This window comes from Acomys russatus, chromosome 22 (genome assembly GCF_903995435.1).
Source record: "Acomys russatus chromosome 22, mAcoRus1.1, whole genome shotgun sequence".
Lineage (NCBI taxonomy): Eukaryota > Metazoa > Chordata > Mammalia > Rodentia > Muridae > Acomys > Acomys russatus.
This window is the reverse complement of record NC_067158.1, coordinates 23,805,742-23,946,758: the sequence shown is the minus strand read 5'-3', so window position 1 is coordinate 23,946,758 and position 141,017 is coordinate 23,805,742. Positions and strand designations below refer to the sequence as shown.

Below are 141,017 nucleotides of genomic sequence, written 5' to 3'. Positions count from 1 at the left end.
AACCTCATTTATAGTACTTTGGCTTGGTAGGTTTTCTCCTTTTGGTCTGCCTGGGACTGTTTCCATACTACAGAAAAAAGCAAGCTTCGTGTCTCAGTACCATGATTGTTAGGGATCCTTCTTCCTGAAGTCAAGCTGTCAGCTGGGAGTACATTTCCTAGACTCCATTAGTGAAAAAACGACATTTTAAACAAAATGTTTTTGTCAAGTCAAAATACAGATAGAAAATTGCTTAAGGGCTGGTGTTTTCTCAGTGCTGTCATTTATTCTGGAAGCAATGAAAGCTGTACTTTAGGTTCCTGATCAGTGCTTCTTCACTAAAACAACTATATATAGAAATAGTTACTGCCAGCAGGTTATAATTTTTGTATGAACATTAGGACTTTTCCAGTTTTGTTGGCCTTTTCTTTTTTTCCATGAGACCTGGGACTAAAATTTTAGCACTAACAACCACAATAGAACAATTTACCAGGAGCCACCTATGTGTCTGTACTGAAGGCCAGTCATGACTCCTATGTTTCAGCCATCTTTTACTCTTTCAGGAAGACTGACTGTGGTTTTGGTGTGTTGCAGACCTGTCAGGGAATCCTATTTATGAATCCTGTTGGTGTTGTATGTTATCTCAAAAAATACCAGGTAGTACCCAGGTGTGAGGTCCTTCTAACGTTGAAAACTAAAATAATGAGAAGTTGTATCACAGAAAATACAAAATGATGATTCTGGGAGAAATACTTTCCTTCACTTCAAAATATTCTTTACTAATGATGAATTTGAAAGAATGGCTCCCCCCCCCCTTTCTTTCTTTTTGTATGCTTAAAATCAGAATTTTTAGTGGATTTTTTATAGATAACTTTAAATTAGTTTATATGAAATCAGCAGCAAAAGGAAGTTAGTCTTAATTATGCAGCTTCTGTGATATTAAGTATTTTTGCCTGTTTTACCTCAATTTGAACAAATAGGATAAGTCTGTGTGCATGCTGGACATGCTCAGTACACACAACAGCCCACCAGTGCCGGCTGGTCGGTGTTGGGTGCGTGACTCGGAGTCACTTTGGAATTCCTAAGCGTTCCTAAATCATGTTGTCAAATACCCCAGTCTTGGGAGTCCTAGCCCATTGCAGGACACCTACTGTACATAGGACTGGTACCAATGACGATTAAGTGCAGAAAATGATGGACCCTTGGCTTTGACCATGGTTTTAAATATAGGGGTAGAAAACAAGAAAGAATAGAATGGAATCTTAAATAAAACAGTGAAAAAGCATTATCATTTGTACCTTGAATGTAGAATTTGTTTTCATTTCATAATTCTGCTAGCAAACATGACTGTTAAAATGTATTTATATATGTAATAATTTAGAAATTCCATTTTATAGTTTTCCTCTTCAAAGGTGAAATAATGACATTAATAATTTGGGAGCTAGGACATAATGTATTCTATTGGAGGTGTCAGGTTTGAGTCCTTCAAAAATGGAAAAAAAAAATCTTTTTAAAAAGATCTGATTTTTAGCTCTTGAAACCCGTTGTCGCTTAGATTTCCAATGCTAATTAAAGTTATTTTACTTTTAAATTAAAATCACCAATGCCTTGGGGGACTTATTAGAAAATGTGGTATTGGGCATTAACTCTCACAGTTCTGAGCACTGTATCTATCTGGCAGGTATTGAGAGATCAATGGAAAGCTAAATATTCTAAATTTAACACAAGTATACTTCTTTTTGATTAAGAAAATAAAATCAGATTTTTCAAAGTAATTTGAATTTTGTCTTTGTTTTTCTTTTAGTTTTTCTCTTTAATTTCACTATTTTTATTTGTACTTTCAGTTTTGCTACTGCAAGTTGCGTTTAGAACTTTAAACCAGTTAGTCCAAGGTCATTCAGTGTTCTGTGCTGTTGTTTATCTTATCTTATGTGGGGTGTAGTGTTGAGACAGGGTGTCAAAGTCTAGGTTGACCTGGAACCAGCTTTGTAGCCAAGGAGGACTTGATCTTGATTCTCCTGCCTCTCCCTCCCTAGTGCTAGCATTATAGGTGTGCCCCACAATGCCCAGCTCTGGTTTGCTGTTTGTTATTGACCGAACTCATTGTTTCTACTGAGGTTTTTATTTACTTATTTTTATTATGATTTATTTATTTTTGGTGTGTATGTGAGAGAGAGAGTCAGTCAGACAGAGACAGAGAGACAGGCTCTCTCTCTGAGTTCCAGCTGTCGTAGAACTGGCTCAGTAGACCAGGCTGGCCTCACACTCCCAGAGGTTTGCCTGCCTCTCCTTCCTGCTGGGATTAAAGGCATGTGCATCCAGCCCTTCTAATAGGGTTAGAGCTACATTAGAATTTGTTTTGTTTTCTTCTGAGAGACTGTTTATTTCCCGGGAGATTACAGAGTACTTTTTCAGAATCAATTCTAGATAGACTAAGATGTAATGTGACTCTCTATAAACATTGTGGCTGATCTGCATGAACATGTTTAGACATTTTTTTACCTTTATTTTCATTTTATATGTATGGGTATTTTGCCCCCGTGTGTGTCTATACACTATGTATGTGCAGTACCCTCGCAGGCCAGAAGAGGGCATTTGGGGTTTTTTTTTGTTTGTTTTTTGTGGGGTTTTGTTTGTTTTGTTTTCGAGACAGGGTCTCTCTGTGTAGCCTTGGCTGTCTTAGACTCACTTTGTAGACCAGGCTGGCCTTGAACTCACAGCGAGCCGCCTGCCTCTGCCTCCCAAGTGCTAAAGACCAGAAGAGGGTATTAGAGCTCCCTGAGACTGGAGTTACCATGTGGGTGCTGAGACTTGAACCCTAGTCCTCTGAAAGAGCAGTCAGGGCCGGGTGTGGTGGTGCACGCCTTTAATCCCAGCACTTGGGAGGCAGAGGCAGGTGGATCGCTGTGAGTTTGAGGCCAGCCTGGTCTATAAAGTGAGTCTAGGACAGCCAAAGCTATCACAGAGAAACCTTGTCTCGAAAAACAAAAAAAAAAAAGAGCAGTCAGTGCTCTTAGCCACTAAATTGTCTCTCTTACATGAGTGCATTGTTTTTGACAAAGTAAAGCAGGAGGAAAACTAAGTTGCCTTTCTTGTGTTTACATTGGCCTTGAGAAAGAGCTAGAGAATGGGTATCGTTCTTTTGTCTTTTTTTTTATAAATTATATATTTAAGCCTCATTGTTCTTCCATGGCCATAGTTCCTTAGGATATCTTAGGGTTGCTTCTGGTGCCTTACTTGGTCTCCTGAGTTGCCAGAATAATGTGGTGGCCTCTGTGGTCCCTAGGAGAGAAAGAACATTCCTGCCATTCTGTACTGTTCCTGTTGATAAAGTGAATGCCTCTGTTCTCTTCATTTTTTTAAAAAATTATTATTATGTATACAGAGCTCTGCCTGCATGTACACCTGCAGGCCAGAAGAGGGCATCAGATCACATTACAGATGGTTGTGAGCCACCATGTGGTTGCTGGGAATTGAACTCAGGACCTCTGGAAGAGCAGCCAGTGCTCTTAACCACTGAGCCATCTCTCCAGCCCTCTCTTCATTTTTTTTTTTCTCCACCCATAAACTTTGCTGTACACTTCAGTGAGTTTATTAACTCTTGCTAGTTTTAATTAATTAATTAATTTATTTGTTTTGTTTTTTTTAGAGACAGGGTTTCTCTGTGTAGCCTTGGCTGTCCTGGACTCACTTTGTAAACCAGCCTGGCCTCGAACTCATGAAGATCTTCCTGCCTCTGCTTCCCAAGTGCTGGGATTTAAAGGTGTGAGCCACCATTGCCCAGCTAGCTAGCTAGCTAGCTAGTTATTTATTTATTTATTTATTTATTTATAAGAGAAAGTCTCTGTCTTAGTGTTCTATTGCTGTGACGAAATACCATGACCAAGGCAACTCTCTCTCTCTCTCTTTTTTTTTTTTAAAGATTTATTTATTGTATATGAGTGCTTTATCTACAGAAAAGGGCATCAGATAACATTATAGATGGTTGTGAGCCGCCATGTGGTTGCTGGGAATTGAACTCAGGACCTCTGGAAGAGCAGGCGGTGCCCTTAACCACTGAGCCATTTTTCCAGCCCCCCCCCCTTTTTTTAAAGACTTTCTTATTTATTATGTATATAGCATCCTGCCTACACGCCAGAAGAAGACACCAGATCTCATTATAGATGGTTGTGAGCCACCATGTGGTTGCTGGGAATTGAACTCCTGACCTTTGGAAGAGCAGTCTTAACCTCTGAGCCATCTCTCCAGCCCTGACCAAGCCAACTCTTATAAAAGAAGGCATTTAACAGGGGCTTGCTTACAGTTTCAGAGGGTTAGTCCATGAGCATCATGACAGGAAGTGTGGCAGCAGACAGGCATGGAGCTGAGATCTCACACTGGGATCCACAGGCAGGAAGAGAGAAACTCCTGGTTGGGCTTTTGAAACCTCAAAGCCCACCCCAGGTGACATACCTCCTCCAACAAGACCACACTTCCTAGTCCTTCCCAAACAGTTCCACTGACTGATGACCAAGCATTCAAATATCTGAGTGTATTGGGGGGGACCCATTCTCATTCAAATCCCCACATTCCACTTCCTGGCCTCCATGGCTTGTAGCCATATCATAATGCAAAATGCATACAGTCCAACCTCAGAAGTCCCCACAGTCTGTCACAGTCTCAACACTTTTAAAAGTCCAAAGTCTCTCCTGAGCCTTAAGGCAATCTGCCAGTTGTAACCCCTATAAAATAAAAATCAAAAAGCAGATCACATACTTCCAACATACCATGACCTTCCTACGTTCGGAATGGCAATGTCTATATCCAAAAGGGAGGAAAGGAGGCATAGTGAGGAAATGCTGGACCAACGCAAGAACGAATCCCAACCAAGCAAACGCAAACTCTTCAGCACCATGTCTGATGTTAATGAGCTTGTGAGATGGATCTTCCCTTCCAGCTTTGCTGAATACACGCTCCTCTCTCTTGGGCTGGTTCCACACCCTGTCTGCAGCTCTCGTTCGCAGGTGTCCCAAGGCTCTGGCATCTTGGGTCTCCAACACAATCCAGGCTTCATCTACACATTGTCACATAGTGGCCTCCGGGCTTCCATGCAGGGACTCCCCTGCCATAGGCCTGGCGTCAGTGGCCTTCAGCCACCGAATCCAGAACCATATGCCTACAGCTGCCAAGTTTTGCTGCCTGCTGCTGCTGGAACATACTGCTAAGACAGCCTGGGCTACACAGAGACCCTGTCTCAATTAAAAAAAAAAAAAAAAAAAAAAAAAAGAAGAAAGAAAGAAAAAACTAATAATACTGTTTCCCTCTGAAACCTCTTGAGCTGGGCCTACACAGTTCAAATTTTCCTTGGTAGTACTGACTTCTGCTTCCTGCTAGGATGGCCCTATATGCCCCACTTAAGTCCAGGGTCCCAATGCCTTCCTTATTTCTCCAACAGACAGCATGGCCAGGCCTGTCACAGCAGTAGTTTCTGGTCTAGACTTGTCTCAAACTCACTATGTAGCTGAGTATAACTTCTAACTTCTGATCATCTTGCCTTTGTGTCCCTAGTGCCATTGACAGATGTGCCACCAGGCCTTGTTATTTTATGCAGTGCTAAGGGACTCAGTCCAGGGCTTAGTGCATTTTAGGCAAGTGCTCTACCCAGTCCTCTGAAGCTCCAACTATTAAAGAAAACTCGTTTATAACACACGATGATTCCATAATGGCAGGTTCTTGTCATACTTACAGGATTGATATAAGTGCTCACAGATGTGCACAGATGAAGTCCTGGCTTTACCATGCATGTCCCTTCCTATAAGGTACCTAATTTAAATCATGAGTCCCCAGTTATGCAAAGGTATAAAATGGTAAGTGGGATTCCCCCTAAAAACTCACTTAGAGAGCCGAGCATGGTGGCACATGCATTTAATCCCAGCACTCGGGAGGCAGAGGCAGATGGATCGCTGTGAGTTCCAGGCCAGCCTGGTCTACAAAGCAAGTCCAGGACAGCCAAGGTCTACAAAGCAAGTCCAGGACAGCCAAGGCTACACAGAGAAACCTTGTCTCAAAAAACCGAAGAAGAAGAACAAGAAGAAGAAGAAGAAGAAGAAGGCGGCTGTACCCAAGCTTTACTAATACATGGCTTGGGCTTAGCTCAGACTGTTTCGATCTAACTACCCCTAGGCCCAGAAGCTGCCAGACTCCATACAGTCTAATCTCCTACAAGCAGGACCTTGAAAGCTTCAGCTTCCAGCCTCCATCTGCTAACCTAGGCCAAGAATGTTTCCAGCCCCTGAGACTTACCGCTGGATAAACTCACCCTTTCTAGTTCTTTCTGAACTCTCGCTGGCTGGTTCAGCTCAGCAGTTCTCGATCTACACTCCTCTCCAAGCTGACTGATTCAAACCGGCTTCTCTCTACATCTCACTGAATTGCTCTGCTTGGAAAAACTACCTCTGGGCTCCACAAACTGAACTGCGCAAACTCAACTGAACTGCACTCCACTGCACCGAACACACTCTTTCTCTCTCTCTCTCTTTCTCTCTCTCTCTCTCTCTCTCTCTCTGCACTGTTCTTAGGTATCTTCTCTTTCCTGTCTGCTCTCATGAGAGTTGGGCATATCATATCTCTGACTCATTCTCTCAAATCTTTCTTAAATCATCACTTTGTGTGTACCTCAATTATTTGTCATTGTTTGGGATTAAAGGTGTGTACTAAAGGCATGTGTGTGTTCCAGCCAGAGGGGTTAAAGGTGAGTATTCCAGGCAGAGGGGTTAAAGGTGTATGCTAAGGGCATGTGGTAGTATTTGTGGTTCTCTCTTCCTCCCACCTTCCCACCTCCCCACCTCCGTGTGTGTGTGTGTGTGTGTGTATGCCACATGTGTTGGTGACCTCAGAAGAGGGCACTGTATCTCCTGGAGCTGGAGTTACAGACAGTTGTGAGCCGCCTGTCATGAGTGCTGTAACTGAACTTGGCTCCTCTGAAAGAGAAGCACACACCTTAGTCATTGAGCCGTCTCTCCCGGCCCTTTCTTCTTTTTCTTTTCTCGTTTCTCCTTTTCTTTTGGGACGGCATCTCTCTATATGGCCTACGTAGGCCTCCAGCTAACTCATGGTGCTCCTCCTGTCACAGCTCCTGAGTCCTGGAATTACGTGTGGTCACGTCTGGCTGCTACTATTCAAAGGGTGTGACAATTTCATGTTTCTTTAATTTTAATTAATACTACTATCTCAGGAGAGTTGATTGAAAAAAAAATCCCTCTCTTAAAACAGGTGCAGTGGTGCATGCCTGTAATCCCAGCACTCAGGGAGGCAGGGGCAGGTGGATCTCTGAGTTTGAGGCCAGCCTGGTCTACAATTCAGTCCGGGACACCGAAGGCTTCACAGAGAAAGCCTGTCTCAAAAACAAACATACAAACAAACAAAAAATCCCTGTCTTCTGTTTCATATATGTAGCACTTTCTTAGGCCTACAGTCTTTTTATTTGTTCATTCCATTCCAATGAAGGTCAGGTTTGTGATGTGAGCCAACAGAACCCATCCAGGCTGCGTGTAAAATGGTATAAACCGCCCCAGGAACAGGAAGCCGTCTGGATGGAAGTTTTTTTCTTCTTTTTCATTGCATGATGGCTTTGTTGAATAACTGTGAAAGGAGCGGTTCACGTAATGAAATCCACACGTTCGAAGAGTCCAGAGAGGCTTGAACTTATGTGCTTTCCTGGCCTGATGGCAAAGTGTCAGTCACTCTCCAGTTCCTGAACAGGCCGTTGCATTAAAATGCAGCGCTAAGCAGCCCTTGAGACACTTCAAAGAAACAGTTTGTTACCCAGCAGGCTTTACATCCAGGAGGAGGACTTCCCTACCACCCTCGGTTACTGCTATGTTCCAGGATGTGGAGCTGTCTGCTAAAAGAATTAGCTGTGAAGCCAACAGGGGTGGGTTGCAGCGATGCAAGGCAAGAAAGCAAGCAGGATGGGAGAGGAGAGAGATAAACCCGCCCCTGGACTCACAGCTGCACCTCCTCAGGCCCTGCCAAGAAGTATCCACTGATTTATGGAAGACAAATGAGGAAACCTTTCCTCAGCTATCTTGGATTTCCGACAAAGTCGCCATGAAGGATTTCCAGTTAGACAAAGACCTCTTCCTGGCTTCATTCTCTCTTAGTACTTAGGATGAGGCCAGCGCACTCCATGTTGAAAGGTGCCTGAGACTCTCTGTGGGGGCTCATTACAACACAAACAGAGAGAGGCAGCACCTCAGAAGGGGTCCTTGTAGTTAGAATACCATGGATCAGAAATAAGGGACGTTTAATAAGAACTTAGCTGCTAACTCCACAATAACATTTTGGCTGGTTTATTGTAACCAGCCAAAGGCTTCGCTTAATTGGGGGTTTTCTTTTCTTTCTTTCTTTATATAATAATAATAATAATAATAATAATAATAATAATAATAATAATAATAATAATAAATAATAATAATAATAGAGAGGAGAGAGATAAACCCGCCCCTGGGGTCACAGCTGCACCTCCTCAGGTCCTACCAAGAAGTATCCACTGATTTATGGAATAATAATAAAAATTATTATTATTATTTTGGTTTTCCTAGACAGGGTTTCTCTGTGTAGCCTTGGCTGTCCTAGACTCTCTTTGTAGACCAGGCTGGCCTCAAACTCACAGCAATCCACCTGCCTCTATCTCCCAAGTGCTGGGATCAAAGGCATGCGCCACCACGCCTGGCTTTAATTGGGAGTTTTCTAAGAGAATGAGGGCAGAGGCTTCCCTCCTGATACCCACCCATCCGAGGCTCGGGACTCCCGCACTTGTTCTCCTCAGTGCCTACTGTTTGCCTGGGAACACGGCTTATGTCAGAATCATATAATTGCGTAGTTCTGCGCGCTTCTAGTCCCATCTGTTCAAAGCGCTTTTGTTTTAAATTCCTTTGGGGGAAGGATTCTCCTGTCTGGATTTATTGTCTTTTGGAAGCAAGAAACTGTCTTGAATTTTTAGGAGAGCCACCAGAGGTCATCATACTGGAAGCCACGAGAGCAATGGGGCCATAATAGACACTTGTGATGGTCACCGTTTACTTAGCACTAAGTGCCTGGCCCTTAATTGGTTTTGTTCTTGTTTTTGTTATTTATTTTTGCTTTCAGTATGTAACCTTCGCTGGCCTGGAACTCACTATGGAGACTAGGCTGGTTTTGAACTTACAGAGATCCTTCTACCCAGGACCAAAGGTATGTGCCCCCATGCCCGGCTCTTACTATATACATTGCTTGTGTGTTTGTTTGTTTTGAGACAGGGTTTCTCTGTGTAGCCTTCGCTGTCCTGGATTCCCTTTGTAGACCAAGTTGGCCTCGAACTCACAGCGACCCACCTTGCCTCTGCCTCCCGAGTGCTGGGATCAAAGGTGTGTGCCACCATGCCCAGCCTACATTTTAAAACAGTGTCTAAATATTGAAAAACCTAAGAGAGCTCTGTTTCCGGGACTTAAACCACGTCCTTCCCCCACCCCCAGGTGCTTTTTGCTTGATATTCTCATTGCATGTGAAAACGTTTAATCCAGGCGCTGTCCCGCCCCGCCCCCATTCCCCCCTCCCCTCCCCGGCTCTCCCAGGAGCATGCGGCCTTACAGAGCCTTGTACATCTTGCTGCTTAGTTTTGGTGTTGCTTTGTTCTGTTTATCCTACACATCCTGCCTGCCTGCCCTCTGCTCCTCAGGGCTTTTAGAGATAGGCCAGCCATTCATCATGACCTCATCAGGCCGAAGGAACAGCAGACCCAGAGCTGGCTTCCTGCAGGTAACACAGCCATTTTAAAGAGCAGTTCTGCCCACAGAGAGGGGACGGGGTAGAATGGCCTGGAGCTTGGAATCAGCTGTGCAGGAACCCGACCACTCCGCGTAGAAGCACGGTTACTGTTTCCCACAGCACCGTGCTCTCCTGCATATTTAGGCCTCTGCAGAGGCCTTCTAATGGGCTGTCCCCACCAAAGGCAGCCCTGGAAGCTTGCTCACCACTAGGCCAACTGTACTGGTTGGTTTTATGTAAACTTGACACAAGCAAGAGCTTGTGAAAGGAGGGAGCCTCAGTTGAGAAAATACCTCTGTAAGATCCAGCCAGCAGTAGGCCGGGCATGGCAGTGCATGCCTTTGATCCCAGCACTCGGGAGGCAGAGGCAGGTGGATCGCTGTGAGTTCGAGGCCAGTCTGGTCTAGAAAGCGAGTCTAGGCTAGCCAAGGATCTACAGAGAAACCCTGTCTCAAAAAACCAAAACAGAGATCCAGCCATAACACATGTTCTTAATTACTGATCAACGGAGGAGGGTCCCGCCCACTGTGGGCGGAGCCATCCCTTACCTGGTGGTTCTGGGTTCTATACTATACCAAAGCCGGCTGAGCAAGCCGGGAGCAGCAAGCCAGTAAGCAGCACCCACCCCCATGGCCTCTGTCAGCATCAGCTCCTGCCTTCACTGCTTTTGAAGTGGAACTGTGAGTAAAAATGAACCCTTTCCTCCCCGAGCTGCTTTTAGTCATAGTCTTGCGTCCCAGTAACAGTAACCCTAACTAAGACACCCACCTCAAGTGAGTTCCACAGGCACAGGCAAGTTTCGGGCAACTCAAATGTTTCTCCCCAGGTGTTCTCAAGGGCCGCCAGGATTCCCGTGGCCGCTGCTCACTTAGCCGCCATGCTTTCCCCAACTTGTCTTCAGGTTGTGAGTGGAGAGTTTGGAGAAATCAGTGACTCGTTTGTCGTGTTCTGATAGAAATCCAGGACCTCTGTCTGGAGTAAATAAACATCTGGCAAAAAGACAAGGGCCCTGAAAGTGTGGCCAGCCTCCTGGCTCTCGATGCCTGCAGCCAGGAGGTCACTTGGCTGTTCACATTGAGGGAGCTCCTGTGGGGGTGGGGGGTCCTTCCTGTCAAAGTGCAGCCGTGTGAACTAAGTCAAAGTAAGGTACAGAGAAGAAAAGAGCTGTTCCCGGGGTCCCTGATTAGAGGCCTCAAGATAGGCTCCTGCACTGATGAAGACTGAAAGAGGAAAAGGAAGGAGGAGCACCCCAAAGGTTGTTGGGGGCGGGGATGCGGAGGGAGAAGAGTGTTGGGGAGCCCCGGCACAGCTCTGGCTCTGAGGACTTTCCCATCTGTAAAATAACAGCTTTAACGAGTGTGCCCCTGCACCTAGTGAACACACTGGCCTTTAGAAAGTGCAAAGCGCGGTCTCTTGAGCAAGGCACTAGTTTAGAGTAACTGGACTAGTTAGCACACTGTGGCTTTTTCCTCATTTCAACACATCTTTTTTTTTTTTTTTGGTAACATTTGCTACATTTGTTTGTTCATTACAAACTCCTGTGCTCCGTGACGCAGGGGTAATTTTCAGTTGTTGCTTCTCTTCCACCAGGAACTGAGATGCTCTGCTGTTGTTGGAAGTTTTTGCTTTGGGCAACTGCCCTGGTGAGGGACCAGAGCACAGGGGCGTGGGGGGTGGGCACAGGGAGGCGAGGGGTGGGGGGAGCGGCGAGCACGTTGCTTTCTGTTTTGTTTCATAGAGTTTTTGTACATTTAAAAATTTGATATGTCAAATTGAATATGATAGTAAACAAAAGAGAAACATCAGTTCATGGCAATGTTCGCTTCATATTTTTAAATTTTATTTCTTTTATGTATATGATTGCTCTATCTGCATGTACACCTGCAGGCCAGAAGCAGGCATCAGATCACATTATATAGATGGTTGTGAGCCATCATGTGGTTGCTGGGAACCGAACCCAGGACCTCTGGAAAAGCAACCAGTTCTCTTAACCTCCAAGCCATCTCTCCAGGCCCCACAGACAGTGTTAACTGCTGAGCCATCTCTGCAGTCCTGTTCGTTTCACTTTGTACGAAGTAAACACATTTGAAATTCCCTATATGAGTTAAACTGACTTGGGAAGGAAAGGCCCGTTTCCCGTCTACTAGATATTTTATCTTGCCTGAAAGCGCAAGAGCCGGTTGTGTAAAGCCCTCGGACTGCACTTCCCTAGGCAGCCGCGGTGGAAAAGCAGCTGCGCGGAGGACATCGTTCTCAGCCTGCGAGGGCTGGAGTGCTGTCTTCTTCCCTCACTGGTCCTCTCAGCCCGCGACACTTAACATCTCTTGCTTTTACGTAGAAGTTACTAGGTGTAGAAAAGTGTCCTGCCAGAGCCGGAGGGGGTTAGGCACTCGGGAGGCAGAGGCAGATGGATCTCTGTCTGCATAGTGAGTATTAGGCGCCAGCTGGACATGGTGGCGCAAGCATCTAATCCCAGCGCTCAGGAGTCAGAGGCAGGTGTGTGAGGTCAGGGCTATTCACAGAGGAAACGCTGTCTCGAAAACAAACCAAAACCCGAACAACAACAAAACATTTATTAATCCCACATGTGCATCTCCCCATGCACAAGCAGATCATATAGTTCACCTCATGGCACGGAGCACACAAACCACACAATGGACTAGTGGCCCCAAAGATGTCCTTCAGGGCACTCTGGAAATGCCAGGGGTGGAGAAGCAGCAACATGGCTACCTCAAGATAAGGCCACAGGGACCAAAACTGAGATTACCTTAAGGGGGAGCCAGGGCAGCAATGCTGCCTCTTGCGTGGATATAGGAAGTGTGTTGCCAAGTGACTGTCCCAGGGAAAACATCCATCTGCTCTAAGCCTTCATTTCCTTATCTGTAAAACGACAAGGCTTTGACCAAATCCGTAGGTCACGATTTATATAGCAGGCTCTCTAGGGGAACTGGGGAGGGGTGCAACATCACAGTTTCTGGGCCTACCCCAGATCACTTGAACCAGAACCCTAGACCTTGGAATTTGGAATTTTCAGAAGTTCCCCCAGTGACTCTAATGCAAGCCAAATGTGAAAGCCACAGCCCGGATAATCTTAACTGTCCGTCTGGGCACTGGGTCTGAGCCTGTGAATGGAGGATTCTGAGGAACTGGCTTTTCTGGCGAACTAAGAATTCACCGCCAGAAATTCCTTTTTGTTTCTGTTCCCGGTTTTCTAAATTGAACACACGCAAGTCATTTCTAGGGCACTTCCCACCTCAGTATCTATGGCTGCATGAGAAGTGTATTCTGAGGAGGTGCGTCTTCTGGTAAATTTAGGACTCACAGACTGGCTGTGTTTTGGTTTGTTTTTGTGAATGAGCAGGTCTTACCTAGCCCAGGCTGGCCTCCACCTCACTGTGTAGCTGAGGATGACCTTGAACTCAAGATCTCCGTCTCCTCAGTACTAGGATCACAGGCATGCATTAGCTGTGTGTTAGCACCACTGAGGAGAATTTAATTCTTCCTGCTTTTATTTCCATTTTTGAAATCTCTTTTTAAGGGTACAACTTGAATTTCTAGCCTAGGGGCAATGAATTCATAGCATGGGACCATCAGATGTGCTGTCGCTGTCTGTCTGTCTGTCTGTCTGTCTGTCTGTCTCTCTCTCTCTCTCTCTCTCTCTCTCTCTGGAGACACTTATCAGTGAGACCCTGACTTTGGTGGATTTGCCTTAAAAGTCTTTACCTGAGAGCTGGGCATGGTGACACACACCTGAAATCCCAGCACTCTGCTGAGGCAGGTGGATCTCTGTGAGTTTGAGGCCAGCCTGGTCTCCAAAGCAAGTCTAGGACAGCTAAGATTCTGTTATACAGAGAAACCCTCCAAACCAAAAAAAAAAAAAAAAAAGAACAAAAAAACAAAAACAAAAACAACAAACCAACAACAAAACAAAACAAAAACAGAAAGAACAGGGAAGACAGCAGGCATGGTGGTGTGTACACTTAATCTCATCACTGAGAAGGCAAAGGCAGGTAGATCTCTGAGCTGAATGCCAGCCTGGTCTACCTAGTGAGACCACTAAATAAATAAACAAGCAAATAAATATTTTAAAATGGCTGGGTGTGGAGGCACACACTTTTCGTCCCAGCACTCGGGAGGCAGAGGCAGGCAGATTACTGTGAGTTCGAGGCCAGCCTGGTCTACAAAGTGAGTCCAGAACAGCCAAGGCTACACAGAGAGATGCTGTCTCAAAACACAAAACAAAACAAAACAAACAATAAATATTTAAAAATAAAAACAAGCCAGGTACAGTGGTGCATGCCTGTAATCGCAGCACTCAGGGAGGTCAGCCTGGTCTACAAAGCAGGTCTAGGACAGCCAAGGCTACACAGAGAAACCCTGTCTTGAAAAAAAATCAATAAAAACAAAACAGGGAAGGTGCTAGATATTTTGTTGTGTGTGGGCTAGCCTCACCAGGGTATGGCTAGATAGGGCAGGCTGGCCTTCCCAGTGCTATGCTTATAGGCACACCATACATCACTTTCAACTGTCCCCTAGACTAGCTCACCATTGCTGTAAGTCAGCAATACTAAACACACTTCTGAAAGTTGCAAGAAGATACACACACACACACACACACACACACACACACACACCACTTGTGATTTAGAAGAATGTTCCTTCCCGAGACTTTGATGAAGGAGATAATCAGCCCTAAAATAATGGAGAACTTACTTATGTGCAGCCAGTCGCTTATACTATGTCTTCAACATTTCTAATTGCAAGCGTTCTGGAAAAGGGTTTCAACACAGCAGGGCAAGCAATCACACAATGAAAATATAGCCAGAGACTTGAGGTTTCTTTGAACAGAACTTGAACTAAAAATAAGTGAGCAGACATAAAATATGTTCATTAATGCATTTATAAATTATATATGTGTATATATATGAAATGTAGATGGTACTATTCATAAAGCAAGTTCTAGGGCGTCTGATGCCCTCTTCTGGACTTCTCTGGTACTGCATGCACATGGAGCACAAAATAAACCCAGACAATCTCATTCACATTAGAAAAAAATCTAGGTTGTGAGAATTCACCTTGAACAAGGTCAATTTTCCAATTGCAGATTCCTTTTCAGCACCATTTAAGTTCCTTTTTTGAGAAGGTCTTGATACCATGTTGCTCCTGTCTCATCCTCATCCTCCGTCTCAAACAGAATGTGTGTCCTAAGGTTTTTTTTGTTTGTTTTCTGTTTGCCTGCTTCTAATTGAAAGAGTCTTATTATACAGCCCAGTCTCAAACTCATGATCTTTCCTGCCAAGTGCTGGGCTTGCTGGCCTGTGCCACTGCACTCACCCTCAAGTTCTAAGTACTAGAGATTTTTTTTTTTCCGAGACAGGGTTTCTCTGTGTAGCCTTGGCTGCCCTGGACTCACTTTGTAGACCAGGCTGTCCTTGAATGCACAGAAATCTGCCTGCCTCTGCCTCCCGAGTGCTGGGATTAAAGGCATGCGCCACCGTGCCAGTTTTTTTTTTTTAAGATTCATTTATTATGTATACAGCTATCTGCCTGCACATACACATGCATGCCAGAAGAGGGCACCAGATCTCATTATTGATGGCTGTGAGCCACCATGAGGTTTGCTGGGAGTTGAACTCAGGACCTTTGGAAATGCAGCTAGCGCTCTTAACCTCTGAGCCATCTCTCCAGCCCTAGAGATTTTCACTAGTGTGACAATTTAAAGTTTTATTTATTTGTATGTGTCTATGATATGTGACAGGGGGTCAGAAGAGGGCATCAGGTCCCCTAGAAGCACCCATGCTAGGAGCTGAACTCAGGTGGCCGGGCGTGGTGGCGCATGCCTTTAATTCCAGCACTTGGGAGGCAGAGACAGGCGGATCGATGTGGGTTCGAGGCCAGCCTGGACTACAAAGTGAGTCCAGGACAGTCAAGACTACACAGAGAGACCCTGTCTCAAAAAACCAAAAAAAAAAAAAAGGAGCTGAACTCAGGTCCTCTGGAAGAGCAACAAATACCCTTAACCACTGAATCATCCGGTCACTAGTGTAACACTCTTACCCTAGGTCACAAAACAGGGAAGCAAGTAGCCTGATGCTGGGACTTAGAAAGAAGCCCAGCTCACTCTGATTTTATCTATAGTTTGCCTTGGTATACTTTCTCTTTTTATTTATGTTTTTTTTTTTTTTTTTTTTTTCCGAGTCAATTTTTCTGTATAGTCTTGGGTATCCTGGAATTCACTTTATAGACCTGGCTGGTCTCAAATTCAGAGGTCCACCTGCCTCTGCCTCCCTGAGTGCTGGGATTAAAGGTGTGTGCCAATGCGCCCGGCTTATGTTTTCTGTTTTTAAAGTAGTTTTCTGTTTCTCTAATAATGGTAGTCCTTCCGTACCCGTGGCTTCAGTTTCCTGTGATCATCTGTGGTCTAAAATAATAAGTGGGAAAGTCATAGGGATAAAACATTTCACAGGTTTTAAATACCTTTTTTATGTAATATTTGACTTATTATTAGTTATTACTATTGCCATCTTATTGTGCCTACCTTATAAGTTATTTTTTATATTTTATTATTTCATGCATATGAGTGCTTCGCCTGCCTTCATGCAAGTGCCGACATCAGAAATGTGTGCCGGACGCCCTAGAATCTGACTTACAGATGGTTGCGAGCCACCATGTGGGTGTGCTGGGAATCGAACCCAGGTCCTCTGCAAGAGCAACAAGTGCTCTTGGCCACTGAGCCAACTCCCCAAAACCCAAATTATTCTTTATCGTGGATATGTGTACAGGAAGACACTGTGTACGGTGTTAGCTTCTTCCTGCAACTTCCGGCAGTCACCAGGGTCTTTAAGTGTATCTGCCACAGATAGAGGAGCTGTTGTTCAAATGCCATCTGCTGTTACTTAGCAGCAGCAGCAGCAGCAGCAGCAGGGCAGGAGGTAGCATGGTGGCCGCTTGTGCAGCTGTGTGTGGCTTTTATTTTCAAACACATGCTCCTTTTATTTTATTTATTTATTTATTTATTTTATTTATTTATTTATTTTTTGGTTTTTCGAGACAGGGTTTCTCTGTGTAGCCTTAACTAACCTGGACTTGCTTTGTAGACCAGGCTGGCCTCGAACTCACAGCGATCCGCCTGCCTCTGCCTCCCGAGTGCTGGGATTAAAGGCGTGCGCCACCACACCTGGTCACATGCTACTTTTTTATACTTACCTTCTCTTAGCCTTTGTGTCAGAAGACTGGTTCCCAAGTAGGGGTGTCTTGTCTCTCCTCCCCCTTGGACACTTGGCAGTCTCTGGAGATATTCTTGGTTGCCACGCCTAGAGGCAGATGTTGCTGGCATCCCGAGGGCCTAGGATGCTGATGAGACCAGTGGCTTATAGCACAGGCCCCCAACGCCCATACCACGCCTGCGAAGCTCTGGCTTAGGAATTGCATGGTTTTTTTTTTCCCCCCTTGTTTTGTTTTTTGAAACCTAGAGAGTTTCTCTATGTACCCCTGGCTGTCCTGGACTCACTCTGGGCGTGAACTCAGAGGCCTCTCCCTGCATGCCCCACCACACCCATTTTCCCCCCTCACCAAGAATTTTTTAAAATGTGTATCTATAGGTCATATAATCTATGAGTTTCATGTGAGATGTTAAAGAGCATTTACAAAGTGCTTGTTTTAAAAGCAGAATGAGGGGCTGGGAATAGCTCAGGGATGTTTGCCTGAGCCAGGTTCCATCCCCAGCGTGGTGGGCGAAGTAAAAATAAAGGGAAATGGTTGGGGTAGCTTTTGTATTTCCCACATAGGCCTTAGCCATTGAACAGAAGTGTAAGTGGAAACCGGCCTTGGAAATATGCTCCACCCCTTGACACCTGGGGAAGCCCCGTGCAAGTGTATCCAACTCGCTGTGGTCTTTACAGCTGTGTTTGGTGATATTTACTCAGTAGTTGGTTATTTCATGTTTTTCTCCTTACCATGTTCGTGGTAAGTTTTTGTGGCATGTGAGAGGGCCTACAGTTCCCCCATAGGGTCTGGTTGTAACACTGTCTCAGTGTGCCAGCCTGGATTTCACCACAGCATAGTTCCTAACGACGGGGCCACAGCTGCAGTCAGGGCTCCTCCCACCACAACTATCCAGAGAAGAATGTCTTGTAATCACAGGAAGGCGTGGCATTTGATGCGACCAAACTGTGGGAGAAGCCAGCTTGCATTTAGTGCCATTTAGCACATTCCTGCTGAAGATGCATCAGGCAGCGCCTTACAAGTGGCATTCAACAAATGGGATGGAAAATTCCAGAGTGCAAAATAAAACAAAACAAAAAAACCCGGAAGAAGCGGACAGGTGGAGGCGAGCTTTAAGCGCGGGCCTTCCATCGCTGATCCTGCTGTGTGGTTGTGGGCACAACCATATTGTCTCTGAGCTGCTCAATGTCCTCTTCGGGTAAAAACCACGAAATGTATGAAATGCCTTGCAGGTGTCCCCACAAAAGCTGTGAGCTCTGCTCCCACTTTCCCCTCTGTCAATAAGTCCACAGATGGCCCCGTTATGTCAGAATGGAAGGTTGGGGAGAAGTCCTCTGGGGGCCGGGGCAGGGCAGTGCTGCCTGGGGGCAACTGCCGTAGGTCTGGGATCCTCACAGCATTTTGAGAGCCTATGTGCTGAGTAAACTCATTTTATTCCCACCATAAGGCAAAGTGGAGGTGCTACTGCTAAATCATGCCCAGGGCAGTGCAGGGCAGCCACCTACCCAGACTCCCAAACCAACATTGCCCAGGGGCAGCCCCTCGCTCATTTTCTGCCTGGCCAGGGCCCTATCCTTTGCAACCTACTCCACACCTGCAGGGCACGGCTGGCTCTGAGCAGTCAGCCAGCCCCCTCTTCAGGACCCCAGCTCCCCTAGATCAATCTCCTTCCTGCTGTGGGCCCCCCAAGTTTTGCGTTCCAACAACCACATCTGTTTGGTGGCAAAATGAATGGCTCCCAGATAGCAGCTTAGTGCACCCCCAGAGCCGGGGGCTCCTTCTCAGCCTTGTAGAATTAGACTGGTGACAAGGATAAATCTGTAGGCTCAGTCACCTAGACTTTGGTTAGTACCTGCAGCATTAAAAACAGTCCTGTGGGGCTGGAGAGATGGCTCAAGGGTTAAGAGCACTGACTGCTCTTCCAAAGGTCCTGAGTTCAATTCCCAGCAACCACATGGTGGCTCACAACCATCTATAACCAGATCTGGTGCCCTCTTCTGGCCTGCAGAGGTACAAGCAGGCAGAATACTGTACAAATAATAATAATTATTTCTTTTAAAAAAAACAAAACAAAACAGTCCTGTGGGAGCTGGGCACCGTGGCACACTCCTTTAATCCCAGCACTTGGGAGGCAGAGGCAGGAGGATCTCTCTGAGTTCTGAGACCAGCCTGGTCTCTAAAAACAAAACAAAACCAGTCTCACAGCAGCATGCAAGGGGGCTGGCCCTTGCCTCCTCCCCGCCCCCCATGCTTGCAGTCTGGCCTCTTGTGAGGCAGACTGCCTCTTTCTGCCAGTACCTCAGAAAGGAGAGCCTGGGCTGGGTGTGGTGGCGCATTCCTTTAATCCCAGCACTCAGAAGGCAGAGGTAGGCGGATTGCTGTGAGTTCAAGGTCAGCCTGGTCTACAAAGTGAGTCTAGGACAGCCAAGGCTACGTAGAGAAACCCTGTCTCAAAAAACAAAAAACAAAAAAAAGAAAAGGAAAGAAAAAAGAAAAGAGAGCGTGGGGCTTCGATGAGGCTCCTTAGAATTGCCCCCAGTCTTTCTTGTTCTATTACATGCCCCCTCTTGCACTAAGACAAGGCCTCACCGGGCATGGTGGTGCACGCCTTTAATCCCAGCACTCGGGAGGCAGAGGCAGGCGGATCGCTGTGAGTTCGAGGCCGCCTGGTCTACAAAGCGAGTCCAGGACAGCCAAGGCTACACAGAGAGACCCTGTCTCGAACAAAACAAAAAGACAGGACCTCAGTAAGGGGCTGGGGCTGCTATCCAAATGATGACAATTCTCCTGCCTCAGCCTCCGGAGTGCTGGACTATATAGTCGGGCGCCCTTATGCCCAACTAAGCGGCTACGTTTTTTTTGTTTTTGTTTTTGTTTTTGTTTTTCTCTAAAGTGACACATCTGGAATTGCTGCTTCTGGGATGGACACGGTGGCCCCTCCTTCCCTTGTTCCTTTCTTCCCATTCTTTCTGAAGCAAATGTACAAAAGCAGAGTTCAGTCATAAGCTCAGTATTCTGGAGACTGAGGCAGGAGGAGTGCGGAGAGTCTGGAGGCTCTTGGGCTGCTTAGAGAGAGACCCCCATCTCAAAAAAGAAAAAGGCCAGAGAAAGGAGGGAGAAGAGAGAGTGGGAAGGAGGAGGGGGCCAGTGAGATGGTTCAGCAGGTGAGGGTGTTTGCTGCCAACCAAAGTTCATCCCGGAATCCTCACTGTGGAAGAAGAGAACCAACCTGGAAATTGTCCTTTGACTTCTATGAATGTATCATGGAACATATTCTCTGTCTCTGTCTCTGTCTCTGTCTCTCTGTCTCTCTCTCTCTCTCCCTCCCTCCCTCTCCCCTCTCTTTCTCTCTCTCTGTGTTGTGCATGATTTGATTTTATTTTAAAGATTTATTATTTATACAATGCACATTAGATCACATTATAGTTGGTGGGTGAGCCACCATGTGGTTGCTGAGAGTTGAACTCAGGACTTCTGGAACCACTGACCCATCTCTCCAGCTCCCGTGTGTGTAATTTTTAAAAACCAAGACTTAAAACTATAGCTGAGTTGGGGTACAGCTCATGGTAGGGCACTAGCCTAACATAGAAAGTCCTTAAGCCCTTGCACATGGAGATATTACACATACAGGAAAGCAGTGCAGGAGAACATAGCATCCCAGGTCCCCCCCACCTAGAGATGGGCTACTGTCACCCTCGCAGAGAACACCTCCTAAATCCCTGTCTCCGGGAATACAGAGGTCTGCGGTGCAGAGAGTGTGACTGCCAGGTCACATCATCCTCAACTGCTGTTCAGGAGCTTGGCATCTGCTTCCTCATATGATCCATGTCAGCCATTCAGATGATGTCTAGGGCCTGTGGGTAGGGGGGGGGGGGCAGGAGGGATGAGCTGCTGTACAGGAGGATGGCCATGCTACAGGGGGCTATTGTGGCACTCCCTCAGAGATGGAAAGTCTTACCTGGTCACCACAGCAGCAGGGGCTCTAGAGGCTTCTCTCAGGCCTGCTCAGCAGGTGACCTGGCCAGCAAGAAAGCACAAAACCACTTCATCCACAAGTCTCTGAAAAGCCGAACCTCACAGAAAGGAGGCCACCGAAGACCTTTAAAACAGCTTGAGAGGGAGCTGGGGAAATGGCTCAGCAGTTAAGAGCACCCACATCAGGCAGCTCACAACCACCAGTAACACCACCTTTCTTCTGGCCTAGTGGGCACCTGTACCCATATGTACAAACACACACACACACCTACACATAATTTTAAAAGTAAGGCTGGATAGAAGACTCAGTAGTTAAGAATGTGTCATGTTTTTTCAGAGGACCAGAGTTCGGTTCCCAACTTCCTAATCAGGCAACTCATATCCACTGTCATCTCCAGCTCTAGGGAGTTCTGGTGTCTTTGGCCTCCTTTGAAGTCACCTGCCATACACACACACACACACACACACACACACACACACACACACACACACACAAATAGTAAAACTTTAAAGAGATGTCCCTTTTTGGAAAATGAAAATAAAGCAGGGCTTGATGTGGCAAATGCCTGTGATCCTAGCACTGTGGGAGGCAGAGGCAGGTGCATCTCTGTGAGTTCAAGGCCAGCCTGTCTACAAAGTGAGTCCAGGACAGCCAAGGATACACAAGGAAACCCTGTCTTGAAAAAACAGAAAAAAGAAAAAGGAAAAGAAAAAAAAAAAAAAAAAAAAAAAGCAAAGGAAAGGAACAATAAAATTTTAAATAGTAAGAAAACAAAACAGCTTGAGAAAGGCTGTCTGCAGTTGCTCTGTCCAGGAGCACCGCCATGCACACAGCTCTGCTCTGAAAGGGGAAGACGTGTTTCACTCCAGAAGAGCACCTCGTCATCTGTGGAGTTCCCCTCTGGCTCCCAGGCCTAGTGGTGCTGGAGGAGGTTGGTGCCAAGGAGCCTCAGGGTCCAGCTGCCCCTCCTGAGGCAGCTTCCTTACATGAGTGCAGGGCTGGCAGGTGGAGAGGCTGTGGGCTCTGGGCTACACTGAAATGGCAGAAGGAACTGTCCCAAGGTCCCCTCCAGCCCCAGCATTCTATTTCTGTTTCTGAGATGTGTGGCCATCACATCTTGCTCTGAGAGGACACCCAGGGAACAAAGTGGCCTGAAACTTGGGTTTCTCAGATAAGTCCATTGGCTCATGGCTCCCTGGAGTTCTGCTATAAGCTAGGTGCTTTTCCAGGTCCTGGGGAATAGCTGAAACACGTAACTACTGACTTCAGGGAGTAAAGTACGGTTAACCCAGTAATGAGACAGGGTGCTACTTTACATAAAATGACGTGATGGGTCCAGGGCCTCACACCATGCTAGGCAAGCATTCAGCCCTGGAAAGGTTTTCTTTCTTTGAGATAGGGCTTCTCTGTGTAACAGGCCTGGCTGACCTAGAACTCACGCTGTAGACCAGGCTAGCCTCTGGCTCCGGGAGTGCTGGAATTAAAGGCTTGTGCCACCACCACCTGGCTTCCTTCTCATGGAGCAAGATCTCAATACGTATCTCTGGCCTCACAATGGAAACTTGCATGAATTCTTCTGTCACTGCCTCTCAGTGCCAGGATTGCAGGCGCATGTCACGATGCTTGGAGGGAAAGAGACAGTAATTGCTAGGTATGATGGCACTAGGCTGTAGTTCTAGGTCTCAGGCAGCAGGGGCAGGAAGACTTCTATGAGGTCCAGGCCTGCCAGGGCTATGTAGTGAGATTTCCTTTTCAAACACACACACACACACACACACACACACACACACACACACGTCTGAAGAACAAGGACAGCAGCGGGGCTTGAGGGAACACAGAAAAGGGCTGGAGAGATAGCGTAGCGGTTAAGAACATTTGCTGTAGCCGGGCGTGGTGGCACACGCCTTTAATCCCAGCACTTGGAAGGCAGAGGCAGATAGATGGATCTCTGTGTGTTTGAGGCCCGCCTGGTATACAAAGTGAGATCCAGGACAGCCAGGGATATTATACAGAGAAACCCTGTCTCGAAAAACAAAACAAAATAAAACACCCCCAAACATTTGCTGTTCTTGCATAGGTCCCGGGTTCAACTCCCATTACCCACATAGTGGCTCACGAGCATCTGTAGCTCGTTTCATGGGCTCTGCTGCCCCAAAGCACGGACACACATGTAATAAACCGACACCTATGAAAAATACTTTTTAAAAAAGATTTGCTTGCTTATTATGTATACAATGCTCTGTCTGCATATCAGAAGAGGGCATTCGATCACATTATAGGTGGTTGGGAGCCACCATGTGGTTGCTAGGAATTGAACCCGGGTTCTTTGGAAGAGCAGTTGGTGCTCTTAACCTCTGAGCCATCTTTCCATCCTGAAAAAAAAAAAAAAAAATATATATATATATATATATATATATTTTTTTTTCTTTAATAAAAAATAAGTAAACTCTAAACTCTGGGTAATAAGAACCGGGCCAGATACTCTTCCACTCAGCCTAGGTGACCTCCAGGAATGCCGCAGTGACCGCTGCGCTAAAGCTTTGTCCTCTCGGTGCAGACAGGGTGCAGGGTTGGCTGGCAGCTTTGCTGTATGGAAGGAAGTGCTTAGATCGGAAGAGCTGAAGTAATTGAATCCCCGCCAGAATTCATAATGGCTTTCAGAGTCTTCTCTTGCTGGTGGGTAGGCGGAGCCTCATCCTTAGCATCCTCTGTGGAAGATCCAGGAGCTAATGATGCTCACCCCATTCACCCCTACTCCCACCCCCACACTGAGCAGTTTTGGGAAATCACGTGGAGAAGCACTCACTTTAAGAAGGCTTTGGGGACTGTTAATAGCAGGCAGAACGGGGCACAGGAAGAGACTGCAAAGGAGTGCATTCCCTGAGACGTAGCCAGGTGATGAAATATTAAAGCTGCCCCTGGCTGTTCAGGGAATGGCCCTAATGATTCCATCAGGTATCTGGGCCCAGGGTCAAGTGTGCAGCGAGTTTTGGGCCCTGTCACAAACAGCTTAGTGGGTGCTATGAATGGATGGCAGGTGCAATCAATGGGCGACTCCGCCTCTGCCTCTGGAATGGGGAGGTGATAGGTGTATACTGTCACAGTGGGCTTAGCCTATCACATCTTAGGAACCTTTTGGACTTTTGGTTGTTATTAGTGACTATTGTATGGATCATCTTCAAGGAAATGTCCCTGCACAGATCCAGGCTGGTCTCGAAGTCCCTATAAAGTTGAGAATAACCTAGAATTTGCAAGTCTCCTGCTTCTACCTCCAAAGTGCTATGGCTACAAGCACACAGCAGCACACAAGGCCGTGGTGCATGCCTTTAATCCCAGCACTTGGGTGGCAGAGGCAGGAGGATCGCTGTGAGTTCGAGGCCAGCCTGGTGTATAAAGCGAGTCCAGGACAGTCAAGGCTACACAGAGAAACCCTGTCTGGAAAAACAAAACAAAACAAAAAAGGCAGTGATCATACAATGTTCCTGTGAGCATAGAAGTGAGGCTGTCCTCCATCCCCTAAAACAAATGAAGGAATTTGAGAGATTCTTACCTCTAGGTTGTGGGCCAGTCTCCTTATGGCTCTGGCACCAAGGGACTATGACTGTCTTGCTTGTTGTATGGTCTCATATGTGGGCCACGCTGCAGCCTAGAGGTCAGTCTGTTCCTGGAGACTCCCAGCTCTGGGCAGATGCCCTATGGCCCCTGCTAAAGTATGTGTCCTCCTCAGAGCAGTTCATGAGTTTGGTAGCTGGAAAGACTCCTGTTCTGGGCCTGGCAACCAGCCTTGTGGACGCAAACTCTGCCTGCCTCAGGCACTCTTGGTGAGCCTTGCCTACCCAGACCTCTAGGCTCAGGTCAGTCAGACTCTACAGGTTTTTTTTTTTTCCCTTTCCACAGTCTGGCCTTTGTACCCATGATGCAACTGACCCAGATTTTTATAGAAAAATGGAAAATATCCGTAGTCAGATGAGAGGGGATGAAGCAAACGCTGAGCTGAGGTATTTGAAAGTTCAGACAGCTCTCCTGAGGAGAGAAACATGGGCCTTGTCTCTTCTCAGCATTGGAAAAAAAAAAAAAAAAGAGAGAGAGAAACAAATAAACAAAACAACAAAACCCAAACCTTTCAGAATACCAGAGGCTGAATGCAAGGTGTCCTGTCTTCCAGAGAGGCATGAGTCATGCAGAACACATGAATTTTCTAGTCTCCTGAATACTGAAAATGCATTTACATTTAGGGTCATTTTACATGCTCTGTCTCTATCTCTGCCTTTCTCTCTCTCTCTCTGTTTTTCTCTGTCTCTCTTTCTCCTGCCTTCTTCCTCTCTTTGAAACCAAAAACATCAGCGGAAAAGCCCACCACTTCCTTCCTTCCCTGCCAAGTCTGCTGTGGCAGGAGGTGGTGGCAGCAGATAGCAGGTCCCATGCTCTGACTCAGGCCTCCTTCTTGGGGCCTGCTTTCTGCCAAACAAACTCAGAAGCTGATGAATGGGTCTTGGGGGGTGGGGCAGGCTTGCACACATGCGACGAGACCTGAAATAATTGTCAGAGGTGCACATTGGGTCTGGAGAACAGAAGGCCACTCTGTAAGTCCCTGGGCTTTGGCTGCAGGGTGCACTTTCAAAGCGTCACTAGGCTGGCAAGGAAGCAGAGACCATGCCCAGAAAGCCTCATGGAGGAGCTGCAACACACTTCCTGGGCCCAGATGGGGAAACCTGTGTGTCGACCTTTCTCTACCACTGCGCTCACTACACAGGATGTTTTTGTGACTATTGTAATTGTCAGCTTTTAAGGCTGGGCAGACAGGATCGATTTTCTTTCTTTTGGCAAGGAGAAGGGTTTCTTGGAAGCTGCCCAAAAGGCAACAACCATAGTTACTAAGGAGGATGGCAAGCGTGAGTCGGAGGTAGTTATTATCCAAGCCTGACAAAGAGGGAAAACTACGTGGGTTGGCTTTTGCATCGAGCCACAAATATCAATCCCAAGGACACCCAGATGAGTGTGGGAGCAGGGCAAGGCGCACCTGGTATGGCTTTAGGTGTTCCTGTCAGACTGCCAGGCAGCTCACAGGAATCAGAAACCTGGCAACAGCCCTCAGGCAAAGAGAGGTCAGGAGCCAAAGTCCTGGGAGAACATTCACTTGCGGGGCCTTACGCGGAACACTCTCGGGTTTCTTGCGGTTCATGTCAGCCCCTCTGAGCCGGCCGGCCCAGGGGTGAAAGGACCAGTTTCATGTCACTCAGTCCCTTTGTTGATGAGCATTTTCTACCTGGGTAGAAATGATCTCCTCAGTTAGACAGCCTAGTGGTTTCTGTTGGTGGGGGTGATGGTGCCGACATGCTGATGAGCAAACCCAGTGCTAAGCAAGCAAGCACTTTACCAACTGAGCCACAGCCCAGTCACCCTCCCCCTGCCACCACCCCTACCCCCAGAGTGCTAGCTGCAAGCCTGTGTCAATCCCTCAAGATGTTTAATTGCTAAAGGGAGTGACAGACGGTGGAAGAAAGGTTGGGGTGCTGAATGAAGCTGCTCAAACTCAGGGGGCAGGAGCTATACTGAATTCTCTCCCTTAAGGATCCCAAGAGGTGGGCAGCAGACCAGACTGTTGGCTGGCTCAGACATATCCCGGGTAACAGTCACCAGGCATGAACACCTACACTAGGCAGGCACAGAAGCTGCCAGCACCCATTTGGAGGGCTAAGGCCACTAACTTTATTTGCCTTGTTTGTCTGATGGCCAAGACTGAGCCAAAATGGCTCCTGTGCAATGGAAAACAAAAACAAAACCAAAAACAAAACCACCCACAAAGGGCCAACAGGAAGATAGCAGACCCATCCTCAAGCCCCGGAAGTCACACATCTCGCTGAATGTTCCGGTCCTGGTGAACTAGATGCTGGGTTCAGATAACTGCCTAATGACAGCTGCATGGAGCTGGACCAGAACTCAGTGGACTTAGAACAAAGAACTAAGAGTCTGAGATTACTGAAACAGAAGGGACTACAAAGAAACCACACCAGGAGAGCCAGAGCCACTCTTCATAGGAAGAGAGTGAAGTGCAGAACTGAGAAGCTGGCTGCCGTGGCACATGTCTGTCATCCCAGCACTTGGGAGACTGAGGCAAGAGCACTCTCAGCTATGTAATGAACTAAAGGCTAATCTAGGCTACATATGACCTACAAGAAACAAAAAAAGTGTGTGTGGGTGAAGATTGCTTTGTGGAGAGGTAAAGTGCCTGCTGTGCAAACAGGAAGTCCTGAATTCAGATTCCCAGAACCGGGCTGGGCGGTGGTGGCGCACACCATTAATCCCAGCACTTGGGAGGCAGAGGCAGAGGCAGGTGGATTGCTTTGAGTTCGAGGCTAGTCTGGTCTACAAAGTGAGTCCAGGACAGCCAGGGCTACACAGAGAAACCCTGTCTTGAAAAACCAAACCAAACCAAACCAAAACCAACAATAACAACCCAAAAAAAAAACCCAAACCCAACCAGATTCCCAGAACACACATAAAAAGCCTGAGGAGTAGGAGGCTAAGGATGAGGGGTAGGGAGATGGAAGGGGCAAAACAGGTGGACCTCAGAAGCTCACTGGCAAAGTGATGAGTTTCAGGTTCAGGGAAATAACTTGAAAAGAAAGAAAGAAAAGGTGGAGAGAAATTGATCCCTGATGTCAAACCCTGGAGACACACACACATGCATGCACGCACACACCCACCCAAGAAGGAAGAAAAAGGCTGGAGATGACCACTTCCTGTCCATCAGGAAGAGGACAAACACTTTCTGTCCTCAATATCTCTTTATAGTCCTAAAAGTTATTGGAGAGTCCAAAAACTCTTGTGTAGGTACACATAGACATTTTTAGATTTAAAATTTGTTATTTTATGTGTGCGTGGGTGTTTTGCTTGCATGTATGGATGGATACCACATGCATGCATTGCCCGAGGAGTCCAGGAGAGGGTATCAGATCTCCTGGAATTCCATTGGGAGTCACTATGAGTGCTAGGGTTTAAACCTGGATCCTATGGAAGAGCCTCCAGTACTCTTTTAACCATTGAGCCATCTCTCTGGCCCCAAAAGTCCTTACAGTCCTATTTGTGTTTTGTTTTTTTGAGACAAAGTCTCATTATGGAGCCCTGGTTGGCCTGGAACTCTGCAGAAGACCAGGAGAGATAAAAAATGATCCATCCATCTGCCTCATGCGGATCTCCCCCGTGAATGTGATGTGACCATGGGTGGGAAGGGCCTCACAGAAACAGACACACACGTCATGTTCTCCTTCACACGAGACCCCATCTCATCCGGTGTGGGGACCCCAGCCAGACAAACACCCCAAAGCCAACAGTTTGATAGGATTGTTTATATTTACATGGTACATTTTAAAGCAACGGCTACATTGGTCATACATATTAGAAACCATAAAAAAAGTTAAGAACTAAAATGTACATCATACACTTGTATATATATATATATTTTTACAGAGGTAAAAAGGCGTATTATAAAAAAATCAATACAACAGGGGTTTTAGTATACAGGTGAATGAATTATGCTTCAGGCACTTTAATTTGTTAATGTGAGCGAACAGCTTTGGGGTGAAAGAGTCAGGGAAGCTGCTGCGCAGGAAACCTTCTGGTTAGGTTTTTGTTACCGTGGATATAAAAATAAAATCTGAATAATTTCTCTCAAATGATTGACGTCAGTATGGCAAAGCTGACTGGGAAAATACTACACACCGTTCGGCTGCAGTGTGGCCATTAGACGTATTTACATAAATGTCCCCATGGCTGTCTTTGTGCCCTTAACCGCTGCCTTCACAAACCAAAAATGACATGCGGAGTGAGATTCACTAGCATAACTCTTAGGTGGGTGGGGCGGGGGGGGGGGGGGAGGAACAAACAACAGAGGCAACCTACACGAACTGACTGGGAAGTGTTCTTACTGAAATAAATAGGGGCACCTGAACTGAGGTCTGAGGAAACATTGGTTAGTGTTGTGCTTCGTAGAGAGGTGAAAGGGCCTGAGGAGAGAGGTCCCTCAGGCTGGGGTCAGACAGTCTCTCGACAGCACTGGAGGCTGGCTGGAGGCAGTTTAGAGAGTCTCCTGGCATGGAGACCCCCCCTCCGTCAACAATGATGGCAGATGGCAGCCCCAACCAGTCACCCCAACAAAGGGAAACATCTACCGACGGATGCATGAACACGCTGATTATCTACACCGGGGATATGTCTAAAGAAACGCGACAGGCTGGCAGGTGAGCAGCAAGCACTGCCATGAAGCGAAAGCACAGGGCTAGCATTTTCCCGGTATGATCGACAGACTGGAAAGAGTCCTTTTCCCTGCAGACTGATGGCCTGTGTGCAGGAAAGGAGACATGGAAGAACACTCGGTGGAGACAAGCCTGTCCCCTATGGTCCCCAGGAAGTTTTGATTGTACTTTGCCAGGTATAGGTAACCACTTTTTCGTCTTTAGTTAAGATTTGGTTATTCCTTGCAACATGTTTTTAAAAAGTCGTTTCTACTCCCGCCCACCCCACCCTCAACAAATCACAAGCCCTTTACATGGCTCGGTGACAGGAAGAATCAGTTGGTGACCTACCCTTATCTGTGCACTCCAAGTGGCAAGTGTGGGTGTGGAGTGGCAGGAGAAAAGACACTAAGGCTTCAGAAGGATTTTTTTTAATATGGCCTCCCCCCCCCCCCAAGTATAAATGTAGACTTGAGCCCCAAAGTAAAATAAAAACATAAGCTTAAAACAAAATGCAAGCCACTACTCTATTTAAAACGCCCCTGAATAATACAAAATAGTTGCAGCGGGCGAGGAACATCTACGGTTTTATTCACCACAACTTTAGTGTTTTTCAATGGGAACGTTTCCCCAGAACACTGCTTTGTGTTTGAGTAAATATTTGGTTTGCAAAATAATGAGTAAAATTTATCTCACTGACGTTATTCTGATACTGCTAGGATTTTAGAAGTGGCAACACAGTTCTAAAAGATCCTAATTTAGGGGTAAACTGGGAAGGCTCGTAGAAACCCAAATCCCCTTGCTAGCCCTGGTCCAGGAGGATGCAAAGCAATTGGAGGAATTTTTCCTGATTCTCACAAGTTGATCTGAAGTTAAGGCTCAATTCTCAAGTCATTTTAAAGGTGATTGTTTTGGGGGAGGGAGATAATGACGGGAGCACAGCTGATGTGGGAGATTCGGCTCTAGGACTTAAAGCACTATTGTTTTGTGGTATAATCCAGCTCGCCTCTTCGAGTAACAACACGCTGCTTAAAGTAGAGTTCCATCATTCGGTCACATCTCTGAGGAACCTGTGCTAGTTAGCAACAGGCAAACCCAGCAGGGCTCTCTGGCACTCGTAGGGGTAAAAAGAAAACAACTATAAACCCCTCGAATCCAGCAGTAGAACTGGAAAGGCGCGGGAGGGGCAGGAAATCAACATGTGGATAAAACAGCATGGTTACAGGCTGATAAAATACGCGGAAGGCTCCTTTCCTCAGAACACTGCTGGAATATGGGTATGTGACTGACGGGGGGGGGGGGGGCGCTGGGAGGAGAGGGAGGTGGTCAGGGATAAAAAAAAAGGGGGGGCGGCAGCTTCCCCAGATTTGGAATGATGTCGCAAGGGACCAGGGAGCCTGGCCTCACCCTTTGGAGTCGGAAGGGAGCTGGGGGGGGGGCGAGGGGGGGCGGAAGACGGGGAGTATACAAGAGACAAATTCTCTGTGGCTGTGGATGGAGAAGGGGAAAGGAGGGAAACCGAGTTACGCGGCGGCTTTGTGCTTCCCACCGCAGCATCTGCACATCACTCCGCAGTGGTGGCAGGCCCGGAGGGGCAGATAACAGCACATACAAGGAGCCAAGAAAGACAAGGCAATAAGCGCCATCCACCGGAGGCAAAACTTCTCGTCGCTAGTGTCGCACGAGCACGGATCCGTGTAGTCGCCCTCCGGGTCCGACATGCAGTGATATAGCATGCTATCCGCACACCACATACAGCTTACCCGACGGATGCAAGTTCTCACAGCATCGGGAGCATCCTGGCAGTGTCCTCTATGGTTTTCTTCGTGGTTGAATATGTCCCTGCAGTACACACACCGAGAGCGCTCCCCTTCCTCCTTGCGCCGCCGGGACTTGCCCCTGGGAGGCTGCGTCTTGATCACACTGACACCGCCACGGCTTTTGGGATCCTCGCCGAAGCCAAAATCTGAGGAATCCATATATGGGTAGTTGTAGTCATGTTTCGGGATCTCTCCCTTGGCGAAGCGCACGTAGGAGTCTGTATCCTCTGTGTCCAGATATTTGCCGCGCACTGGCGCGTGCCGGTAATCCTCGTAGCCCGTCATCCAGATCTTCTCTCGCGGATTGATGCGCACAATTTCTTCATCCTCCGGAAAAGTGACCTGGGGGTAGGATCTCGGCATCCGCTGTCCAGGGAAAAACCAGACATTGTTATAGCCCGCGGGTGGCACTGACCTGGCTGCCTAAGAAAAGATCAGCTGGCTTTTCCTTCAAGGCATTCTGACAAGAGACGGAAACCCTTTTACGGACAAGTTCCAGACGCTTTTCACATTGTGAGCGAAACCCGGCAATTTTGCCGTTGTTGTTGGAGTGACCACATACATAAAATGGTCTGCCCACCTTAGAAACGGTTTTGGGCTCAGCTGGTAAATTCTTACCCAGCAAGTAAAGAGCTCGGAGTCAATTAGTCCCGCGGATCCCAGAAAGCAGGCACAGAAATCGAACCTCATAAACTAAATGCAGAGTCTGAATCCCAAAGGCGTGGAGGCCACGCCTGTAATCCCAGCATTTGGGTGGTGGCGCCAGGAGATCGTTACATTTTAGGTCATCTGTTGCTACATAGTACGTTCTCTGGCAGCCTTGCCTACAGAAGACCCCCATCTTAAAAAGCAGTACAGTGTGGTAAGTCCGACACTCCCACACAAAGAGGAAAAATAGGTTCTACCTTACTTCCAATTCCTCACATCCTGTGTCCCTCAGGTCAGTTGCACCCAGGTTCTGTGCTGATCTGATCTCTAACAGGGGACAACAATTCTTACATTTTAATATAGTGGGCACTCATCTGTACAAATGGCAGCTGCGGGCTGGAGAGAGATGGCTTAGAGGTTAAGACTGCTCTTTCGGAGGAGGTCCTAAGTTCAATTCCCAGCAACCACAGGGGGCTCACACCCACCTGTAATTTGATATGCCTGCAGGCATGTAGGCAGAGCACTGTATACATAATAAATAATTCCACTGGAGGGGGGAACCCCACAAATGGCAGCTGCTTGCTTATGTATTTAGAGACAGGACCTCACTGTGTAGCTGGGCTGTCCTGGAACTCACAGAGATCCTCCTGTCTCTGCCTCTTGAGTGCTGCAATTAAAGGTGTGTGCCACCATGCCTGGAGATTTCTTTCTTTTCTGAAAAAAAAATTTTTTTTTTGTTTGTTTCATGGGCTTATGTGCTGAAATGTATACGTGTGTACTCCTGTGTGAGGTGCCCCCAGGAGGACAGAAGAGGGCCTTGGACACTCTGGGTCTGCAGTTAAGTAGGTGTGAACCATCCTCTACGGGCCATGGGTGTTAGGAAGTAAACTTGGGTCCTTTGTAAGAGAGGTAGGCTCCTATCTACTGAGCCATTTATCTGCTCAGATCTCACCAATGTCTGAAAACAAAGATCAGAGGCAAGTGTGGTGGTATGGCTTCGAGCCTAGCACTTGGGAGGCGGAGGCAGGCAGATCTCTGAATTCCAGGACAAGCTGGATGTACAGCAAGTGCCAGGACAGCCAGGGTGTTATACAGTGAGACCCTGTCTCAGTTTATTTACTTTGTGGGTATGCGTTCCATAGGCCAAAGAGCTGTTCTATGGAGTTGGTTCTCTCCTTTTACCTTTGCGTGGGTTCTTGGGGAATCAAACTCTAGTCTTCAGGTTTTATTACTCAGCAAGTGCTTTTGTCATAAAAGCCACCTCACTGGCCCTTTAAGAAATAGAGCATACAGTTGGGCATTGTGGCACACACGCCTTCAATCCCAGCATTTGGGAGGCAGAGGCAATCAGATTGCTGTGAGTTTGAGGACAGCCTGGTCTACAAAGCGAGTCCAGGACAGGCAAGACTACACAGAGAAACCCTGTCTCGAAACCCCCCCCCCCCCAAAAAAAGAGCACATACATGGCTCATTAGTTGTAATCTGGTTGAAAAGATAAACACACAGATGTGAGAAAGGTAAGGTTCCAGATACTAATCAGATTTGAATTCTACGAGCATCCTTGATGGTGAATCTCAATGGCCAACTTGATGAGAACCATGAGATAGCCTTGTAAGGAGTAACCTTAAGTTAACTGGGATTGGTAGGTACACCACACCCACTGTGGGTGACACCATTCCCAGGGCTGTGTAAAAAGGCAAAGGTAAGCTGACCACAAGCATTCTTGCAGGCTGTAGATACAACGTGACATTATACTCCCACTGTTGTAACTTGCTCCACTGTGATGGGCTACAACCTCCTGTCTCCCTCTCCCCCCTTCTCTCCCCGCCACTCTCTCTCTAAGGTATCACACAGCAATAACCTCAGAAGTACTGGGATTACAGGCCTGTGCCATCACACCTGGCTTAAAAATGTTACGACAGAGGGTCTTCTCGCTTTTAGCCCAAGCTGGCCTGGAACTCACAATGGACCTCAAGCTAGCCTACACTTCAGCTTCCCAAATTCAGGATTACAGGCATGTGCCACCATGGCCAGCTTAAAAAAAAAAAAAAAAGGACATTTTAGTGTCAAAATATGAGGAAGCACATTGTAAAACTATCTTAAAACTGCAACAAGGACAAAACAAAGTCACCGTGCCCAGTGCTTGCTTCTTTTCCTTTCAAGTCAGCTTGGTGGAGGCCCTATAACCCACACAGGCACCAGTTCAGGCTCATGATTTGGGAACCTGCTCCACAAAACAGCCACTCAGTAAATACTTGTTGGATTTTTGATTTCAGGCTTGCAGCTACGTCCCCCTGAGCAGGACTGGGCTTGCAGCCCGCATGCCAGGGGCGCAAGCCAAAAGTGCAGCATTCTTTAGCTTTGACTGGGGCCCACAGCCAGGGGGCCCTTTGGAGGGAGGAACACAGAGGGAAGCCTAACAGAATTTCTGCGTAGGACCTCCTTCCTCCAGGCACATCACAGTCAGTTCTATCATGTCCTCATCTGTAAACTGGGGCCCGCAAACACTCTGCCTCATGGGGTGATTTGCATTAAACCAGGCAGAGCATATATAGGGAGAGGCAAGATGCTGTGTGAGGCTACGCTTTACCAGCGGTTCCACCGCGAAGGAGAGGACAGCAGGGAGACAGAGGGGCTTGGGCTGGGGAGAAGGGAGAAGGCTGGTGCAGAGCTGTTGTCATGTTTCCAGAGGGATGAAGCTTCCTGCTCACCTGGTCGGGGTGGTAATGGTCCATGGGGTATGGGTCAAGGGTATAAATCCTCCGGTGCTCACAGGAAGTGGGGGAGGAGATTGTCCTTGTATGCTGCTCCCTCTTCTGAGAGGAATTAGAAGAACTGTCTGTGGCTGTCTGTTTGGAGAGAAGCAAGGAATTGTTCAGTAAACAAAACAAAACAAAACAACAGGGCCTGCCAGATGGCTCAGCAGGTAAAAGTGCTTCGACTGCCGGATGTCACTGCCTAGAACCTACGGCGTGAGAAATGACTCCCAAAAGCTGTCCTCTGATCTCGTTTGCCATGGCATACACGAGCAAGCATGAAATGCACACACATGTGCATGTACATGCATGCGCGCGTGGACACACACACACACGAATAAATGAGTAAAATAAGCAATTATGAAATACGCAAGCTCTAACATGCACCATCCAAACGCCATCTGTTTCCTGGCCTGTGGCACCTTCCTGGACCTTTCAATCCCATTCATTCATTCATTCATTCATTCATTCAATTTTTCGAGACAGGGTTTCTCTGTGTAACTCATGGCAAAACCATAATGTAAAAATGCATTTAGTCCAACTTCAAAAGTTCCACCGTCCACATCGCTCTCAGGACTACAGTCTTCCAAGCTTTTACTGGGATGGCTCATTAAGCTTTGCTCATAGCATTCAACCACTTGTGTAGTCTAAAGTCTTCCATTCCTCCAAAATACAACAAGGTTTCCTAGTGCCATGACAAAATACCGTGACCAATGTAACTTACAAAAGCTGCCACAGATTTCCTTTCACCAGGGCTTCTAGAGCTTCTAGAGGAAGATACTGGGTGTCACCACCTAACTTTTTTGGATTTGCTGCTATGACTACACAGACCTTCAGCTTACATGCATGACCTACAGTTTGCCCTCCTACCACCTGCCTGGGTATTCAGTCGCTCTTTTATCACATTTGTCTTACTAATATTTCATATAACTTGTTAACACCACATAGACAATATTAAAATACAAATTTAAGATAAAGATTAAGTTACTCAAAACAAAAATGAACAGTAACAAGAAATTCTTGGGAAAACACCAAATACTCCCCTTTTATTACAGAGGGGAAGACTTTAACAATTAAAAAAACCTAAGACGTGCTGGGCGGTGCTGGCACACACCTTTAATCTCAGCACTTGGGAGGCAGAGGCAGGCAGATCTCTGTGAGTTTGAGGCCAGCTTGCTCTCCAGAACAAGTTCCAGGACAGCTAGACTTATACAGAGAAACTCTGTCTTGAAACAAAACAAAACAAAGCTGGAGATGGCTCAGTGGATAATAACACAGTCCAGAGGTCCTGAGTTCAATTCCCAGCAACCACCTGGTGCCCTCTTCTGGCCTGCAGGTGCACATGCAGATAGAGCACTCATACACACACACACACACAAAAACTTTAAAAAACTAACAACAACAACAACAACAAAAAACCCTCAAGACATTTACTGAATCAAGACCAAAAAGAAACACAATTTATAAACAACTTACAAATACTCAAAAGCCCAGCCCGGACAAACAAAATTCGGCTTTAGTGCCTGGGGTGAGTGGGAGGGGCCCAAGAAGTCATAGGGGGCAACTGCAGTGAATAGCCAGAAAGTCCTAACATGCTTGCAAAAAAACTCAGGACGTTAAGGTTCAACTGCAAGGCATGAGGATAGACGAAGTTCTCTAGTCTGGGGAAAACACAGCCAGAAGCCGGTTCTCCTGGGGGAGTGGGGGGTGGGGGTGGGGAAGAGGTCACATTTTCCGTGTGCAGCTGATGGCATGACCATGTGCCCATAGGGAGATTTGTTAGATTGGGTCACACACTGTGGGCTGGGTAGTGCAGCAGTAGCTGTCTGTACCATATGGTGCTGGCAAATATAGAAATGAGGTAGATGTATACTTCACAGTAGTTGGATGAAGTGTGTCCCTTGGGGTGGGGTTTGAGGTTTCAGAAGCCCAAGCCAGGCCCAGTATCTATCTCTCTTCCTGCCACCTGCCAGTCCAGCTACAGAACGTTCAGCTCCTCCTCCAGCACCACCTCTGCCGGCACACCACCATGCTTCCTGCCGTGACAATAACAGACTAAACCTCTGAACCTGTAAGCCAGCCCCAATTAAAAAATTTTTTTTTCTTTCTTTTTTTCTGTTTAAGAGCTGCCCTGGTTGGTTGTGTGCAGGTGATTCTGCTGGCTTGCCCTCAGGGGCCTAGCAATTACTTATGTCGTCACCTGCTGCCTCCAGGTATTCCAGGTGTGTGCTGGATCAAAGGACTTGCCAGCCACCCCTGCAAAGTCTTTCTGTGCCTGCACTGCCCCCTGCCCCCCATCCAGGCACCCCTTTTCTTTACCTCTCTGACCCCCCCTCTCTCCGGCCTCAGGGCTTGCTCACTGTCTCTACCCCTTCTCCACGGCCTCCTCTCCCTTCATAAACTTCCTTATACTACATCTGTAGCATGGCGCAACTCCACAGGGGTATACCTTGGCATGGCCCCCTCACCGTATCACTTTATTTTATAACAGTGGACATGATGTCTCTTCACAGCAATAAAACCCTATATAGTGGATTCTCTGAATGCATGCATTCTACATTTACGGATTCAATCAACTGCATTAAAAAAAGTATCAAAGCCCAGTGTGGTGACACATATATATGTCTTAATCCTAGCATTCAGGATGCAGAGGCAGGCATATCTCTGAGCTATCAAAGCCAGGCAGGGCTACACAATGAAACTTTGTTCCAACAAAAAACAAAACCAGAAAAACAATACCTATGTTAATTAGGTGCAGATATTTCTTTCTTTTTTTTTTTTTTAAAGGTTTATTTATTTATTATTATGTACACAGTGCTCTGCCTGCATGTACACCTGCAGGTCAGAAGAGGGCATTAGATCACGTTATAGATGGTTGTGAGCCACCATGTGGTTGCTGGGAATTGAACTCAGGACCTCTGGAAGAGCAGTCAGTGCTCTTAACCGCTGAGCCATCTCTCCAGCCCCAGATATTTCTTTCTTGCCACAATTCCCTAAACCATAGTTTAACAAGTATTTATAAAGCATTTACACTGCATTAAGTATTGCAAGTAATCCAGAGATGCATCACAATGCACTCACAGATGTGTCCGGTCACACAGGCAGAAAATATTAGGCTATTTCACTAAGGGACAAGAGTACATGGTTCTGAATTCATGTTGTCAGGGCCTTGTGGATATGTGATGGTACTGTGCAGTGACAGTCCCCAAAGAGACCCAGGGCTGCAGCAGCACACTCTCTTGGCTGAACAACTCCAACTTCTGTAAACCCAGAGGTGGGGGAGGAGCAGGGAGAAGAGGCACCTGGCGACTAAAACTCAGGTGCTCCGTCTCTCCTATTCCCCTAAGCCTCCCTTCCCTCACACTCGTCCCTCCTTCCTGGAAAAGTGAAGGTTATCTATAGCATAGCATTAGCAAGCTGAGAGAGCCCCTGCTTTCCACTCTCCTCACCTTATTTTCAAGAAGAGTTGAAAACAAGTCACCTGTGTTTTAATAGGCCAAAAGCTCTCAACAGGAATCTGTAAGGTTTTGCTAAGATGGTGCCAGTCCCTCTACCTACCTCTTCTTAGCTGGCTCCAAACCCCTTTGCCTCTGAGGGCCGAGCTGCCAGGGTCCAGGAGGCAGTGAGGTGGAGGACAAACGGGTTAAATGTGCCCAAGGAGTTAAAGTGTTGGTAGCCCAAGCTTACATGAGCTTCCTCAAGACCGGCCAGTTGCCACAGTGCAACAATGCCGTCAGCAAAGCTGGCTGAGTACAAGTGTCTCAGCTCTGAAGCTGAAAGAAGAGACGCCTGTCCTGAAGGGACAGGAAGGATAGGGATAGGAAGTCCCTAGCGCTAAAGGATAGCCCTGCCAGGGAGCTACTGTCTTACATTCTTTAGATGGCTCAGTATGTGAAGGTGCTTGCTGCCACAGTTGGATTCCTGGAACGAACCCACACGGTGGAGAACGGACTCCTGCAAGTTACTGTCTCTAAGCCCCACCCACCCACCCCCCAATCTACAAGCATGCGTGCACATGCATGTGTGCGCACACACAGAGTCAAAAAAACAATCCAAGAATTAGAACAAACAACAAAAACTCATAGACTCGGCAGCAGCTGGTCAGGAATTTTGGTGGGGCCTCTGACAGGAAAGACACGGATAAGCACAGGCCTGGAGAATCAAACAGCGGGGACAGGCTTAGGAGGAGTGGGGGCAGGGACAGCAGATGTCAATGTTAGCGAATGACAACTCTGTGCGCAGGCAGGTGTCCCCTTATAGGAAGACAGCCTGGTTTCTCATCTGGAGAAATCAACAGGACAGATTGGCTCCAAGGAGAACCCTGATAGTTGGGAAGGTGCTGGAGCAAAGACGGCCGATGCTCTGTGAGCCTGCAAGTCCACGTGACCACCTCACAGGGCAGCTCAGTGGGCGTCCCCTTGTCTAGGACTGTTTCATGTACTTGTCTGCTTCTCATGACTACAACAGAATACCAGAGGCTGGTTGACTTCAGTAAGCACCCTTTAAACTCACAGTCCTAGAGGCTCAAAATCACAGTGCTGGCACTGGTGAGGGCCCCTGCCTGCGAAGAATATAATGGTAGGGAATATGTGTGGGAGGTCACATGGCAGAGGGGCAGGTGGAAAGGCTAGGAGGGAGACAGGCTAAGAATCCTCCCCAGCCCCCTTTTTTGAGATAGGGTTTCTCTGTGTAGCCTTGGCTGTCCTGGAACTCAATTCTGTAGACCAGGCTGTCCTTGAACTCACAGTGATCTGCCTGCCTCTGCCCCCTGAGTGCTGGGATTACAGGCCTGCACCATTGTGCCTGGCTAAGAACTCTTGAAAACCAACCAGGGTCTCACAAGAACAGCATTAATCTCTTCTGCAGGCAGCGTCCTCAGTGACCTAACCCTGCCTACCAGGCCCCATTTCTGGAAGGTTCCGCCAACTCTCAACACTGCCACACTGGGGACTAAGCTGCCAACAGGTGAAACCTCGGGAGACAAACTGGTGTCCCCAGTGCACCAGTTCAGCAACGCGTGTGCCCTTGAGCATACACACAGTGCCCACAGCATTCTGTGTCCCCTAAATCCCGAAGAAAATCAAGAACTAAACCCCACCCCTCTGGGTCCAGAGTCAGAAAAGATGCATGCTTGATTTCTCTGAGGGTTTCCCAAAGGCATGCCCCTCAAAACAGCCATAATTCTCAAGAATCAGAAAAAGGGGTGCTTAGCAGTATTTACAACCTTTCTGATAAGAAATCCAATTTGTCATCTGGAAAAAAAAATCACAACACTGCATCCACTCACTCAGGCCATGGCGGGTTGCTTATTTCTTGGTTCATACTTCAGACTCCTTTACTGTCTTGGGACAGAATGTCTAGCTACAGCAAGCTCACCAGGAAATGGGAACCTGGCACATCAACCCCCTTCCCCACCCCCACCCCATTTCCCCCACAATCAACAGCCTCAGAATAAAGATGGGCCTTTCCTGGGGAAGGGAGGTGCCTATTACAAACAGGCCCGTGTTTGTAAACAGGCAAGTGACCCAATATACCAGGTCTGCACGGAACGCAATCTGTTAAGGGCATCTCAGCATCAGCCTTTCCCCAGAGCCGCCGGCAGTGTGGATCCCCTGCAGCTCAAAGGACAAAAAACACCCAGGTGGATTCTGGCATCTTTCACCCCTTCCCTTTCCTCCCTCCTTCGTCTATAAATCACTTCTGGCAGGTAGCTGGGAAGCAGCTGCGAATTACGATTTTGCTGCAGAGCACAGGAAACCACCTTTAACCTCCCTGCTGTTGTCTGTCTCCCCAAACGTGACAGAAGAACAGATGTAAGCAACGCGCCAACTGTTGAGGGGATCTGCTCGCAGCACCAGAGGAAGCCTGTATGGAGCCACAGCTAGCAGTCAGTCCGAGGAAGGATGGCTGAGTTCACTTCCTGACCGTCCCGCCACTCAATGCTTTGTTGGCGCCGGGACCACGATGCTCCACAGCTCCTGCCTCGGCCTTTGTACCCAGAGCTCCCTAGATAGGATGGATCCCTTCCCAAAATCCTGTGCAAATGTCAGTCAAGTGCTGTTCAGCCACCTCTCAGTGTGAGGGGTTTCTTGTCCTGTGTGTAGGCTTCTTGTGGGGTCACACTCATTTCTGCAAGCCCCGCCATTGGCCCTGTGATCACTGGCGCCTTGGCTTATATACTGGATAGATAGCCTCATGGCTCCAAACTATAAATGCAGAGAAACAAGTTTAACTAATTACCTTCACTATTTCTATCTATATACCTCTATCTCTGTATGTTTTCCAAGACAGGGTCTCTCTGTGTAGCCTTGGCTGTCCTGGATTCGCTTTTGTAGACCAGGCTGGCCTCGAACTCACAGCGACCTGCCTGCTTCTGCCTCCCAAGTGCTGGGATTAATGGCATGCACCGCCTTTAATATTTTTCAATATTTTAAAATGTGAAATTAAAACAAACCAACAAAAACCAGCTTGCAAAAGGCAGTCTTGGGGCAACTGGGTAATTATTAAAGAGATATTGCCCCTCAGTATGTAGACGAGGCCTTATATTTAAACACTGTCATTCAACTTTATTTCCTGTTTTATTTTAGGTTTACAAACAAAACTGAGTTAAAGGTACTGAGATTCCCTGTACAGTCCTTGCTTTACACCATGCAGCCTCTCTTATTAGCAGCGTCGCTCACCAGACTGTTATTTGTCAAAAATTGATAAACTGTCCAGGTGTGCCGGTGCCCTCAACTAACCCAAGCCCTCTGGAGGCGGAAACAGGCAGATCTCTGTGAGTTCAAGGCCAGCCTGGTCTACAGTGAGAGTTACAGGACAGTCTGGTCTACAGCGACAGCCAGTTTTACCTCTACATAGCAAAATCTTTCTCAAACCGAAATGAAACAAAACAGAACCTCAACTACAAAGTCAGTGAACCCACACCAGCATGTCAGCCCCCAGATCTCAACTTTCCTTATGGCCAGGGTAGGTGTTAAACATTCTGTGGGTTTGGACAGACGTACAGACGTGTAGTACAGCATAGACTGGCTATCCTAAAATTCACTCTGCTAATGCTCTTTATTATATTTGTTAAGGGGATGGGTGATAATGAAGTTAGAAAATGGGCTGGAGGGGCGGCTCAGTGGGCAAGCGTGCCTGCTGCTCTTCCAGAGGATGTAAGTTCTGTTCCCAGTGTCCACATCAGGTGGCTAACAACCATGTAACTACAGCTCCAGGGGATAGGATCTCCTCTTCTGGCATCCACAGGTGCCCAAAGACAGGTAGTGTCCTCACAGGTGCACACAGACAAACATATATACACAAAAATCTACCAAGCAATAAAAAAGAACATGGGAGCACTCATATTGAACTGGATCAGTTAAAAAAAAAAAAAGTGTCTGTATGCATACACGTCCATGAGTACTAATGTGTGTGTATTAAGACACATTGGCACTTTGATGGTAAATGCTCATGGTTGGACTGTGAGATGGCGGTCTGTCAGTGAAAGGCTTGCTGTGCAAGCCTAGAGACACAGGCTCAGTCCCTCAGACCCCACATAAAGGTGTAGCGGGAGAGAAGAGAACAGCGCATTGTGGCACCTGTGTCCACACACACGCATCATGCACAGATACAAAAGCTTAAAGGCAATATATTCATTGTCAACCTGACAGGCTTTAGTTAGAGAGTAACTATACCTATGAGCATGTAGATTAGGCTAGCCTCTGCCTGGGCCTGTGAGGTGCTCTCATCGATAAGGTTAATGACATGGGAAGACCCATCCACCCTACATGTGGGAGCACCATTCCCTGGCTGGGGCCCTGGACCTAATAAAAGGATGAAGTGTAGCGGAGCAGCAGCATTCCCGATGACAACCCCTCCCCCCTCCATCTCAAGCCCCCGCTGCAACTACTTCCCCACCACGATGGCCTGTAATGGTCTGTGACCAAGCATAAACCGTGAGCCGTCCAGAAGAACTCTTTCTTCCTCCAGTCACGTTCGCTAGGGCACTTCACTTCTGCAGAGTCACAGGAAAAGAACTAACAGGCACAGATCCAGCCAGGTGTGCCAGAGTGATCCAACTGCTGAATCTAGGTGCAGTATGTAAGTAGTTCCTATGCCATTCTTTAAATTTTTTATTAATTAAAAAAACAAAAACAAAAACAAAAAAAAACAAAACAAAACAAAACCCCAACAGGAAACGAAGTAAGACAACACCAGAAAGTACAACATGAGGATTAGCTTTCAGGTTCCACTGCTGTGTGTGCCTGCTGGGTTACAACAGTGCCTTTCTCTCTATGGGTCAAGATGCTGGGCTTCCAGATGTGCCCAGTGGCTGCTCTAAGCAAAGTGGATGAGCAAGCAACTGCTCCTTAACGGATTCTTCAGAAGCAACGGATTTCCATGGAGAAGGAAGCAGAGAATGATTTTTGTCCCCGGTTACATCCCATTAGCTGAAGTGGTGTCCAGACACTAAGGCTGTTTCCCCTTAACCTGACATCAGACCTTTCATGTCACTTGTGAACTCACTTGCTTGGGGTGGGGTGGGGTGGGGTGGGGTGGGGTGGGGTGGGGTGTGTGTGCGCGTGCGTGCGTGCGTCTCCCCGTCCATGTGTCCTTCTGGCTTCCCTTTCAGTATGTTTGCAGAACATTGCAAGGAGGGTTGCCAACTGTCCTGGTCTGCCTGGGCAAACCAGAGCAGCCGCTCTGCCTCAGATGTGCCAGGAGCCCTTAGGGCCTGGACTTCGATGGTTTGGGAGTGTGAACATTGCTGGGCTGCACAGCGGGCTGAATCACTGCAAGTATGGACAAGGGGGTCGAGATCAGACTGTGAAAAGCTGGGACGGCGGAGTTTTCTATGACGGCAGGCACACAGCCATTGCAAACAGTGCAAAGTGTCCTTAACTGCCGAGCTCTCTGACACCTAATATGAGAACCAGAGGACAAAGGAAACTTACTGTAAAAACGTCATCGTCTCCAAGTTCGGCTTCGTTATGGATAGTGGAAGATGAGGTTGTTGAGCCTAAAAAGACAAGGATGTAACGAAATCAACCAAGTTGTAGATAACTGACTTCGATCACTTATGAAGCACTGAATATGGTGGCAGGCCCCCCTCCCCCACCCCTTTCCTTCAGTGCTGAGGACTGAACTCGGGACCTCTGCGTGCTAGGCGGGTACTCTACCCCAGAGCCACAGCCATAGCCTTTAAAAACACATTTTATCTTTTCCCCATTCTTCATGTTGGTAGTGCTAGGGATTGACCCTGGGCCTCAGAGACACCACAGACACTCTACCACTCACCTACTGTTCAGTGTATTATAATAAAACTATGTCTCCTTCTTTCAGCTCACTGACCACAGACAGCATATGATCACATGGGGAATTAGTGCTTTACTTGATGCTCCCTAAACCTTGCCTGCTGTGGTACCCATGATTCTAACATGTGCACGAGAGGTTGGAGAAGAAACACCGTGGAGGAGGTGAGGAGAGCCTGCTCGCTCCTCTGCTTGCTCACATCAGGCCCAGGCACCCAGTGATCTCAAGGTGCCAGCAGATTGGGGAAACCCAGCCTAGGAGAAGCTGGACTCTGTTTCTGGGATCTTTTTACCTACTGAGGAGGAGGAAGTCCCGACCAACTAGCTCACCCCAGTTCTAACACTGCACTCTCTCTGGGAGCCGTGCTGTAAGCAGACACTACCAGAGGCCCAGAGGCCTGGCTTCGCTTTCCTAGGCCCAAAGTTTCTGCTAGAAAATCCAGCTAATTCCATCACGAAATGACCTGATGGTTCAAGGTCAACTTTCTTGTTTACCTCTTTATCCAGTCTGCAAATCAGTGCAGCCCCCCCCTCCCCCCCCCACTAAGAGGAGCCTGTGATGTGGTGGTTAATTCCGTAACTACCTGAAGAGAAACTGGTTTTTTGTTTTTTTGTTTTTTTTAGACAGGGTTTCTCTGTGTACCCCTGGCTGTCCTGGACTTACTTTATAGATTAGGCTGGCCTCGAACTCAGAGATCCCCATGCTTCTACCTCCCTTAGTGCTGGGATTACAAGCGTGCACCACGGCGCCCGGCTGAGAAACTTAAGTCTTTATAAAAACATATAAAATTATGTGTGTGGGGGCCTGTGCATGTGTGTGTAGACAGAGGGAGAGAGAGAGGGAGAGAGCATGCGCGTGAGAACAAGAACACTGTGGCATTCGTGTGGTTAGAGGCCAACTCATGGCAACTAGTCCTTTCTATCCACCCTGTGGGTCCCAGGACTCAAACTCAGGTGTGGCCAGGCTTGGTGGCAAGCTCCTTTACCCATAGACCCATCCCCCTCTAGCTCAAATCTCATTTCTTAAGCAAATGAAACAACTCTGGAGAGCCTTTCTTCTAATTCTGACTTGGGTGTTACCAAGCTTCAGGGTCCTGAGCAAGCGCCTCCCCCGCCTCCCCCAAATACTGATTTGTAAGTGAATTGGGCAGAAGTAAAGAATTTGAATGTTTATGGCCTAAGGCTTCCAGGCTCAGGTGATGGCGCAAGGCCCGCACAGAGCCTGAGCCCCAGGCGCAGGCAGCCCTTCTGATTTTGAGCAGATAAGCTGCACAGTCCCTAACAGGTAAAGACAGACTGAATTTCCTTCTCATGACATCAGTGTTTCACCGGCCTCTTTTCTTAAGACTTACTGTTTTTGTTTTTTTAAGAGTATGGTGTGTTTTGCCTCCATCTATGTTTGTGTACTGTTTCTGGGGTCTCTGGAAGCCAGAAGAGGACACCCTGAAAGTGGAGTCACACGTGGTCCTGAACAACCATGTGGGTGCTGGGAATCGAACCCGGGTACCCTGGAAAAGCAACATGTGCTTTTAACCACTGAGCCATCTCTCCAGGCCCGTTTCACTATCTTCTAATCACCATTAGAAATCAGTAAGTAACAAATTGGGGGTGGGGGTGGGGGTGGCACATGTTTTTAATCCCAGCACTTGGGAGGCAGAGACAGGTGGATCTCTGAGTTTGAGACTAGCCTGGTCTACAAAGCGAGTACAGAACAGTCAAGGCTACACAGAAAAACCCTGTCTCAAAAAAAAAAAAAAAAGAAGAAGAAAAGAAAAAAAGAAAGAAAAGAAAAGAAAAGTTATCAGCAACAAAACCTAGCACTCTGGGAGACAGAGGCAGGCTGTGAGTTTAAGGCCAGCCTGGTCTACAAAGAGTCCAGGACAACCAACCTACATAGAACTCTGTCTCAAAAAACAAACAAACAAACAAACAAACAAAGAAATCAGGTGGATCTCTGTGTACTTGAGGGCAGCCTAGTCTACAGAGCCAGTCCAGGACACCCAGAACTACAAGAGAAGCCCTGTTTAAAAAAAAAACAAACAAACAAACCAAAAAAACAAAACAAAACAAAACAAAAAAACAAAAACAACAACAACAAAAAAAAAACACAACGAGGACAACCAAAAAAAAAAGCACCTTCTAATTTACTTTCCTTAACTCTTGTTTTATTTATTATTAGCACGTTTGTGAGTGAGTGCAGGCATGCCTGTAGCACAGCGCTTGCACATGGAGACCAGAGAACAAGTTATAGGAGCTCTTCTCTCTTTCCTCTGGCTGTCAGGCTCACACACCAAGTGTTTCAGGCAGGTGAGCCATCGTGGGGGGGGGGGGGGGGGGAGGTGTCACACTTTACACTTTTCTTTTTGGTTTTTGAGACAAGGTCTGTCTATGTAGTCCTGACTCCTAGCTTTCTTAGAGCTTACTATGTAAAATAGACTGGCCTCAAACTCACACGGCTCCTCCTGTCTCTGCATATTAAGTGCTGGGATTAAAGATGTGGGTCACAACACCAAGCACTTTATACACTTCATTTTTATTTTTTATTTTTTGGTTCTTCCAGACAGGGTTTCTCTGTGGAGCCTTGGTTGTCCTCAACTCCATTTGTAGATTAGGCTGGCCTCAAACTCATGAAGATCCACCTGCCTCCTGAGTGCTGAGTGCTGGGATTAAAGGCGTGTACCACCACACCTGGTTTACACTTTAAATAAATTATTCTTGTTGTGTATAGTTCCAGCTTGTTAACCTATGTATTCAAATCACATATATGGCTTAATTTCTTTTAAAATTAAAAGTATGTACACATGTGTGCATGTGTATGGATGCTTTGTCTGCATATGTCTGTGTACATGTGTGCAGTTCCTATGGAGGCCAGAAGGGGGCATTGGATCCCTTACAACTTGGGTTGCTGGTGCTGATTGGCCAACCTTTAGGTGCTGGGAGTGCTGGAAACCTAACCTGGGTCCTTTGCAAGAGTTGCCTTGGCTCTAAGCCACTGAGCCATCTATCCAGTTCTAAAACTAATTTTTTTTAAAAAAAAGATTTATTCATTATTATGTGTATAGTGCTCTGCCTGCATTTACACCTGCAGACCAGAAGAGGGCATCAGATCACATTACAGATGGTTGTGCGCTTCCTTGTGGTTGCTGGGAACTGAACTCAGAACCTCTGGGAGAGCAGGCAACACTCTTAACCTCTGAGCCATCTCTCCAGTTCCTGGCTAATGTTCTTCTAGTGGAGCCTTTCATGTTACAGACTAGCTACTAACATGAAACAATACATCATCTCAAAAAACAGCCACAGCCCTTGTGTTCCATGGTCAGCCTAGGTGAAATGTTTGGAACCCACCCACATGGAAACCAGAGCTGCCTGCTTGTTTGCTCTCAGCACGTTCTCAGCCAGTGAGGCCGCTCACTCTGAACCCCTCACTGTTCCCCATGTGCTGCCTCAAATTGCTCTGAGAGTTCTGGGGTCTAATGACCTAATGGTCCCAAACCCTCCTACAAACAAGCTATAGACACAAGATGGCGGACTGTTGGAATGAAAAACCTGCAACATCCCACAGTCCCACTAAGGGTGCAGTGACAAATCCAGTACCTTCTATAAGGTCTTCAATGGCTTTTCTCACGCCCCTGTCAAAGGCTCGTGCATCCGCAGGGCTTTGGAAAGTAAGACCAAACTTCCTATTATCAACCTTCCAATGGTGAAACGTCGGATTGGCTTTGGTGTAGACCAAGTCCTTTCTGACATAGCATTCCAATACCACCTAAAGGATTGAAACACAGGCTGGTTACTTGTGGGACGGCCATAACAGTACTGTTGTTAGTCCAACCGAGAACCATCACTGATGGCAACTGGCCCAGGCCTTCATGTGTGTGGGCCTCTCTACCTCGAAGAAACACCTGATTCCCACCTACCATCTCTCTCTGCTGCTCCCTGCACATGTGCTCTACCCAAGCCCACTGTCCTGGCCGCCTTCCTGCCTTGTGCTCCCTTCCCTCTTGCCCCCAGTGTTGGGAGCTTCTGTACCGATGGCTCTTAACTTTCTTCCTGGTCCCAGTAGGTGTCTCCCCACGTCAGGGAATTCAACAAGCTGGGTGTGAATTAATCCCTCCCAGGGTCTTCCTATCTGGCAAGGCCAAGCCATGCCTGCTCATTCTCTCTGGCTCAAAACCTCCATGGCTGTCTCTGTCTCCTGTTTCTCTGTCCCCTGCACCACTGGGCACCGAGTCCATGTCCCCATGCCTTCCACTGTGTTCAGCTGCTGCAGCTCTGCCCCCGGCGGTGTCATCACCAACTGTGCATCAGGGTGATGAGCACAATCTCCATGCTCCTAACGACTGGGTCTAAGAAATGGCTCTTGATGTTTGTATCAAACCTAGTGCTGCTTACCTAGAATGGGAACACCACCAGGGTTATGGGCCAGAACAAGAGTGTGCTCTGAAAACACTCAGTAGCATCGCATTCGCTCCCCAGCACATCTCAAGCTGTGGACTTGCTACATTCACAAGTCCTCAGTCCCTGACTTAATAATATTCTCTAATAGTTTCTTATATATTACACTCTTGGTCCCACACTTAGATGGCAAGATGCATCATAATGGAACTCTCTTGCTGATAGACTGATAAGACAGCAGAGGAGCTTTTCAATCAACAACATCGTGTTCTCATTAATAACAATCCATCCCGAGCTATACCTTTTTTTTTTTTTTTTGGTTTTGTGACACAGGGTCTCTCTGTGTTAGCCTTGGCTGTCCTGGACTTGCTTTGTAGACCAGGTTGGTCTCGAACTCACAGAGTCTCTGCTTCCCGAGTGCTGGGATTAAAGGCATGTGCCACCACGCCCAGCCCTCCCGAGCTATACTTATTCCTATAGCTTTATTACAAATTCCAAAGTGGTTTTGCTGGGTGTTCCTAGCCTTCATCTTAGTTTTGCAAAGCTCTGTCATTAATGCAATGTGAACTCGTGAATGTGGGCTAAGAGAAGGGCAGGAGTAAAGGCTTCCCTAAAGTAGGGTAAATCCAAACGAAAGAATAGTGTACATTTCAAGAATCTATCAAAGCAAAAGAAATAAAGTATGGGCTGGAGAGATGGCTCAGTGGTTAAGAACACTGCCTGCTCTTCCAAAGAACCCAGGTTCAATTCCCGGCAACCACATGGCCGCTCACAACTATCTGTAACTCCAAGATCTGACACTCTTACACCAATGGACATAAATTACAGTTAAATAAAATATTTAAAAATTAAAAAAAAAAAAAGAAAAAAGAAAGAAAGAAGGTATTGCCTACTAAATGCTCTCTGAATTAGTAACAGTATCCAAAGTGGCTACTGAGGGTTAATTTTATAGCACGGCATCGAAAGAGGGCAGCGGCCCCTTGAAATCCTCCTCATGATTAAATTAAATTATCATGGTCATTCTCCCCTAAGCATGGCATGAGGACTGAATGTCAGCCAGCCTCACTCCAAAGTGGGTAAGTCTAACCAATCAAGGCTTTAACTAACAAATGCCACCCCTCTCCCCCTTATCTCTGCTTGCCCGGGCTGGCTTTGAACTCTCCATGTAGTTGAGCTAGGGATGGAAGCCATGGCTCTGTGCATGCTAGGCGAGCACCCTACCCGCTGAGCCCCCACTTTGTTCTACTCCCACTGCTTACCCACAGAGTTTCCCACACTTGTTTCCCACTGCCACGGTGGGCACAGCCCTAGCTTCTTGTGACTTTTTTTTTTTTTGGACATATACACAGAAGTTTGTGCTTCAGTGTAGCCATTCCTATAAATCCCTTTTGCAACTTGTCTTTTGTTTTTCTCAAAATTATGTCGTGTGTGTGTGTGTGTGTGTGTGTGTGTGTGTGTGTGTGTGTGTGTGTGTGTGTATAGGGCTCTGGAGAGATGGTTCAGCTGTTAAGAATAACTGTGGCTCTTGCGGAGGACCCAAGTTCAGTTCCCAGCATTCACATGGCGGCTCACAACCATCTTTAACTCCAGTTCTAGAGGATCTGACATCTTCTTCTAACCTCCACGGGCACCAGGCACACATGCAAATGGGCACAAAGAAAATAAAATAAATATTTTTTTAAAAAATCATGTCTTAGAGAGTGAGTGAGGGGTGTGTGCACGCGTGTGTGTGTGTGCACGCATGTGTGTGTATCTATGCAGCACAGTAGAAAGAATATACTTAATATGCCTAAGACCCTGTGTTTGATTTCTAGCACACACAAAAATAAATAAATAAATAAATTAATAATAATAATAAAAAAAGAAAAACCAACCAAACAACTCAAATATTTTAGGGAGAGGAGGCTCAATGGCTGTGTGATGTTCCCCTGTACAGATGTCAACTTATCCAACCATGGTCCTTACAAATGGCCCCTTTCACAGACAATGCCACCATCCGTAGTGGGATATGTAAGTGGCTCCCCTGGTTTGGTCTGTGGGCCTCTGAGAGACTCCCCCAAGTCCCAGCCCCTTTCTTGGAGCCTGAAATGAGAGGGAATCAGAGTAGTGTGCTTGCCACCTTTACTCTGTGTGGACATTTCTGCAGGAAGGGAGGAGGTGTTAACTGCCATCACCATGCAGCACCTGGATGATATGGCAGCCTGCTGGCTCCGTGCCACGCAAAGCCATCACCAGGCCACAAAGCCGGGTTCATATACTCAGGAATTCCTGTGGCATGACGGGAGGTACACACAACTGTGTTCTCCTATCGGCTTCTGTACGTTCAGCCTTCTGTGACATGGCTGCTTTGGGAGCAGCGATGGATAAAGCCTGGCTCGCACAGATGCACAGCTGGGTACACGCTGGTGCCTCCAAGTCTTCCCTCTTCTGACCAGGGGAACAGGATGACCCTGTCTCAGCCGTGAGCTGGGCTCCCTCACAGGCAGAACTTTTCCTTTCCCTTCTCTTCCCCTCCTTTGTGGGCAGGGTTTCTCATGTAGCCTAGGATGGCCTCAGATCCCCTAAATAGCTGAGGCTGGCCTCCCTGACTCCACGTCTCAAGTGAAGGGATTTTACAGGCATAGCTCTCTCTGTGAGTCATCATTTTTATTAAAAGATCAACCAATAGACCAAGGATGGTTAGTTGGGTATTTGGCAGAGAGTTTATTTTTTTAATAAGCAAACTGAGCTTGCCACCTCAGAGAAAATAACTGCAGCTTCCCACCCCTAATAATATGATCTGAACTTCTAAGTTAAAAAAAAAAAAAAGTCAGAATTTTGGACAGTTTGCCAACAACTAAGCATTGTTTTAAATTTTATTATTTGACTTCATATGTATTGGGTGTTTTGTCTGCACGTATGTTTGTGTACCACATGTCAGATCCTCTGGGACTGGAGTTATGTGGTGATGAACTGCCATATGGGTTTTGGGAATTGAACCTAGTCCTCTTATGCATTGTGGCATGTGTGCATGCATTGTGTGTGTGTGTGTGTGTGTGTGTGTGTGTGTGTGTGTGTGTGTGAGCGCGCGCGCGCACACACACACAATGCTATTAAAGAATCAGACAGGCAGACATGTCTATGGAGTGGGTGTGGCAGTGCATGGCTGTAATCCAGCACTGGTTGATGTATGAGAACTCCATGTTCAAGGCCAGTAAAGGCTACATAAGGAGACCTTGTCTCGAAGAAGAAAGGGCTGGGGGTGTAACTCAATCCCTGCGCCTTTCTACTCACAAAGAATATAAAACTAAAAAAAGCCTTTTTAAAAAAAATACTGTAGGATAAAATGTGTCACCATCCAGAAGGCCGGCCTAACCCCAGAAAACCCCATGTTCTCCAGGCAACCAACTCATGATGCTACGGAATCAGGGATGAGTAAGGTATTCACTAAAGGTGAATGATTAAACAGCAGGTTTTCGTGGAAGAGAGCATTAAAAAAAGTGTGGGCTGGGGATGTGGCTTAGTTTGAAGGATGCCTTCCTATCACCCAACGAGCCCTGGGTCCCCAACATCAAATAAACTGGGCACAGTGGCACAAGCTTGTCATCTTGGGAGATGGGAGGCAGGAGGATCAGAAGTTCAAGGCCACCCTCACCTAAGCGTTCAGGCTAGCTGGGACTACCTGAGTCCCTGCCTTCAAAAACCAAGCCCATTTAAAAAAAAAGGGGGGGGGGGAAGCGCTACTAGTTGAGTTGATTCCTTCAGTCTAGGAAGAATAGCTACAATTATAAGAAAACAAGGCCAGGTATGGTGGCATAGACCTGTAATCCCAACAGTTTCTTCCTAATCCCAGTAACTGGGAGGTAGAGGAAGATGATCAAATATGAGTTTGAGGTCAGGTTTGATCATATAATAACCTTCAGGCGAGCCAGGGCTGCAACGTTTTAGTTTACATATAATTTCCCGGGACAACTTGATTCTCCCTATTGCCCTAAATGTTTGACTAACTACTTCTGAATGGGTGTCTGCGGGAGCGACATCAGCTTAAACAGGCTCTAATACATAACTAAAACAACACACACGCACACTAAAAACACACACACACACACACACACACACACACACACACACACCGTGCTGACTTCCAGAATCGTGTTACTGTGGAACAACTTCAGGCCTCAACTGAAGCGCAGGGGAACTCAATCCAAAGCTGAGCTGGAAAACCACCTCGTGACTCCCTCCCCGACACCTCTTAATGGGGCCTCTCTCAACAACCCACCTTCAGAGCTCTTACAGAGGCTCGCTGCCTTACAGAAGTTGGAAGATCAAAGAGATGCCACTGTAGCTGCAAACGGAGTGGAAGTAGGGACAGGAATAAGGATTTCCCAGCGTGAGGCATGCAGAGTCCAGGGTAGAAAGATGGAGCACAAGCAGGTGTATGGGTGTGTGACGTAAGTACCACGGAAAGTGCAGAGTGGCACACATAAAGCGACTGGGAAGAAGGATGGAGAGATGTGGAGGTGGGGCATAAGGTACACCTGGGAGATGGGAGATGGCATCATCCTGTTCCTCAGAAACAGAGGCCGGTCTACAACTCCACGGGAGGTGGACATAGACAAAAATGCTCCGTGCTGGCCGCCACTCAGGAAGCAATGCATGGCATTAAAATGTAGAGACAATTTCCTCCTCTTTCAGATGTGGCATGAATAGGACAGATGTTTTTCGTGTCGGGTCCTTGGACAAAAAGGTAAAGATGTATGCTTACTGTGTACAAGTCACCGGGAAGACTCAAGCTCAGAAATGAAGTTTTAAAAGGAAGGGGCTGGGTCAGACAGTCTCAATAGCTAGTTTAAAACTGGGCGTGGTGGCACATGCCTATAATCTCAGCACTTGGGAGGAGCAGACGGGAGAATCAGGAGTTCAAGGCTCTCCCTGGCTACAAAGCCAGTTTGGGCTATAGGAGAGACTAGCTCAAAAAGCCCGAAATGGGGACTATTCTAGGTTGACATAATCTACAACAAACCAGAGGAATATCAGGAAAAACAGCTCTCAGTGTTCAGAACTCGTCACATAAAGATGATCTGCTAGCTCAGACTATTAACGGGGGGATGCAAGCGAAAGCATTTCTACTGAAATGCTATAGAATAAGAATACCAGTGAAAGGGGGGGAAAAGGGCAAGAAACGAATTATGAAAATATACTAAATATGGCAGGCAAAGAGGAACACCGTTATAACACCAGGATAGCACACATGCAAAGAGGAAAGTGCCAGCAGGAAAATATGCAAAGGACACTGGCAGATAATTCAGCCACAGTGAAAAGAATAAAAACACTTATTTTGTGTGTGCACAAGCATGGTGGATGGGGTACGTGTGCCATGAAGCACACATGGAGGTCAGAGGACAATCTTCAAGCATCTGTTCTCTCCTACTATGTGGGTCCCGGGGATTGAACTCAGGCCATTAGGCTTGGCTGCCTGTGCGCTTATGCACTGGGCCATTTGGTTGGCTGACAGTTACAGTTTTTTTTTTTTTTTAAACAAGCAGGAAACCAAATGAGGCCGTTGCTAAGTAATCAAAAGAGATCACTGTTATTCTATCAAATTAGCAGAGATTTAAGACATATGACCTCAAATTTTTAAAAGAAAACCTCACACACTAGCAGCACCTCTATACACTGAAGCTTGTGAAAATCAGGCTATTTTCTAAAAACACGAAATGTGGAAAACACAGTTAAATGTGCCTTTATAATTACTACAGTGGCAAAGGAGGAGGGGGGTACACACTAAGGAGATGGTCTAACAGCAGAACGTGCCACTAGTGTGAGCAACAGGGAAAAGTTAGGGAGACACAACGTTCTTTACAAACTGATAAAAGGCTTGTGAAAATGAGAACAGGCACAGCGGTGCATTGTGACTCTGCTTCGGCGCTGTGATCTGTGCGATGCTCCATCAGTATGGTCCCCAAGACCAAGAAATGTTTCCGCGAGCAACAGACACCTAACCAAAGGCCTAACCCTGTGCTTAACTGCTTAGCTGGGGGTACATGCCAGGAACGTGGTAGTTACTTCACCCTCCCAAATTAATTAATTTAACAAGGGGGGGGGGCATTGTTTGAGAAAGGGTCTCACTACAATAGTCCTAACTGGTTTGGAGTTTGCTGTGTAAATCGGGCTGGCCTTGAACTTACAGAGATCTGCCTGCCCCAGCCTCCCATATTAGGTGCTGGTATGAAAGGTGTGCACCACCATACCTGGCCACTTCATTTTCTTTATAGCATGGTCACACTGCCTATACTAAGAGAAATTTTACAAGTGAACCAAGTGCGAAGTGGCATTTCAGTCACTCTATCTGTGATATTTACAAACTATTCTGTCTTATGTATTTGGTAATTTTCTTCAACCATAAGAAGTGGTTGGGGTGGGGGAAGGGGGGGGAGAGCTTTCCTATACTCTGCACACATAGAGACCTGTCCAGGGTCTCAAACAGAACATCAACACAGTGTGGAGCCACCTGCGCTTTCCCTGGGAGATCCTATGTAATCCATCACATTTGCAGTGACCGTTGATTTCTGCATATATACTTCCAAATACAGTGGGAAGTAAATTGTGTTTAGTAAGTCAACCAAGGAGACTTAGGACTGGGGGCATGCAGCAGTCGACAGAGAAAGCGCTTGATCTAGCTTTGAAAGGCCCTGGGTCCAACCCTAAGCAAGAGAGTAGGGAGGAAGGAGAGATAGACCAACTTGGACTGGAGGGCGTGGCTCAGGGTTGAGGTGCATGCTTAGTATGCATGAGGTCCTAGGTACGCCTGGAAGAAGAATAAACTGGACTTGGACAGTTATCTTCCTCCCTATCAGAACCTGTTATGTAATTGGCCACCCAAGTTCCCCCTCGAGGCTACATGGTGTCCTGGCTCTTGGTGTAAGAAATCATTTTCCCATGTATTTGTCTATAAGCATGCCCAATTACTCATAGAAGTGGCACGCTACTGGTTTGGTTTTGTTGTTGTTGTTGTTGTCATTTTCTTTTTACCAAAGACATTTCGCTAATTATTTATGAAATAAGAGCTGTATGTGTTTGTGTTGTGTATGTTTACTTTTTTGTGTGGAAACCGGAGGAGGACATCGGGTACTCTGCTTTACCACTCTTCATCTTATTCCTCCTAGACGGGGTGTCACACAGAACTTGGAGCTCTAAGGCTGCGTCGGCAAGCCCCAGTGATCCGCCTGTCTCCCACAGCCAGCACTGGGGTTAAAAGGCCTGCATGGCCACCATGTTTTATGTGGGTACTGGGATCCTAATCCAGGCTGTCATGCTCACAGAGCAAACACTCTTAGGCTCTGGTCCATCTCCCCAGCCCCTAGCTCTGGCATCTTTCTGACAAAGATGTATTTAGAAGGAACCAATGTGAGGTGCTATTCTCTCAACACGTTACCTTCTACCACCCAAATCTCACACGGAAAACCCTGACTCCACAGTTTGTCTTTACGTAGCTTGTAAACAATGCTTTTGCTTTAAATACCCATTAGAGTGGCATATCTTGATTAATCAAAGACGGAACCAAGATATTCATACACCTTTGTCCGCATGCACTCTCTCTGGTGTGTGGCTAAGAGACTGTACTGGAAAGGGAAGGCTGTATCAAAAATATCAAACGGGAGAGGGCGGTAGCTTGTGAACGGAAACCGGATGTGTGTTGGTCATTACCAGTTTGTCTTTCTGTCGTTCACCATGGATGAGAAAGCCGCTTCGTCCATTGCCTTCAGGGTGCATGACCTTACACACGCCAACGCGACTGATCCCGCCTCCTTCCTGTGGGAACCATCCCCCGCTGGAGTCATCTCTGGTCATAACCACAGCCTTGACACGCACAATATAGCTGTCACTAAAAAGACAACAAGAAGGAACGTGACGATGGTCCTAGTAGCTGAAGAAGAGCAGGCTTCCCAGGGCAAGGCAGCCGCCAGCCAACACTTCTCCTGATTTGTCTGCAGAAACACGCGTGACAAGAACCCAGAATGGGAGACCACCTTCACAGGAGAATACAACATGCAATGCAATTTAAAAGCCCACCTTAGAAGAGATACCCACTAGCTAACACATTCTTACTTGCAAGCCTTTGAAGATACACGCGGGCATTAATAGTCTCCCAGGTTCTGGGTGTTAAGTATTAACCAAATGAGTAAGCCAATCTTGGGGATTTGACATCTGGATTCAAAAGTCAAGCCTATTAACCTAAAAGGATTGTTACGACTTGAGCCCTTTAAACTTAAGTTTACAACAAATGACCAAGCTTTAACATTTTATGAAGCTAAAGATCCTAGTTAGCAAACAACATAATAATCCACTTCTAAATCACAAAGTCCCCATGCACCACTTACGGAAGTAGGAAAAGACTTCAACTCAACTCTACACACCTGTGGCCTTTGCTTATGGTTTCCTCCTTTCCAGCCTAAACGTACAGTTTTTTGCCCTAAGCTATCATGTACCGTTGCCCAAAATCCCTTTTCCTCTAAGGACCAACTTCAGCTTCTTTTCATTTTTTTGTTGGCTCAAGGGGGAAATTAAATTTTCACTTGATGTTTTCTTTCTTTGCATATAGTTCATTCCCCCCCCCCCCCCAAAACACATATTCCCACCTTCTGGACTATGTCAGGCAGGAGGGCTGTGTCCTACCTCAGCACTCAGGGACGGGCTCCACAATCTCTGAGAGACATTCTGTCCCCTGCATGTCTGTCCACCTCACCTATCCTAATGAAGCCAGCGTCACCCAGACTTTCTGTGATCTGCTCCTGTGACGTCACTGCCTCCCCACACTCAGGCGATGTCTTGTCCCTCACAAAAGTCCCTTTTGCTTTCTGCATTGGTGGAAGGGACGTGTGTGGCCACTCCTGCAGTCAAACGCATCTCTGCAATGCACCACTGAAGCAGGATACCTGCTTGTCTTCAGTCCCTCCTTTTATTCTGGAGTCAAGGTATGGCCCTGTAGCCTGGCCTGGCCTTGAGCTTGAGATCCTTCTACCTCTGTCTCAGAGTGATGACATCACACATGTGCGTCACTAAACCACTCCCTACCTGCCTACAGTTTTCTTCAACTCTGGGTTCCACACCCACCCCTCAACCCCATGAAGACGGTCACAGTCAGGCAAAGCATCCCATCCCTCTGCATATATCCTATTTACGTCACCAATGCCCCGGAGGTATTTTTCTGGTAACCTCTTCATCTTGGTTTCTGGGACTCTTTGTCTTCCAATGTCTTTGTACCCAATCACAGCTATCCAAGCCCAGGGCACCAAGTCAGCCCATGAGTGTACCACCGATACAGGCACTACCTCCAAATCTCACGTTTTCCTTCTTCTTTTAGATAGGCTCATGAAGCCTAGGTTGCTCTGAAACTCAATCCGTAGTTGAGGCCGAATCTCCTGACTCCATATCCTCCTCAGTTCTGGTGTTACGTACGGGTATGAGCAATGGCCAGCACAGAAATGCAAGCACCCTACTCTCCAACCATCACTTCCTGCTTTCACAGGTCCCCCCTCCAGCTCTAGCATTCATCTTTCCACTAGGGCCAGGAGTCTACTGCTCACTACCTCCTCCTGCCGTGCCCTCCACTCCTCTGTACCCCACTCTCCACTTCCATACAGGTGGCTGCATTCAGTAAAAGGGATACCACGTCGCACCATGCTCACAGGACTTACTCTGAGCCACAGCCACTGACCAATGGGTCCAACGGGCCATTCTGCTACATTTGCCCTCTACCCAAGATGACTTCGCCTCCTGCCTCTGTGGTGATGCACGTGTTTTAGTCTCACTGAGAAAGCCAACACTGTCAGCCGAGACCTGTCGCCACCTATCACTCCTGCCTACAGCCTCTCCTGTCCCACTGGCTGAACCACTCTCCTTCCTCCACCTCGGCAATGCTCTAGGCCAACAATGGCCATCTTCACATTTCTATCCGGCCTCCTACCTACCGAGACCCAGACCAATGACAACAGTGGATGATGGAATGCCGCCGTTAGGTGTCTAAGGCACCTCAAGCAACACATGTCAGGTGGAAGTCTTTCAAATCTCCTCCCATTACTGGCTTTGTGGGCTATTTGCCCACCAGGATAAAAGTCAGTGAGGGTGGGGACTTTGCCACTTTTGTTCACCACGACATCCCCTCCTAGCCCACCAATAAATAGGTTGTAGGATCAATGGACTGAAAAACGTAATATGAATAGGTTTCTTAAAAATTGAAACTAACAAAATCCCTGTATCAATACTCATTTGCTTACAAACCACAATAGCCTAAACTCCGATGTGATTATAGATTTTTTGCAAAGAGCAGCACTGGGAATTGAATAGAAAGCTCTGTACATGCCAGGCAACTGCTCAGCTACTGAGCTGCATCCCACTCTGTTTTTGCTTAATTACATTTGTTTATGTGTGTGCAAGGGTGTGGGGGGGGCACAGTGTGTGTGTGTGTGTGTGTGTGTGTGTGTGTGTGTGTGTGTGTGTGTGAAGGTCAGAACCAGCTATGGGAGCTGGTTCTCTCCTTCCACCTGGTGGGTCCCAGGAATTAAACTCAAGTCAGGCTTGGTGGCAAGCATTTTCACCTTCTCTACCGTCTCGATGACCCACCCAGTTCTCTGTATATTATTTTTATTTTGAGGCAGGGTCTTACTAGGTTGCCTACGCACACAAACTTGCCCAGGCAATCCAGCTGCACAGAGTAACAACAACTAGGATCCTCCCAATTGGCTGGGATCACAGGCCTGAGTTCTAACAGCTGGGACTTCCTTTTCATGAACAGGTAAGCTTACTGAGGTGTCACAGGCTACACAGTGAAGCTGTGCATACCGAAGGCACAGATCACACCTGTGCCTCTACCCCTAGAGTCTGCTCACCTCGAGATTTAATGAGCCCGGTCTGCGGGAACCTAGGTTAAGAACGCTGGGTGTGGGCTGCTAAGATGGCGCAGCAAGTAGACTTGTCGCCAAAGCTGGCAACCTGAGTACCATTTCTGGCATCCATGTGGTGAAGGAAGAGAGTTGTTTCCCTCAAGTTGTTTTGGTTCCCACACATGTGCCGTGACACACGCCCCAAACAAATGTAGTAGAGTAGTGACGACAACAACAACAAACCTACTGGTTGCCATGTGTTTAGGTTACATGTATGTAGGCAATTCTGGAGCATTCCCCACATTTTCTCCTCATATGACGTTAGTTCTAGAAACAATAAAAATTCCTAGGATTTGTAATTTTATGGCACAAACTACGCTTTGTCAAACACTGTATATATAAGGGCATTAGGAGCTCAGTGCCACAGGCAATGGCTGAGGTAGGCACTGAGGCTCTCCACACTTTGGTCAAAGCACACTTTTACTTTCTGATGTTTCAGTTGTGCCTCCTTCATTTGAGGGGGAGTAAGCAGATCTGAAAAAGGGAGAGCTATATTAAGTGCGTCAGTGCCATAAGCTAATTCCATATAAGTACACATTTATTAAAGATTAAAACAAAACAAAACAACTTAATTCTAGCACCTGGGAGGCAGAGGCAGGCAGATTGCGGTTGAGTTCAAGACCAGCCTGATCTATAGAGTTAGTCTGGAACAGCCAAGGCTACACAGAGAGACCCTGTCTTGAAAAACCAAAACCAAAACCAAACCAACCAAACAACCCCACAAACAACAAAAAAAACCCCAAACCAAACCAAAAAAACCTTTTCTTCCAGGCTACAAGAGCTTTGACTGTGTGGCCTTCGCACTCTAAGGCCTCTATCCTCCCAACTTGATTACTCCTAACCGGTGCCTTCCCCAGGCACAGATTTCCTTCACAGGAGGTGACGTAGGGGTTTAAAACCAGACGTGGGCATGCATGACGTCTGGGTATCCAGCTGTGTGGCTACAAGCCAACCACTTCCTATCTGTGACCCACCGAAGTTCTTCAAGCATGTCACACACTGCCCAGCGCAGAACTTGCGGATGGTGTAGAAGAAAACTCCCCGCCCTCTCTCCTTCCCCGAGTTGTATAACTAAACATCCGCAGGTATAAGTATAGGAGTTATCTAGGAAAAGGAAGCCCAAGGACAGGCGCATTTAAAAAGTTTCTACACCTACAAACACACACGCATGCGCGCTACTGGTAGTTGGTGTGCCTTTGAAACATTTCTAATCATGCCCCCCCCCCCCACCTGCCAAAAGCTGGCCGGCATACACAGAAACAGACCAGCAAACTTTGGATGTGTCCCAACATCAACTCAACGAAGCCCATGTAAGAATGAACCCAACAGCCAGTGTCATTTCCAGCATGCTAGGTTGCCACTACTTGAGCCAAGTTGGAGGGACTGACTGGGGGGCCCTTTCCTTTTAAATGTGGTGTCCTTAAGGAAAAGTCTTTATGGTCTCAGCATGTTGACTAATTTGTCCCATCACCACTCAAGAGGCACGCAAGCTCCTATAGCAGGACCCAAATGCACAGAAAGCAATTTCAAAATTCCTGTGACTTTTTTTTTTTTTTTTTAAATTCAGACTCGAAGCAGGCCACATCACAGAAGTAAACAAAGGCGATGCAGGAAGCGGGAAGCTCCTTGTCCTGTGGAGGATGTGCCCCTGGCCAGGCTGGCTAGCACCAGCCCACCTTCTCAGTTGCTGAGGGCTTTTCTTTGCCAACAGAAGACAGGGTCTACCCGTGATAAAGCCACGGTGGCTCGAGAAGCTGTGGTTCACTGCTTTGGCTGGAAGACAGGCTTCATAGCAAAGGTGTGTCTCTAAACCTGCCCACGGGAGGATAATGCGCGCAGAGTGATCGAGGGCCTCACCAGCTGCCAGGCACCTGAGGGGACAGCGTTGGAGTCCGGCCTCAGCAGCAGACAGAGCCATAAAACCCAGGATGGATGGCGCTGCAAGCAACACCTGCAGAGGGAAGGGTGCCGCCTGCCATCTGTGACCCTCTGCTCCCCGCCCTCCCCCGCCCCCCTTTTCCTTAAGGGATGGAGCCAATTTCATACCACCATAAATCCTTTCCCAACACACCCCACGGCAGGCCAGCCCTGATGGGATCACACAGCTCCCGTATCTCTTGCATCTTGCTAAACACTAGGTTCACTTCCTTCCAGCCTCCTCCCCACTCTGCCAGACCTAGAGAGGGATTAGCCAGCCCCTCCTGCCAACTGCCAGACGCTTCCCGAGCCAAAGCACTAAGCAGCTTCTCTTGGGGCCAGGCACACGCCCTTTATTTTAATCACATCCCCCATGCCCCGGTCCTTTTTGCGCCCACAGGTTTATAAAGGCGCTCAGATGTCACCAAATTGCCCATATATGTGCGTGTTTATGATGTATGCCCAGTGAGTTCTGTAAAATTAATCAAGATGCTGTGGCAAAGTCAAATATGTTGAGTAGGGAGACATACTGGTCATAGCCCATTGATGTTGCTTTCCCAAGTGTTCGTCCTAAGTGTTAATTACCTAAGATTCCACAAAAGATGACGATGCCCCGGTTTAAAGATAAATCATATATTTTGAACTCAACGGGTTTTCTGCATGGCAGTTACAGAGTATTCTGGTCTGCACAAGCCATGCAAGGGAGAATGGTCTGCTCTGCCTGTCTAAATGTATAGGAAATAGGGCTTCTAGATTAATTACTTAAATGGACACTACTTGCCTGGTTAGTTAGATCATTATGGAAAACAGTGTGAAGAAAAACCTCCAGGCGGACAGAAGATTTAGTTGCAGAGATGTCATTTCTGGCATGGGGCAAGTCTGAAAGGGCAGTCAGTCTCCTCTCAGACACTAACAGGCAGGCTTTGGGAAGCAGAAAAGTGTGCTAAAATCACCTCAAAAAAAGGCTTGTCTGCAGATATTTCTGATCATTGGAGCTGACCACAAAATGAAACAAGAGTCACCCATGAAAGTGCCCTTCCCTAGTATCTGGGAGTAAAAGATCTGTGCCTTTGAACTGGCCCAGTCTTTTGGCTAGAACTGGGTGCCACTGCACAGAGCCGTTCTGAGAAAAAGCAGGCTCCATGCCCATGTCACCATGTCCCTACATCTCTAAACCACTCATGGCAACCATGTCACGCAGAGCTTCTGACTCGCCTTCCCAAGGACTCCATCACAGCAATGACCATTTTTAACTGCATCTGTTCAGGCATTTTTTTTTTTTAATTGTACAAGGTAGGTTTTCAGGTACAGAGCCCCCAAACATAAAATGGCATCTAAAAACTGTGCCAAGAGCTCTAACTTTCACCCAGGCGATTAGGCCTGCTTATGTTGTAGGAACCCCAGCCCTTCTCGAGTGCAGATAAGAGTTCCATTCTTTGCTCAGAATTGGCCAAGAATCTATGAATCTAAACCACAGAAAGCACTTAATAAAAGCCAGGCATGGTGTTGCACGCCTGTAATCCTAGCACTTTGGGAGGCAGAGGCAGGCGGAGCTCTGTGAGTTTGAGGCCAGCCTGGTCTACAAAGCAAGTCCAGGACAGCCAAGGCGACACAGAGAAACCCTGTCTCAAAACAAAACAAAATGGAAAGAAAACATAATGAAACTCCATTGTAGCCTTGAACCAATAACCTAGAAACCGTGACCTATGTGTTCGATTTACACTTGGAAGGTGAGGTCAGTGTATGGTGATCTTGACACACAAGCACACACACTTGCAGAGACAAACAGGCAGTGTAGGCTTCCCTGGAGCACGTGGGCAGCGTCCTGCATGTGCAGCACTTGCCAGTACACTCCCTGAGCTCCCCTCCCCTCCAGTATCAAGGATGGATAGCACAACTGAGATCTGAGTAAACGGAATTGGGTAATCAAACTCAACTATGAATCCTTCCTAGCAAGTCAAAGTTCGTTAGAGCATCAGGCTGGACTGTCCAGGCTTTGTATTATTATTTGTCCAGGCGGCGGCGGCGGCAGCGGCAGCGGCTGCTGCTGCTGCTGCTTCTTCTTCTTCTTCTTCTTCTTCTTCTTCTTCATCATCATCATCATCATCATCATTATTATTATTCCCCCCCCCAGACGGGATCCCTCTGTGTAGCCCTGGCTGTCCTGGACTCTATTTGTAGACCAGGCTGGCCTCAAACTCACAGAGATCCACTTGTCTCTGCTTCCCTGAGTGCTGGAATTGCAGGCGTGTCCCACCATGCCCGGCTCTATTGAAATTTTAATACAAAACCATTTTTAAAAGTAGCTACAAACTTCTGTCTTACAGACTAGCAATCCTGATGAGAAACTAGATGCCCACCACAGTGCTGCTGGGCACGCTCACACGGCTATACTCCGCAGTATATCACAATTTGCCGTAAATACGTTTTTCCGATCTGACCTTACACCTTCAGGGCACAGCGAAGCCACAGCTTGAGGGGCACTGCATGTACCTGCACGTGTACCACTAACCAGTGTGGTCTTTCCCTTGTCTCTCTACTGCTGCGTGCTGTGGCTGGAAGTGAATCCAGGGATTTTACAGAGACTGAAGAGGCCCCGGGGGGTGGCTGGGGGAGAAGTTGGCAACCAGGGACCCCTAGTAAGTGCTAAGTCAGGCTCCTAAGTGAGCTATAGGGTTGAAGGCCTGGACAGCCCTTAGTCAGGGCGCCAGTTCACAGGCACTACACATGGAAAGTGTGTGCTGCTGTGAACTCACACTTGGGGCTCTCTCATGAATTGCTAGTCTGGGTTCCTTTGTAGCAGTTTACAGTGTTGTGTTGGTTACTTAACTCCACTGTACTGCACTTAACATGAATTTTTTTTTTTCTTTTTCTTTTTTCTTTTTGGTGTTTCAAGGCAGGGTTTCTCTGTGTAGCTTTGGCTGTCCTGGACTCCCTTTGTAGACCAGGCTGGCCTCGAACTCACAGTGATCTGCCTGCCTCTGCCTCCTGAGTGCTGGGATTATAAGCATGTGCCACCATGTCCAGCTCTTAAGACGAATGTTGAATGTATCTGCTGTACACCCTGGTCTGCCATGCTGTCCTTGGCCAGAAGAAATCAATGGTGAAAAACCTGGCCTGGAGGGGAAGGGTTACCAAACCTACATCTTCACTGGGCAATCGATGGCGGCGCACGCCTTTAATCCCAGCACACAGGAGGCAGAGGCAAGCAGGATACTCTCAAGCCAGCATGGTCTATACAACTAGTTCCAGGATAACCAGGGCTACACAGAGAAACCCTGTGTTAAGAGGAAATGAAAAGGACTCGGCACCTGGAAAATTCAGGCAACGTTAGAAGTGTTGCCTATGGCAGGTGACCTACAATGCTCTTGGGTGTCTGTGGCTTTCCTGGGCACCCCCTGGAGGTTAAGTTATCAGGGAGGAAAAACCCTGATCAAGTAAGTGTTTTTTCACGGTTTCCTTGTTTCTACTGCTTTATTTTAGAAGGCCTGGTGCTTTCCTGAATATGCTGCACATACAGCTAGCAGGGCAGGGAGGCCCTTCTCCTGAAAATCTAAAGAGACTCTTTGCTTTAATAATCTTCACAGCTGAAAGCTTATCTTTCTACCCTGGGGCGCCAGGAAGCAGAGACCCTGGGCCTCTTGACCCCTAAGTGGCCCTGGACAGGCAAGGATGAACCCCTGTCCTGTAACAGCCACACATCTCAGCTGTAGGCTGAGGACAGCACTTGTAATTATCGAGTTTGAAAACACTGGCCTGGGATGCCCCCGAGTACATCAGAGTCAAAACCACAATCAAAAAAAAAAAAAAAAAAAAAAAGAAAGAAAGAAAGAAAGAAAGAAAGAAAGAAAGAAAGAAAGAAAAAAAAAAGAAAACATAATTCAATGGAAATCAAAAATTAAAAAAAAGGGGGGGGGATTCTTTTTTTAGAAACTGAGTAGTAAATAATTCTCCATCCCACCCAAGGTGGGACTTACAGGTCCAAGACAAAGTCACCCAGCACGGTGCTCCCCCCTCCCCCACAATGGGTTGCCCAGGCCACTGGCCAGTTCCTCTAGGACCACAAACATGACCTGTGTCTGCCGTGCCTGCCATGATGTTAAATCCACACCATCATATACAACCTTTAAAAAATGCTAACCCGGGTGTTTTTGGGAAACGGCAGAAACACTTTATTCTAATAGTTTGTTAACATTTGCTACACTGAATTACAGGTAGCCCAGACCTTTTGTCCAGAAACCACTAAAACACAACAACTTTGACATTGGTAGTTTTGGAAATAAGCTTTATTTTATTTAAGTTTAAAAAAAAAAAGATATGTCTAATTCTTACAGACTAAGTATATGCCCTACCGGCTGTGTTTCAGGAAGACTACATGAAAACAGTAAGGACAAGAGCATCGTGGGAGGTTAAAGGGTCAAAGCTGAACTGAGGTTTCGGGCTCAGCCTTTGTCTCTGTGCTCCGCCCAGCCTGGGGTCAGCGTTCAGCAGCCTTCAATTAACCAAGATCTAAGAGATTTCCATCTTAAGATAAACAAACTGACCAGCCCTGAGAAAACTCTCTCTTCCTTTTTTACCTCAAATCACTCATGCTCCCAGGCTTCCCCTCACTCTTGCCCAAACCGTACTGGTGGTCCTGTTTAAACCTCAAGGCCAGTTAATAGAGACGCTGAATCACGGAATGGGATGGACTCCCACCATTAAAAGTACACCAGCAATAAAACAAAATCAGTTAAACACACACACACACACACACACACACACACACACACACACACACACACACACAAATGGCAGAGCTGGAGAGATGGCTTGGTGGTTGAGAGTGTCATCTGTTCTTCCAGAGCTCCTGAGTTCAGTTCCCAGCACCCACATGGTGGGCCATAACCATGTATGATGAGATTCAGTGCCCTCTTCTGGTGTGAATATAATTTATATATGTAATAAATAAATAATCTTTAAAAAAAAAAAAAAAAAGCACAGATGGCATAGGGAGTTGCTTACAGTTAATAGTCTCAGCCAAGGGCTGCAAACCCATGGCCTCTGAACTTTGGCGTCTCCTTCTCTGCTTTGATTTTTATTGGGTGAAAGCAAAGGAAGCAGAGTACCAGCAAAAAGCCATCGACAGCGGCCAATGAGTGTGAAATCCAGGTCTCCACCTTGTCAACAGTGCCCTGAAAAGTCTGGCTACTTCCGTCCAGTAAGCCAGTGTATTTCTTTTTCCTGCTACCCTGCCCCTCTCCCACGGTCAAAAGGTCAGGAAATTACTTTACCAAATTCAAAACCTACAAAATCTTTTTACAGGCCAGTCCTTCTTAAGATCTGCTCCAAACAAAAGGTGATAATTTAGCCCACAGGAAGGAAAGAGAGGCGGGGCCCACAAGCCACAGGCAGAGTTTTTACGAGCCTCACTTTATATTCTAGACAGATCCACCCATGGGGTGTCCTTTTGGGTGGCAAGAGTTAGTGATTCATTTATTTCCTTTTTACCCAGGGTTCTGTCACCTCCTTTACTAGGGAAGAAAAGATAAGCAACAAATGAAACTTGATCAAGGTATCTGCTCTTGGGAAAGGGAGTGGGGGTGGGGTAGAAGGAAGGGGGTGGGGGATGGGAGTGCCTCCACTCCCCAGCAGACACTGACTAGAAGGCAGCCCAGAGGCAGCTAGCTCTCTAGTCACGTGGCTGAAGAGACATTAAGCAAGTTGGTTACATGCTCCTTTTAAGAACGGGATGGGGGGGGGGCATCTGAGTAGCACCCCTCACTCAGGTGGAAAGGGACTGTTTAGTGTTACTGACCCTGGGGGACAGATGGGGGTGGTTTCCCCACCGCTGCCCACACTGTTTACACACAGAGGGCTCAATGCTGTGGGGAAGAGCCATCGGATTGGTGCTGTTAGGATTATTAAGATTTATTGGCATAGGTAACAGCTGTGAAGGAATTTTTAGTGAAGAGGACTTGCTAACAGTTTAACTCCAGGACAGTGGCAGCTGGAGGGTGGGGCGGGCCCATCCTGGCCAGTTCTCCTGAACAGAGGTCATTCCATTTGGGATTTACTTGTATAACTAGACCTATCCTGTAACACACCCCCTCCTCACAACTGGGTGTGACGCTCTAAACTGCTCCTGAGCCACAGCCTTCACATATGCAAGACAGAGGGCAGAAGCCAAAGGGCTCTTGAGGTCTCTTTTTCAACTTCTGGAATTAAAAAAAAAATTGGCTTTACAGCCCTTTAGTGTTGCCAAGGGCTTTTGCAAACACAAGCCACTGAACATCCCGAAGAAGCAGAAAACTTTGACTAGTAGTAAATGCAGCAGATGGGGCTGGAGAGATGGCTCAGAGGTTAAGGGTACTGACTGCTCTTCCAAAGGTCATGAGTTCAATTCCCAGCAACCACATATTGGCTCACTACCATCTATAATGAGATCTGTATACATAATAAATAAATAAATCTTAAAAAAAAAAAAAAAAGTAAATGCAGCAGAGTACCTTTAACAGAAAAAGACCAGACGCCACCAAGACCCATGACCACAGCAAAGGCTCAGCCCCCCTACGCCATCAGTCACTATTTAGTTTATAAAATTCCCAGAGCAAGGACCTCTTAAAAGAGGAAGAAAAAATGGGCCTGGAAATGTAGCCCAGTGGCCAAGTGCTTGCCTAGAATGTACAAGACCTGAGTTCAATCCCCAGTGTATGTATGTACATGTGTGTACACACATGCACGCACGCATGCGTGCACACACAGAGAGCATGAAAACTGGTTTAGAAATAAATATGTGCACTGATGAAAGCATGTAATGGGAGTCAGAGACAGGAAGTTCTTTTTTATTTATTTTTATTTTATGTGCATGAGTGTTTTGCCTGTATGTACGCCTGTGTCAGAGTGTCAGATGTTGGAGTTACAGACAGTTGTGAGCTGAGCTACCATGCTTGCAGGTAATGGGAATTGAACTTGGGTCCTATGGGAAAGCAGTCAGTACTCTTCTTAACCACTGAGCCATCTCTCCAGCAATGGTGCCGGTCTAGATAGAGAGGCTGAACTCTCACATTACTGTCCTTCTAGCGGTTCCCATTTTTTTTGTTTGTTTAGATGTTTTGTTTTTGTTTCGAAACAGGGTTTCTCTGTGTAGCCTTGGCTGTCCTGAAACTCTTTATAGACCAGGCTGGCCTTGAACTCACAGGGATCCACCTGCCTCGGCCACCTCAAGGGTTGTGATTACAGGAGCGCACCACTGGGCCTGGCTCACTCTTCCCTTTTTTTAAAGATTAAAATTGTTATTTAAACTTATTTATGAGCTGGACGTGATGGTGCGTTCCTTCAATCCCAACACTCCGGAGGCGGAGGCAGGTAGATCTCACTGAGTTTGAGGCCACCTACAAAGAGAGTTCTAGAACAGCCACAGCTGTCACACAGAGAAACCCTGTCCCAGAAAAACCAAAACCAAAACAAATTATTTATGGATGTATGTGAAGGAATGTTTGGCAATCAGGGCAGCCTGAGTCAGCTCTTCCCTTTCTATCATGTGGACTCCAGGAATGAGAAACTTGGGTTATCAGGCCTGGCGGCCAGTGCCTTACAGATAGCCATCTCTCCTCCGGCCTTCATCCTGGCTCTCTGGGACATCACCATTCCTAAGGCACCACAAAGAAGTCACCTGTCTCCAGTGATTTCCTCCAGTGAGTAAGTCTACACGGAAGTTCTGTAAACCGAAAAGACCAGATTAAACCCAACACCATGCTATACGACAGCACATCTTGTATGGCTGCATACAGTCAGCGTTAGCAGCCGGGGGCGCGGGGCTGGCGTGGTGGCGCACGCCTGTAATCCCAGCACTGGGGAGGCAGAGGCAGGCGGATCACTGTGAGTTCGAGGCCAGCCTGGTCTACAAAGTGAGGCCAGAACAGCCAAGGCTACATAGAGAGACCCTGTCTCCCACCCCCCACCCCCCACCCCCGGCCAAAAATTATTTCAAACACATTTTCATTTCAGTATTCATAAGAAGCCAATAGGTGACAATAATCTTAAGTGCCTGTTTATTACGTCCAGAATACACACAATGGATTAGTATTCAGTCTTTATCAAGAAGGAATCAACACGGGCTGAACTTTGAGAAAGCTAAGCAAAATAATCCAGCCAAAAAAAGGAAAACGGTGGGTGGTGGCAGCAGTGCACGCCTTTAATTCCAGCACTCAGGAGGCAGAGGCAGGTGAGCCTCTGAACTTGAGGCCAGCCTGGTGTACAGAGTGAGTTCCAGGACAGGCAGATCTACAGAGAAACCCTGTCTAAAAAAAAAAAAAAAAAAAAAAAAAAAAAAAGACAAACCACTACTCTGTTCATTCTATATTGTTATCTAGAAGCCATGCAAACAGAAAGTAGAATGGTGGTTGCCCTGGGATGGGGGAGAGAGGAAGGGAGAGCTAAGTGCTACACGTGGGGTTTCAGTTTTGCAAAGTGAAAGTAGTCTAGAGCCTTAGAATGCACGTAGTCACTGTCCCAGCCTGCGCTGTACACTAAAAAGCACGGTAAACTGTAAGTATGGGGCGGAAAAGCATGTCCGTGTATGGGGGAGGGTTGTTCAGGGCACAGTGCAGACGTGGAAATCAAAGGGCAACACCCACTGGCTGGTTCTCTCTCCACTGTGTGGGTCCGCAGGCGCTGAGGCAAAGTGCCTTTACTTGCTGAGCCATCTCATTGGCCCCGTATCTTGGTTTTTGTCAAAATGAAATGAGGGTACGTTGAGAAGTAAGGGAGCCACTTGACTTGAGTTCAGAAAGTCTGGGTTGCACTGAGGTATGTTCCCAAAGTCTGTAAGGAGTGAACATCACCAGTTCACAAATGAAACAACCAGTGCATGCGTAGAACCCCTCCAGGAACTACTTACAAGGCTGTGGACACCAAGGCTACCCTTTGCAAGCAAGGAGGGTCACACACAACTTACGTATTGGCCTTACTGACGGAAAAATGGCTTTTCTTAGATAAAATCATTTCAAACATCGGATGCCTTAAACAGAACACTGTGCCCCCACTGTGAGCACTACAACTTCTAAGCTCAGAGACAACAGCATTCTAAAATTTCTTTTTTTTTTTCTTTAAACTTATTTTTATTTTATGGGTGTGTGAGAGCACCTGCATGTATGCATCATATGTGTGCCTAGTGTCTAGGGAGGGGGTCGGATCCCCGAGAACTGGAGTTACAGAAGGTTGTGAGTCCTCGAGTGGGTGCTAGGAACCGAACCTGGGTCATCTGCAGGAGCTGCCGGTGCTGTAAACCACTGAGCCACCTCCCCAGCCTTGACAACAGCGTTCTTAACAAACACATAACAGTCTACAATATAATCAACAGACACCACCACCCCCAGGACATTTTTATGATCAGACTCTTTTTATGTCATCTGATCTTTGTTAAAGGTTACTAAAAGCAATTATAGGAGTTTTCTAACACTTCCATTTTTTTTCCTCCATGGGAGTTAGCCATGTTTTTAATATTACTCAAGGCGGGGGTGGGGGTGGGGGTGGGGGTGGGGGTGGGAGATAGGGATGGGGATGGCGGAAGACTGGCTTGATTTTTCTTTGGAACGAGTTCCTGCCAGATTTTGCACACTGCAGCTCTTTGGCGCTGTGGTGAGAAGGCACACACACATGCCCACCCACAGACACTAACTCTGCTCATCGCCCTCCCCAAGCAGCCTCCATGACACATGCTGTCTGTGCTCATCTAGCGGAATGCAGGGGCCAGAGCAAGGCAGGAAACTGAGGGAGCAAGTGTTTAGAAAGAGAGGGGAAGAGATGGAGGGAGAGAAGAGAGGGGGAGGGTGGGAGGGGGGAAGGGGGGGGCGTCCATTCTTTACAACTGCATGATTTAACTGTGAGCGGAATCAGAAGCTAGCATCCTGCTGAAGTTCCCCATGCCACTCTCAGAAGGGGAAGCAAGAGCTTCCACTTAATAATCCAAGCCAAGCGCTCCTTCACAGAGAGCTGAGGTGCCAGCCTCGTTCTGAAGCACTGGTACTTACAACTCAACTGGAACTGTGCGAGGCTCCCAACACTGTCCCACGCTCACCCCAAGACAATCTAGGTGTTAATGCGACAAACTGCCAGCAAACTTAAACCTGAAAGAAAGCCCAGGAAAAAGAATAGGCCACAGTGGCTAGAGTGGGCACAGGGCCCATTTGTGCTTTCCTCAGGGCGGGGCTTGTGTCTTCAGGAATCCACGCCACCACCATGCTTGCCTCTGGCTTCTCTGAGCTACACAGAAAACCGGCAATTTCCAAATAACAGCACAGATTTGCCTACAAGTGTGTGCGCAGGGCACACGCTCCAGAAGCGAGGCAAGTGTGACACAACATAGACATTGCATAGGTTAAAAGCCTCTGGTGGGAGCCAGGCATGCTCTCAGCATACATGCATACATGTGACCAGCAGAAGCAGACTGCAGACTCCAGAAACAGAGCCTTCTAAAGCACGTGAGTATTTTTAAATGTTGGCAGCTGGTCTATAGTGATTTTAAATTAGCTTGTTTTTATGATAAAGTTACTGAATTCATATAGCCGTTAAGCGTGAATATAACTTTAATAGATCCTAAGAGGAGAGGAGTCTCCCAACGAGCCGAGACTGGGAAGCTGTCTGTCCTGCTAAGATACCTTGGGCACTATGACATCTTAGAATAAATGCTCTTTCCCTGACTGCCACCTCCAAAGAAACAGAGTGGGAAAAGAACATCTTTTGTCCACAGTTACGTCATTTGACTTGGCTTATAAAACAGGGCCACCACCTGGTGGTGGCGGCGCACGGCTTTAATCCCAGCACTCGGGAGGCAGAGGCAGGCAGATCGCTGTGAGTTTGAGGCCAGCCTGGTCTACAAAGTGAGTCTAGGAAAGCCAAGGCTACACAGAGACCCTGTCTAGAAAAACAACAAAACAAAACAAAAAACAGGGCCACCAAAACCACCATCAAGTGGATCTTGGAGTGGAACATTCTTTCAGTGACCAGAGTTAGGACATGGCTGAGCCAGGGTGCCAAGTGCTTACACACGTAGCCCAGCACATGCCTGTCAACACGAGTGACAAGTTCAGTCAGTATCTACCAGTTACTTCTAACCTGAAGTCCAAGACCTCTGGTAGCAGCTGTGGCTCTCTCAGGCCATGGCCACCCTGGGCTGATGGCTCATAGTGCTCAGCAGAGATGGTACCTCAGGGAGCAGCAGCCACACACAGCGAACATGCAGAAATCCGGAAGAACTGGACAGCACCTGGTCTTGCCCCAGTGGGACAAAGAAGGGAAAACCAGGACATTTCCATAGAAAATGTCAACATGTCAAGAGATTTAAAGGAAGTGCTTGAACTCATTTTTTGCAGACCTGGAGGATGTGTGTGTATGTGAGTGTGTGTGTGTGTGTGTGTGTGTGTGTGTGTGTGTGTGAGAGAGAGAGAGAGAGAGAGAGAGAGAGAGAGAGAGAGAGAGAGAGACACATAACTGAACCTTATGTTTCCATGAACTCAGAGAAGATGAGCCATCCTTCTGTCAAGGTAGGGAAAAAAAAAAAAACCCCAATTCTGTTGTTATTATTAATCATTATAGTTAATTATAGCGAGACTTGAATCACAAGTCTCATTAGGTAGCTTTGGCTGGCCTGGAACTTGGCCACGCAGACCAGGCAGACCTTGGACTCCCAGAGATCTGCCTGCCTCTGCCTATCTTGTTTTTCAAGAGAGAGAGAGTTCTTATACTGTAGCCCAGGCTGGCCTGGGTTTTACAATACTCCTCCTAGCTCAGCCCCCTGAATGCTGAAATTACAGGCAAGGGCCACTGTGCTGGATGAGCTTTTGACAAAGTGAACCCCAAATTGAGTATGGCTTTCACCAACACTCTGGGGGACCTCATTTACTCTAACGGTACCAAAAATACGAATTCTAGCCAAATTAACAAGTTTAAAGCAGCTTTTCTGGCTTCGAAACAAAATCTCAACGAGAAGGAGAAGGGCTCCCATTTTGAATCCAAAATACTTTTAATATCAGCAAGTGCTATTATTGAACATGTACTATATATACATAAGCACACATATGCACACAAAAATAAGCACTACAGATGTGGGCAGGGAAATTTTTAGCCAGACCCCCACATATTCCGAACACTATTCTTCCTCATTATTGTCTTTGACCATAATTAGCAAGTTACGGCATAACAGGTGGCTTTCATTTATAGAATGTAAAATTAATGAAATTTAAAGGCAGTCTGTCTTGAAAAACAAGCTGGCTATTCTGAAAAAAGAAAAAGAAAGAAAGAAAGAGGAAGGAAGGAAGAGAAAAAAGAGCACACTTTAGTCTACAAACCAATCTACAAACAGAACATACCAACAAACTCCTTCCAAAATTTCTGAATGTGCTGAAACAAATAAATGAAATGTATTTACCAAGCATTTAAAATTCATAGACCTCAAGAAAACAAGGCATTACTATGGGTTCCACAACAAAGCCTGCCTTGCTCTCCAGCTTGCTAACTCCAGATCTTTTTGATGCTCTCCAAGTGACAGGAGGATTTACACAGCAGAGGGGAGGCGTGCTGCCGATGCCTCCTCTTAGGCAAATGTATGGGCAGCAGGATTACAGGTCCTGACCCAACCAGTGTGGACAGAGCAACCAGCAAGGCAGACACAGCACAGATAGACATAAGCTAAGCACAGCACGTGTCCAGGACAAGTAGGACTTAAAAAGTGTCCTTAAAAAATACGAGGAGACACCGAACAGTCTGTCAACACACACAGGAATGTTTAATATACTCAAATAAACAAGGCATGTGCCTTCACTAGCCGGGCATTGTTTAAATTTAGTGAGTGAGGAAAGGGAGAGGGTCAGACGAGCAGCCACAGTCTCCCAATTCTAAGGGATGACCCTTCAGGTCATGTGGAAGCTATAATTAAATGTGCTACCAAATCCCCCCCTCCTCTCTCTTCTACCTTGGAAAAGTTTATGCACCGATTACAGTTCAAGCAAATTGTGATCTGCAAAAATAAACAGAGCCACCTAGGAGGGGAATAAAGCTTCCTTTCAGTCGGGGGGGGGGGGGTGGGAGGGAAGAAGGGGGGCGGAATCCGATACTAAAAGATATTCATAGTTGAACTGTTAACACCAGATAATATCCTTCAAATGCCCCCTCTGCTTATTCATTGTTTCAACATTCTAAGCTACTGGTCTAGAAGGGTGGTTGGTCCCTGCAAGCTGTTCCGAAGCAGCGTCTTTAAAACTTATTAATATAAAACGACGAGTTAAAGACATTTGGAGCTGAATCTCTCTAAGGAGATTCAGAAAGGGCAAATAGAAACTCTATGCCCGCCGGAAGATCGGTGGCTATCTATTTCTGCGTGTGAATGAACACACCGACGCGCACCCCCACAGGCTCTTGAGAATCATTCTTTTCCCTGAAGACCGTGTTACAGGCAAATGGGGAAAGGTTAAACACGGAAGGAGGACGGGGAGAAACTACAGCCCCAGGACACGGTCGGCACATACCTGCCCGGAGATGCCATTTCCTCTACATCCTGGAGTCCAGGGGCTGGCTCTTAGCATCGTTGCTACTATAAAGCTTCCGATAAAAATGGATCCTCTCTCTGACCTGAGAACCAGCTGGCTGCTGGAGAAGTACTTTCCCCCATATATGATTCAGTCTCCTTGACAAATATACTGCATTGTACCGGATGAGTCATCGGAGGGTTAGAGTCCGCATTTTATAGGCCTGTTGTGTCACTACTCACATTCAACATCCTGCTTCTCCAAAGTGGAAACTGGGAGCCTGACAGCTGACAGATGCTTTTTCAATTAAAATATTGTTTTAAAAAAAAAAAAAATTCCTGTAAGTCACAATGATCAATCATTGACAAAAGTCTGAAATGCACACTGAAGCTGAGTCCATACGCAGCTCAGTACCTGAGAATCCGGTCTGTAGACCCACAAATGTGAGCTGTTCATCATCCTGCCAAACCAAGAAACAGCCCCTTTGTTCAGATCAAGAACCAGGAAGGACCTATCCCTCAGACGCTTTTGGTTGAGCCAGGATAGCCTCAGGAAGGACCCTGCTGACTTTCTGCATTGTTTTTGTAACCAGCTGCCACTGCTACTCAGTCCAGGCTGACCTCAGTCTTGCCATCCTCCTGCCTCAGCTTCCCTAAATGCTAGTACCGCAGGTGCGCGTGGCCCCATCCAGCTTGATTCAATTACAGGAATTATAAGAAACATACACCTAAAAATAGTTTTTGAGGTGGGCATAGCAACATACTCCAGTGATCCTCCAGCCCTCAGGGAGCTGATGCAAGGGCTTGAGGCCTGAGCTGTACAGTGAGACCTTCCTTTTCTCAAAAGTAAGTAAGTAAATAATACTATGGGGAGCTGGGCATGTGCCTCTGTTGGGAGTACTTGCATAGATAACATGCACAGCCCTGGGGTTCAGGTCCCCACACTGCACAAACCTGGATGTGGTGGCACACTCCTCAGCACTTGGAGGGTAGAGACCGAAGTATTGGGGGGGAGGGGAGTCCAAGGTGACCCTCAGCTGCATAGAGAGCTTGAGGTCAGCCTGGGATACATGAGACCTTGTCTCAGAAATTAAAATTACTGAAGTATGTTAGGGGTGACATGAAATGATACATGAGATTTGTTATAAATATTTCAGTCGTCGTCCCCCCACCCCCACCCCATCAGTAGTGTAAAGCTGAAGAACCACCACCCACCACAAAACCTGGATTAAACTATTGTACCTGATAGCTTTCTCTCTTTTGAGTTATCCTCGAAAGTTTGCACGGAATGTTTACACACACACACACACACACACACACACACACACACACACACACCCGCCCCCCAGTCCCTAGGATGCAATGTGAACCAGAACAAGGCACATTTTTACTCAGGCAGGAAGCTTCCATGCATGTGAATGGCCGGGGGTGGGTGGGTGGGTGGCATTAAAAGGGGGGACTGGGAGGGACGATGGTAGGGTGGGGGAGGACATCTGTAGACTGACACTCGGTGGGTGTGGGAGTTGAAGCTGAGTAAGTCCTTCAGCTGGTGACCCACATGTCTTTAGGGCACTGTGAAGGCTCCACCAATGCCTGGAATGAATGCTTGGTACCCCCTTCTTCCTCAGGCCGGCTCATGAGAGCTTGCTTGTGCTCTGAAGCCTTGGTTCATGAGCTCAGTGTTAGCGCCGTGAAGGAGAAGCGCCCACTCCCAGAGCTCCCTTGTACGGCTTTGGCATGTTCCCTGAGAACTTATGTAAGTCACATCCTTGTACCTTATACCAACAAAGCCCTATGTAAGGTGGCAGTTGCTGACTCAACTTACTTCATGCTCCAATCATCTGGAGAACGGGGCTTTGATCTCATAGCCGAGGGGGTGGGGGGGGGGGGGGAGGAATCCAATGGTTTTGTTTAGCAGGCAAGTAAAGCCACCAATCTCCATGTGGACGCACTATATAAACAGGACAAGCCAACTCCAGGAACAGAGGTCCCACTAAGGTCCAGATCCTCTGCAGTGTCCCTCCTTCAGGCCCTGAAACTGACAGCCACCTCAGCCAATCATCAACTCCCAAGTTCAAAAGCTGTTGTCTAATGGACTGCAAACTGGCCACAAGCGGGTAGGCCAGCCCCATGGCATGTCAAGCCTCACTAACCCGGGATGACTTGGATGGAGTGTGGGACCAAAACGAGGACTCCTAAGGACAGCAAGCTGGAGGACTTAGCAAGTCACTCCATCACAACTCTGGACTTTATAATACACTGGCCCTAAAGCAACAGGGAGTCACATGGAGGTGAGAGATACCTCTTTAGCATAAGGAGTCGCTATTAGGCATTAAAGAAAAAGAAACCTACAACTCATTACAGTGTTTTGTAAGTTAGAAGCTAGGAATGCAGCTTGGCTAGAAGAGTGCCTGCCTAGCATACACAGAGCCTAGCAATGTGTAAACTAAATCCAGCAACACACCTATAATCCCAGCACCGGAGAAGTGGGAGGCACGAAGATCAGAAGTTCAAGATCATCCTTGGTTACATAGTAAGGCTGAGGCTAGCCTGGGCTACATAAGACAATGGACTTTAAAAAAAGAGAGAGAGAGAGAGACTTTTGTATGTCAGAATTCACTAATTAAAACTACAAAAATAGGGGTAGGATCTACTGCTCAGTTGAGATCTTAGTTCAGCACCTAGAATCCATGTTATAAAGCCATGTGTTAGCCAGGCGTGGTGGCACATGTCTTTAATCCCAGCACTCAGGAGGTAGAGGCAGGAGAATCTCTGAGTTTGAGGCTAGCCTGGTCTACAAAGCCAGTTCCAGGACAGCCAGGATTGTTACACACAAAAACCCTGTCTCAAAAACCACACACACCCTCTGTCTCTAAACAAACCAAACAGTAAATATATGTATCCACAGAGAGAAAGAATTAGCTTGAGTAAAGTGTAACTTTTTTTCTCTTTCCCTCTAAGACAACGTTCCTCTGTGTAGCCCTGGCTGTCCTGGAACTCACTCTGTAGACCAGGTTAGCCTTGAACTCAGAGATCTGCCTGCTTCTGTCTCCCTGAGTACTGGGATTAAAGGTGTGTGACAGTGAGCCCAGCCAATTCAGTGTGTGTGTGTGTGTGTGTGTGTGTGTGTGTGTGTGTGTGTGTGTGTGTGTGTGTCTCTGCCTGTGTGTATGGATGTAAACGCCCGTTGCCTGCAGAGGAAGGTGTTGGAGCTTCCAACACCGGAGCTATGTGAGCTAGTACATGAGGATTAGGAACCAACCCTCTGTCTTCTGCAAGAGCTACAAGTGCTCTTAACTGTGGAGCCGTCTCTCCAGGTCCCAGTTTCTACAAAAAGAAAAGCCACCCAAACTTGGTTTGGGCCATCTTTTATGGGTATTTCTGCTGGAGGAATGTTCTCGTTAACCACCACCATTAGTCAGGAGTCAACTCTGAACGTGCTATTATGCAGTCTCACCGGGGCCTTTAGAGTGGCCTCTGGTCCTATCTAAGATAGCTGAGAGTTCCAAACCTGTGAGGAGGAGAAGGAGGAGGAGGATGGGCTGACAGCTGCGGTGGTCTGGGTGAGAAATGCTCTCCACTCGCCTGGTTCTTTTGAGAATTTGGTTCCTAGTTGAGGCTGCTGCTTGGGGACATTATAAAAAAGGGAAGTGTGATCTCAACTTCCAGCTCTGGATGCCTGTTGCCATGCCTACCTTGCCATTATGGGCTACCCCTGGAACCAAAGGCCAAAACCAACTCTCGTGTATTACAGAATCCTTGAGAAGTTCAGGCCAGTGCTGGTGTTTCGAACAAGAGCGGACTGGCCCAGGAGTGGCCATTCTAAGGTGCAGGTGTTCTCTCTGCTTTCAGAGTACTAGATCTGAAACCATGGAAGTCAGTTGGGGTGTTTCTGGCCTCTGGGCTCCTTGACAAGCTCATTTTCTAGTACGGGGAGTAAGAAGTCAAACAAGCCAAGAGAAACACAGCAAACTGGCCCCCACCCCCTGGGTTCTTATACTTTTGTAATAGACCTGTTTGGTTGGTTGGTTGGTTTTTGTTTTGTTTTGTTTTTGTTTTTTGAGACAGGGTTTTTCTGTGTAGTTTTGGCTGTCCTGGAACTCACACTGTAGACCAGACTGGCCTTGAAACCAGTCTGTAGAACTTTGTAGCCCATATTTGTCTGCCTCTTACTCCCCAGTGCTGGGATTAAAGGTGTGTGCTAACACCATCTTTTTTTTTTTTTTTTTTTTTTTTAAGATATTTATGTACTTTTATGCGGCTGAGCGTTGAACCTGCATGTGTGTCTATGCACCAACTGCATGCAGTGCCAGGGGGCACCATAGAGGGTGCTGCATCCCTGGGGACTGGAGTTACAGGTGGTTGTGAGTTGCTGTGTTTTGGCGCTAGGGACTTAACCCGGGTCCTTTGCAAGTGCTCTAAGCTGCTGAGCCACCTCTCTAGCCCCACATAGACTCAGTTTAAGGTTCTTGCCATTTCTGAATTTGTCAAGTTTTTTTTTTCTTCCTTTTAAGCAGTTATATGCATTCTGTTGTTAAAAGCCAAATGCAAGCCAATGTCAAGATCCAAAAGCTATCATGGCCAGCAATGCCCTGTAAGTGACACTCTGTAAGAACAAAATAAACTTGGAACCCAGGTGCCTTGGCTCAAAATCTAGGCTTACTTTGTTTTCTCTGAGCCGTGGTTTCCTTACTGTAAGATGAGCTTATACTATGGATAACCAAAAGTCCATCCTTTTTCGGATAAAACGTTATGTTTGCTTAAGCATCATTCCTAGCTGAGTGTGGTGGCATAGCTGTAATCCTAACACTCTGCAGACTGAGGCAGGAAAATCAGGAGTTCAAGGTCACCCTTGGCTCATTCAAGTGTGAGGTCAGCCTGGGTTACATGAGACCCTGCCTCAAAAAAGGAGGAGTGGGCTGGGAGAATAAACTAACCCAAAACTAAATAAAAATCAAACCTTATTTTCATCTTGAGTATGAAAAAAACAAACTCCATAATGTGTTTTATTCTGTAGTTCACAAATATACAAAACAGAATTTTGCTAAGTGTATATATTTATTAAAGGAAAGAGCCACATAGGAAAAAAATTACTTTTGAGAGAAGGGAGTGGCAGGGCTAGGCACAGTTAGCAATAAACTACTGCAGCAGTTACTGCACACTGAAACCACAGTGCTTAGCTATCTGTGGTGTAAAATGTTACAGGAGCCATGCCAGGCATATTTACCTCAGTTAGAGGACAAATAGAGATCAGGAAACAAAAATAGGCTCTTCTTGCCAAAATATGTAGCAGCTAAAGAACTCCTGACTTTAAAACTGTTGGGAATAGGGTACGTGTGCCCACTACCATTAAGGCTTAGCATAGGGTCTGGCCACAGAGAGAAAATGTTCTTAGTTCACATATACAACAGTGATGAGGATGCTTGCAGAGTGTATGAATTCCACTCTCAGGGTGGGGAAACTGGAGCCATCATACTCAACTGAAAAAAAAAAAATGTATGTATATACCATATTCCGGGGTGCAAAGCCAGACTTAAGCAGCTATGACAGAAGTGATCCTCTTAGCTAAGACTTTAGTCTGATGACTCCTGGTGAGCAGGTGTGTGTGTGTGTGTGTGTGTGTGTGTGTGTGTGTGTGTGTTTCTTTATAAGACTGCCTGTCAGCAAAACTTAAAAAAAAAAAAAAAAATGCTGGGCAGTGGTGTTGCCAGCACCCAGGAAGCAGAGGCAGGTTCATCTCTGAATTTGAGGATAGCTTGGTCTGCAGGGTGAGTTCCAGGACAGCCAGGGCAATAACAAAGAAGCCATTGGTCAGTCATTGGTCCCTTTTTGCTAAACATTCCAATTTGGAACCAAATATTCAAATGTTATTTCTGGTCCTCTACACCTCATGAGCCAGGAACCGTAGTGTATAACAGGAAGAGCCTAATCTGCCTTACAGTAGGATTGCTCCTGCACCCTGACCTGACTGCTCAGAGAAAGTCCCCTTCCCACTGCAGGGCTTGGTCCACCAGCTATAGTGTGCAAGCCACAGCCATGCCTCCCTCCCCCAAGCACATCTGTGCACTATGTAGAAACCACACAGTATCCCCAGAACATGAAGCCAAGAGGTGAAAAGATGATCAGAAAGGAGCCCTCAAGGAAACTGAGCAAACAGAAATGAACGATGCTTTCTACGAGACTTAGTAGCATTAATAAAGCCGCCTGTGGCCGTAGGAAGTTAGGGCTGTACAACGCTGTTGTCGCTAGCAAAAAGGGGGCCTCGTAAAGGAGACGGGTGTCAAGCAAGGGAAATGAAAAGCAGGCCTCAAGTGAAGGCCCCGAGCCATCCCTGCATCCAATCATGATACACATTTTCTTTGGCGGGAAAACTTGTTTATTTGGGGGATGGGGGGGGCAGGGGGGACGGACGGGGATATGGGGTATGACTCCAGGCAATAATGGGTAATGCAGGTGAAGAGACCCTTGGGACCAGGCTCTGAGAGGGAAAACCTGAACAGAAGCCATTCTCCTGCCTTCACTTGTGTTCCCTTGAAAACAAAGACTTGGCCAGCTGCTAGGGCACAGAAGTCTGGGGTGAATGAGGAGAGCTGTCTCTCTGGTGGACACATGCTGCTTTCCCAGCACTTAGCAACATCTTTGGAAAGTCAATCCAGCCAGGATAGCCCAGGGGGTGGGGGGTGGGGGGTGGGGGTAGGGATGACAGCTAGAGGGGGTATAGACTTCCTGAGAGGTAAGTTTAGTATCCTGTGGTGCTGACCTATGTCTAATCGGTTCTCTGGGGTTAATCACTGCAAGAACCTGGCTTAGCCACCACCAGAAGGCCTACGCTCACCAGATGTACAGTAACTATTGTCCCGAACAGTTGTTCTGTTTCCTTTCGTGAGACCCTAGGATGTGAAGACGACCTTTTCGGGAGGCAGCCCAGAAAGGCAAAGGGAACCCACACTTAGCCCATGTCCACTCTGTGACTTGATAGATAGCATCTTGCTCATAAATTCTGTTTCTGGTCAGTACGGAGCAGACATGGGTTGGTGCTGGTGCACCGATGCTCTCTACAGGGTCTGTGGCACAGCACAGTATACAGACCGGCCCTGAGGGGAGGGGGAGAAGTAAAATGAATTTTAAAAGCTCGGGACAAGTCACTCTGGAAAACCATAGGGGAGCCAAGGGAGAACCAATTTCCCCCTTTAAGGCTAGGGCAGGCATATGGAGGGCCATACAGGGCCGAGCATGCATCCCTGGGGACCTGGGCTAACCAAACCTGCATCTAGGGCTAGAATGTCAAGTTAAGGAATGGGGCAGGCTCACAGCCTGGAAAGTCATATACAAGTACCTGGGGGATGAGTGTCCCCATGTATGTGGTAGCTGATCTCAAACCACACTGATCATGGATGCCACTCCGATCAGACCAGCTCACTCTGTGCTTTTACTTCCCCAGAGCCATAGGACACCTGAAGCTGCTCAGGAGGCGCGCGGGAGTCTAGGAACAGGGCTGCAACACAAGTCTAGGAACAGGGCTGGCAAAATGGCTCACTGAGTAAAGGGGCTTGTTGCCAAGTCTTATGACCTGAGTTTGATCCTCAGGACTCACAGAGTGGAAGCAGAGAAGTTTTCCTCCCCTAAAAGGATGGGGTGCACACTTTTATCCTGGCACGAGGGTGGCAGAGGCAGGCAGATCTCTGAATTTGAGGCCAGCCTGGTCTATAGAGCAAGTTCCAGGCCAGCCAGGGCTACAAGGTGACAGCCTGTCTCAAAACATTTTTTTTTAAATCCCCCTCTTCTGGAGGGGAAGTCTTCTGTGCCGCTGCTCCCCCCCCTGCCACCTCCCAACCCTGGAGATCAACTCAGCATAAAACTTTATCCAAGACTCAGGCAGTTTCATAAGAGAATGAACCTGCCATCAGGAAGATCAGGAAGGCCATCTTTGTCAAATGACTAGTTAGATATTTGGCCAATCTCTCCCGGGAACTCTCGGCAATGCTCCTTAATAATTTATCTGTGTAAACAACACAAAACTCATGGGATTGGAAAGCCTGCAAGCTCGTCCTATGCGCTGCAAGTCGCCATGGTGGGGCTTTGTCATTGGTTGTGCGTGATATGGGTATAGGCGAGGCAGGGCACACCCATGAAGCGTTGGGGGGCAGAGATGAAGCATGTGAGAGTGGAGATGGGCAGAGCCCAAACCTGAGAGGTGTGTTTCAACTTGACACTAGGCGGTGCACACCGGGCAAGCCCCAGTGTTGGGAGGGCTCTCCAATTTGAAGACAGCCTGAGTTCCTAGGAGAGCCTGATTCAAAAACAGGTTGGTGTGCTGGTCCAGGCCTTTTAGTTCTAGTATTCGAGAGGCAGAGGCAAATGGACGGCATCTCCGCGTTCAAACCCCACCCCTTCAAGAACCAAAACAAGTGGCTGATGAGATGGCTCACCGCAAGTCAAGGCCCCTGCCAGCAAGTTGGACCACCCGATTTCAATCTTCGGGACTCACGTGATAGAAGGAGAAAAGCAACTCCTTGTAAGTTGTCTTCTGACCTCCACACATGGCCACCCTCACTCCCTACCTATAAATAATCAACAAACAAAAACACACAACCAAGGAAACTTGTTGAGACTGGAGCTGAAGCTTGCAGGTAGATGGCCGGGGGAGCATGTGTGAGGTTCTTTGGATTCCCAGCACAAGCGAGAAGGGTAAGGTAAGTGAGGAAGGAGGAATGGAGCTCACTCAGTGTGGTAGTGTCAAGATGGGTGCCTGTCAGAGGCCTCACACACAACTAATTAACTTGCAGAGTCAACACACAAAGAGAGCATGAGAACGAGAGGCGAGGGGAAGGGAGTCACGGGCCGGCGTCTTGCCACACCAGATAATGTGGCCTTGCCTTCGTAAGGAAGGGTGCGGCGCAAGCTCACCTTTCACCTTCCACTGCAGGCCCCTAAACGCGGGCCCCTAAACGTCAGCCTACTACTTCAGCAGCACTCCATCACTGGCTATCCCAGCATCACAGGGAGTGCGACCGCGTATTCACGGTGATGCATTCAGCTGCTGCGGCCAGGCTTCAAGAGCCACCAGTGACAGGGCGATTTTCACCCTGTGTATAAACTCTGTACAAAAAGGGCTGGTGTGCCAGGCGTGGTGGCGCAAAGCCTTTTTAATCCCAGCACTCGAGAAGCAGAGGCAGACGGATCGCTGTGAGTTTGAGGCCAGCCTGGTCTACACAGAGAACCCTGCCTCGAAAAACAAAGAAAAAAACAAAACAAAAACAAAAACAAAACATAAGAAAGACAAACAAAGGCTGATGCTGCTGGAGAGTAAGCCTCTCACCTAATCAGCACGAACTCCGAAGCGGCACTTACTCAAGGGCTGAAGGCGGAGAGGCGGTTCACCCACTCTCTTCGCTTAGCTGCCATTTACAAAAGACAGCTCTCGAGTTTTCACTAACATAAACACCAAGTACTAAGCAAGAACAGAGGGAGGACGGGCAACAACCGTGGGCTCCACTGACCCAGGCTGAGATTCAGGCGCTGGAGCATGAATGAACGCACCACAAAAAGTGTTTGGTGCTTGACTGAATCTGCCTTTCAGAACACTTCTGAGCAAGGTTTCCACTCCCAGATGTCCTTTGTTGCCCCGAAATCCTCTCTGCCCTTCTTTCTCCGAGGAGGGAGGGAGGATTCCTCAGGGTTTCATTTGTTTGTGTCCTGTGAGCTCTGCTGCTAAGAATGAACCCAGAGGGACAAGTCTCAACATTTGAACATTCCAAGCTACCAGGGTGGGACCCATTTTGCTGCCACTCAGAAGCTGGAAGCAAGCAAACACACACACACACACACACACACACACACACACACACACACACACACACTCACTCACTCTATCAAACTCAGTGGACCGGATGCCAACAGATAAGCCGCCAGACAGTCCCCTGGGCAAAGGCAGCCCTCTGCAACAGCAGCTAACCACACTGCGGGGCTCAGCTCTGTGGCCTCCCTGTCGTAGAGGGTTAATCTCCAGATGCCGTTGGCTCAGTTTGTGTTTCAGGGTGAGGAAGGGAAAAGCCCGAGGGCTTCCAAACAGAATGAGTATTTATCCTCTGTGGCCGGGCAAGGCACTATGGGAGGAATAGGAGTCACATTCCATTGGCTGATCGCAGCCCTGCTGGGGTCACAGCAGAGCAGATTCTGGGGTGTTTTAGCAAGCAGTGGTCAGAACTTATAACACACATTGAACTGGGACAGAATAAAGCCACCAATTTATCTGACAACGTAAACACAGATGGATTCTTTTAGCTGATTGCTCTCTGATTCATAAGTCAAAGTGTGACAGGCGGGTTCCACCGCATCCATTCTCCCGCCTGTCAAGACCATAGGAGCCATCTTTAAGTTTTTGGGTGGGCTGGGATGTAACTTACTCGGGAAAGCATCTGATCAGCAAGCAAGGAGCTCTGGGAATGGTCGTCCCCAGTAGGGCATCAACCCAGCTGTGGTCCCAGCCTTGAAGTAGAAGTGGGAGGGTTTATGAAAACATCACCTCCCCCAAAACAGCATCCTTTTCCAAGTCTTTGAACCTTGACTTTAAAAAGTTGATTATTTTATGTATCATGAGTTGTTTTTGCCTGCATGCATATCTATGCACCATGTGAGTGTGTAGAGCAGAGGCCGGAGAGGTCATTTGATCTCCTGGAACTGGAGTTAACTGATGGCTGTGACCCACGACGGACATGTGCACTGGGGAGTGAACCTGCATCCTCTGGAAGAGCAACCAATGCGCTTAACCACTGAGCCATCTCTCCAACCCTTGAACCTTGATTTTTTTTTTTTTAACCTCTCTGATCTTTCTATACTGGAACACCGACAACCCAGTCATTTTTTTTCCCACATGTACATACTATGTGACTATAAGGATAATACCATTATTTCGCTTAGTGATCACTTATTTTTTTTTTTGTAGAGCTTTGCAGACCCAGGGCCTTTGCAGGTTGAAGGTAAGTGCTCCATCAGTGACCCCAGTCCCATGTTATCAAGGAGCATTTGACTTTTCCCACCCCCCTTTTGCAAGATCCATCATGAGGTGAGTAACATTAGAAATGTCTTTAAATATCAAGCTGTGTGCTTCCTGCTGCTAACCACCTGGCTGCGACGGGAAGAGAGAAAAACTACCGCAGCTGCAAATCCATCCTCACCCAAGCGCTGGGCTAGAAAATGTGTCAGAGACACTCAACAGAACTTGGAGGAAGGACTGGGAGTTCAGTCACAGGGTGCCTGGTCTCCATCCCTGGCTTCACCCTCTTCCTGCCAACCCTGCCTCACCTCACCTCACCTCTCCCCTACCCCCATTCAATCTGGAGTTATCCCGGCATCTGCCACTTTAAAAAGTTCTGTCTGGATGTGCTGGGGACACAGACCAGTTATCTGAGCACCTGATAGGGAACTTTAGGAGCCTAGATTACACATGCAGACCTTGTACAACAACAACAATGGAACAAACAAACCTTACGAAGAAAGACACCGTAAGGAGCCTGGAGCTGTCTGTCAGTGGTCATGATGCCAGTTTCTCTATGCCTCAAAATGGGGAAACTAAGAAATCCGTGAGAATTTAAGGGGACACAGGCAGACAGAGTATATTTGGCATATCAGGTGTCAGCTAACCTTCATAATGACGCTCTGTGATGCCATGTGGTGTATCACAGTGAAATAAAAATTAGAGTTGTGGCAGGCTGCAGTAGTCCATGCTGGCCTTGAGCTTTTTTTCTGCTTCTCCTGTCTCCTAAGTACTGAGACTACAGGGTTATGCTATTATGCCTGATTTATGGAGTGCTGGGGATCGGAGGAACCTAGGGCTTCCTGCGTGTAAGGCAGGCACTCTACCTTCAAGGTACATACACATGCTGAATTGAAAGTGAGTCTTTCCTCTGTCATCCTTATGATACCTGGAACTTACCAGAAGCACTGCCTTTCCTCTAGAATGTTGGTTCTCAAGTTGTGGGCTCTGGGCATTTGCGGGGGGGGGGGGGGTCCTAATGACCCTTTCACAGAGATCAAAGATCAGATCTCCTACATAGCAGATATTTACATGACGACTTGTAACAGTAGCAAAATTACAGTTATGAAGCTACAGTGAAAATAATGTTATGGTCAGGGAGTCACCACAACATGAGGAACTTTATGAAAGGGTCTCAGTGTTAGGAAGGTTGAGAACCACTGCTCTAGAAGCTGGCAAAGACCCTCCGGAAGGGCTCGTGTAGGCGGGAGACCTGCATCAATTGGGCCAGGTGCCAGACACCTCTTTTCAGATGTGTGCACCCACCGTCGCTTGTGTGTACACCATTACAGCCCTTACCCCAGGGTCAAAGTCAAATGACTGAAACAAGTTGTGTGTGTGTGTGTGTGTGTATGTATTGTGAAGGCAATTTTAGGCCAGCTGACATGTTATTTATCTCCTTAAGCATAGTGATACAGTTTTACTTGGGGTCACTATCTCTTAGCGATACACAGGAAGTATTTACGCATAAAATATCTGGGCATCACTTTAAAATGGTTAACCACTCCTAAGACCACATATTCATCACATAGGCCCACTGGGGTGAACTTCCCTGGATGACCCAAAGATGATGGCGGCGTTAGTCACGACACTATAGAAGTCACAACACTATAGACTCGGTACGTAACGGCACCAGCACCAGACTTTTCTCTCATCAACAGAGGCATTGCTGCTTCATTTTGGCTGCACGTGGGGGCGGCATGTGAGGTTTCTGCTGTTCTTTTAAGTGGTATGTAGTTTGGGGTGCAGCCTGGCTCCCAGCCTTTTCAAAGCTCCTAAGTAATTCTGATGTACTGCAAGGTTTAGGAATTAGTGCTGTGAGAACCTGCCAGGGTTTCAGGAAGTGGAGGTTGGTGTAAGGACACTTGGGGTTACACAGTGGCCTTCCTGAGGCTAGGGTCCCAGGGCTGAGACCTGGGCTGGATCCCCTGAATTATCGATGCCATGAGGAATAACTAGAGCTTGCTACAAACTAGGGAGTTGGTGGGCTGATTAAAGCCAGAAGCCAGACTTGCTTTACACCCACATCCCATGGCCCCACACCCCTCTTGCCTATACGGGCATTACGTGTCAATGTGAGTCTGGTGCAGGGACAGATAAGGTCCTGTTTTAACTGGCTGAAGGGCTGTAAACACCCAATTTGCTACGGCAGCCTTCAAGCTTGCCTTATTCCAGGTGGAGCGAAGCCAGCAATCCCCCCTCAGTCGAGCAAGCTTCACATCACAAGAGACCTTGAGTTTCTGTAGGTGACGTATTTTGATGGATAGCTGTGAGCCCCTGCCCACTTTCTTGTGGTTAAGTCTAGCGCTGTCAAGCTGGGCGTGGTGGCGCACGCCTTTAGTCCTAGCATTCCGGAGGCAGAGGCAGGTGGATCACTGTGAGTTCAAGGCCAGCCTTGTCTAAAAAAGCGAGTCCAGGACAGCCAAAGCTACACAGAGAGACCCTGTCTCAAAAAACAAAAACAAAACAAACAAAAAAAGGTCTAGCGCCATCCTCAGGGCTCTGGCAGGGGTCTGAATCTGCTGAGGTATTGTCTATGTTAAATGATTGCCCCTTACAACAACCCTGAAGTGTAAGAATGCCTCCCTTTTACAGAGAGGACTGGGGCCAAGACAACCTTGGCTACTATGACTGAGTCAACACAATGATAGAGAGGCTGGAACTATTTCCAACCAAACTCCAAAGCCACGTGCTCGCTCACAGTCATATCACAGGAACGAACCCAGAGGTTGCTTGGCCACTCCACCCTCCTGCATGAACTCCAAGGTACAGCTCTTGAACTTGCCCTCCTGAGTCTCCATAGAGACACACCATTGGTCCTGCCCCACCCCCACCCCCGCCTGAGCCTGGCTGTGAAACTGCCTAGCCATAGCACTATGGCTGCCACAACTCTAATTTTTATTTCTGTGGTGCTAGGAATCAAACCCAGAGCCTTATGCACAATAGGTCAATATTCTACTCCCGAGCCACAGCTGCAGCCCTTCTAAAGCCTCCGTGGTTTTTTCGAGACAGGGTCTCTCTGTGTAGCCTTGGCTGCCCTGGACTCGCTTTGTAGACCAGGCTGGCCTCGAACTCACAAAGATCTGCCTGCCTCTGCCTCCCGAGTGCCAGGATTAAAGGTGTGCGCCACCACGCCTGGCCCTTTTGGTTGGTTTTTAAGACGGAGTCTCCTTATGGTGCCCAGGCTCTCACACTCGTGGACTAAAGAGATCTTCCTTGGGGGCCAGGCAGTGGGCTCAGTGGTTGAGGGTGCACGGCTCTTGTAGAGGACTGGAGTTCAGTTCCGAGCATCAACATCAGGAAATGTACAACCACCAATAACCCCAGTTCCAGGGGAACCCAACACCCCCTACTAGTCTCCAGAGGTAACTGCACCCACATGCACCCTACTTCTCAGACAACATAGGCACATACACAATTAAAAATAACTGTACTGAAAAAAACAAACGAACAAAACAAAACAAAAAATAACTGTACTGGGCTGTGGTAGCAAATGCCTTTAATGCCAGCACATGCGAAGTAGAAACAGGTAAATTTCTGTGAATTTAAGGCCAGCCAGTGTTAATTCTGTCTTTTTTTAAAACAGGGAAAAAAATTGTCTTCTTTTTCTTTCTTTGTTTTTTGAGACAAGGTTTCTGTGTGCAGCCTTGGCTGTCCTGAACTCACTTTGTAGACCAGGCTAGGCTGGCCTCAAATCCACAGAGATCTGCCTGCCTCTGCTTCCCGAGTGCTAGGATTAAAGGCCTGCACCACCAAGTCCAGCTTTTTTGTTTGCTTGTTTGTTTTTTAATTCTTTAAAAAGAGATCCTCTAGGATAATGGGCACTGAGTATGCTCCCAGATTACCCAACTTAAAACCTAGGTAACACTACTTTCTCTTATACTCCCCTTAAAAAGTTCCAAAAGGGCTCTGAAAGTATTTCCAGCAAATGCTTTAAGATCCTAGTAGGGGCCGGGTGTGGTGGTGCACACCTTTAATCCCAGCGCTCTAGAGGCAGAGGAAGGCGGGTTGCTGTGAGTTTGAGGCCAGCTTGGTCTACAAAGTGAGTCTAGGACAAGCCAAGGCTACACAAAGAAACCCTGTCTCGAAAAAACAAAAACAAAAAACAAACAAAAAGGTCCTAGTGGGAATGAAGCCTGCCCAGATGAGAGCCCAACGCTGAACGACAACTCTGGTTTTTATTTTATTTTATTTTATTTTTGGTTTTCAAGACAAGGTTTCCTTGTGTAGCCTTGGCTGTCCTGGATTTCCTTTGTAGACCAGGCTGGCCTTGAACTCACAGAGATCGACCTGCCTCTGCCTCCCAAGTGCTGAGATTAAAGGTGTGCCCCACCACGCCTGGCTGAACGATAACTCTCAAGCACAAAGGTCCAGGTCCAGAGGCGCAGGAGCATGCTCTGACCGTGTTTCCTTTAAACAGAAACACATTCGAACTATAATGCAACATTTTATCACTGTGACTCATAACAGAGCATGGTAAGAGCATCATTATGAAGTCAGCTGACACTGACCTGATATGCCAAATTTACTCTGTCTGCCTGTGACTTCTTAGTTTCCTCCATTTTGAGAGATGGAGAAACTGGCACGCAGAGAATAGGATGCCAAGCTAAAGAGAGGCAGAAGCTTTGACTCCAAGGCGAGCAGCTGTAGGGCATACCAGAAGTCACATCACCCCTTTCCAGACAGCCCTGAACCATGGCGAGCCAGGCACGGTGGCGCATACTTGTGATCGCTTGGAGGACAGAGGCGGAGGGACTGCTGTGAGTTCGAGGCCAGCCTAAACCACAGACTGAGATTGTCTCAAAACAAAACAAAACAAAAGGCAAATAAAAATAACAGAAAGTACTGTCCACCCTCAGCCCTAATGGTCCAGAGGCCCCGAAGCTAATCTTCCAGTGGTTGTCATATTCCAGTCTGCACCCCCAGCAGACACCTTGACACAAAACAAATGGCGGTACAAACAAAATGAGGCCAAATTCACTCCAGGGTAACCCATTTGGTCCTCCTCAGCTACTGGTAGGCGCTCCATCTACAAATAGGGAAATAGTAGCTGCTACCTGGGTGTCTTGGGAGTTTGTTCTGTTAATTAACTTTGCACAGAGCTTGTGTACACCACGCCTTCAGCATATGCCTACTCTCATGTAGGTTTTTTTTTTTTTTAACGGTTCAATATAAAACAGAAAACAGAGTAGACAAAAATGCAACGAGTCCAGGGCTACTGTACTACTGGCTGGTAAAATTGGGTCCCCTCTAGCCCTGAAAATGGCAATTGTCCAATTACACACATCCTTCCGGGGCCCTCTGGGCCAACATGGAACGTTTCACCGCGGCTGGGAATTATCTGGGACTTTAGCCAGCAAGCAGGACTTCCCCTTGGCCCTAAAATGCAAGCAGACCAAGGGGAAGAGTGAGTGAGTGTGCTGCTGTACTTCCCAAAGCAGGAGTTTCCCAGGCTTCACATCCACCTTGTGTTTTCCCAGTACACGCTCACCCCCAAGAACCCACTCCAAAGGCTGCATGCATGCACGCATGCACACACCCGCTTTCGCAGGCGCGACACCACAGGCACACACGCACAGGAGACAGGACATGGGATGGGAGGGTAGACAACAACGCAGGATGGGACAGAAGACCGACCACACACGACCTCCTCTGCCACACTGTCTCCAGAGTTCAGCAGAGCACTCAGTTTCTGACACAAGCTGCCAGCAGTGAAAGGATTAAAGGCAACCAGCCACTGACTGGAGTCTGACCTGGGGGCAGGAGAGCAGGAAGTGTGCTGCATCTGAAAAAAGGGCTTCCAGGAAGGAGGCTGGTCAGCAAGGCTGACTAAGAAAAAACCTGAACAAATAAGAAACAACACAAAACTGTGTGTGTGTGTGTGTGTGTGTGTGTGTGTGTGTGTGTGTGTGTGTACACATGTTAAGTTATTAACTGTCTGCTTACCACTGCCCTAAGGAAGTCTAGGGTTAGGGCTGGGTAACCACCCAGCTAGGCTGACAGGGAAAAAGCCTAAGACTGCTTGTGAACACACCACAGAACATTAACAGTACAAAAATGGAACTCAAGCCACACACACAATTTGAATTTTTTCCATAGACTTGATATAACTCAATACGTTTAAAATAACTTTGTTCCCACAAGTAATCAAGATAAAACAATTACTAATGAGATACTTGGCACTTATTTGTAATAAGGCCTCACAATCCAATATGCTTTCTGTACTGGCTCCACCTGTCAGCCCACTCTGGCTTGTTTTAAGGTCTCAGAACCCAAACAACAAGTAGCTACAGTACTGGACAGTGGTCTGGGGACAGTCACTCCCAGTGGTGACCCTGGATCTCTAGGCAGGAGGAGGTGGTGTCATGTGGAGGCGGCATTTGAAAAATGTAGCAGCCCAGCTCCACTTAAGAAGGCCTCAATGAAAGGCAGCTGGCCTTCTTCCAAGTTCTACCGTGGCACCAGCTGCCACCCACACAGCCAGGTCACCTTAGCCTCTGTAACTCAGTCAAGGAAGCTTACACTTTAAAGTACTCACTGGCATGCCAGTTTGGGATTTCTGAGTAGAAAGAAGGGGGGGGGGGGGGGGGAACGACTCCCAGGGCCTATGAGCTAAAAACCTCCACACCTACTAAACCCAGCTTGGTTATTTGTCCCCCAGCCCTAAACTTGACCAAACTGTGGCTTTCTTTCCACACTGCAGCCCTTCTAGCTTCCTGTCTGTGAAGGCAGATGCCCTGTTCACAGCCCAGAGCCCCTGGTAGTCCAACAAGGTCTTGGAAAAGCAGAGCTGTTTCAGCTGGTATTGCCCTGTGGTATTCATGGGGGCACTGGAACCTTTCTCCCATTGGGTCCTTTGAAGTCACTGCTTTCCTATCTCTGGAATTCTGGCCCCAAAGAAGCCACCTTTAACCTGGGAGGTAGACAGAATACGTTCATCAAAACACTAAACGGGCTGGAAAGAACGGCTCCTCAGGCAAGGGCACTCGCCAGCAAGCTTGATCTCCAGGAACCACATGGTGGAAGAACCAACTTCTCACTTTACCTCTGACCTCTATGACACATGCATGTAACACACACACACACACATACTCACATGCACTCGAGCACACAAGCACATTCTCACACTCACACACACACATACATATGCACATGCTTATGCACGCCACCCCCCACTGCAAATAAACAAACAAACTACAAGCACTGAAGCTACCTGGGTCTCATCTGGCCTAGCATTGAGCCTTCATTTTTATCCCTGGTAGTCTCAACTGAAAACTTCTCAAAGGCTGACACACCAGGATGGAAAAATTCCCTTATCATCTGGAGAAAATAATTTCGGGCTGGGCTGATAAACACGTACAGGAAACACTTCTATAGAGGTCTTGATCCACTGAAGATTAATACCCACGGAACAGGAGACCAGCAGCCTCAAACTCCAGAGGAAATAGGCAAGTTATAAAAACAGGAAGAGCAGGAAGTTTATTTTTGGATGAATATTTGTTCTAGTGACGCTCTTGATGCTGACAAAAACCTTGATCTGCAGGTCATCCGCTGCAGCTGAGCAGCTGCGCTCTGGGTTTCTACAAAGCGGCCCCTCCTAAGATTTCAGAGGCTTTTTGGAAAGGGCTTCTCCCCACTCCTGCACATCTGCCTCACTGCCACTGGCTCGGGTCTCCTTTCTCGGGGAACCCCGTGTAGACCCATGGGATCTCTAGCTCAGGCAGAACCTTGCCCACCCCACCCCACCCCTACCCCTAATGGCTCCCTCTCCCTTCCACCCTACGCCTCAAACGGACTGACTCCATCAGACCTGTCAGTGAATTGCTACGGCTGGTATTCGCCCAGTTGTTGCAGCGTGACGTCCTCAGCTGCCCTCAGTAGACTGACAGCCCCCTATTCCCACTCGGTCTTCTATCCATCCCTTTCCATCATAAACCTTCGCTGCTTCCCCCATGCCGGTGGAATAAAGACAAATCGTGCCAGAAGTCTGCACAGTCACACCCGACCACCCCGCACTCCCCACCTTGACCTACAGAACCAGCTATGTGATTTGCAAAGCCTAAGGCAAGAGTGAGGCACGGTCATGAAGAAAGAAGCGCTTACCTCACATGCGCAAGGATCAGAGTTTGAGGCCCGTCTCAAAACGGTAAGAATTCTAAGATCACGAAAGAGCATTAAATCAGGTGGCAAGGCTGAACGTGCTAGCAGAGGGTACACTTGGACCCTCCCCGGAGCCTCCCACCTCATTAGACCGAGAGTTCCACTCTCGGGCTCCCTAAGCTACTGCTTGGCCATTTCTGTGCCCTCTCCTCCGCCTGCCAGAAAAGGCAGGCACATAGTAGGCTTGTTGTGATTCCTACTGAGTGGTCAGGAGGAATTCTGCTCTCCATTTCTCACACTTGTAGAGTCTCCTGTAACCCTGGCAGGTAACCCATGAACGGGAAAATATGAATCTACCTGACATTTTCCTTTTACTTAGGAGGAAAGGCCGTGTCCCCTGGAGCAGTGGAGATCTTGAAAGGAAACTCCTTCCATCAGCCACTAGAATGAAGCCAGTTGCCAGACTGCCCTGTTGACTCTGGTAGCAGCTTCATAGGTGGCCAGGACAGCTCGGTGGGGTGGAGGGAGGGGACGAACAGTCAGCATTGCTGTCTGCCCTTCCTTCTCTGTAACAGCATGCTGACCCCAAGGGGAACAGCTTGAGTTAATGATGGATTTCCTTGCCTCAGCCATTAAAAGCAGGACAAGTGCCTGCAAACATCAGTAAACTCTCATCTTCTTGGCAATGGGGGAGCTTTGCTAGGAAAATGCCTGTTCAGAGCAGAGGCGGTGAGGGAGGAGGCAGGAAGCCCAGGTGAGCATCATCCCCCCTTAAATGCAGACATCTCCCTCACTAGCACCATCAGTCTACAGGTGTAGCTTGAACTCAATGCACTGGCTGGCCTTGAACTTGGAGTGAGCTTTCTGCTTTCCAAGTACCAGGACTACAGGTGTGGTCCCCACACATGACTTGCCTCATTATTTGAGAGAAAGAAAAACACTGGAGGTTCCAAATAGCTTCCGAACTATGCAGGCAAAGTTGTTTTTTCCAGCAATTCACGGAATATGGATCGTGCCCATGTCAGATGGTGAGGGGCAGTATTATATATCTGAAAGCAGGGTGCCCTCTCGTCTTCACCACACCGACCTCAACAGGCGTCCTGCCACAGACCAGCAGCTGACACTGAAGGAGTCAAGACAGTGACTAAGCCAGAGGCAGAGTGACTTTCTCCGTCTTCTCTCAAGGCACGTGTGCATTCCACACTTTTCTTGTCTATCTGCTCCTACCCTGACTTCAGAGTCTCCTGTTCAAAAACAAGGGATCAAGAGCCACGCTGCTAAGTTAGCAAGCTGGTACTGGTCAATGTCGCTCAACTTTATTCTTGTCACATGGCTCCCATTTCACAGAAAGGAAAGCAGGGGCCTTCCTGGCCTGTCACCTGGAGGAGACAGGTTTCGGCTCCAGCCCACGGCTTTGCAGTGTTTTCTCTTCGGCAGAGATGGCCATTGCTCTACGGCATGGAGGAGTGCCTGCCAGAGACACTGCGTTTCCATGGAGCGGTGGCTCACGCCTGTAGTCCCAGCACTCTGGAGGCAGAGGCAGAAGCAGAAGCAGGTGGATCTAGTAGCCAACCTAGTCTAGAAAGGGAGTCCAGGACAGGCGGGGCTCTGTGTAACAGAGAAACTCTGTTTCCAAAACAAAACAAAACAAAAAAAACCCCAAAGAATCACAAGGCCAGAGGCTCCATTGCTGGCTTTTGCATAGCATAAAGGTAGACCCACCCAGTTTCCAGTTTGCAAAATGCAGAGCTTTGAGAGGTTAAACACGTTCAATTTTAGGGCCTTAAAAGTGAAAAACAGCACGAAAAATTTAAAACATATCACAAATGCTTCTAAGTGAATTCTGAAGCTAACGGAATCTCATGGAGGGCTTAGGTGACTGCGTACATATTAAATTGAGTGGAGGGAAACATGCAGTACTTGGTTAAAACAAATTCAGAAATATCTAAATACGTATGTATTTCCCATCTAGATGTAAGCTACCAAACTGAAAATGACTATACAGACATATGCTCCCCATACCAAAAAGCAAGTATCTAGCCACCATTAGCCATGACTCACCCGTGAGGCTCGTGCCTCGTAGGTAATGCATTACAGCTGCTAAGATCCAACCGAGCGTTTCAATCACTTTAAAGCTTACGAAACTCAATCTGAGGCCTCGGGGTAGAGATTGCGTGTCTCCCATTAGCAGCAGGGCCAAAGACATTATCGTTGTCCAACAGATGACGGTGAGGCAATGCCACCCTGTGGGCTGGGCTACTTCACCTAGCCTAGTGCCTGGCTCCCAGCTTCTACTCAGTCCTGGGCCCTGTAAAATAAATGGCCAAGGTCCACAGGCTTACAGCCCCATGTCTGGTGACTCCTTGAGCCTCCAAGAGTACAGAAGGGAGGCCAGGAACCACATCTGCTATATTTGGGCTTTCGTGAAGAAGGCAGACGGTGGTCCCTAAACTGAAAGGCTTATTAATAGCAGGGCTGTTATCACTGGGAGCTTCTTTTGGTCTTCTCTGAACACTATACCAGTACAGAAGTGAAAGCCAATTTTCTCTAGTGCGCACACGCACCCTCCCACACACACACACCTCCCAACAAACTCCCACTGGACCCATGAACATCTCTTAGACACAGAAAGCAAGAATCACCTCCTGAGTATACGGTCCCTTTCTAGACAGTCCTATGCTGGACTCTGGCAGTGTTTCTCAGTCTACCCCATCCCCAGTGCTCCCTGGCTTAGGGGGTTAAATTACCCTCCTGGCCAGTCACACGGTCCACCAATTTAGCCAACATCTATAGGCAAAGCACAGCACCAGCCACCATTCAGCGGCTTCAGCAGACGGGGTGAGGGGATTCATTCTGCACTTTGCTGGGCTAGTGGGAGGCGCAGCGGCCACCATAGCTCTGGGTCTCCAGGCTCGCCCAGCTTGTCCACACGGCATAGAGACAAGTCAGTCCTCTGGCCCTGGCTCTGCCCTAGCTAAGGGGATTTACCTGGCCAGACCCCAGAATAATCTTGCTGTTCTCAACCCAGTATAAAGATGCAGTACAGTATCCCTACTCTTTCCCCCTTCTCCACCTCCGCTTCCCTCCCCTCCCTCTCTCCTCCCCCACCCTCTGAAACAACCCTATAGCTGCCTTAATTCTTGTGGTTTTTTTCCCTTTTTTTGTTCCCCCCCCAAAAAAACAGGGCCTCTCTAAGAAGAATTTGCTTTTTCAGAACAGCATTTTCCCCCCCTCACCAGTCCCTTCAAAGTGTATAACAGTGCAAGACAGAGAGAGTATTTGGCATCTTTTGAGAGGAATGTAGATTTTTCTGGACTTTAGAAGAAGGTCCCAACTTTGGCTTTGCTTTAAACAGAACAGCATCCACAACAAAGTACCCATGAGTCAGTCTTGTCAGATACAGATACCTAAGGAAAAAAACAGGTGTGTGTGTGTGGGGGTGGTGGCTGGGCACGGCCTCTAGGCCTGTCAGCCTGAGCCCGATCTCCTGACATCCACATACACTCTGTGGCGTGTGCCGGCCTGCTCTCTGCCTTGCCCCACCCCCATGCCCCATGCATTTAAAAAAAATTTTTAAAAAAAATTTTTTTTAAGTTGATTCCAGGCCTTCACCTCCCCACTAAGGAATGCAGTGTCCTCCCATTGTTTCATTAATGTGAAGAAAAAAAAAAAAGACAGGCAGTTAACCAGCCTCTGGCACGGTCCCCAGCAAGGTACAAGTCCAGACAGTTGCTGATGGTATTTCTTCCTGATACAAAAATGGAATTGCTCTAACTTGAACCAGGGAGATCTTTGCAGCGCAGGGATTTTGAAGAAACTAGCAAATCTGCAGTGAGAGTAAAACTTCTTTATGACACTTTTAGATCCTGTTAGACGAAGGAAGTTTGTTAAAGAAATGATGTGTCAGGTGGGAGGCCACAAATGTATGGCCCAATGATACAACGGCCACAAATGTATGGCCACAAATGTATGGCCCAATGATACAACGTTTGGTTAGCATTCCCGGGGGGGGGGGGGGGGGGGGTCTGGATCAGAGTCTCAGGACTGCTGAAATCAAATGAAAAGGAGCAACCAGCCAATCAACCAAACAGGTAAGCAAAAAGAGTAAGCCCGGGTGGATGTCCCTAATAACAAAACTCAAAGGCCTAAAAAAATGTCAGTCCAAACAACCAGTACTCGGCCCGGCATGCATGAGGCCCTGGGGGGGGGGGGGTTGGGAATTTTTATTTTTTTATTTTTATTTTTATTTTTTTGGGTCAGAAAAGAAAACTCAAACCTCAGTATATCCCAAAATCAGAAACTTTTTGAGCACTGGTAGGATACCACAAGTGGGATGTTCTAAAAAGATAAAATTATCATTGCTGCTATTTGTTTGAGAATGGACACCGGTTGATCACAAACTTTTTTTTTTTTTCCTTTGAAATTTTGTTTGTGTGTATGTCACAGTGCATGTGTTGAGGTCCAGAAGTCACTGGTGGGGTCTGGCCCTCTCCTTCCAGCACGTAGGAGCCATCTCAGAGCCTCCCCAAATCCAAACAGTCTCCTCAAATCTCAGCTTATTTTTTATTTGTTCTTTTTTTTTTTTTTTTTTTAAGACAGGGTTTCTCTGTGTAGCCTTGGCTATCCTGGACTTGCTTTGTAGACCAGGCTGGCCTTGAACTCACATCAATCCGCCTGTCTCTGCCTCCCAAGTGCTGGGATTAAAGGCGTGCACCACTGTGCTCGGCTTCAGCTGACTATTTCAGACAAGGTCTCACATAGCACAGACAGGCTTGAACTTGCTGTATAACAATTCCTATGTAACTAAAGATGATCTTGATTTTCAGATCCTCCTGCCTCCATCTCTCAAGTGTTGTTGTGAGTTGGACCACGCAATCCTGGAGATCAAAACTAGGGCCTCGTACATTCTATCAAACATTCTGTCAAACAAATTATATGCTTAGCCTCACCTCTCTACATTTACAAGTTTAAGCCAACGACAAGCAAACCATTTCTGGGATGGGATGAAACATAGCTACGCTCTGTTGCCTGGAGCAGCCTGAGGACCTCTTTTTTTAAAAAATTTTAATTGCTGGGCGGTAGTGGCGCACGCCTTTAATCCCAGCACTCGGATCGCTGTGAGTTTGAGGCCAGCCTGATCTACAAAGCGAGTCCAGGCCAGCCAAGGTTATACAAAGAAACTTTGTCTCAGAAAACCCCCCCAAATTTTTTTTTCAATTTAGTTTTTTAAATTATTTTTCTTTTTTACATATACATTTATACTATTATACATATATACAATAATAAACTACCTACAGCAAGAAGAACCACAAAACAAATCAGGAATTATATAAACGTTACATTCATAGTGTTTTGGCTGTTTGTATTTGGCAACCTTGATGAATTCATCTCCATCAACTTAAAACATCTATCTAGACCTAAAAACATCTTAACTCCCAAACAACTAAGCTTAATTGTAAAACTAAACTATCTGGTCTTCAATCCCATCAGAGACTTGAGAAGGAATGAAATTAGGTAAGGTCTTCAAAAACCTCAGAGACCTACAGAATGTGGCATTTACAGAGTCTTTGACAATACGCCAGGTTAACTCCTGGCAACACCCAGCCTACTTCAAAGATGATGATGATCATCAATGAGCCTGCTTATGGAGGTGGCTTCAAACGTGGCAAAGCAGCACTGGGCACAATGTCCTCGTTTCAGCCACGGACAGAATTCTCCCTAAAAATGGGCAAGCTTGGATGCAGGCAGAGTCGATGGCCAAACTCTGTCAAGACAGGGTCAGCAAGTCCTCAAGAGTTCCTGCCTCCCAAATATGTCTGTTAGATATATTGGGCCAGAAAGTTGAAGATGATTCTCCAACGTTACAGAGACTTTTAGTGACTGTTCAGGCAGCAAATTGCCATTTCCTTATTTTGGAAGCTGCTAACCTGCACTTCCTGTCTACTCAGGTTGTGAACTTCTATGCATCCTGAGTTACTGTGGACTTCTTACCCTTCTGCCTCCAACTCCTGAGTGCTGGCGTTAGAGGTATGCACCAGCACGCCTGCTTACTGTAGGAAAGTATCTTTTTTTTTTTTTTTTTAGTAGGAAAGTATCTTAAACATTACATAAATCAGCCTTCAGGCTACATGCCTATAGTGTATTTGAAACAATTTAATTCTGTGTTTAGATTTGGGTGCCATCCCCAAGACCACATTATATATGTTGAAAAGCTTTCCCAAACCGTAAGCATTTCTGGTCACAAGCATTTGGGGGTAACAAGGGATTACTGTGGAGATCTTGGTTGAGCAAAGCTGAGGGTGGATTACCCAGGTTCCTGTCACCATGCTTGGATTCCTCCCTGCCCCTAAGGTCTTCCGTCTAGAAGCCTCATGCAAGATTACAAACCTACAGAAACGTCTGGTGGTCTGGACAGAAGAGCTTCAGGGAGAATGACTCACTGTTCTCAGTCAAATAAAGGAAAAGGCGAAAGGCTTCCAGAAACAGCAAAGGCTTCACCTGGACCCCGCCACAAGCCCATGTTACAAAACTAGAATTATATAACCAGAGACAGGTAGCTGTGCACCCAGCCACAGGGTCCTCCTGTCAAGGTCAAAGCTCTTCCCAGCCATACAATGGAGTGAGTGGAGCAGCAGTGAACACAGCCTAGTTGGCTCTGTGGCCTGGACTTGGCCCTAATGACACTGCTGTTCACAAGATGAACAGAACCAAATGTTGGGGCTCTGTAAAGATGTAAGTGGTACTTAACAGATCCAGACCGCCTGAGTTCAAATCCATCCTCTGCCATGAGCTGTGTGATCCCGAACCAATAGCTCAGTTCTTTTATGATTCTGCAAATGAGATGCCTCCCAGGCTTACTTCTGTGAACTGATCAAGCCAAAGGCAGTGCGGGCCTTCTGTGGGCACTACTTAACATTCTGCACAGGTCTCTCCTATTCTTTCTAAAAGAAAGCATTAATTTTATCATGACAAAAGTTACCATCATCCCAACTACAGCTGGTCACTTCCGGTAGCTTGGCCCTTCTTGCTAAGTGCCACAATATCATCTCAAGTGTGCATACTGTACACAAGCATGTAAACACATGCATGCGTGTGCACACACACACCCACCCGCTCTCTAACACTACACTCCGATGACAAAGGCCAGTGCTAATACCATAGTCCTGATATGCTTTTGCTATAGACATCTTTGGGGCGGGGAGGATGTGGCTTGACAGGGTTTCTCTGTGTAGCCTTGACTGTCCTAGACTCCCTTTGTAGATCAGGCTGGCCTCAAACTCACAGCGACCCGCCTGCCTCTGGCTCCGGAGTGCTGGGATTAAAGGTGTGCACCACCATGCCCTGCTTGCTATACACATCTTAGGTAAAATGCGGATCCTGTATCTTCTTTCCACCCAGTATTGTATTTCTGCATCATTACCAAGTCCCTGTGGAGCTGGAGATGACTCAGCTGTTAAGGACACATACTGCTCTTGGAAAGGGCCCAAGTTTGGTTCCCAGCACCCAGTTCCAGTGGCTCACAGCAACTGTTACCTCCAGCTCCAGAGGATCCAGTGCTGTCTTCTAACCTCTGTACAGAATACGCATACGCATTAACCCACAGAGGCTTACAGAAAACTAAAACTTTAAACACAATCCTTAAAAACACACACCCCAGCAGGTCAAGGTGACACACACCTTCAATCCCAGGACTCAGAAGGCAGCACGTGGATCTCTGCATGTTCAAGGCCAGCCTGGGCTACCTAGTAAGTCATAGGTCAGCCAGGGCTATAGAGTGAGACCTCGTCTAAAACAAAAAAGCAAAACACAACACTACATTGCAGTACACCACAACAGTTCCTTGGGGTATACTGAGTATCCTACTAGGCTCTTATTAACAGTCCCCCCCTCACAAAATTTTAAACACCGCTGCTCATAAACGTGTTTTCATCCGATTTTATCTTTACATTTCTACAAGAATTTCTTGTGATAAAGAAGTGAGAAGGAGTACAAACAACAAAAGTGCCCCCCCCCACCGAAAGAGAACACTCAATTCTACTTCCAACAACTGTGCATGAAAAATATTTCTTACCCAAACCACAATCATGTCACAGTATTTTTCCATTTGACAGTAAATTGAAAAAACAAACAAACAACAACGACAAAAAAACCACTGCTATGTTTCATTACATTCATTTTATAATTTGTGGGTTAGCTATTTCGTTTTTCTCTTTTAATCAGTTAGTCTGCTACTTAAAAAAAAAAAAAAAAAAATTGCGAGGGCCTGGAAGATAGCTCAGCAGGTAAAGACACTAGCCACACAGGCCAAACAACCCAACTTCTATTTCTGGAACTCGCTCTATAAAGCCAGGTGCAGTTGTGTACATCCGTAATCCTAGCCCTTTCACTGTGAGATGGGAGGTAGATATGAGACTTGCCTGGAGCCTGGGAGCTTGCAGACCAGCTAGCCTGAAGGACTCACTCAGCACAGCACAGGGCAGCACCAGGAAAAAACAAGAGAGATCTTGCCTCAACAAGGTGGAGAGCAAGAACTCGCTCCTCAGTCAGAGGTGTCCTCCCAGTTCCACAGGCACACTGCAGACTGCACCTGCGCTCACAGCACGCAAACAAAACACAGAAAAAGAACTGTTGGGTTTTATTATTAGTTGTCCAATGTCTCTTTTGTTATTAACTCTTTATGCATCGTACCTGAAATGCACCTATTCTTTGCACATTATTTTAAGTTCCTCTGTAATGTTGTACAAAGCTAAGCTTGGAGACTCAGTGATTCCTCTGTCAGTTTTTCCCCCCTGATATTTTTATGTGAGGACAATTCTGCTTCCTTCCAAGCGGAGTCAAAATATCCACCCTGTAAGTGGGAAAGGGGGGGGGGGCGTCCCATTAGAAGGAAATCCTGAGCTCATAGTACAGTGGACTGTGTTGAAATCAGGAAAACTGTCTTCAGTTAAATCCCCGGGACACAGACTGGAGGTCGGTGTGAGCGAGACCTTCTCCGGGGAATGAAGCCACTCATTAAAAAGTTGTGCCCGACAGCCAGGGACAGTCTCAAGTTCTCCTCCTCCCAAGTGTTGCTTTAGTGGATTTCTGGGCACTGAGTGGAGAGGAATAGGGATGTGAGCTTACGCCAGCTCAGAGCAGGGAGGGGCCACGCCTGGTCATTCAGGCCTCTTGTGAGTCGGACTCCAGCGGCAGCAGGCAAGATGCCTCAAGTTCAAACGGGATCCTTCCCTGACTCCTTTTCAAAAGGCAAAGATCACAGAACTAGTAATTTTTACTAATTTTTCTTGTAGAGAGTGGACTAGAAACAAAGTAGCACATTATAAAAACCACCTGTAAGTTAAAGGTATTTTAAATTTATACAGTTGTGTGTTTTGTGTATGTGGAAGTCGGGGACAACTTGCAGGGAGCTTTCCCACCTTCTACCTTTCTTTGAGGTCCCCTCAGGTCATCGGCGGCCTTAATCAGCTGACCCACCTCACCAGCCCTCAAGCACGTTTAGAACCCTTACCACAGAGAAATGCTACCATGGAAAACTGCAAGTAAGCCAACCCTTTACTTCTTTTCTCCCCAAATCCCAAGCTGAAAGGCGCAATTTTACCCAATACCTATTTGCTGACCAATCATTCAACCTTTGGATTACTAGGCATCATAAAGAGGCTTTACTGGTGCCGCCCAGTCTATGGTTCCCTTTTTCAAGCATATTTGAGAATATACCAAATATTCTTTCCCAATAGGGAAGATGCAAACGAAGTCTCATCATTTGAGAGCAGGAGACAGAAGCTAAGAAGTGTCCTGGGCGGCTTTCTTCTTGAAAGGATGTCTTAAACCATGCCCTCAAGGGCACCTGGTCTGCATACTGTGTTAAACGTCTGTGTGACTGGCACTGGAGTTGGTTTAGTTACACCAACATCTCCCCAAACATGATCTGACAGGTGGTCCTGCGGGGCAATGGGACAATCTCAACTGCATTATATTAATCTTAGTGATCACTGCCGCACATGGGCACATCACTGACGGACGCATGATATGGAGCTCAGGGCCACTTTTTTGTTGTTGTTGTTTTTGTTTTTTTCAGTTTTCGAGACAGGGTTTCTCTGTGTAGCCTTGGCTGTCCTGGACTCGCTTTGTAGACCAGGCTGGCCTTGAACTCACAGCGATCCGCCTGCCTCTGCCTCCCAAGTGCTGGGATTAAAGGCATGCGCCACTACGCCCGGCTAAGGGCCACGTTCTTTCTAAAGCTTTTCTTCATCTATTCACGCCTCTTGTCCCCTACTGGCCCACTCCAGGTAAGGAAGCAGAAAGGCCTGGTATCATCTTTTGAGCCTGTGTTCCTTATCACTAAGACAGGGATGAAATTATTCAAGTAAAAAAATGTGAGAAGTGTTTGAGGACAAGCAACAAAAGGTGGAAGTTGTGAGAAAACTGATCAACAAACAAACAAACAAACAAACAGGAAGGGACTGGAAAGATGGCTCAAGGGTCAAGAACACTGGCTGCTCTTGCAGAGGACCCAGGCTCCATCCCCAGCACCCATATGATGGCTCAGAACCATTTTTAACTCCAGTTCCAGACAATTCAATACTCTCGTCTAGCCGCCACTGTGGGCACTCCATGCACATGTAGGCACAGGCACACATGTAGGCAAAACACCCACACATAGGAATTAAAAATAAATACCCAGCTGGGTGTGGTGGCACACGCCTGTAATCCCAGCACTCAGGGAGGCAGAGGCAGGCGGATCACTGTGAGTTCAAAGGCCAGCCTGGTCTACAAATCGAGTCCAGGACAGCCAAGGCTACAAACAGAAACCCTGTCTCAAAAAAACAACCAGCCAAACCAATTTTTAAAATATTATTTATTTTTATGTATGAGTGCTCTAATTTGAATGTACACCTGCATACCCGAAGAGGGCATCAGATCACTTTATAGATGGTTGTTAGCCATCAGGTGGTTGCTGGGAATTGAACTCAGGACCTCTGGAAGAGCAGACAATGCTTTTAACCAAAGAGCCATCTCTTCAGCCCCCAAGCCAATTTTTTAATTAAAAAATAAATCAATAAATAAGGCTGCTTCTGAAAAAGCCTTTCCTGTGACTTATGTACTTAAAGATGAGACATCGTCCTCATAGGAACATTTCTTGGTTTTGCTTCTGTTTTTCCTAAAGTGCACCAAATGCTAGCCACGTGGATTAATCCCAGTGCTTGGGAGGCTCAAGCAGGTTTGAGGCTAGCCTGGACTACACAGTAAGACCCTGTCTCAAAATACCAAAAAAAAAAAAAAAAAAAAAAAGCGCAGCAGCAAATGATTAAAACTCTCATTTTCCCTCAGGCAGCCTCTGCTAGAAACTGACCAGCAAGAGCAAACAGAGCTCTATAGCCAAACAATTGCTCAGAGGAGGGTGCAGGTGCGGCAGCTTTCAGCTACCCTCAAGGCTTGCGGGTGCTCTGCAGGGGGCTGTCGTCTCACGGAAAGCTAGGGGCAGTTATGAATGGACCACAATAAGGCTTAATGGCCCTTCCCTTTCACAGCGGGCCTCAATTAAATGCAAAAGCTGAGAACTGCCTCTGGGCTCCTTCAGTAGGGAAGCACCGACTGTCTTCTCAAGCCGGCTTCTCACTCAATCAACCTTCACGTAGCCCCTTAGGGAAGTTAAAGACACCCCCCCCCCCCTTTGCCAGCCCCGGCCTCACAGAGCAGCGTGAAGACCTCCCTACTGCTCTGTCTGCCTTCGTTCTGCTCTGAGATCATCCCTAGGGGCCCCAGCAGATCTTCTTCTTCCACTGACACAGAGAGACTCAAAGATGCTCGACAGAGTGAGCTGCATGAATTCAGGCACCAGCTAAAAGCAGGGGGAAAAAATCTTTAAAAACACAGGCTGCATTTTCACAATACCTTGCTTCTGCTCCGTCCTTTTCTCGGGAGACTCTTGTACAGTGATGGGCTTTGATACTGTCTTTCGGGTAGGGTATTGTGTAGCCTGGCGAACTTCAAACTCACTCAACCACACAGGCAAAGATTGCCTTGACCTCCTATTTCTGCCTCCACTTCCCTAGAGCCACCACGTCTGCTTTATGCAGCGCTGTCAGTCAAACTCGGTGCTTTATGGACACTAGGCAAGAAATTAAGCCACACCCTGAGCCAAAACCACGGTGACTATCGACTGTGTCCTGAAATCAGGAGAATGGGAGACTGTACAGGCTGAGGCTGGTTGGCCCCAGTGACAAAGTTAAAGTGTCCAGGGGTGTCCAGGGGTTCCAGTAACTTCTCTCCATCATCGCTCGGCTCCTTCAAGTACTCCGGTCATGTACTCCTATCCAGCTGTCCCTCTGCGGTGAGTCAGCGTGCTCTCCAAATGTCAACTGTTGGGCATTTAATTCCCAAATTCTCGTGCTAGTGTATCCGAAGGTAGGGAACAGATGTGGGCTGTGGGAAAGGGGCCCCGGGCTGCAGGTGAGATTTTATAAAAGCAGGAGAGACCTGAGCTAGCAATCTTGTGTTGACATGTGGTGCTCTGCACTGACTTGCAGCAATTTAAAAAAAAAAAAAAAAAATCCTTCCCAGACTCTGCCACCCAATCCTGAACCTTTCAGCCTTCAGAACTATGAATAACAAACCTTTATTCTTTGATCAGAGCGAAGGAGAAAAGGGGCCCAAACACCCTGTGAGACCTCTTATCACTCTATCCAGCCCTGAGTCAGAGTGACCTGGAATGCCCGGCATCTTTAGCCCCAGCCACCACACACACTTTTCTCTCTAAAGTTGAATCCTGCACAGATCGCTCTGAAAATTGCCCTTGGCTCAAGTCCTCACCCTCCCTTTGAGCAGAGCACCCCAGCTTCACCCTTCACTTGCGTAGAGGATAGACACCAGCATCCTACAGCGTGGAGATTGGTAGCCTCTGCCATCAGACTCTCCCAGCCTTCTCAGCTGCACCCCAACCGTCTCTCTCAGCCCTCCCTACCTCCTCTGTCGCTATCTCTCAGGATTTCCCCAGTGGCCTTTGACCTCAACTTCATCTCATATAGCAACACTCAGCTCACTTCTAACAAGTCTTTTATCCTCCCTCACCGGGCACTACCTTCCATTAGCAGGTAGAGTGAGTCTCCACAGCAACTATTTCACAGGATGCTGGGGGGAGGTGAGGTGAGGGGGGAGGCGGAGTAGAGGTTAGGGTGCCAGGCTCTGGGGCAGTGTCTGGCACATAGTGATGAACTCAGATGTTTTTACAGGTACAGCTGGAAGCCCTTGCTGTGGCCATGTCACACCCCATTAAAAACTCTCAATGGCTTCCTGAAGTTTCAGAGTTAATTAGCTCAGCGCTCAGGGTCGTTTTCCCCATTTGTCCCAAAGCACACACCCCCCCCCCAAACTTTATCTCTTCAAATTATTCCTTTCCCTTTCAAGTAACCATTTGCTCTGGGGGGTGTGGGGGAGGGGTGGAGCCCACTCTAGCTTAGAAGCTAAAACCCTGAGATGTGAAGTCAGACTGCCTTGGGGGTCAAAATGTTCCAGAACTTAGTTGTTTTTTTTTTTTTTTCTCCTCAAGGGGGGGGGGTAAAGAGTTACTAAGAGGATTAATTAAACTATGATGACGTGAGTGGGTCCTCAGGCAAGCAATTGGTACATGATAAACACTCAGTGCGAATTGCTCCCCTGCCAGCCCAGCGGTTCTGAGCTTTCCACCACCTGGGTCTATAACCAATGCCCAGAGCACCCCTCTCTGTTGGCCTAACCCTGCTGTCCTTTAAGGTGAAGGAAGGAGGTGCCCCTTTATCTGCGCCTCCCCCACAACACGACACGCCTGAAGACACTCTTGCCCCCTGACCCCTGCTTCCCCTAGGTGCATCTCAGTGTTTTCACTCAAAACAAGGAGCCCTTTTCCTCTTTGACTTTCCTGACGGCTCTGATTAAATCTGTCTTGCCTGAACGGTTCTTGCATTCTTATATGGAAGAAGATGCTGGCACATGGGGCCTGTATACCTGACTGCTGCCAGCTGTGGACATACTCGAATCCGATGCATCTTTGTGCTTTGCATGGGCCCACATCTGGCAGAAACCCCGTAAGCATCAGCCGAGTGAAAACACAAGTTTCTGGAGCAAAGGCAAGAGGCAGTTCCAAGTTTTTAAACACCAGAGAACCAGTACTACCACGCAGCTGAGCCTCCGGACAGAGACAGATCTGTGCAGGGCCGCGCTGGAGAAGTAAAGAATTTTGTATTCCAAAGACGCGCTGAAGCCAAACTACACAAAGCTGAAGTGAAGTCAGCCTTCTCCTGTCTGTTCTAAGCCAGAGGCACGGCTGCCTTTCCAGGGCCAAGGGTGGTGGTGGCTTTTAAACAAACAAGTCCCAGGCCTCTGGTGCAAACAGCCCTTGGTCCTGAGGAGAGACTCTCTTGCATACCGTGTACTTGAGAAATTAGATCTGAGCCCAGGGAGGCTTATTCTGAAGTCCTATCCAAAGCGTGCCTGCTTAGCAGCCTTGGTAGCAAGCACAGCTGAATTGCTAATCGCTTACGCCCCACAGCCCACTAAAGATAGCTTGAGGAGGTCTGCTGTGTGCCAGAGTCTTCTTTTAAATAAGAATACAGGAACTGTTCAGGCAAGAACATTTTAGTCACAGCCCTCAGGAAAGCAAACGGGGAAAAAAGACGTGACTCTGCTCTCCCTGTTTTGAACGGAAACACACCGGAGGTGCCGTGCCATGATTTGGCTTCAGGCTGAGATGATGTGAACACCCTGGAAATGACCAGAGTTCATGGTGTGAACACCCTGGAAATGACCCAAGCCTATCAGAACAAGTTGCTGAGCCAAGACAGCAACAAGTAATGGCTCTGGTCTCATAACATCCATGAACAATGCCAATTTTTCTCACTAGCAACTGGAGTGGACTGTGACTTGGGATCAGTCTCCTTTTGACTAAACCCTACTAATTCCCTATGGCAAGAGTCACTTCTGCTCTATTGGGAGGCTTTTTGCTTAGTGTTATTTCCTTATGCCTCCAGCTTTTCCCTCAGCTGCCTAAACCAAGATGAACTAGCCAGTCTTTGCATCAAATTGCTAAGGCATGCTTTGCACAGCACTTGGGGAGAGGCCGATTTACTTGCAAGGCAAACTGGTACTTTAAAGTCACAGAGAAGCTTTTCTAATTACCAACTTCCTACAAACAGAAGCAACATGTCAGCCAGACCTCTGTAAACACACTGCCTTCCCAAAGCATGGCAGAGCTGAGCTCGCCCAGGCACTGCAGGTAAGTGAGGCAAGGTGTAGACTCGTTTCCTGTGAAGCCACAGACTCTCAGACTCCTGCACCAAGCACAGCTGTGCTGCTTGCTGATGGTCGGCTCCACCCTACTGCACAGGCCCCTTGGCAATTCTCCTTTTTGTCTTCTTAAACAGTTCCAGGGAGGACTCTAGCTAACGGCAGAGCACTCGCCCAGCATGCATAAGAATCGAACTTTTGAGTAAACTGAAAAACAGAAATGGATCTTCCTACACCCGAGCATCTCTCATCTCACTCTGCCGAAGAACTTCAGTGCGGCCTCCCTTATGCGACACTGAGCCTGGTAACATTTACTCACACCCGAAAACCAAAATGCACCCCCCCCCCCACAGCTTCAGGCTCCCCTGAGTCCAAGTTCTAAGAGGCCCTGCAGAAAAGCACTGCAGTACAACAGCAACTACAGGCAAACAGAGCAACCTCCTCGGGGAAAGGATTCAGGTTAAGACTTCTTTGGGGGTACCAAGAAAAACCTCAAAACACTGAAGACAAATTCAAGTGTGGAATTCCCAAAACAGGGCTCCAAGGGCATTGGTGAGAGCAGAGACCAAGCAGTTGTTAGGGGCAGAACCCACAGAGCAAGCCCCACCCCCCCCCCCCCCTGACCCTGTGACTCAGATAAGCACGGCTGAGGAAGGCCTACACATCAGATCACCTGCTGCCACTGATGGGTACAACTGTGCTGAGTAGACTACTAGCCATACACCACAGGACACCGTACTCCAGACGCTGCTGCGAGGTTTGATCTGCTGGGTAAAGAGCACAAGGACCTGCCTGGGGTGGTTTCCTAGCATGCATGTACGTGTGTGGACACACACACACACACACACACACACACACACACACACACACAGCCAGGCCAGATCCATCAAAATGCCCATGCTAACAATGTGCCCTTTGATTTAATTAGTTTTTTGTTTTTTGTGGTTTTGTTTGGTTTTGGTTTTGGTTTTTTGAGACAGGGTTTCTCTGTGTAGCTTTGGCTTTCCTGGGCTCGCTTTGTAGACCAGGCTGCCCTTAAACTTCCAGAGTTCCACCTGCCTCTGCCTCCTGAGTGCTGGGATTAAAGGCATGAGCCACCTCGCCCGGCTTGATTTGTTCTATTTTGACCTGAGAATCCAACCCAGGACTTTAGCACACATGTTGTTTTGAGAAGTGTGCAGGCAAGCCAGCCATGGTTATGTTAAAATCTGTGGTTAAATACACTCACAAGGCTAAATATATTAAATTCATTTGTGGGGCTACAGAGATAGCTCAGCAGTTAAGAGCCAGTACTGCTTTAGCAGAGGATCTGAGCCTGGTTCTCAGCAACTCACAACTATTTCCTAACTCCAGGTCCAGGAGATCTGACACCCTCTTCCGGACTCCACTGGTACCTGCACTCTTGTGCACGTATGTATGCATGTATGTATGTATGTATGTATGTATATATATACACACACCCATATATACACAAATTAAAATTAAAATGCATAGCAACCAGATACACACACAAATGTATACTATTTATCTATGACCAAACTGAGTTGTTTTTAAAATTCTTTTATAAAATATATTTTATTAATTTATTCATATTACATCTCAATTGTTATCCCATCCCTTGTATCCTCCCCTTCCTCCCTCCCTCCCATTCTCCCCTCCCCTTCCCTATGACTGTGACTGAGGGGGACCTCCTCCCCCTGAATATGCTTTAATGAGCCAGGCCTGGTGGCGCAGGCCTTTAGTCCCAGCACTTGGGAGACAGAGGCAGGCAAATCACTGTGAGCTCGAGGCCAGCCTGGTCTACAAAGCAAGTCCAGGACAGCCAAGGCTAACACAGAGAGACTCTGTCTCAAAAAACCAAAACCAAAACCAAAAACCAAAACCAAAAAAATCTTTAATGCTCCGTCTTGAGTTTTCTCATATGGTGGAGTTTCATTCATATTGCACCCCATTCATTCATCCATCCACCCATTCATTCATCAGGCACTTCCTGGGACCCAGGCACACAACACAGCAATAACTAAAACAGGCAGGTGCTTGGCCCTCCGTGAGGGTCTCTGATAGCTGGAATCCTCGGGTCCTGAAGTTAAGGACACAAAGTCAGAAAGAGGTCCCCTAACACAACATAGGCTGCAGGGGTAGGCGTGAGACTGAGGAGTCAGGAGGGTCTCGGGTCTGGAAGCCTGCGTGCAATGAATGCACAGGGTGGCTTTATTTCAAAACAACAAGCACATGCCCCGTTCTTACTAGTAACGGTGGCTCTGGCATGTCAGCCACTGCCTGCCCCAGTACAAACAGATCCCCCCTTCTGCCAAATGACGCCCTCCATAGGCCACAGTGGACTAGCCTCCCTTAGCTCTAGGCACCTGTTTCCCACCACACTGCCCGTAACTCACGCCCCCCACCCCGCCCCGCCCCGTCTTGTCACTACACCTGGTATGTTTGCTCGCTGTTCCATGTCCGGGTGAACGTGGCTCTGCTAAAAGACAGCCTGCTAATATCTCCTTCCTTGTGTGCAGAGCGCTACATAATCTCATCAAGCTCATTTTTTTTTTTTTTTTCAGGAGAGAAAAACTAAGGCTTGCTTGTAGTTTTCCTAACTTGCCCTCCTGGGTCACGTGTGAATAACAAAATGGTGGAATCGGAGCTCAAACATTCTGCCCCCCCCCAACACCCCCAATACTATTTTCCAGCTTGATGGAGAGAAACGTGGAGGAGACACATGCACGCTGGTGGAAGAGGTTGACATCCAGACAGTTATAGTGATGTCCTTCAGAGTGGCAGATAATGCGGGGGGTGGGGGTGGGGGGCAGTGGCGAGGCACCATCTTGCTTTCTCTCCGGGACCTATGCTGTGACCCGAGTGAGTGTTCTGAGCTAAAACGCTCAATGCTGCTTCCTTTTCCCCGCTTCAGACACTTGCTACAAACGCAAAGTGACTGTGAATGAGTGTCCAAATGAGCAGGAGGGAAACTCCTTCAATTAAGTCAAACACACCTGAACCTAATGGAGTCCACACCCCCCCCCCAGATTAATCATCGCCCACAGGGCTCCAGGTAACACAAAGGCTATTTTGTGGGAGTGCCGTGGCCACACAGCCTCCTTTTCTATGATTACACCTTATTGTATAACAACGTTCAGACATTTGGTTTGAGCAAGCATAGTAATTGCAGTTCTCACTTTGAACTAATTTAAGCATCTGAGTTCCTCCGAGTCCTCACGCTAATCCATCCTCCGCCACCCACCAGGAGCACGGTTGCCTGAGAAGACCGGGGCTTCTGCTTAAGTGACTGTCCCTTGTGTGCCAGGTGCCCTCGGTCACTTTGCTGCTCTTGCAGAGGACCCGGGTTCAGTTCCCAGCATTCATGTCACAATTTTTAACTTGGGTTCCAGACTTAACTCCAGGGCCCTCTTCTGGCTCCTGAGGCCCCAGGACACACACTATACAGACATATATACAAGCAAAACAAGCATGCAGATAAAAACAATAAAGTCTTAGAAAAGCAAGCAAGCAAACAAGCAAGCAATCAGCACCTTCTACCCATGCAACCAACAGTCTTAATTTGCAAGGTATGACCATGTGATGTGATGATGTACAAAAGGTTTATCTCCAAGACTGCAAAGGGTTCTTAGAAAGGCAGGGACAGCTAGGCAGTGGTGGCGCACGCCTTTAATCTCAGCACTTGGGAAGCAGAGGCATGCAGATTTCTGTGAGTTCGAGGCCAGCCCGGTCTACAAAGCGAGTCCTGGACAGTCAAGGCTACCCAGAAAAACCTTGTCTGGAGAAAAACAAAAACAAAAACAAAACAAAGAAAAAGGGCAGGGACAGTATCCCACTGCACCTGAGTTCACCTAACATTTTTTATATCAGGGTATGCGGGGAGGGGGACCAAGGGGAGAGGCTGGTGACAGGTAACAACACACAGGTCACTTTCCATCTGGTTGGTAGCTCATAGGGACATGTCACGATTAATCCCAACCTTTTCTTCGCCTTTTACTGGGAGCTAACCTGCTCCACTTGATTGGCCTGATAAAGAGAAGGGAACTACCATTTCCTTAAGAGGCAGGATGCTCCAGTCCTGAAAGCTTGGGAATTAGGCAGGGCCATCTAGCTACTGGTTCCATAGCTTGATGCTACACAAGGCAATGGAAAATATAACCGCTTTCTCAAATGGGACATTTAGCTCCTTCACTCTTGGCTCAATAACTTGTTTTATTGTCCTATCAAAGCAGAGTCTCATGTAGCTCAGGCTAGCCTCGAGTTTATTATATAGGAGGCTGACCTTGAACTCCTCCTGCCTGGGAGTAATAGTCTGTGCCACCACGGCTGGCTCACAGTATCTTCTTAAGCAGAAACCTGAGGTAGTTGCGTGGGTGTTGGGGGGGGGGGGGGCATGCTTAGCTCCGAAGACTGAATTCAAGGGTAAGATAAATAATGAAAGTTCAGCAAGACAATTCTCACAGCCACTGACAGTGTCCTTATCTACTAGATGTGTGGTAGGACAAGGCTCCAACCCATCGCCACCTGGCCAGATTTGAGACATGCTGCATGACATGCCATTCCCCTCAGCATGGGCTCGGCAGAAGGCACTTCCAATCTGAAGCCAGTCTTGGCTGAGACAGTGCACAGCAAACAACACCCATCCACCCAACCCCTTGCTTTGCAAACCCAAATTTTGGTCTCTAGTGGCTTAAATCAAAAGACTAATCAAATCCAAGTATGGGGGCTCACAACTGTACTTTTAGAACTTGGCAAGACGTGAGGCAGCAAGATAGCTTCGATTTCAAGGCCAGCCTGAGCTGTGGCTTAAGACCCTCCCTCAAAAAGGAAAGAGCTTGTCACAAAGCCACACCCCTTCCTAAGAATGTATAGACAATTAACAGTTGCTAGGGAGGGGAGGGGAGAGACATTTTCCTGAGTTGTGTAGCTCTGGTAAGTTGCTCGTGATTCTGTAAGTAACTGTAAGTTAAATGTACTGGCTCAGGCCAGAGGTGGTGATGCACACCTTTAATACCAGCACTTGAGAGGCAGAAGCAGATCTCCGTGAGTTCTAGCCTACCTAGAGCCACATAGTGAAACCAATAAACCAATCAACTGTATTTATTCTCACTGGATGAGTAACACTGTCTTTTTACATGTAGAAATATGACCTGTCCCTGCTTCACCTCGTGGGAAAAGAGCACAGGAAGGCAAGCAGACAGACAGCCTCCCTGGAGCTCGGCTTTGAGGACAATGCTCCCTTGGGCTCTCAGAGCGTCTCCATCAGGAGAGAATAGGACATTCTAGGCACTTCAACTTCCCAGGATGAACAGCAATGTTGGGGAAGCTATGAGGAACCAGAGGACTAAAGGGGGCAGAAAAAAAAAAAAAAAAAAAAAGAATGTCAAAATGATCCTAAGGGCCCGGGGAGATGGCTTAGAGGGTGAGAGCACTTGCTACACAAACACTCAGAACCAGAGTTCTGATTCCCAGCACCCACACTGGGCACAGCCACGTGTGTGTGTGCACTTGTTGATGAACAGAGGCAGAAGGGGCAGGAGGATCCTGGGGTCTTGCTGGCCACAAGTTCCAGGTTCAGTGTCACCCTGTGTCCAGCATATAGGGAGAATGATAAAGGACATCCAATGTTCTAATCAGTCCATATTCTCTTAAGTTCTCTTGTCCTCATTTCTTTCCTCAAGTCCCCTTGGCACCCTGTGTGGTCATAAATCCGTAGCAGAGAGGCCAGGCATGGCGGCTCGAACCTGTAACCCCAAGACTTTGAAGGCTGAGTCAAGAGTCTGTCAAACAACAGAAAGCCAGTCTGGAGCCAGGTGCGTATGGCTCAAACCCATCATCTAGCACTTCAAGGTCATCCATGGCTAAGTTCAGAGAGAGGGGCCAGCCTGGGCTACCTGAGATCCTGTCTCAAACAACAAGAGAAAGCACAGGTCTGTGAAAATGGAAGAGCCTGTAGGTACCCATTCTCTCTGGGTAGGGTTCTCGGTGTAGGATACACAGCTGCCATCTGGGTGGGGGGAGGGGGGTCCCTAGACAGATGTAAGGTTGTTTGCTTTATATGACTACACTGTGGGGGGAAAACCCCCCACTTGTTAACTCATAGGTTAGTTCTTAAGTTTTCAGCTTTCCTGTTATTGCCACCAACGGCTGCCTTTCTTAATTGTTAATTTTCCATGTACTGGGCACATTCTTTCATTGAACCCGACAGCCATCTTTTGAGGATTCAGAAGAAGCTTTGACAGCAGCTGCAAAGCGGCCTGGCTCTCCTTCCCATCTTCCCTACCACTAAAGACACTCCTGCTGCACACAGTGGAGGTCCAGTTAGGGAAAAAATGCCCAACGTGACATGGCTTCCCAGTTATGTCTGACACAGTCTTCTAAGCAGCGCTCCCACATGATGCCATGAAAAATGGCTATTCTGCCTTTGTGTGTTAACGGGCCACCCATGCATGGGTTATGAGAATTAACTGTCAAGGAGGAGGTTGGAAAATCAAGCTGCAGCGGAGGACAGCAGCGAGGGATTGGAATGTTGGCTGAACAACTCATTTCCTTGCCTTAATTGGCACCCATCTTGGTGTTAATTGGCTTGGAGTTAAGTACTTTCACACAAACCTGGGGAAGCTGACCTTTGGAGCGGCTGTGACTTGGTGGGTAAATACGTCTTTATGGACTTCATAAAATGCAGTCTGTGTAAACACACACTCGAGACCTGTTAAGAGCACTGGGTGGCTGGAGTATGGCACAAAGGTGGCCTTTAAGATTAGCAAGTGTTCAGTTGTTAGATATTTAAGAAAATGAACGCAGGGATATAGTTTCAGTTGAGGAGGTAGATCTCAAACTGGCCTGCAGGCAGGGGGGATCACATCAGAAATGAAGATCAGGGCTGGGGACGCAGCTTAGGCAGTAGTATTGCTCAGCAAGAATAAAGCTTGGGGCTCCATCCAGCACCGCATAAAACTGGGCACTGGTGTGCATACTGGGGAGCCAGAAAGATCAGGAAGAGTTCAAGGCTAGCCTGGGCTACATGAACCCCACCACCAAGCATATTGCAGCACACATCTGTAGCCCCAGTACTCTGAAGCAGAAGAAAAAGGACTGAGTTTAAAGCCCATCCTGGACCACACAGTAAGCCTAAGGCTAGCCTGGGCTACACATAGAAACTCTTGTCTCAAAAAAAACAGGAGAAAGATGCTGAGTGATCGGGCACATGCCTTTAATCCCAGAACCGGGAGGCAGAGGCAGAGGGATCTCCAAGTTCAGGGTTAGCCTAGTCTACAGAGTGAGTTTCTAAGGCAACCAGGGATACAAAGACTTCTTCCTCAGAGGTCCAAGCCCCCATCAAGATAGCCCTGTCAGGCTGCTATAGGATAGAAACTTACAGCCTGGCCAACTCTGGCGCACTCCCTTTAACTATGAGATTCGTGACTCTGGGCATTTCTGGCCAATTTCAAAGTTCATCTACGACAAACTTCTCTGAAGGAGGCTGGAGTAAAGGTGGGGAAGGCAAGCAGGACAGAGGGACACTAGTGACCGGCCAAGAATGAACCGAGAGCGAGAAACCTGTGAACAGGAACGAGAACGGGAGCCCAGAAGAGTACAAGTGGCCTCAGGATTGCATCTTCCCCCTTCTCTCAGTACAGACCAGCTAGCCTCGAGCCCGATGTGTAGCTCAGTCTGGTCTTGAACTTCTTCAGAGAAGGCCGGCTCCTTCTGAGCGCTGGGATTATAGGTGTAAGCCAGCCAGGACTAGCTAAGATTCCATTTCCTGGAGCAGAAGAGTTTCTGGATCCCCATCGGGGGCCACTGGTTCACGCTGTCCTCCCTAAATGTCTCTCTCCACACATGAAGAGTACCTGCTGCACAAGGTGACGGCCTGCGTTCCATGCCCGGAAGCCAGGCAAATAGCTGGACAGGACAGCACACGTGTATAAACCCAGCACTCCTCCAAGAGAGGAGGTGGAGACAGGAAACCCTGATGTAGCTACACGTGTCCTCGAAGAATAAAAGAAAGAAAGAAAGAAAGGGGCAGAAGAGGGGGTAAAGAGAAAAAGAGGAGAGGAAAGAGAAGGATGCTGGCACGGCACAATGGCACAGGTCTGTCCCTAGCACCTGGAAAGTTTAGACAGGAGAAATACTTTTAGATCAGCCTTTTTAAGGGATACACAGTGAGAGCTTCCTTGCCCGCCGCCCCCCCCCCCCCGAGACAGAGTTTCTCTGTGTAGCCTTGGCCGTCCTGGACTCACTTGAGAGCCTGTTTTTAAAAATAATAAATAGCCAGGCGTGGTGGCACACACCTTTAATCCCAGCACTCGGGAGGCAGAGGCAGGCGGATCGCTGTGAGTTCGAGGCCAGCCTGGTTTGCAAAGAGAGTCCAAGACAGCTAATGCTACACAGAGAAATCCTGTCTCAAAAAAACAAAAAAATTTAAAAAATACATAAAATTAAAATAATAAATAAAACAGTAAGAAAAAAATATTCTTCCGCGACCAATAATACAGCAATGCCACCTTCTTTCCCTTTGCCATAACAACATATACTGGCATGAAGTTGTTACAACAATGTGCCGAAGCTACCACCCACCCCAGCCTGGCATCCTCTGCTCTTCACCCTGGAGACCAGCATATCAGCTACTCTTTCCTGCTGTCTATGACCACAGGGCCTTGGCAGTGAACATCAAAAGCACAACTGGCACAGAAAGCTTGGGGTGGGTAGCAAGAGAAAACCATAGGTAGCCACAGAAATGTTCCTTCTGTAGCCCAGAGGCAAAATCCTGGGAACTTTACTTCAACTGTCTGCAGGCTCAGCTTCTCTCTCCCAGGATGGCCATCTGGAGGCCCCTTGCCTCCACTCCCAAACTTCCTGTACCCACCATCTCCCCTGCCAAGCCACAGGCGGCACACACAGGAAGAGCATTTGGAAGCTCACTCATCTATCTTACCCTTGTCACAGCATGTGACCAGGGCTAGCAATCTGTTCGTGTTGATGGTTCAACATCTACGTGGGCCACATGGATCTGAACGGATGCTGTCTCCGCCTTCTTCCTGCCTCCTGAGGCTCGCACAACTCAAGAGTTAACGAAGGTCACAAATGTTTAATATAAAACCCCAAACAGGACGGGACCCAAGACCCGACGATAGCTCCCTGACATAGCTCAGACCACACCATGGCTTCAACTGCCTTGCCACACTACAACTTAGGTGTTGAAGAAGGGACCTAAGCTCGCTGTTCCCCAGCATCTTCTCCAGCCCTACAATGCTATGGTGAGTGGCAAACACTTTACTTATTGAGAAAGGGCGACACACCTGCCACTTCTCCAACCAGAGCATCTTGGGCAAGTGCTCAATCACTGAGCTATACTCCCTACCCAAAAGTTTGTATCCTTTTTTAAACACTCGTGTGTGTGTGTGTGTGTGTGTGTGTGTGTGTGTGTGTGTATGTGTGTGTGTGTGTGTCCCAGCATGAGTTTACATGTACTACATGCTTGCATGAGACCAAAGAGGCCAGGAGAGGGGATAAGATCCCCTGGAACTGAAGAAACAGGCAGAAAAGCCATCTTGTGGGTGCTGAGAACTGAACCTGGGTTCTCTGCAAAAAACAATGAGCACTCATAACTGCTCAGCTCTCTCTCCAGTTCCTAGGGTTTGTTTGTTTGTTTGTTTGTCTGAAGCAGTGAGGTTTCTTTATTAAGACCTGCCTCTAGAAGAATCTTGTGTTGTTACTGTCTAAGGATGTGCACTAGCCTGCCCAGGACCACACAGCAAGTTAGAGGCAAAGAAGAAACGGGAATCTACATGTCCTGAATCCCAGAAAACACACACACACACACACACACTCTCTCTCTCTCTCTCTCTCTCTCTCTCTCTCACACACACACACACACACACACACACACACACACACACACACAGAGCATCTTTCTTGTTCAATGACTACAGGGGTGGGGAGATGGATGGAGCTGAAAGATGCAAGGATTCCCTCCCAATACTTTCTGCTTTAACCAGAAGACTAGCTACTGGCTCGCTGTCAACACTAGGTTCCCCCGGGCACGACCTCTCCTCCTTCAAAGACCTTCCCTTGTCCATCTCAGGTCTGACGGCTGGCCGCTAACGTTCTAACTACATGGACTGTGATGAAGAAATCCAAGGATACCCCTCACCCCCACCCCTGAGGGACCACAGTTATATTTCCTAATGACTCTTGAGCTGAGAAAAATAAGACAAATACCCACTATCACTTTGGCAGTATCTAATGAGGCTGTGTTTTACTGTAGTGAGAACACTGCTATGTGCACTGAAAAAGATACACATGTATGTGGGTGATGCTGCATGCTCAGCCCACAAGCAACACTTAGATTACATGAGGGGTCCCAGCCACTAGCTGGAAATTAGTGGGCAATTCAAGACTTGCAGATTAGGGCTGGTCAAATGGCTCCCTGGGTAAAGTCTCATGGCCTGAGTTTGATCGCTGGGACCCACATGGTTAAAACAAGAGGTGAACTCCCAAAAGCTGCCCTCTAACCTCTTCACCCACACTGTGGTACACTCATGCCCACACAGGCACACACACAAAAGCAAAAGCCATTGGAAAGACCCACAAGAGCTGGAGAGAGCAATTAACAGAAAGAACTGCTCTTACTCAGTTCCCAGCACCCAAGTCAGGCTGTTCACAACTCCAGCTCAACGGGATATGATGCCCTCTTCTGGCCTCCTCAGGAACTGGCACTCACATGCACATACCCACCCACACATATATACATAGTTTATTAAAAAAAAAAAAAAAACAGACTTCCTGGGAATGGCCCTCAGGCCCTCCTCACAATCCCCTAAAAGAAAAACATGGCAGACTAAGAAAGCACAGGGTCCCATCTCCCCATGGGAAAACTGCAGGCTTGAGTATTTTTAGTACTTCTTTTGGGGGAAACAAAGACTTTCTCACTTATTTTAGCCTTGTGGTCTATTCTTAGATCTCCAGCAGCCAGGACCAAGTATAACTCTCCCTATTCCAATTCATATTCCAGTCTCTTCCCATTTCTCACCAGGAATCATCTCAGAAGATTAAGAACTGACAAGTGACAGATAATTTACATTTTAACCCTGTTTGGATTTAGGTAAATGGTTTAATATGCATGCTAATATTCCAGTATTATTCCAATTAAGGAAACTATTATGTTAAAGTGTTTAATCAGGAGAATTTGGGAGAACTGCAGACACCTAAAATTAGCCTCTAATAGTCTTTGACAGTCACCCCACTTAAGCGCTTGGCTATAAGCAACTCTCGCTTAAGATTTCTGCTTAGGCCCACAGGAATTCCTGATAAGACCTAAAAGCAATTCATTTCCTAACAAGATTGCTGTCTAAAAGAATAAACTAAAAGGGCCATGGATTTAAATACAATCAAAGCCCCAAGCAGTCACATGCCAGGAGATTTAAACATCGTCATCTTGATCCCCAGGAACAACAATGCTATTCCCATCAGAAACAACACAAGCACTTCCTTTTTCTCTGACCTTCTCTGCTTAATTGTTTCCTGTGATTTCTTCTAGGGTTGGGCGTGCATGCTTCCCAGGGCCAGCAGGCTTTCCGTGCATGACTGATTTCTCTAGAAGGTGCTGAGTGCCAGCTGCCTGTTGAGATAGTTCACAGTTGGGGGACTTCACACACCCAAGTGATGGATTTCTTGGGGGCACAACTTTTTGTGGTTCTGTTTTGTTTCTCCTAAGTGGGAAGGCGCTGGGTTGTTTTATGTTTTTGTTTGTTTTTAACTGAGCTTCTTGTGTGTAGCCCTGGATGTCCTGAAACTCACTCTGTAGACCAGGCTGGCCTTTTACTCTGCAATCCTCTTACCTCTGCCTCCCGAGTGTTGGAATTAAAGGCATGTGCTACCATGCCTGGCTTGATTATTTCTTCTTCTTCTTCTTCTTCTTCTTCTTCTTCTTTTTTTTTTTTTTTTTTGTTTTTGTTTGTTTTTTTGTTTTTCGAGACGAGGTTTCTTTGTGTAGCCTTGGCTGTCCTGGACTCGCATTGTAGACCAGGCTGGCCTCGAACTCACAGGGATCCGCCTGCCTCTTCCTTCCAAGCGCTGGGATTAAAGGCGTGCGCCACCACCGCCTGGTGATTTTTTTTTTTTCCCAATCAAGACAAGGTTTCTCTATGTAGCCTTGGCTGGCCTGGAACTCACAGAGATCCACCTGCCTCTACCTCCTGAGTGCTAGGATTAAAAGCATACCTCACCATAGCCAGTAAACTTCTATTTTTTTTTTTTTTAATGTCAGAAGAAAACATACAGTTTTCCTCAATTCATTCCCATCTAAGGTCGAACAGGGAAGTTCTGCCAGGGATAGGAAAAGAAGTTTTTGGTATTCTCTCAAAGGGCAGAAACACTGCCTTGTCCAACGAGCCTCAACAAATGAATTACTAGCACCAAATATGTTTCATCACGCCTTAGGTCAGGACCCATATACATAAATAAAAACTCAAACATCCTCTCCAAAATACACATTATCTCAAACACTACCGAGTCAGGATCCCATCCTGATACAAGTCCAGTCCAAGAGTCCCTTTGAAAGCTACTGTTCCTAATCATCTGGTCCAGGTGAAGCCTGCCCTGTCAGCTACTTTGTTCACACACACTTTCCATCTGGGATAAGGCAGGTAGTTCGTTCTCTTTCCAAGTAAATTCTTACGCTGCTCATATTGTAGGCATTATGTGGAATGTATTATTAAGTGGATGCAAGTCAATATATTTACAATTTTTTTTATACAAGAACATCAGGTCCTGTGAGTTATAATACACAACGGGCTTCTATAGCGGTGGAATCTAAAGTCAAGAACCTGGTTAGTTAAAGTAACAGATTCTGGGTCTGGAGAAATGGTTCAGTAGTTAAGAGCCACACGGTGGCTCACAGACATCAGTAACTCCAATTCCAGGAGATCTGACACCTTCTGACTTTCTCAGCATCAGGTACTCTCGTGTGGTACACATACATACATGTAGGCAAAAACCGCTTAGGTAAAATAAAACTTTCTTATAACTGAAAAAATAAGCCAGGCAGTGGTGTCACACACCTTTAATCTCAGCATTTGAGAGGCAGAGACAGGTGGATCTCTGAGTTAGAGGCTAGCCTGGTCTACAGAGTGACTTCCAGGACAGCCAAGGCTACTCGGAGACACCCTGTGTCAAAACCCAAAGCTAATAATAATAATAATAATAACACCACCACCAAAGCTTTGTTAGGCCTGGTAGATCCTACCTACAATCCTGACACTCAGGGAGCTAAGGCAGGATGTGAACCATCAGTTTGAGGCTAGCCTAGGCTACAGAATGAGACCTTACTTAAGACAAAACAAAGATAAACCCTGCTGTGATCAAACAAGATTTTTTTAAATGTTAAAGTTATTATTAGCATTATTATCTTGCGTGTGGTGCTGTAGATTAGAATTAGAGTCGGCTCACTGGGCGTGGTGGCACACTCAGGAGACAAGGGCAGGGGGAAATCTCTGAGAGTTCGAGGCCAGCCTGGCCTGTAGATGGAGTTCCAGGACAGCCAGGCTATACTCAGAGAAACCCTGTTTCAGAAAACCAAACAAACAAAGCAAAAACTAGAGTAGCCTTACACATGTGAGGCTAACAGTCTACTAATGAACTATATATATATCCTCAGCCCCTCAGGCAAGATGTTAACTTTTCAAAAATCTTTTCCTCATACGGATGCTGGAGGATAAGACATATCCCACCCACAGCCAACTAGGCACATGCACTTACATACAACAACACAACCACCACATGCCTTAAAAACCACACACCACACGGGGCTTGGGCTTGCCTGACAAATCCTTTAAAAACAACAACAACAACAACAACAAAAACAAAAAAAAAAAAAAAAAAAAAAAACAACATGAAGTTTCGGTTACACATTCCGGGAAGCCCAACCACGTCAGCAGGTGAGAAAAGAGAAAACAACCACAGCTATCACTCAACCAAGAAGACAACTGTTCTCCTACCCTTAAGGCACTACAAAGCGTCTAACCTTAGAATCTAAGTTCCCCAAGGGTAAGGACTGAGTCACAGCTCTGACAAGTGGGTGGATTAGAGGCAGGTGTTAGGTGCTCCTGTACCCAGTGACAGGCAGTTGCTAAGCTGGTCACTGGGTCCTCTGGCTGTTCCCTGCGTTACTTATTTCATGCAATACAATAATCCACGCATGGTTTTGCAACTGGGACCTGAGAATCAGCATCAAAATATAAATCTACTACACACGATATCGACACACTTGTTCTCTCGTGCTCCCTAGCTTCCCCCTGGAAAAAACAAACAAACCAAACAAGTAAGAAAGGCCAGCAAGACCCTCAAAACTGGCAAGTAAACGGAAGAGCCCACTTCTGAAACCCAATGCGTGTGGCCTGAGGGAAAACGGACTAGACTTCATCTTTAAGCACTGGGTAACTATATTAAGACTGTTTACATGCAGAGCTTCAAACAGTCTGCACCAAATTGTTGAAATGTCTGCTAAATTAAACTGGCCCAGTACCACACTTGTTTCCTTGGTTGGAAATATACAAATGAAATACCAACATGGCATGCAAGGAGACAAAAAACGCATCCTAAGCCAGTGACATCAGGGCAACCCTGGGCCCTGGGCCTCACGCATCCCCTCCAAGCCCACTGTCATTGCAGAACCAATTTGAAAGCCAGCAGTAGTAAGATTTTTTTTTTTAAGGCCACACAGATGAGAAGGACAGGCTGCCAAGGGTGACAACAGGGAGGGAGGTGTACATGCAGGCAGGAGCACTGTATACACAATAAATAAATCTTTAAAAATTAAATAAATAAAATAAAAACACATGGGGGAGCCAGGCAGTGGTGGCGCACTCCTTTAATCCCAGCACTCAGGAGGCAGAGGCAGTTGGAGCTCTCTGAGGTCAAGGTCAGCCCAGTCTATATAGTTCCAGGCCAGCCAGGGATACATAGTGAGTGAGATCTTGTTTTTAAAAAACAAAACAAGCCAACAAACAAAAATAAGGTTGGGTATCTAGCTTGGGGTGGGGTGAGGGGACGAGTACAGTGCTTGCCTCAAATGCACAGGGCCTTGAGTTTGATCCCCATAACTGGGTGTGTGACAATTCAATGTCACCTTTGGCTACATGGTGAATTCTAGGCCAGTCTGAGCTAATGAGACCCTGTGCCAAAAAGGAAAAAGGAAAAAGAAAGAAAGAAGACATTTCAAAACCTTTTTAGTGTACAAGAACAAAGTGGATTATCATTAAATGTTTATGTAGTTGAAATGATTTTTTTTTAATGAAAAAAAAAAGATTAATTTCCATCAGTATGTTTGCAGAAAGCCTGATGCTATGCACTGTCAGACCCTGGATAGAAGAGTCAATGAATTCTTCAGACATCATGGGCAGACTTTCCCCATGCACCTGCAGTCCCTGGGGAACACAAATCTAAGCCCAGCCAGGATTATCTGTGCCATTGGGGCTGGAGGTGAGAACCAGGGCTATGCAACCACAGAAAGACATTAGAGGAATAAATCATGAGAACAGACAGAAAAGGATGTTATTACCTGATGAATAAGGGAAAAGACAGCTGACATTTAGCCTGGCACCTTTTTATGCATTTATGAATGGATCCATGGGGGAATAGAACTACGAACAAAATGGCCAGGTCTGAAAAGAATTACTATTGCATATACGGAGGGGAAGAGCCGGAACCTGTGTCTCAGAAGCTGTCTGCGCCCTACTGTTCTAATACCTTCAATCAAAAGAATTTAATATAGCCAAGTGTGGTGGTGCATGCCTTTAACCGCAGCATTCAGGAGTCAGAGGCAATTAGATCTCTATGAATTTGAGGCCAGCCTGGTCTACATAGTGTTCCAGGATAGCTAGGGCCTCATAGTAAGACTCCATTTCAAAATACAAAACAAAAAAACAAAAGTACTAAATGCTAGGATAAAGTCAAGCTTATTTCTTCACCTCTACCCATTAAGCACAAATAAAGAAAACTGTGTTTTCAGTCAGCTACTTGACTTAGCACATTGTAAGCACACTTTGATAGTCATGTGTACAGAAGGCTACCTCAATGTGTTCTCTTTTTTTGTTGAAATTAAAGGCGTGAGCCACCACACCCAGCTCCTGAATGTGTTCTTAATAAAGATCACTTAAGAAAGGGATATGGGCCGAGCGTGGTGGTGCACGCCTTTAATCCCAGCACTTGGGAGGCAGAGGCAGGCCGATCGCTGTGAGTTCGAGGCCAGCCTGGTCTACAAAGCGAGTCTGGGACAGCCAAGGCTACACAGAGAAACCCTGTCTCGAAAATACAAAAAAGAAAAACCAAAAACCAAAACAAAAGAAAACAAAGCAAAACCAGTTGCCTTTAATTGGGTGTTGGAGTATGTTTAGTCAATATCAAGTATCTTATTAATCTTACCCTGTTTTTCCCCCCATGACGGGATACCTGCCAGGCAATTTAAGTATGTACCTACTCAGGGCAAGCAGGCAGAAAACACACCTGTCCTCACCCTCATGCAAATCACGTCAGGTTAGAGACAGACAGACAGACAGACAGACACACACACACACACACACACACACACACACACACACACACACACACACACGGTAACCCCTGCACACATCTCCACGGCACACTGTAAGGGTTTCTTCAGAATACAGAGTGTTGCTCAGGGACAGGCTTAGGACTATCTTAAGTTCACCAAGTACCACTGTTGGAATTACTGCATTAGGCCACGGGAACCGAACAGCAAGTGGTGGTCGGGAGGAGAGGCAGAAGGAGGTTCCGTGGAAAAAACAAAAGGACGAGAGGACAGTGGGGTGGCTGATGTTTAATGAACAAAGGACATTATGTGTCTTTTATATAATATGCACATTATGTAATTGTGAAAGAATACATTTGAAACACATCCGCTTTGGCACACAGAGCACTGTGTGCATCCACGAGAAACTGAACGGAAAGCTCTAGAAAGTGGCCCCCCAAATCACCAATGTCTTATCTTCAAGGTCTTAAAGTCAGTCTAATTTCCCTCAGAGACAAGGAGCCAAAACAAACAGCCGCACATACCGAAACTTCCTGCTCTGCCTCCATTAGCCTGCCTCCATTGCGAGGATCTGCTGTGAAGAGTGTGTGCTTGTGTTCAGCCAGTAACGTCGGACCTATGCCAGTACCCAAGTGCACCAGCACAGCTGTCTCCAACATCAAGTGAGAAGACTCCACCAGAACCCTGCAGCTACTGCAAACTGTTAACACTGTGGTTTCTACAGACTTCCCTGCAGGGACAGAGACACAGACCTCGTCTTACTGCGCCAGGGATGTACTTCTAAAGCTGGAAAGTGAGCTGATGAAGTGACACGATGCCACACAGTCCAGGCTCCTTCAGATACAGAGGCAGGAAGGCTGCTGGAGCTCAGTGCCAGCCTGGGCAACACTGTGAGACTCCCTAACCCTCAGCTCTAAAAAAACAACAACAACAAAAAAAAAAAACAACCAAACAACAGTAAACTTCTACTTCCCAAGTCTGACCTCAACAACAACAGTATGAATGATGCTGAGCCACACAGGACCACTTCTAGACAGTCCTGTACTCAATCCCACGAAACACAGAACCCTGTGTGCACCCTTGGAGCAGGTAAGCCGCTCAGAAGGTAGTTCATTATGGCCTAGGTTACAGAAGTACCACGCTGTAAGCATTACATTCTTCTCAAGAACAAACATTCTGGGTTTGGGTTTTTTGTTTTTGTTTTTGTTTTTGTTTTGTGTGTGTGTGTGTGTGTGTGTGTGTGTGTGTGTGTGTGTGTGTGTGTATGCATGCGCATGCCTGGGCGTGTATACCACATGAATGTCTGGTGCTCAGAGTCCAGAAAAAGCATATCAGATTCCCCGGTGCCAGAACTACAGTTAGCTGTGAGCTGCCATGTTGGAACTGATCCCACGTCCTCTGTAAGAGCAGCAAGTGCTCTTAGCCACTGAGCCACCTCTCCAGTCCCCACGATCTGTTCTTCATTGCTATGTATGTCAAGCTGACACACAAACATCTGGAGATCTCTCTGTGTAGGCCTCCTACCTGCCATCAGGAGCAATGAGGCTCCCAGTGAGTACTATTGTGTCCTGCTTTCTATGGAGTCTGGGGATTGGTTCTAACCCCAGGCCCCAAATAGCATGTTGAAATAATAATGTATCTATTACTTCCTCCACTACACACTTATTAAGCAAATGCAATGTCCTCAATGGTATTGGGACAATAGCAGAAAACCAAACAGTGGATTAGTAAGCAATAACCCTGAATCCAAAAAGCCTGATGCAAAATCTAACCTGGGAGAGAAGCCCAGCTGCATGGTAAGAGCTGCCTGGCACAGCAGGAGGAAAAGGACTACAGCCACTGGAGGTGAGATGGGGAGTGTCAGGGAAAAGCTGCCAGGGGGATGGCTCAGCGCTGGCTGGAAGGATGGGTAGCATTCACCTAAACTCAATGTAATCTAACCCTCATGAGTTCAAGGCCGTCCTCAGCTACGCAGCAAGCTCACTGTTATATCAAAACTCCACAAGACCAAACACACAAAAGCAGCAAGAGGAAGCAAGTTGTTAAGGCAAAACAGCTGCAGGTTTTCTTGCCACGCTACCTACAGGTTTTACTGGCTAAGGCAGCAGGAAAGCAGGTGGGACTCGCTACAGCCACAAAGGAGGTAGCGTTTCCTAACGAATGGGGCCAAGGTTCCAACTTCACACAACATCAAGGGTTCTACCTGTAATGATTTCCTGGCCCTGGGACTCAAACCTGTGAGCTGGAAAAACAAAAGACCCTGCTTACACAGAAGGGAAGCACTGTCCTTTGAAAAGCCAACACAAAGCGGGTTGTGGCGGTCCATGCCTGGATTCCCAGCGCTAGGAAAGAAGAAGCTGGAGGAAAATGGCAAACTCAAGGTATCTGTAAGTCCCGGGTGAGCCAGGGCGACATAGTGAGACCCTGTCACAAACAAACCAACAAACGCTAGTGAAGTCAGCTGGGCTTGGTGGTCCATTTCTGCTCACAATCTCCAATAGTCAAGGGGTCAAGACAGGAAGATTTACAGTTCAAATCCACCTGGACTACAGAGTGAGTTCAAGGACAAGTCAGAACAGCTTAGTAAGACTCTGTTTCAAAATTTAAGAATTTTTGAAAAATAATTAAAAAGAAAGGAAAGGCTGGGGCTGGGTTAAGAGCATTTGCTGCTCTTCCAGAGGACTGGAGTTTAGGGACCTGCATCCACATTAGGCAGCTCACAAGTGCCTGTAACTCCAAATCTAGGGGATCCGATGCTCTTAGATTTCACAAGCACTACACTCACGTGTACAAATGCATACCAAAACTAACGGCACATCAATGAAGATACAATGTTGTTGTTTTTTTTTTTTTTTTTTTTTTTTTTTTTTTTTTTGGTCAGGCACAGTATTGTGCAACTATTACTCCAGCACTCAGAAGGTAGAGACAGGAGGATCAGGGAGGCATGCAAAGCTAGCTTGCCTGCACATGGATTTTGAGGCTAGCCTGAGTTCATGACACTCTGTCTCAAGAAAACAAAACTCAGGGCCCTGGTGGGGCCAGTGGATGGCTCAGCGGGTAAAGTACTTGTTATGCAAACCTGATGGCCTGAGCTTCGTCCCAGAATCCACATAAAGGTGAAAGGAGAAAACCAATCACAAACTTTACCTTTGACCTCCACAGGAGCAGCATGGCGCGCATACACACACACACACACACACACACACACACTTCTCCTGCCCCCCAGCCTGCATGAGGCCAGGTTCACAATACAGCTGGCTACCATCCTTAACAGACATTAGCTGAAAGCAAAGGGTTTTTTCCTGGGCTTGGCTGTTGAGTGAATTCCCCACTTCTTCAGTGACTAAACGGGTGCTCTTGGGCAAACTACTTAAACTCTCCTCAGTTTCCTCAGATATAAATGGAGATGATGATAATACCACAGTAAGGTCTACATATTTCGTTGTTACAGTAATCATACTGAGTTAACTCCAAAGGCCGGTGTGAGGAAACAAACCAAGCCCCAGCATTCAGGAAGCTGAGACAGCAGCATCTCTAAGTTTAAGTCTGGGCTGGTTGACACAGAAAGTTTCAAGCTAGCCAGGGGATTCACGGTGAAGTCCTGTCTCAAAGACAAAATCGTAAGCATAACCCCTAGATGGCCAATTCAACAGTGATGGGGACACCAGGCTTTCTAATCCTCTGAAACTAAATTGGGCATGGTAGCACACAATGGTAATCCCAGCACTCAGGGAGGCAGAAGCAGGAGGATGTCTGTGAGTTCGAAGCCAGCCTGGCCTACAAAAGTGAGTCCAGGCTACACAGAGAAACCCTGTCTCAAAAAACCCCTAATCCTCTACTATCAACAGAGCTTTTTTTTTTTTTTTTTTAAACTTTGGAGTCAGGGTCCTTCTCTTTGCTCAACCTGGCCCAGAACTAGGTAGGACAGACTAGCTTTAAACTCATGGCAATCCTCCTGCATCAGTCTCCTGCTGTTGGGATACCAAGTGTGAGCCACCAACTTGAGCTTCAGTAAGGCTTCCGACAGTAGTAAAACTGACCTCTCTCCCCAAGTCTGGAATAGGAGGAGGTGTTCACTTAAGGCAGGTGTCCCCACCTGAAATCGGTTTGCTTAGGCTAGCAAACATGGAAAGATGCAAGGGTTGACAAGGTGCTGCTGGTCAACGGCACATACCAGACCTGCACTCTAGGCAGAAGGTGCCACGGAACCTGAAGCACAGTGGGCAAAGTTCTCCAAGAACCCCACCACAGCACAGCTACTCTCCATTGCTCCGAAGTGCAAGTACCAACAAGGACCCAGAAAAAGAACTGTTTATTGGCCAAGTTCCAAGAGGGGAAAAGCCTAACAGATATTCCTTCCCCTCCATATTTCAGCATTAAAAACTCCCAACTCGCGCTCTCCCCCCTCCCCGCCGCCCCGCCACTTGCACTTTATGATTTCAATGGCAGGTATAGTAAGGCAAAATAAAATGTCTAAAATAGATCAACCCATGCTGTGGGACTTGCACAGCAGGTGGGACCCTCTCCAGGGACAGGTGTCTTGACAGATTATGGTTACTGCACTCAAAGCTCCCAGGGGACACACTGAAGGAAATTCCCCTTCCAGAACATCAACTTCCTTCCACCCAAGCTAGACAATGGACACCAAAGGATAAAGGGCAATAATTTAAAAACCAAGAAGGGCTGGGCGGCAGCTCAGTAGTAGAAGGCTTTGCTTGTTTGGATGTGCAGAGGCCTGGGTGTGAACTCCAGCACCAAAAAAAAACAAAGACAAAAAAGTGAGATTTCTTACAGTGGCGCACAGCATTCTGCCACCTGCTATAAGAGCCCTTTAAGCCTCCCAGTGGCCCATCCTGAGTCACTTCCCCTCTCTCTGCACTCTAGAGTGCCAGTGCTGGAGGAAGAGGGGGTTAGTCAACACACAAAAGCAGCGAAACACCCAAGGTTTGGGAGCTGGTCTCCAGCCACCCGCTCCAGGCCTCCTTCCTCTCAGCGTCCCTGAGACTGCTGACCCGTTCTGGAGTCCAAGCGGGCGCTGCTACCTTGGCTAATGGCACTACTGAATGAAAGGAGCCGAGGCAAGCTCAGGATTTATGAATGTACAGGGGAGGAGAGATATCATGTGACAATAAAGGAGAACGTCTTATTCACAAAAAAAAAAAGTGGTGAGTGGCTAGCACAAACAACTACGGAGCAGCGGTCACAGTACGGGGACCGCTTAGACACCGCCACCTCCACCCCCGCCCAGTACCAGACGGGGCAGACCGGCGGCCCCGCCCCCAACGCCCCAAAGGGAAACACCTAGAACCCAAGAGCGAAGACCAAACCCTACACGCGACTAAGGCGGGAGGCAGCTAACCACTTTGCCCGGAGACCGTGACAGGCCCAGGTCTCCCCAAGGGGCAGCCCAGAAGCAACTCCGACTAAGCACCGAGAGCTTTGTTCCCCTCCGGCCGGGCACATGCACGGGCACGCGCCCTCCCTCACATACACGCCAGGAGCGCGCTTCCCCGCACGCTCTCTCCCGCCCTCGCTGCACACGCTTCGGATCCGCCTCCGGAGCTGCCCCGACACCGCGGGGCGCGTGTGCCGGCCCACACGCGCGCGTGCACACACTCACTAGCACCGGGATTCTGCGGGCAGCTCCCGCGCTCAGGCTGCTGCGCAGACCCGGGCGCACGGACCCCGTGTCGAGCCCAACTGGCCCCCCCCCCCCCCCCCGCTCCTCCGTGTTTTTATGAATGAAAATGTGGTATGCAAATGAGAGCGATTCAAGAAAACGAAATGGCGGAGCCCGGGCCCCAGAGGGCTCTGGAGAGGACTGTGGGGTGGACAGCAGTGCCGAGAGTCACAAAGTCACCAAGCACACAGACCCGTCGACCCCGGGATGCCCCAAGTGGAGGGCGTCAGAGCTTCCGCTCAAGCAGCTCGAGAACTGCCCCGAGGTCATTCGCGCGCCCTTGGCCCCAGCCGCGACCTGGACTCGCAGACCTCAAGCGGTTCCTGCCGCCTCCCCCAAGCTAGCCGAAGAGCCTCACGCGCAGCCCCGACAGCTCAACTAGCGGCTGCACCCCAAGCCAAGTTCCCCCGACTAGTCTCTGCCTGCGTCCTTGGCGGCAACCCCCCCCCCACGCCACCCCACTGGGCACCCGCGTCCCACCCACGGCGAACTTACTCGTCCGGGTGTGTTTCTTCGGTCATTTTCTTGTTCACCTAGACGCCTGTCCCGCGGCGGGCAGCCTGGCTCCCTTCATCTTCCTGTGCGCTCACCCCCCTTCTTCAATCTCCGACATCTCCTGATTTGGTGGTGGAGTGGGGGAGCTAGAGATGAAGGGGGCGCCGAGGCAGACAGGGAAACGGGCGCCCGGAGCGCAGAGAGAGGTCTGGGAAGGAGCGCACGGAGCAGCAGATGCTGCCGGCCAACCGCGCACAGCCCCCAGGCTCCAAGCGGGTGCAAGAGCGAGATTTGGTAAGGGGACCCGGAGGGGAAGAGGAAAAAAAAAAAAAAACAACCAAGCACGCTCAGGGCGGCGGACCGGCGGCTGCGCTGGGGCCAGGCCGGGGTCGCCCCCCGGGGACTGGGCCAATCAGGGTTCCAGGTAGCACTCCGCGGTCGGGGGAGGTGCGCCTGGGAGGCGGTGCAGGGCGCCCCGTCCGAGCCCCATCTCGCCACTCCACCGATTTACTCCATATTGGATTCTCAGCGCCGCCAACAGGAGGAGGAAGTAGGGCGGAAGCGATGACGTCTTCCCAGCGGCCAGAGGTGGTGGAGTGCAAAAAAGCTTCCTACTTGCGATACAACCCCCCCCAAAAAAAGAGAGAGTAAAACACACATACACACACTCACAAAACACTTTGTCCCGCCCACTGAGTGTGCCTCGATTCCACTCCCCCTCCCACTAGCTTCCAGTCCGGGAGGAGCCTAGGAACGGCGTGGTTGGCGCTGCGTTTGTCCGGCTCCGAATCCTTGTCTCCGGGGCTCCGGGTTTTAGGAAGCCCAAGAGGGAGGCGGCGGGAGGATAAGAAACACATCTGGCTCCCGTTTTGTCCCCTCCCTCCTTCCAAACCTTTGGATTAAAGGGGGGCGGGGGGCGGAAGACTGGCGGAGGCGGAGGTGGGGAGGAGTTTAGATGCAGCCACAGTGTTGGGGCTGGGAGAAACCCTGCGGGGTGCGAGGTGCGGGGGAGGAGGCCTTGCAGGTGGTCTCCGCTGGCCTCAACATCCCAACTCTGATAGAAACCTAGCAAAGAGAGGGATTTGGACTTTGCCAGTGTCCCAAATAGCAGAGGAGGTTCAGTTTCATGAGAATCCTGCGATCTTTTTTTTTTTTTCCTTTTTGTGTTTTTCTAGCCTAATTTTCAAGGTGGCTTCAAGCTCGCTGTGTAACCGAGGCTGCTGTTGAACTAACTCTTGATCCTCCTGCCTCAGCCTTCCAAATGATAAGATTACTGCTGTGTAACACCATGCTCCCCTAGAGCGGACATTTTTTTTTAAGTCATAATTTGTACACAGAAAACAAAGGGAACATCGGACACAGCCAAGAAACTTTTGCATTGCAGGCAGAAATGAAGTTTAAAGGGAACACCAAAGTATATTAAATTATCCAGTAGTTTCTCCTGTTGGGGAATAATGACTCTTCACTCAGCTCTTAAGGTTCACTGGGCTACAGATTACTGGCTCCTGATGCACTTTGGCAAGAGAGAGACCAGGGAACTCCTCATTACTGCACCCAGCCCGGCTTCCCCAGCCCGGGGGCGGGGGGGGGGGGGGGGGGGTTGTGCGCATGCACGCAAGAGGATGTTGGATCTCCTGGAACTGGAATTGTAGATGGTTTAGCCTTCACCTGGGTGCTAGGAATTAAACCAAGGTCCTCTGAAAGATCAGCCACTCCTCTTAGCCCTGAGCCATCTCTTCCTACCGCTCTTTAAATTATTTTTCCTGCAGTGGCTTGAGACCTGCCTGAGGTTTTCTGAGAGGACCCACCATGAGCCATCTGGAAAATGAGCATGACTGCCCCCAGGATTTCACCTTGTACATTTGCCTGGGATCTGGATTTGTGGTATTGGAATCCTTTACAATTTTTTTTTTTTCACTTTGCACTGTATCCCGCCAGTTACAGTGTCACTGGATATTTCCTGAAGTCCTGTCAAGGGACACAGTCTCTGTTCCTTTTTGCCCCTCAAGACTAATGGACATTTCTGTTTTTCTGAATATGCCATGAGAGATATTCCACAGATAGTTTAATTAAATAGGAGTTACTAAACGAACTAGGAGATGAAATGTTTTCCTCAAAAATAGAAAGCCGACAGACTGTGGACTGGATAATCCCACTCTTAGAAGACTGAGGTAGGAGAACTGATACAAGTTCAAGTCCTGCCTTGTCTACACAAGGAGTCCTAGCCTGGACAGAGCTAGTAAGCAAGACCCAATATCAAACAAAACCACAAAAAGAAAAGCAGCCAGGCATGGTGCCTCATGTCTGTAACTCTAGCATTATGGAAACAAAAAGGTAGGTGGATCTGGGCAAGTTTGAGGCTACCCTGGTCTACATAATGAGAGTTTGAGGCTAGCCTGGTCTATAAAACGAGTTCCAGGTCAACCAGGCTATATGGTGAGACCCTGTATCACAGGTAGCAGTCGTAGTGGTAATACAAACAAACAGCAATAACTAAAACAAAATCCCTATACAAAAGTAAAAGAGACTCTCCTAGAGGTATATGCACAGTGAGAAGTCCACAAGAGTTTGAAAACTAAGAGTTTCTCCTTTGAGTCAGGTAGACACTGGTGGCTTCATGCTTTTCATAACCATGATCTTTGTGAACACAGATTGAGGTTCGATGCTTGGTTCTGAGTGCTGGTGACATGTTGCCGTGAGGACACCCACCAGACCCCTCAAACACCTGCATTTTGGTTTTCTCCTAGAAGACCTGAGACCAGCTGGGCACATGGTGGTACACGCCTTTAATCCCAGCACTTGGGAGGCAGAGGCAGGTGGACTGATGCGAGTTCAAGGCCAGCCAGGTCTACAAAGCGAGTCCAGGACAGCCAAAGTCACACAGAAACTCTGTCTCGGAAAAAACAAACAAACAAACAAACAAACAAACAAGACCTGATACCGTGAAATGGGGTGTCTATTAATTCTTCAGTCTTCACAAGGCTAACGAAGTAAACCTTGCCTCTCTTTTGTTGGGGGGGGGGGGTTGGTTTTTGCTTGTTTTGTTTTGGAGGCCAGGAAGAATAGGAGACCTGCTAGGTAATAGTGGTGGACACTGTGAATCCTGGTATCTGGAGGCAGAGGCAGGCGGGTATACGGGTTCAAGGCCATACTGGTCTACAGAGGGATTCCAGGAGAGCCAAGGCTAAACAGTGAGACCTTGGCTTAAAAAGGAGTGGGGGGGGGGGGAGCAGACCCTAGGGTGGGAGTTGTGGAGATGCTCAGTGGTTAGGAGTACTGGCTGTTCTTCCAGAGGACCCTGGTTTGATTTGCAGCACCTACATGTCTGCTCACAACTTTCTATAACTCCAGTTCCAAAGACCTGACATCCTCTTCTGGCCTCCAAGGGCACCAGGCACCCAAGTAGCGCATAATTGTACACCCAGGCAAAGTACCCATGCACATAAAAGAAAATAAAAATTAAACACACGCACACACAGCGAAGGCATTCAGGGTTAGGGAGATAGGTTAGTGTGCTGCTTGCCTTGCCATTTGAGGACCTATGTTTCACCTTAGCATCCACGTTCGGTGACCTACATTTCTAATCCCAATGCTGGAGAGGTGGGGAAAGACAAATTCCACAGGGCTCACTAGTCACTCCTGTGGCCTAACTGGCAAGTCCCAGATCCCAGTAAACCATTGTCTTAAAAAGCAAGATGGAAGGCTCCCAAGTTACAGTACCCAAGATTTAATCTTAATATGAGTGCCCCCCACCCCGGTGTTTACACATACATGGGCATACACTGAATGCTAAATTTGCTGTCACCAGAGCTTATGACTATGAGAGCTCCAGGAATGCACAGTAGTACCTGGAAGGGCACAGAGCTAAACTGGGCGCGGTGGAACATATCTTTAATCCCAGCACTCGGGAGGCAGAGGCAGGCAGATCGCTGTGAGTTCGAGGCCAGGCTGGTCTACAAAGCAAGTCCAGGACAGCCAAGGCTACACAGAGAAACTCTGTCTCAAAAAAACAAACAACAACAACAACAAAACAAAAAGATGAGCTGGAATTTCTGTTAAAGAGTTTATACATGGAGACTTCAAGAGAACCAAGCCAAATATTGGCTTTCTGCTGAGTATTCTTTTTTAAAATAGTTTATTTAATTTTATTTTATGCACTGATGTGAGGACATCAGATCCCTTGGAACTGAAGTTAACGACAGTTGTGAGCTGCCATGTGGGTGCTGGGAATCAAACCTGGGTCCTTTGGAAGGGCAGACAATGCTCTTAGCCACTGAGCCATTTCTCCAGCCCCTTCTTGCAAACATTCTTGACTTACATGTGGAGACTAAAGACATGGACTAGCCACATGTTCTGGACGATTAGCTCTCAAATCTAGACATGAAGAGTAGGGGGTTTTGTGGCATGGTCTGGATATCCTGCACAGCCTATGCTGGAAAAATGGCTCCTTGTCTTATGAGCCACTTGGATCACACCCATCTATTTCTAGAATTTGTTGTAACATCTCAGGATCTATCTGTATTTGTGCTGACTTATTCCATAGATGTCTTAATACTTTTCTCATTCTCTGTCACTCCTAAAAACTATAATAAAATCATGTTCCTCCCCCACCCCTACCCCCCCCCCCAAAGAATCGGAGACACTTGAAAATAAGTATTAGTTTGCTCAGATTTTAGATTTCAACTTAGAAGCATCATCGTCATCAATCTGGAAGTACTGGGCACGGTGGCATCATTTGTATTATCAGTACTTGAGAGACGGAGACAAGATAGTCATTGTCAGTTGGGGTAAATAGTTCCAGGCTAGCGTAGGCTAGAGATCCAGCCTCAAAAAACAAAATAAATAAAATAAAATAAAACACACAACCCCAGAGTTTTTTTTAATGCAAAACTTTCTTGGCACACTCTTGCTTGTATCTCAGGAGGCCGGAGGGTCAGGAGTTCAAGGTCACTGAGTTCCAGGACAGCCTGAGCTACTTGAGACTCTGGTCTTTTAAAATAAAGTGTTGACTCAGTAAGCTCTCAGAACTTCAAAAGTACTATCGATCTGCTTACAACTTCACAGAAACCCAGCGCAGCAGCCTGCCTCTTAACTCAGCGGGCTAGAAGGGGAGGGATGCGGAAGACTGTGGGAAAGCCCGGAGCACCCCTCGGCGGCGGCGGCGGGCTGATTCTGCTTTTCCGAGCCAGGATCGGGCTGGGCGCAGAGCGAAGCGGGCATTTAGGTCTCCCCTGCAGCCCGATGTCCACTCCTGGGCGGGCTGCGGGCTGAGCAGGCCACAAGCCTCGGCCTCGGGCTGTCCTCGCCTAACCCGACTCTGCCCCTTTGGTATTTCTCAATGACCGGCGCTTGAGAACACTTCCGATGCGGGGGAGGTTGCCACCCGCCCGGGTTTATCAGTTCCTTCCGGCCGCACCCGGGCCGCTGCAGCGCCTGCATCACTACGCTCAGGCAAGCAGCCGCCGCGGGTACCCGCTGTGCCAAGGGAGCCCAGGACAGTGCAGACTTAGAGATGGCCACAGCCCCTGCAGGGTGAATGGCTCAGACCCATTGCACAATCTCCGGTATTATTAGCCAAGGGCGGTGGTGCAGGGCTCATCCCCAAGGCGGCACACTCCCGGATCGGTTTTCTCTTTCGGCTGCACAGCCAGGATTTTATTAAATAGAGACGAAAGGCCCCTGCCCCGCCTCCCCTCCACGAGGGTTCAGGTATTATGAATGAAAAGCCAACCCAGCTGCTTCTGAGGTCGCCAATTCAGGTAGGATGGCTCGACGTGAGCTCCCAGGTTCACCAGAGGCTCTGGTGTGCATTTGCTGGGGGAGAGACAGAAGGCAGGAAGTAATCAACCGAGGGGAGAAGGAAGTATTCTTTGTGTAAAAATGTAACCGCCAGGGTTTGCCCCAAGTTTCAGTTTACAACTGTACAAGCCTCAGCCAATTTAAGAATGGGTTATGCAAAGGGTCTTTTCTGCTCGCGGCTGCTCACCTTGTAACTGGCTGCTGCTGGACAGGAAGAGCTGTTTCTAACAAGTTACTACTCCATTCTAGCCCCACCCCCACAGACTCGAGGAAAGCTGGGGGGAAGCCATTAGGGCGCAGTCTGCTTTTCTGAACCAGAGGCAAGAGGACTGCAAATTGATAAGAATTTATAAGTCAGGCTGGGCATGTGACCAGGCAGAGTGCATGTAGAACTTAGTGTGCCAGCGTTAGTGTGCATGAAGCCGTAGGTTCGATTCCCTAACCCCTCATTAATCTGGTCATGAAGTTGCATGTTAATTTTAACCTCAAGGTCATTCTCACAGTTTTAGGGAGACAGGAGCCCTTGAGGTTCTCACAGAGAAAACAAACAAAAACAAAAAACAAACAAAACAAATGAGGATTAATTCAGAAACTGCAGAAACTAAAGCCAGAGTTGTGTCCATAGTATCCAAAATAAATGAATAAAATCTCTCTCTCTCTCTCTCTCTCTCTCTCTCTCTCACCTTTTTTTGGCTGGCCTGGAACTCAGTCTATCTTTCCCTCCTAAATGCTAGGATTAAAGGCATGAGCCACCACAAGGGCAGAGAAGAAATCTTATTCACCTAACGTTTAGAACCTAAATTAATTTTCTTTTCCTTCCTTCTTTCTTCCACTTCTTTCTTTTTTTCTTTCTGTCTGTCTGTTTGTCTTTCTTTTCTTCCTTCCTTTTTACTTTTTTTTTTTTTTAATTAAAAAACTTTTTTTTTGTTGATTTTTTTTTTTTCAGACAGGGTTTTTCTGTGTAGTCCTGCCTGTCCTAGAACTCACTCTGTAGACTAGGCTGGCCTTGAATGCCTGCCTCTGCCTCCTGAGTGCTGGGGTTGAAAGTATTCACCACCACCAGCTGCTCACCTAAAACTTTCTGGCAGGTAGAGCTTGGATGTTAGTGGAGACTGAACAGAGGTCTAGCACCGGAGGCCAGCATTCTACCTCCAAGCAAGTTTTCCTCCTCCACACAGCGAAACATTTAACAAACAATCCCAGGGGCTTGATTTGTAGCTCTGGCTGATCTGAAACTCACCATCCTTCTGCCTCAGCCCCCAGATGCTTACCACCGTTCCCAGCTGCAGCTTCGTTTCCTTAAAGCCATAGTTTTCCCACAGATGGCGTTTCAGTGTGTGGGAGGCAACAGTCAAGGCAGTTAGCTTTCATTAATTCTTACGCTTCGAGTTACTCTATGAAGCCACGGGGATACTGGGGGAAATGAACCCAGGTTCCTGCCTTCTAGGGGTTGGATGTGCGGGGCATATAAAGAAGGAGCTAGGATTGTGGTTCTGGCTGGTGTTTGTGTACGTGGGGTGAGCCGTAGCATAAGCTGAAGTCAGAGAAAGTGTTGTCCCAGAGGAAGGGAGGTTTGAGTCAAGTCTTGAGGATGGTGTGGCAACAGGGTTGTGCACGGCTAACTGGAAGAGGAGGTGAAGCGAGGAGTCAGATGAACACTAAGGCCCTGGGTGCTAGAGGTAGGGAAGCAGGGGCAACATCGTGGAGACTGACCAGAGAGGTCACAAGGTTCAAACTAAAAGGTTGGCTTTATTTTGAAGTCATGACCCTTCTTTCACCAATTCCCAGCTAATCTTTGTTGGGTCCGAGATCCTTGCCACTGGGATTTTAGTTATGCAAATGTAGGGCAAGTGGCATCCATTGTTCTGGGATTAGTGAATAAAACCCAAGTCACAGACTGACAGCTCCTGGGCCTGATAAGACTCTCAGACAAGTTTTTGATTTTGACTGCCTTTCAAAAAAAAATTTTTTTTTTTCCTAAGTAAAACTGATCTTAAAACCAGAATATTTTGTATAAAACTTGAGATCGCTGGTTCCTCCTGGATGAAAAAAAAAAAAAAAAATAGGAGCCGGGCGTGGTGGCGCACGCCTTTAATCCCAGCACTCGGGAGGCAGAGGCAGGCGGATCGCTGTGAGTTCGAGGCCAGCCTGGTCTACAAAGTGAGTCCAGGATGGCCAAGGCTACACAGAGAAACCCTCTCTCGAAAAACCAAAAAAAAAAAAAAAAATAAAAATAGGAAGAAAGGATTTGGCAACCATGAGTGCCAAGCCCTAGTTGGTAAAACTTGCTGCTCTATCTCCTGGCCCCAGGATGCATTTGAACTTTTTGACCCTTAGGATAAAAGAACATTTTGTGACTAGATCCGAACTCCTATTCCTGACTCCAGGTAGCTAGAGATTGTTACTGAGTAAAGCAGCTTGCATGGAAAGAAAGACACTGGCCTCCATCCCCTTCCCCCAGAAGTATGCATTATGGGTGGGCAGGCTGCACAGTGCATTCAAGCAAGCTTGGTCACAGCCCAGTGACAAAGAACACAGAGGCTCCTAAAATAACAGCTAATGCCCAACCCAGTTCAGGCTCTGTTCCTAAGATAACCTGGCTGTCTGCCACTCAGCAGGGGGTTCAAGTGACTGGTTGAAAAAAAGTCACCAAATTGGGTCCTGCTTGTACCCCACACATTTTCAGAGCAGAATACACAAGTCATGTACCTCCACATTTTAAGCAAGGAACACAGGTCTCAGATTTTGGAATTCTAAGAGATTTGATTGTTCCAAACACAGCTGATGGTCTGAGGTGAGCAAAGTCAAAACTAGTTTGAGGCACATTTTCCTCCAACACCGGAAATACTAACACATGACAAAACACAGTGGCAGTGGCCATGAAGACAGATGATGAATTCCCAAAACACATATACAATAGACATGGCTTGTCTTTGTGGCCTTTGAGCTGCAGGATGAAGGACAGAGGGTAGCAGAAGCCAGAGATGGAGGTGGGGCAGAGTTCATGGGGGTACGCATGATACAGGACCTCAAGTCAGTCCTACCCTATGCCCGGGTGAGCCTGACTTTCAGGATGTAAAAGTTAATAAATACATCATTCTCTTGACTTGAGCTAGTTTGGGCTCTGTCACTAGTAGACAAAAAAGTTTGTGAAAAGAGAAAACCATTCTTTAAATAGTGAAGAAGAGTGGAAAAAATGAAGGCATGGACTAGAAGGCGAATGGTATTTACTACTATTATTAGTAGCAATATTTTGGATTCTCACCATTTATTTGTAAGAAATACTCCATATTCACAATTTTATTTTTCTTTTAATATTCAATTGATTATTTATTTTGGTTTTTCAAGACAGGGTTTCTCTGTGTAGCCTTGGCTGTCCTGGACTCGCTTGCCTTGAACTCACAGTGATCTGCCCACTTCCGCCTCCCTGAGTACTGGAATTACAGGCATGCACCCTAGTGCTATATTTATTTATTTTTGAGCAAAGGCCTGAGTACATATCCTTGGCTCATCTGGAGCTCACTATGTAGACCAGGCTGGCCTCCTCCAACTCAGAGATGTGCCTACCTCTCCTAGGATTAAAGGCGTGGACCATGATGCCTAGATAGTTATTTATTTTTATTTATTTATTATTAAATAATTAAATC

At 47.5% G+C, this 141,017-nt stretch overlaps 1 protein-coding gene across 2 annotated transcripts; it reads right to left on the bottom strand.

Moving 5' to 3' along the window:
• Positions 1-30,638: 30,638 nt before the first annotated feature.
• Spred2 (sprouty related EVH1 domain containing 2) lies at positions 30,639-131,838 on the bottom strand. 2 transcript variants are annotated; one of them, XM_051165273.1, is made up of 6 exons: positions 131,572-131,838; positions 55,795-55,972; positions 47,311-47,479; positions 43,360-43,424; positions 34,379-34,516; positions 30,639-31,385 (listed from the first exon to the last, which is right to left on the bottom strand). In XM_051165273.1, the coding sequence occupies exons 1-6, from the start codon at positions 131,595-131,597 to the stop codon at positions 30,723-30,725; spliced, it is 1,239 nt and encodes a 412-aa protein (XP_051021230.1). In that variant the 5' UTR covers positions 131,598-131,838; the 3' UTR covers positions 30,639-30,722. The 2 variants fall into 2 exon arrangements, with proteins under 2 accessions (XP_051021230.1, XP_051021231.1); XM_051165274.1 differs by lacking the exon at positions 131,572-131,838 and adding an exon at positions 74,453-74,723.
• Between the last annotated feature and the right edge of the window lie 9,179 nt (positions 131,839-141,017).

Excerpts from the sequence above, each read along its gene's own strand:
- Spred2 (XM_051165273.1), bottom strand. The coding sequence starts at position 131,597 with ATGACCGAAGAAACACACCCGGACGA. Across the intron at positions 47,480-55,794 it reads AACGACAGAAAGACAAACTG|GTGGTATTGGAATGCTATGT; the intron begins GTAATGACCAAC and ends TCAATCCTTTAG. Across the intron at positions 43,425-47,310 it reads CATTGAAGACCTTATAGAAG|GCTCAACAACCTCATCTTCC; the intron begins GTACTGGATTTG and ends TTGTCTTTTTAG.